This window comes from Mastacembelus armatus, chromosome 11, assembly GCF_900324485.2.
Source record: "Mastacembelus armatus chromosome 11, fMasArm1.2, whole genome shotgun sequence".
Lineage (NCBI taxonomy): Eukaryota > Metazoa > Chordata > Actinopteri > Synbranchiformes > Mastacembelidae > Mastacembelus > Mastacembelus armatus.
The window spans coordinates 9,178,932-9,321,005 of NC_046643.1; the positions used below are offsets into that span (position 1 = coordinate 9,178,932).

The 142,074-nt window shown below is 42.0% G+C and overlaps 13 protein-coding genes across 20 annotated transcripts; 10 read left to right on the forward strand and 3 right to left on the reverse strand.

Moving 5' to 3' along the window:
* The first annotated feature begins 327 nt into the window (after positions 1-327).
* hoxa11a (homeobox A11a) lies at positions 328-3,285 on the forward strand. 3 transcript variants are annotated; one of them, XR_003295288.1, is made up of 3 exons: positions 328-1,142; positions 1,936-3,037; positions 3,142-3,285. XR_003295288.1 is itself a non-coding variant. In XM_026300181.1 (2 exons), exons 1-2 carry the CDS (start codon positions 482-484, stop codon positions 2,166-2,168), a joined length of 894 nt encoding a protein of 297 aa, XP_026155966.1. In that variant the 5' UTR covers positions 328-481; the 3' UTR covers positions 2,169-3,285. The 3 variants fall into 3 exon arrangements, 1 of the variants encoding a protein (XP_026155966.1); XR_003295289.1 differs by having other exon boundaries at positions 1,936-3,012; XM_026300181.1 differs by having other exon boundaries at positions 1,936-3,285.
* A 1,096-nt stretch (positions 3,286-4,381) lies between these two features.
* Positions 4,382-10,444, forward strand: LOC113126224 (homeobox protein Hox-A10). The gene is made up of 3 exons (XM_026300179.2): positions 4,382-4,498; positions 7,683-8,690; positions 9,448-10,444. Exons 2-3 carry the CDS (start codon positions 7,826-7,828, stop codon positions 9,720-9,722), a joined length of 1,140 nt encoding a protein of 379 aa, XP_026155964.1. The 5' UTR covers positions 4,382-4,498; positions 7,683-7,825; the 3' UTR covers positions 9,723-10,444.
* Positions 10,445-10,912: 468 nt separating this feature from the next.
* hoxa9a (homeobox A9a) lies at positions 10,913-16,606 on the forward strand. The gene is made up of 2 exons (XM_026299677.2): positions 10,913-14,683; positions 15,052-16,606. Exons 1-2 carry the CDS (start codon positions 14,131-14,133, stop codon positions 15,291-15,293), a joined length of 795 nt encoding a protein of 264 aa, XP_026155462.1. The 5' UTR covers positions 10,913-14,130; the 3' UTR covers positions 15,294-16,606.
* Positions 16,607-18,539: 1,933 nt separating this feature from the next.
* LOC113125976 (homeobox protein Hox-A7-like) lies at positions 18,540-21,587 on the forward strand. The gene is given in 3 exon segments (XM_026299678.2): positions 18,540-19,314; positions 20,216-20,479; positions 20,482-21,587. Coding segments are annotated over 3 exon segments (714 nt in total). The 5' UTR covers positions 18,540-18,944; the 3' UTR covers positions 20,562-21,587.
* Positions 21,588-22,320: 733 nt separating this feature from the next.
* Positions 22,321-53,421, forward strand: hoxa3a (homeobox A3a). Of its 6 annotated transcripts, XM_026299674.1 has the most exons (7): positions 22,322-22,459; positions 28,602-28,697; positions 34,128-34,853; positions 39,479-39,550; positions 44,134-44,182; positions 47,884-48,463; positions 50,466-53,421. In XM_026299674.1, the coding sequence occupies exons 6-7, from the start codon at positions 48,001-48,003 to the stop codon at positions 51,251-51,253; spliced, it is 1,251 nt and encodes a 416-aa protein (XP_026155459.1). In that variant the 5' UTR covers positions 22,322-22,459; positions 28,602-28,697; positions 34,128-34,853; positions 39,479-39,550; positions 44,134-44,182; positions 47,884-48,000; the 3' UTR covers positions 51,254-53,421. The 6 variants fall into 6 exon arrangements, with proteins under 6 accessions (XP_026155456.1, XP_026155459.1, XP_026155454.1 ...); XM_026299671.1 differs by lacking the exon at positions 28,602-28,697 and having other exon boundaries at positions 22,321-22,459; positions 34,128-34,267; positions 50,463-53,421; XM_026299669.1 differs by lacking the exon at positions 39,479-39,550 and having other exon boundaries at positions 50,463-53,421.
* On the forward strand, positions 24,567-28,035 carry hoxa5a (homeobox A5a). Its single transcript, XM_026299676.1, has 2 exons — positions 24,567-26,247; positions 26,876-28,035. Exons 1-2 carry the CDS (start codon positions 25,665-25,667, stop codon positions 27,124-27,126), a joined length of 834 nt encoding a protein of 277 aa, XP_026155461.1. The 5' UTR covers positions 24,567-25,664; the 3' UTR covers positions 27,127-28,035.
* Positions 35,720-36,199, forward strand: LOC113126267 (homeobox protein Hox-A4-like). The gene has a single exon (XM_026300226.1). The coding sequence runs from the start codon at positions 35,720-35,722 to the stop codon at positions 36,197-36,199; it is 480 nt and encodes a 159-aa protein (XP_026156011.1).
* Positions 36,211-39,469, forward strand: hoxa4a (homeobox A4a). Its single transcript, XM_026299681.2, has one exon. The coding sequence runs from the start codon at positions 36,637-36,639 to the stop codon at positions 36,991-36,993; it is 357 nt and encodes a 118-aa protein (XP_026155466.1). The 5' UTR covers positions 36,211-36,636; the 3' UTR covers positions 36,994-39,469.
* Positions 53,422-53,567: 146 nt separating the features above from the next.
* LOC113125972 (homeobox protein Hox-A2a) lies at positions 53,568-57,752 on the forward strand. Its single transcript, XM_026299675.2, has 2 exons — positions 53,568-56,075; positions 56,688-57,752. The coding sequence occupies exons 1-2, from the start codon at positions 55,712-55,714 to the stop codon at positions 57,410-57,412; spliced, it is 1,089 nt and encodes a 362-aa protein (XP_026155460.1). The 5' UTR covers positions 53,568-55,711; the 3' UTR covers positions 57,413-57,752.
* Positions 57,753-61,076: 3,324 nt separating this feature from the next.
* On the forward strand, positions 61,077-62,547 carry hoxa1a (homeobox A1a). Its single transcript, XM_026299679.1, has 2 exons — positions 61,077-61,689; positions 62,105-62,547. Exons 1-2 carry the CDS (start codon positions 61,083-61,085, stop codon positions 62,482-62,484), a joined length of 987 nt encoding a protein of 328 aa, XP_026155464.1. The 5' UTR covers positions 61,077-61,082; the 3' UTR covers positions 62,485-62,547.
* A 61,443-nt stretch (positions 62,548-123,990) lies between these two features.
* Positions 123,991-127,259, reverse strand: snx10a (sorting nexin 10a). Its single transcript, XM_026300549.1, has 7 exons — positions 127,003-127,259; positions 125,538-125,585; positions 125,248-125,334; positions 125,038-125,138; positions 124,796-124,894; positions 124,417-124,611; positions 123,991-124,331 (listed from the first exon to the last, which is right to left on the reverse strand). The coding sequence occupies exons 2-7, from the start codon at positions 125,568-125,570 to the stop codon at positions 124,238-124,240; spliced, it is 609 nt and encodes a 202-aa protein (XP_026156334.1). The 5' UTR covers positions 125,571-125,585; positions 127,003-127,259; the 3' UTR covers positions 123,991-124,237.
* A 1,715-nt stretch (positions 127,260-128,974) lies between these two features.
* On the reverse strand, positions 128,975-132,640 carry cbx3a (chromobox homolog 3a (HP1 gamma homolog, Drosophila)). Its single transcript, XM_026299485.1, has 5 exons — positions 132,505-132,640; positions 131,350-131,495; positions 130,968-131,121; positions 130,402-130,496; positions 128,975-129,542 (listed from the first exon to the last, which is right to left on the reverse strand). The coding sequence occupies exons 2-5, from the start codon at positions 131,487-131,489 to the stop codon at positions 129,416-129,418; spliced, it is 516 nt and encodes a 171-aa protein (XP_026155270.1). The 5' UTR covers positions 131,490-131,495; positions 132,505-132,640; the 3' UTR covers positions 128,975-129,415.
* Positions 132,641-134,084: 1,444 nt separating this feature from the next.
* On the reverse strand, positions 134,085-139,736 carry nfe2l3 (nfe2 like bZIP transcription factor 3). The gene is made up of 5 exons (XM_026300864.1): positions 138,851-139,736; positions 137,092-137,172; positions 136,386-136,499; positions 135,747-136,197; positions 134,085-135,633 (listed from the first exon to the last, which is right to left on the reverse strand). Exons 1-5 carry the CDS (start codon positions 139,364-139,366, stop codon positions 134,864-134,866), a joined length of 1,932 nt encoding a protein of 643 aa, XP_026156649.1. The 5' UTR covers positions 139,367-139,736; the 3' UTR covers positions 134,085-134,863.
* Between the last annotated feature and the right edge of the window lie 2,338 nt (positions 139,737-142,074).

The window sequence follows — 142,074 nt, forward strand, 5'->3', positions numbered from 1 at the left end:
ACGTACACAGATCATATGGGTTGCTGACATTTGTATTTTGGATAAAGCCTAGACTGAAATCCCATTGCTGTGCTTAAAAAGACAACGTTTAGTTATCCCTTTCTCTTCTCCTGACTTAGTTGCATGTTAAGGAATTCGTTTTAAGCCTTCATGGCGATAAACCAGCAATGTCAAGCGTTAGGACACACAGCAGTCATGCCTCTTACATTCCTACACACACACACTTTCTTTTTCCTATATACAGGCAGGCACGCACACACACACACGGACTGAAAATCTGTCAATTTCTGCCGCGTGGTCACGTGACCTCCTCGTCCGTGGAGTGGATGGAGATGGCTCTCCACGTCAGCCTACGTCTCCAAATTTCTGCTTAGCGAACCTGCTTCAAAGAGGAAAGAGGCACGGCGCTTCAGAGCCATGTTCAGGGCGGTTATAGAAGAACCTAACCCTAACATAGAGTTATAGTAGAGGGTGAACTACGATGATGGATTTTGACGAGAGGGTCCCGGTCGGATCGAACATGTATCTGCCTAGTTGCACTTATTATGTGTCTGCGGGGGCTGATTTCTCCGGTCTTCCGTCGTTTTTATCCCAGACCCCGTCCACCCGCCCTATGACATACTCTTACTCCTCTAACCTGCCGCAGGTCCAACCCGTCAGAGAGGTGACGTTCAGGGACTATGCCGCCATTGATGCGTCGGGTAAATGGCCGCACCGGGGGAACTTGCCCCAGTGTTACCCCAGTGCGGAGGACATGGTGCACCGGGACTGTCTGTCGGCACAAACAGCCGTGGTAGGAGACGTATTCGGTAAAAATAGCTCCGCTGCCGCCGCGTACCACCACCACCACCACCACCACCATACAAGCCCTGGATCCACTGCTTCCAATTTCTACGGGAACGTGGGCAGAAATGGCGTGTTGCCACAAGCCTTCGATCAGTTTTACGAGACTGCGTACGGGAATGCATCGGAGAGCTCCTCCACAAATGGCTACTCAGGGGACAAACCAGCGAGCAAGCAGCCCAGCTCGGTGCCGGATGAGGCACCGTCGTGCCGGGACACCGAAGCAAAGGAGCCCCGGGATGAGACAAGCAGCCCTGAGTTATCTTCCGGCAACAATGAGGACAAATCCAGCAGCACCAGTACGTATTAAAGTCAGCGCCTTGGTTATGAGAGAAAGTTTGCAATCTTGTGCGCTGCAGTTAAAAATTTTATATGCTGTTTTATAAGCATATAAGGTTTATAGAGGGCCTGTAGACCCCCCACCCCCAACAAAAGTTTGTTATAAACTGCAGGATCACGTGTTTGGAATTGAAATTGGCCGTGAAAGACATCAGGCCAGTGATTTTTCTATAACACTCCCTGACGTTTCCTAAAGCAGCCAGTTATAACGTAATCGCGCGTGTATACGTGCCTTAATTCAATATATTATAAACGTGTCTATTTCACGGTTTCTTAGCGTTAAAAGAGCAGTTGCATGTTATTAGGGTGGTGCCTCTGGTTTCGGATTTAGCAAACATGAACCCTTGTGCAGTGTAGTGCCTGCTCCCTCTTCTACATCGCCCCTTTATGTCTTTTATAAAGCCTATATTTTCCTATGAGCACACTCCCCTTTTCCTGTGGCCATTATTTGCTTATATTTGTAAGTGAGCTCGTTGTTTTTATTTCCTAGAAAAGGTCAAAGCCCTGAGTATTGTCTAGCAAACCATCAGTGAAAGGTTTGGTAATCTTCCCAATGTAATATAATATCAATAGCCTGTGTGACATTTGAAATGTAGAAATGGGAATTATGTTATTAAAGCTTTAAGTAGAGGAAATCCGCTCATGCGTAATTTGAGTAACATCAGAGGCATATAAATCTTTTTGTAGTCATGGCTGGTTTGAAGTGTTTATATATTCTCTGACCGGTGTGCTCTCTCTTTTTCTGCCTTCCAGCTGGACAGAGGACTCGCAAGAAAAGGTGTCCTTATTCCAAATATCAGATCAGAGAACTTGAAAGAGAATTCTTTTTCAGTGTGTACATCAACAAGGAGAAACGCCTGCAACTGTCGCGGATGCTCAACCTCACCGACCGACAAGTGAAGATTTGGTTCCAGAACCGTCGCATGAAGGAGAAGAAACTGAACAGAGATAGATTACAATATTATACATCCAATCCTCTGCTTTAGGGGTCAAAACAGCACCGTCACAGTTCAAATAGTCCTCTGCTCGGGGACTGACCTCGTTTACAGACTGACTGACTCTCCGGCTGTGACTCTGTACATTGTGTACCACAATGACCGAGACAGCAGCAACAACAACATTGCTCAGTGGTTAATTTCAAGTTCGAGGACAGCAGTATCCTGTGATCTGAGTTACCTGCAGACTGAGCATGAATTAAGTCAGTCTGTGGAAAAATGTTAGAAAAGGATTTTTAATCCTCTTCAAGACTTTTGCGTGCGAAGGCCCGTATTAATATTATTGTAACTCACGGACGTCTTGTTTAGTTTTTGTTTTTCACGCGGGTAAAAAAAAAAAGTCACTGATTGAGTGGCCCAGTGTATTTTGTAATCAAAAGATGTATTTTACTTGTTTTTGTTTTTAATATCAGGAAAGTGGTAAATTTAGGATGATGGTGATTATGTGACTGAATCTACATTGGTGTGACCAAATAATGAGTCCGAAAGGATGAGAATGTAATGTTTCTGTTTTGTGTGCCTATTTATTTTGTAGCCACTAGTTTACTATCTCCTTTAATGCCACGGCCAACCAAGCAAAGTCTATTATTTCATTATTACAGAGACGTTATTGGGATTCGTGTTGCGTCTGGGCTGACCTCAAAACAAGCTTTTCTCGTCTCTCTTGTAGAATGAGGGCTGAATATTTATACTTTGCGTATCTTTCAATACCCAAATCTGTGTTGCCCTTTTGATTCTTTTTTTTTCCTTTTGAGACTATCAGTCGAGTATTGACAATGCAGGCCAAACCAGAGAGATAAGCTTGTCCACTGGATCCGTGTGGAGTTGCACTGAGGTATGCGCCCAACATATTCACACAGGTAGGCTGTATACGTAGTTGGGCCTCTTCGGTCTAATGTTGATACGTATAACTGAATGTTTTTTTTTTTCTTTTTCATGACTGGTGATCCTTTGGTGCTCGCAGTCTCAAGAAAATTGAAGGCTACATTTTCAAGTGTCCTGTCAGGGCAAGGCTGGTCAGGGTCATCGCATTGAATCAATTGCTTGATATGCCCAAACTCTTGTGTATTCTACTATATTTCCAAATAAATAAAAAAAACCGAAAAGATTATTGGGGAAAATATTTCTGTGTGTTTTTGTTTTATATGCTTTTTACTTTTTTTCCTTTTTTAAAAAATTAGATCTGGTGAATAAAAAGCGCACGTGAAGCATTTTACGCACGCAAATTTACTAAATTAAGCTCACTACTTCAGGAGAATTGTCACAATTACATGCCTGAGTACGTGGAAAACAACTAAATAAACTCAAGTGCAGCAGCTGTTAGGGCTCAACTGCAAATTAATTGTTTTATGTTTGAGGATAAAAGTTAATAAAGTCACAAATGAAATTAAAAAGCTGTCAGTTCTTGTTTAGATTTCGTGGTTAGATATCTAACTATAGATACGAAAGAGAAAATAGATAGAAAATGTTCTCAAGTTGTTTTCTGATTTGTTTGAACATTTCTCGTATTATTTTGAGCCATGTAATATATTTTATATCTCTTGCCTTCCATGTGAAGAAAGTCATGATCATTGAACCAGTGTAAGTAGTTTATAGGTCCACCTTTTCCCATAACATTTATTGCTGCCAAACATTCAGCATTTCATCATGTGCACTTAGTTTCCTCTTCGTTGCTCATCCTCTCTTTCTTTCTGTGTATTCTCTGTGTGCAAGCTGTCATTTCGCTGGTTGTCTTTGGAAACACTGTTCCAGCAGCGTTCTCCTTTGGCGTGGGGTCGCCATATTTGCTGCTGTTATCGCTGTGTTTATGGGAGCTAGCCGCAGCGCATTGGCGTTCATATATGACAGTCAAAAGGGCCATAAACGCGGGGAGAGAGGCTGAAGTTTATGGTTGCCTCTCTCTGCCATAGTCCGGTCTTGCCTTGCGCATCCTTTACTGCGCGCTGGAATTCCGTCCCTAATTACGGGACATCCTCCCCGTTGCCGCAGCAACGCGGCCATAAAAGCTGTCTGAGAGTCTGGAGCATTTGTACAATTGGAGTGTAGTGCAATAAACCGTCTGAGACCCAAGGTTATTAACTGTTACCAAGGAGGCGAGAGCAACGGCAGAGAGAGGACGGACAGGAAAAGCCTCTGCTTGTGCGCTGCATCGACTTCAGTTGGAGACGCTTTCTCCCTCATACAGGGTTGTCCACCTCGAATCACTGTAGTGGCAAAGGCTGCATTCAGGACTAGACTCTCCTCTACCACCGGGCGGCGCTATTGGGACCAATGTCATGGCCGTGGATCTTTTCCTTCAAGCTTACTTCAAATTCACGCAGGTAAAACTTGTCGGAGCAGCCTAGAGCTTGAATTGTTCGCTCTGCTGCAAGAACAAACCTTCTTTATGTTCGACGTTTAGACTCTTTTGCATGCGGGGCCTGCGGGTTTGAGACAGAAGCCGTTTTGTGTTTAGTTTTCCACCTTTCTCCGTGGAGCTTATTGGTTTGTGCTGCAGTGAGAGTCTTCCTGGGGGCCCTAATAAGGCAACACATCTGTGCCAAGCCTTCATGCTGCATGTGCTATTCATTTCGCTGAGCTTGAGCTTTTTAATGGTTGAGCACGGCCGGGTTGTACCTGGAGAGATCTGCAGCTCCATCCAATCTACCCACAAATGTTTTGGATTTAGGAAAGTCTGCCTTAATGATTAAAATGGCTACAGTTTTGTATGTTAACGATACAACAGTAAGCAGTGGGTGCTGGATACAAAACAAGTGATTTTATTCTTCAGATGGTTCTCATGCTAATGCAGCTCATCTTAAATCACAGCAGCTGGGTTCACTGCTCATTCCTCTCCGTCTCCCTCCGTTTCAACGAATCCACTAACAGCATTTGACGTCCTTCCAAAACACATACTCTGTACGTGCCAAGCGTATAAAGGCTCTTATTAGGCAAAGACGATTTGATTGTGATAGAGCAGCAATCACGTCTCTCCTTTCCTTCCTGTCATAGACACAGATCTATGCTAGGAAGCTGTTTGGTGTCGGTTCAAGTGTCGAGTGGCTATTCTGGACCTTAATGCGTGTGGAACGAGTCTCTTTCTCCTTTGTCTCTCGTGAAAAATAAATGCTTCCGCTGGATGTAATAAAACTCCGCATTATTGTTCATAACTGCACTCGAGACGAACATGATACGAGTCAAACGGCCTCATCGGTTACGATTATATGGGCCTGATCAAAGCCAGTGGTCAGAGTAAACTGTTTGGAGGATATAATAGCTGGACAGCTGTGAAAATGAAGATTTAATAGCTACAATTAATAACTGTAACACAAAGATATCGATAGACCCCCGTGCCATTACAACACCAGGAAGTGTGCAGGCCAAAACAATTTAATACTGGGCGCACATAATTAATTGATGTATTCAGTTTCCTTAAGGGCTCCAATGTCGTATAAGCAACAGGCCACTGAGGGGAAGCTCACACAGACTTTGGAGCTGTAGCTGTTAGTTGTCTGTATTTAGCAGACTAACACTGTAGTGAATTATTTGATTGTTTTGACAGAATGTGTTTGGCGCTCGGCCTCGCTCATCTCAGAAAATACTCCGCATTGTGCATGTTTCTGTCCTTTCGCTTTTGAAACGGGTTATTGTATTATATTCGTATACACATAAAAAAAGCAACCTAGAACCAAGTTGAAATGAGTGGAGTTATATGAAATATATGCGTTCTCAGGAGCAGCGATTGACAAATGTCCAGTGTGGACCCGCTACAATCTGAGCCAGTCTACACAAATGAGCTGTCAATGACAGGCCGTATGAAAATCTAAATGGACTCAATTTATGAATTTCCCTCAAATTTCCTCATTTCAGTACAACAGGCGGCAAACAAACCCGGGGCGGGGGGGCAGCGGCCACCTGGGCCTGGTAATGGCAAAGCTGGCTGAGATTACCTTCAACCTGGAGAGAGCAATAGAACGCACATGGCCAAGGACACTACGAAATGGAAGGAGAGTTTTATTGTGGACCTTATTGCACCAAATTGGACCGACTGGATGACTTGTATGTGCAAGCCCACATGCTGCTCTGCTGTGACACACCGTGACTGTTTCCCTCATAACGCCCTGATCAATGTTTTGGCAGTTTCACCTATTAAAATGTGCCCAGTAATTATTTGTTTGTGAAATGCAGATAAATGCAACAGAAAAGCAAAGTAATATAAACAAACAGTATCTTTGCTCTAACAGCATTTTCCTACTAGAACCAATCTACATACTGAGTTTTTCGTGTTGTGCGTAATGACTGTTCGGGTGGAGATTAACTTTCCAGATTTCCAGATGCAGTATTAGTGGAAAAAAAACAACACGGAAAGCAGTTACTAATATAAATCCCAATTTCAAATATATATATGAGAAATATACTATTATGTTTTTGTTTATGTTTTTGAGTTATAAAATTCTATCTCTACTAGTTTTATACATCATTTAGAGAAATACTTTCCTAATACAGGCTTTAATGAAGTTGCAGTTTCTTTTTGGAAATTGCTGTGTGTCCTATCATGTTAAGTATTTCAGGATTTTTACGTTTTAAAGGTCCAATACGTTGTCAAATATTTCATTAGTTTTTTTTAAATTGTTTTCTAGACATTTTTTTCGTTATATCAATCACTTTTCTTTTATAAAGGAACTGCTTTTTCTTTAATCACACGGAATAGTTTCTCTAATCTTAGTGATTTCTACATATTTCAATTGTAGTCCAAACTTTTAATTTGAATTGTTGATGCCTGATGTAATACAGTCATTTCGGGAGCGCAAACAGGCAGTTAAACAGTGGAAACGTGTCGGAAAAATCCCTAAACAAAAATCTTAAAAAACAAACCAAAAGTATGATGTCGCATATTACTCTGCATCTTCAGTTCAGCATTAATCTTAGCACCTTAGTGCGGAAGTGACAGTCCTCAGGCTAAAGGATGCACCATTTAAAAGTGCTTATTGCCAAGTCATTTTGCCAAAGGCAAATTCTCCATGCAGTTAAAAACGCTTTATTACCAGTAAGTCCCATGGCTTTGTTGTTTTATGTCTTTGTTGGTGGGTTTCAGCAGCCCCATACTTTTAAACTTGATTTGCCACCTTAAGTCAATATTTCCTTAATGTAAGACAGTATATTTACTCTGGTTGAAGCGAAAAGCAGTTGTTATTTTTTTTATCTTTGAAACCTCCACGTTAGTTAGTTAGTATGTAGTCAGTCTGTTTTTATAAATCTGAAGCTTCTGAGTGTATTGCATCTGTAGCTGAGCTGTGCGGCGTAGATGTGGTTTGCGTATAAAGGAACAATCGGTTTGTACAGTTGATCCGTGTTCCGCGAGGCAGTTTGCGGAAGGCATCGGTGTGTTTCAATTGTTTTATAGAAAATATATTGTCAAGCTTCGGGTTGTGTTGGACCTCGCCCCTTATACGGGGTAATGGTGGTGCATTAAGGCGAGGTGTGCGAACACACTGATTGCTGTGCTGTCTCCTTTCTCTACCTCAGCTCCATGATGGATGTATAGCTAAGCGGCTACGTAGCCTTGGAGTGGGAGGGACTGCCCGTCTTCAAGCGTTTCCATTGGTTTTACAGTCCTTACGGCGGAGAGGGGGTGCCTCTAATCACAGCCAGCATGTTTTGCACAAGAAATGTCAGCCAGAAAGGGTTATCTTCTCCCTTCGCCAAAATACACCACAATAATGTCATGTTCGGACAGCCCGTCAGGAAATGCGTTTTTAGTGGATTCTCTGATCAGTGGCCGCAACGACAGCGGCGGAGGTCACTACACAGGGAGCGCGGTGTGCGTACCTCATAGCACCGCCACAGAAGTGCCTTATGGACTACACAACTATGGATACTTCCCAGGTATGGGTAAACGGACCGAGGTGGGTCCCCAGAACCTGGTTGGTGCCTCAGGCGCGTATATGTCCAGCATGGAGATGTGGATGGACGCGCAGAGGTCATGTCGAATGGACCAAGAGCACCCGGTAGGTCCCCAGGTCGCACCCTGCTCATTCCCGCAGAACATCAAGGAAGAGAGCACTTACTGCCTGTATGAGCAGCCGAAGTGCCCTAAAGCCTCCACCGCCGAAGACCTTACATATTCGAGATTAACTACAGCTGGTCTTGGGTCGAATTCTTGTACAGTTACCGATGGCGGCGGCGGCGGGGGCTCAGTGCCTGTGCCGGGCTACTTCCGCTTGTCTCAGACGCACGCACATTCTCATAAACTTTACAACACCAACGGCCCCCAGCCGAACCCTTCCCATTCTCATTTTGGCCTACACCCCACTGCTCCTGCTCGTTTCCACACGCCACCAACCTCGACTTCTGTTCCAGCCACGGCTCAGGAAGGGAGGAACACCGATGAGCCCGTATCCTCGGGAAAAGCAGACCTGCAGCCCCATGCTGCACCGGGGACCGAGGAGGCGCGCGAATCCTCGGATGCAGAAGTCTCCTCAGCGGACGAGACGGACGAACATGACAAAGATAGACCAGCAAAACCCACTAAAGGTAATCTCAGTTTATCATAGGTGTGGTTTTGCACTCTTTGCATGCAGGTAGAGTGACGCCTTTTAATGGCGCCTATCAAGTTTTGTTTTTACTGGTTAGGCAAGTCAAGACACATGTCTGAAAACTTTGCATTTACAAATGACTGTTCGTCTCTGGCCTAATTACCTTAAGACTGTACTGTACCCTAATACATTGTACGTCCAAACGTACAATGCGTAAAATATAAAAAACTAGCCAAGGGTTATAGGATAGAGCTTGATTTGGTGTAATTATTCAACCCTACAGTGAGACATGACATTAAAGAATTGTTTTTATTAATACGTTATATTAAATGTATATACCTGTAGCCTTTGGCAGTATATTTCGACCGCTGTGGAAGACATAGCAGCCTCCATAGGCCTACGGGCATCAATATACGTTGCTATATTTTTATGTTCCATACTGTGTCTATGATCTTGCACCTTTTATGATACTGAAATATTTTTGTTTCACCTTGGGAAATGTTGCATGCAGCTTTATGTAATTATTTCTAACTGTCATTGGCACGTTTCCACTGTGAGTCTGGTGTGTCAAAAAAAGACGCATAAGACGCACACAGGTCCTGTTATTAGCGTAATATTTGCACAGTGCACACACACATCCAAATGCTCTGCTACTATGCATCACACACGTATACACACACACATATACACACACACACCCTACAGTCCTTCATGTTGCAGTGCGTAAAACCATGTATATTTGCCATTTTCTTTAGGAGACACAAAAAGTGAAAATATGGCCAACTGGCTGACAGCAAAAAGCGGCCGGAAAAAACGCTGTCCATACACCAAACACCAGACACTGGAGCTGGAGAAGGAGTTCCTCTTCAACATGTACCTGACCCGAGAGCGCCGCCTAGAGATCAGTAAAAGCGTCCACCTGACGGACAGACAGGTTAAAATCTGGTTCCAGAACCGCAGGATGAAACTTAAGAAAATGACGCGGGAGAACAGGATCCGGGAGCTCACTTCCAACTACGGATTTTCGTGATGAACAAGGTGATCAGATTGAAATGGAAGAATAGGAATGAAATCAATGACACCCCCTCCTCCTCCTCCTCCAGTCCCTGACGCTCCCACACCACTTTGTCCACATAATGACTCGTTTCACTGTGGGGTACAACTTTCTTTTATTTGCAGACACGCTTAATGTTACTGCACCGTCCGCTGTGAGCTACTGAAATAAGAAAAAGGCAAAAATGGAGCGTGGTTGGTGCTATCTGATTGTTTTCTGGTGTGTTCTGTATTGTCACTTCTGTCGTATGGTTGGATAGTGTCGTCAGTGGAGTTAAATCAATGCAATTAAAAAAAAAACACGGTCGTGTACTGGAAGGTGGCTTAAATCGTCCCTATTCCTCTCACTGCTGGCAAATATTCTCGTCCCAAATCCACTCAAAAACAGGATTTGTTTTTTTAAATTGGGGTTGCATTGTATACAGTTTTTCCGTTTTTATTTTACCAACCTAAACCACTCTGGATTGTAATGCCCATGTATCACACAAAGGAAGAATAATTCACCTATGACCATTAGATGTAGTCTACTTTGTTATGGACCTATTCTATGTATGAGCTAAATGTTTAAACTCAATCTTTATTCACGTTGAGGACGTTTACACAGAAACGGTGCGTAAAGTGAAAGAGATGTTTTTATTGTATATTTCTGTGTACATATGACTGTGTTTTGTGTAATGCTTAATAAATTATCAGCTCGCATTGAGGTGTAGCTGTTTGTATTATTGCATTAGTGATTTATTTTTTTAATTTTATTTTTACTCAAAGTGTATTAGAAGGAAGGAGGGAAAGGGGTTTAAAATTTAAAATCCACAAATATTATGTGCTCCTCCACTGGCGATTCACTTTCACTTTTACTTTTTTTTTTTTTTGCTTCCAGGGGCTAATGTAATGGCCATCGGAAATAATTAAGATATTAGGCTATAAGCCGACTAGCAGCATGCCCAGCCGGCTATTGTAGAGTTTTATGACTGGCTGGTATATGAGGTTTCTCCCTCTCCTCTAAGAGCAGCTTCAGTCGTGGGAGAGTCTTTCAGACGGAGAGGAGGCCCGGCTCTCAGCTAGAAATCTGAACTGTACTGGTACACCATGGATAAAACATTACTTTCTGCTCTCGATTGGAAACACTAGGATTAACATTTGGATACTGGGGTAAGTCCATTCATCATTGTCAATTTATCCCTTTTGCGCCTTGTTGCTGTGGCTTCACTATAGTGTGAACAATACAGTTGTACTTTCTCAATACAGACGCTTTTGTGGACACTTGACGACGGAACCGACAGTGCATTATGAATTGGTTAACTGTGTTTCACTTGAGGCCCGGATCGACTGTCGAGTGGTTTAGGTAGTTTCATGTTGTTGGGGTCCATTTCTAACTCTGCAACATGAAACTGTCTTAATTGCCCCAGTTACATACATCGAAACCAAAGGGAAAACAAATCAGAGACATACAGATGCTGTGATTTGTTGCAAACTGTGGAGGGCTTGTTTTGGAAGCATGTTACAAACCTGCCTGCCTTATAAATCGGGGAGGAGTGTATTGGTGGCTGTTGTGTAAAGCCTCTTCTCAACCTGTCTCCTGTTTTTTCTTCAGATTTCACTTCTTCACTTCTTCTTTTGTCGTTATAAGAAGCCCGAGTGAGCATGTGTGCTGAATTTAAACGTGGTCAAAGCTGAGCTGCAGTATGCATTGTGGACTTGGGATTAAGTGTAAAGCCGTGAGTGTTTTCCGTGAGTAGTAGTGACGCAGACACGCCAGACAAGGCCTCGGTTACGACCACTGCAGTGGAGGGGAAGGGGAAGGTGAATGGGGCAACAGCGACCTCCGTGGGCAGTGAGACCGGATGCTTCCGCTGCGCAATAGTGTCTCAGACAAAAGGAGGGGAAGGGCTTTATGGCGATATTTAGATCCGCCAGACAGGCTGTTATCTGCAGAGGCAAAAGAAGTGAATAGCCCCTGCGGTAAACTGGGCGAAAAAACACCCTGATTTAGGTTTACAGCCTGAGAGCCATTGGCATAGTGGCGTGTTTTCCTGCTCTAAAGGTGTTTATCTATTCTAACTTTAGTGCACAAATAGGCTCACAGCCGCCCCTCGGTTTGTTTGATGTCTGTTGGCCAAATAATACGCACCAAAGTACCAGTGAGGTGATAGCCTTCAACTAGAATGCACATTATGGACACCTTATGTCGTTTTCTGTGCTGCTCTTGTTGAATGTAATAGTGAGAACAGAGTGGAGGGAATTCGTACTGAATTGCCTGTGGCCTTGTGGGGTGTCGGCCAAGCCCTCCGTTTATTTGCTGGTAATAAATAAAACACACAGCGTAATATGAGAGAACTCAAGGTTGCTGGTTTGTAGCTCTGCAATGGTGAGCTTAGGTTTACAATATAACATGTAGCTTATGCACACGCACACACACACATACACACGTACACAGTCACGCAATTTACGCAAAATCCAGACTGCGTCTTATGTTGTATGTGTACATACAACTTTTACATGCAGCTCTGATTAGAGTGTGAATTTAGTGTTATCTTTTTTTGTTGTTGACTGAATACAATATATTTTACACCTAAATGCGTTTTGGTGCCATTAGTAGTTTAGAGCTTCGACTAATACACAGCCAATAACCTGTGGGCTTGTTGTTTTCTATAGCGTAATCAAACTTATTTCAATAGCAAGGCCTCATTCGCGCACAGTTTTCTTCTATGTCCCTCTCGTATTTTATTCTTTTTATTTCCTTTATTTTTAACCTGAACCGCCACCGCATACAGTAACATATATTTTAAATGTGCTCGTGTGTTCTCCACTCCTCGCACCATTTCATTTTAAACGGGGGAAACCACAAACACCACATTACTCGTATTTTTAGCTCTATTTAAGTGTAACGTTACACCGAATCGCTGGCTGGTAGCGGGCATTAGAGTTCATTTGTTAATGGCAGTGATGATACCAACATATAGACCAACACGAGTGATAACGGCGGCGCAAATAATAAACGCGTTAAACTGAGAGTCGAGAGACCAGAAACCGGGGTTCAGTATCAGTCTGCTCTTTGGGACCATATTTAATAGGCTACATTTTTGGTTATTGTGCTTGAATCAGTCTGTACGTCCAATTGAATTTTATTTTAAATGAAATTACAGTATTTTAGCTTATATATATTTTTTATTTTATTTTGCAGTTTAGTTGTTCTGCAGCACGCAGTAGGTTACTATATATTTTAATTCATATCGCTTCCTCTAAATGTATTATAATTATTATTGTATTAATTATACATCCTCATGGTTTTACACTGTAATTAGACTTATAGCCTAATAGTGTGAAACTGCAACAAACACAAAGATTAAAAAAAATAAAATACTGCTGTCTTTTTTCTTCCTGTTAATCTACATTAAAGTTTCAGAATAAAATCTTTTCAATTCTCGAGACACAATCTCAATTTCTTTCAGCTACGGGAAAATGCGCATATTCTGCATTATTTTCAGGAAGCGGTATGTATGTAGTAGTGTTGATTAGTGGGTGTTTACCGTGTACCACATTACTGCTGCGTAAAATTCTTGTTCAAATCTGGATTTTTTTTAATCTCTAGTAGGAAAACATGCCCATATGGTAAGCATTAAGATATACTTTGTATTGTAGACCTGCACATGATTATTTTATGGATAAGCAGTGAACTGCAAAAAACTGACCTTTCCAGTATTAGAAATGACCTTTGTTGTTTCTGTTTGGTATTTGAAGGGGATGTCTGATACGGGCCCAACAGGATAAAATATATAAAATCCAGACGTGATTCCAGATGAATACATTGTCTGAGTTTCACGTTGCAAAGTTTTTATAATATAGTGGTTAAAATATGTTTTGGGGAGAAGCAATGGCATAGTGCTTATGTGTCCTATAAAGCACCTCGTAAAATGAAGGCTCCAAAAACGCACTGTAACGTTTTTGGGTAACCTGGGAGAGATTTTAAGAGCTGCAACTGGCTGAAATGCTGTAAAAGATGTTTTTTTTTTCTTCAGCCATTCGTGTTTTGCATCTCACAGATAGCAGATCTTGCACACATGTGGATAATTCTTACCTTTAAAACTAGAGGTTCTTATAGTAGAGGGGTGAGTATTTAATGACCAAAGGGATTGATTTATCCTTTATTGTTCAGCCTTTATGATCACGTGTGTCTCCTACCCAATAGCATGGCAGCCTGTCTCCCCATTACTAGCCCAGTGTAGTTCTCTGTGGGGCCAAGTTGCTACTTGATTTCTTCACATTGTTATTTTGTGAGGCTGGGTTTACTGCGTGTGTATGTGTGTGTGTGGTGTGTGTGCGCGCGTTTTGCTTTTGCATGTATCTGTTGTATGCCTGCGTACATGTGAAAGTATAATTTTTCTGCCATGTCGACATCCGGAACACTGACTAGTTACTACGTCGATTCCCTCATTCTGCCCGAGAGCGAGGAGCTGTCTGTGCCGAGATACTCCTCGGGTCCTGGGCTCCAGCACCCCAGACAGCCCGCTTCCATCAACGACCACAGCGAGCTTGGGACTTGTACCTTCCCGTCCAAACCGCCGGTATTCGGACCGTCATGGAGCCACGTCCCGGCTCAGTTTCCAGGCACCGTCTCCTCCGTTTATCATCACCATTATGGGCATCCCCAAGGCCCGGTCGGTGCAGATACAGATGGCCGCTATCAGTCGTGGCTGCTGGAGCCCATGTCCGGTTCTCTGCCCATGACCGGATTATCCGCGACCCATCACTACGGAATCAAACCGGAGGGTCTGGGAACTCGAGCTGATGGAGCGCTGCCAGCTTCCCACACGGCGCTGCTGCTCACTGATTACGCCAACGGGACGGTGGCGACGGCATCACCGGTGGAAAAGGACGCACTGTCCGGCCAAACTGGGGACATGACCGGCGAGGGAGAAGAGAAACCAGGCCTGGATCCAAGTAAGTCGCTGCAGCGTCCTTTATGTTCGTACTATTTATACCGCAGAAAGCTGAGGATTGGGTGCGCGTCTGAACAGATGCCATTCTGAACGTGCCATTTCCTTATGGGGGGCTGTTAATGGCCCAGCTCCCCTTGCTATATTAGATATCCATTTTTTAAGTGAACGTGAGCAGAGAGCGACAGAAGCAGGGAGCAATGGAGTTGTAAAAGAAGGATGGAGCTGCGTTTGAACATGCATAGCCATGTTTTCCTTATCAGATCAAGAGCTTTATGTTTGACCCAAATTATGACTGTGTGTTTTATTTTTATTTTATTATTATCATTGTACATTTAGCCATTCAGCAGTGTCGCACCTCACTCTTTCCAGATAACCCAGTGTCCAACTGGCTCCATGCGAGTGCCACGAGAAAAAAGCGCTGTCCGTACACCAAGCACCAGATCCTGGAGCTGGAGAAAGAGTTCCTCTTTAACACCTACCTGACCAGGGATCGTAGGTATGAGGTGGCGAGGCTCTTAAACCTCACCGAGAGACAGGTTAAAATCTGGTTTCAGAACCGCAGGATGAAGATGAAGAAGTTTAATAAAGACGGCGCACCAAAAGACGAGTGACTGAACTGTAGATACACAATATTTAGGCTGTTGGCGAGTTTTGTGTGTGAAAGCTCTTAACTCTGCTGGACCTTGTTTTTAAATTTCATTGTCTTATTGTTCTATAGGCTATAACAGAAGCTATTAGGCTTATTTGTCTTGTTAAAAAAAAAGCATGTTGGGCTTCAGTTTGATGCGACTACCTTTATATTGCACAATTTTAACAGTGCCCATACGTTTTTTTTATTATTATTTTTCTTATATTGATTTTAATTAATACCTCGTTACAGTGTCTTAGTTGCCCTGGTCCCTGTGCTTGTTTGTGTATGGATGTTTGTAGCTGTGCGTATTTTCTGATTTGTAGCTCTGTTTGTTGTCTGTCTCAGAGATACCTGCAGCGTAGAGTTTGTATATATTTTATTGTTGTTTCTCCCTTTACTGTTAGAACTACGACAGATGACCATGAGTTTGAATCTAACATTGGAACCATAGAAAAACAGGCTGATCGCTTTTTGAAGTAGGTACATAACCCTCAGAAACCTCGTGAAATGCAAAAGTTAAAAGATATTATAGAAGCTGTATTACATAATTGACTACCTATATGTCTTTCAACTACCTACGTTAACCTATTTTTCCCCCACGGCGGACTGTGATAGATTTGCTTGCATTAGATACTGAACTGTGTCTGAATTTCAGGGAGTAACGTTTTGAAAGGTCATAATGTTTGTTAGTGAAAGAAAATTAAACAAAACACTGTAGGCTACTTATTGAATACCTCACGGTCTGCTGACCGTCTGACTTTTGGTTCACAAATGTAATTTGTACTTTATTTATTAAATAAAACAAATTATATCTGCGAATGCATGCGCGATACGTTCTCATTTAATCGTATATGTTTCAAAACCTCTTGATTTATGATATATTGCTAGAAGGAAAAGCTTTTATCCGGGCGCCTTTTGCACTGCGAAAAAAAAAGAGGTTTACAGTTGTCGGCTAGGTTTTCACACAGGCAAATATACGGGAGATACATAGAGATGCTTGGATATTTTAACACTGCCAATAAACATCTACAGGTTTTTGTAAATATTTTCAAGCATTTTAATTTACAGGAAGCAAGCATACACAGACACACACACACACACACACACACAAGCACAAGCTTATAGGTGAACCTTCATATTTGTGTGTGCGTGTTTGTGTGTTGCTGGGTTGGGGGACAGAGCTGCGACTTGGCAGAGGATGTTAGCTGTATACAGCCATAAAAGACAATTACCGCTATAACTTTTTATGGGGTGCAAAGCGCTGCGAGGCGAGAGGACTCAAAACAAAAAAAAAAAAAAAAAAAAAAAAAAAAAGGGAGAGACATCGAAGGCTTCAGCGGCTGAAGCTCAAAATAATGCAGCCGAGCTCAGACTGGACAAGGCCTCTCAGGCTGGAGCTGCGCCGTCAGCACCATCTGATCACCACTAACAATAAGAAGGAGCAGTTTTGGACAGAATATGTTGTGACATTACTGACTGGGGATTTTTTTGGTTCAGTTTAACATTGGCTATTTCAAATAGAGAGCAGGCCTGGGTTTAGTTTTAAAACATGGCCTCCATGTGTAAGACTGGTTCAAGTCACTGTATGTTGGAGAAGATATTTGACAGAAAGAAACGCAAATAGCAGAAGCAGAAAATCGGATGTGAGCTCACTGCAGAACTGGAAAGTCTCCTCAGCTACAGAAACTGCACGTAATTTAGTTCTCGTTAAGGTCAGCGTAGAAACGGATAGGTTATTGTAGTGAGAAGGTAAGTCTTATACTTCAGTCCAAGCTGGAGGGCTGTTGTGACGCGTTAGTGGACGCAGATGGACCCAAACTTCAAAGGCTCGACCAAAGACAGCGCAATAAAACGCCTGGTCTGCTATGCTGTCTGGCATTCCAGTTTTAATGGCTTTATGGCCGTCCAGACACAATTAGGCCGTTTCCAGAATGGCACCCATTTGTTTTTTCTTCTCTTTCTGTGGGACTGCGCTCTGGACAAAAGGCAGAGCGGAAATTATCAGCTTTATTGGATTCTCCCCGACGGGGACGTGCAGGACTCACGGTCATTTGGAGCGATCTTTTGTTTCTACCTGGGAACCTTCCGCCCTCTGCTCCTTTGCTGAGCCGGTCCTAAAGGAGAGAGAGCAATAAAGCCAGCAGCCAGTTTCCAGCACAGTAGTAGGCCTATAGATGATGCCCAAATTAGAACACAAGTGTGTTAAAAGACACCAGGCTTTGCTTAAAACCACATCTGAAGGCACTTGATGTTACCTCTGAGCGTGATTTCTCTTACTGTTCTCGTGTATTTCCTCAGCACTCCCCACCCTGCAGTCCCAGTGCGTCACCAGAGGGTGGCGACACTGTTCCACAGCATCACTACACTACTTTTAACACTCCTCTCTGATGAACCTTCAATGGGGAACAAACTGTAGTAACATTTTAAGAGTCCAGCAAAATAATTTCACACCTTTTTTACAGTGTTAGTGCCGAGGCTGCTTTTTCAGCCTCCGGCTCTGCAGGGGGGCATGAAACAGCCAGCACACTGTGAACGCTTTCTCCCTCACAGAGACGCGCTCTGCTCACTGCTGTCCTCCTCCCTGGGCTGTTTTTATAGTCGCGCAGTGTTTATAACTAAATTAGAATAGCAGGTTATTTGATAGCCTAACACTAACATGAAATATGCACCTTATTGCATCTATTAAAGTCTTCTGAGCTTTTAATCTCGGTATATTATATGTTTAAGCAAAAGGAATTTCATTTGTACAAAAACACAATCGGCTGGCTGATCATTGATAATTATCAATAGTTTTTCCATTTTTAATAATTTAACACGTTTAGTGTATAGGCTAATGATAATAATGTTACTGTTCACTTGGTTAGAAACTGCACAGTAATTCTGACAATTCGCTTTGTTTTATCTTATATATTCTTATGTTATTATTAGTAGTAGCAGTAGTATTATTAATACTTATACCACTAATAGCCTAATGATAATTATCAATAATGATTTGTACATTTTTTAATTTATGTCGCTGCTGAGTTCCTGTACATAGTATTCAAAAATAGCATTTCAAACTATAATTGTATGACCAGAGACTGTGTAATAATATAGACTAATAAAAATCAATTATTCTTGGAATTTTTCCTTTTTATCAATGTAGCAATTAAAATTATATTTTCTTCATTATAGTAGCATATTGTTGTATTTGGTTGTCAGTGTGAATTATTATTATTGAGCCGGTTGAAAGTAACCAAGAAGGTTCACGAAATAAAAAAAAATAAACATAACTTTTAAAATCTATAATTATGTGTAAATCAGTGGTTAGAAAGGTGATTTAAATGCGTTACCTTGAATTAAGTAGCATAAAGTAGCTTTAGATCAGTGGGATTGTGTGAATTTGTCTTGTGTGTGTATGTGTTTACGTGTTTCAAGTGTTAATCCCATTCTGCAGTCTGCGCCATAATGAAATCTATGTCTGTCTGCTGATTGGACGAGAGCACCCAGGCCCGAATCACGTGGCAGAGTTCTTTGGTCTAGAGTAAAAATGGGGTTTGGTGTAAATCTAGGGTGTATTGCTGTCATATATCACACTACCTCGTAAAAACGACACTGAGGATTCTGGGCCAACAAATCAGAGAGAAAAAATATGAGTTCTTATTATGTGGATGGGCTTCTTAGCAAATATACGGCGAGTAGTTCTCTGTTCCCAAGCGTAGATCGGGCGTCTTGCAGTAGTGGACCCAGTGGAGAGGACTATGGCTCGTCTCGGACTGCTGCGGCCATCGCGTTTCCACCGTCCGTGTCTGCAGGAGTTTACAGCGTCAGTAATGCAGTATACCAGAGCCACCCCATGTTTACCTCGAGCTCCAGCCAGAGGCGGGAGGCACACACACTGCATTGCAGCCCGTTTGACCAGAGCCGCCTGTTCACCGACAGCTGCTGCAATCCAGGGCCGGGACCTCTCACCTCCCCGCCGGACAAACAATACAGGATGTACCCCTGGATGAGAGCATCAGGTAAATACTCTCTTACACAGTATTTCTGTATTTTTCTTTAAGTCGATGCTTTTACAAAGCGGTGTAATACTTACACTGACCGTCAGTGCCTCAATTAATTTCTTTGACCATTGATGTTGCATGGAAAGAATCATAAAACTTTTATTGCGCAACTAATGAGTTCTGCAGCCATAAATTCATTTGGCCTGTGCTTCTGTGCTCAGTTCGCAGAGACCCTGCCGCTGGGGGTTTCTCTGCACTCCTATTACTACTTCTTCTTCCCTTTGTGGTTGTAAAAAAAAAGACCGTCCAGTTGTGTAAATCAGTTGACTTGCACTCTGCAGCTCCTTTCTAATTGGGCCTGCACTGCAGAGCCTCAGGTACTTTCTGAAACCCGTTTGTACACATTGCTGAATCAATATGCACCAGTGTTGTCGGCTCCATAAAGAAGTCAGGTGCATTTAGAATGCGAACAATTTGAGAGACAGGCGTTTGTTATAATTTTGAAGGTGTTGAGGTTGTAAACAGATTGCTTATGGCTCCTTTGGCGTGGAGAGCATGGTTGGCTTTTAATTGCAAAGACATGCAGATCGTCAAAGGAGGCATGAACCAAACACCCCAGCAGGACTAGTGAAATAGAAATAGATACAGAGAGCTTTTTTTTGGAAAAAAAACTTAGCTCTGTGTGTGTGTGTGTGTGTGTGTGTGTGGTTAGGGAGTAATATAAAAATATGAGCCACAATTATTCCGCAGTTACAAATAAATTTAGACCCTTGGTGTTTCCAACTACATTGTTTATTGTCAGGCACAGTTTCAACACCTGCAGTAATGGTTTATACAATGTCATATTTCAACCATGAAGAAGAAAAAAAAAAGTATTTCCTGAAATATATACACAGCTAACACATCTTATATCGCACAGAGTCACATCGGAAGCGGGGGCGGCAGACCTACTCCCGGTACCAAACCCTGGAGCTGGAGAAGGAGTTCCATTTCAACCGGTACCTGACCCGCAAGAGGAGGATCGAGATCGCCCACACCCTCTGCCTCTCGGAGAGACAGATCAAAATCTGGTTTCAGAACCGTAGGATGAAGTGGAAGAAAGACCACAAAGACGAACCGCTGTCAAACCGCGGGGAAGACGACAGTGATATCCAGCCGGTGTCCGAGCCCGGGGAGCCTGAAAGTGGAGACACCTGGAGTCCCGGTCTGGAGTCAGAAACGGCTGCAAAGTAACGAAAGATAAGGACAGAGAATTAAAGGAGTGAAACATGGTTAAGTATGGGTTAGGAATATAACCGAGATGTTGTCGCACATACCTTTCATGCTCTACAGCTTTGCAGCCTAAAGGTAATTATGTAATATAAACATTAAACAGTGTCTGCATTTCACATTTAAACCTGAAATACGTAAAAAGGCTCCGCATGATAGAGCGATTACTACCTATCCAAATCTATTTTTATACATAAATATAATATGACCTGATCATACTACTGAATCAACATTCCTGTAAGTAGAAACTACCTAATTTCAACCCTCTAATATTAAAACACTGAAGCAAAGAATTCATGTCTTCTACCTATTCGATTAATTTTTTTTCTCTACAATCATTTAGATTTTCTAGGGAACAATTACACCATAATGCGCAAATGTGCCTTAATTTGAAAATAGGCCAATTAAAAGTGAATGTTTTCATAATTAAATTGTCTCCAAATGGGATTTAAGGCGCTTTTTCAGGTTTAGCACGTGTATCGCTATTTTGATTTTTGATGTTTAGAAAAACAAAACGCCTCTTTTTACCCTGTCAATGGCCACACGAAGGAACAGAAATATTAGTTTAGCTCCGGATGAACTTATGTAACCTACCTCAGATTCCCAGAACACACAAATGCATCTTATACTGTAAACAAAACACCCTAACGCAGCCTGATGTGTTTCTGAAGTCTTAGTTGTGCAATGTTACATGCTGCTATTATTGCCCATATTATGTTACACGCAAAATTTCATACGTGTTTGTGAATAAAGGCTAATCAGTGCATGCGCTTTTATTAAGACAGCATTACTTCACTGTCAGGTTATTACAGAGGAAAACTAATAGGTTATTCTGATCCGCAATGTGCAAACACTTCTTTCCCCCGTATTCCATGTGAAGTATAAGTAAAATGTGAACAATTGAAGTTTTCTAAAAAAAAAAACATCAAAAAAACAAAAAATCATAAACCTCTTGGGAATGTCTTAAATCTGTAAATGCAAATATAATAATTGAATAAAATGTCAACGTGGTTTGAATTGAACATTTGCATTCAATATTTCCCCAACTCTTATTGTGTTAACTTTAACAAGCATGATAATAATCACAATAATCACTCGCCGGTTGACTAATGATACCTTGCTCACTGTGTCAAGTATAAGGTTCCATGTAATGAGAAATGTTGCGGCGCATCATGACGGCTGGGGAATGTGAACTATGAGGATGCGAGATGTGGCAGGCTGCAGATAAAGGGAAATTACTGTTGAACTCTAAATTCCCTTTTTTCTCTCGGTAAGATGGCGCCTGACGGTGACCCCCCCCCCCCCATGTCTCCCCCACTTTTTCCCTTTATCCCCCTCCCACCCCCCAGTTCCCCATCTCGCCCTGCAGCTCCGGGTCGTAAATCCGCTGTTGTTTATGAAAATTTACAACATAGCGAAACAACTTTACGACGCAGCTCGGCCTCCTATTGGCTGCGGCTCGTCACGTGGCAGGGAGCCGTGAACATGAACTTTTTATATATAATTTCCAATAGAGGAATAGAGCAGCCTCTCATTTAACGGGTCTCCAGCCTCCACGCGGATGTTTTCGCCAGCCACCTTCTACATTTTTATACCCCTCACATCTCCCCCTTTTTATTTTTCTGGACTTTCGACTTGTTTTTTGGTCAGGCAGAAGGCTCGACACGCAGCGGCTTGTCTTGGCACATGACTGGATTGCTTGGGTGCCCTGCTGTGGGTCAGCATGACACGTTTTGGTGGAAGAAAAACGAGTGGAAGAAACCCCCGGCTGACCCATGGGTGCTCCAGTTTCCTTCGTGGGACACAGCTGGAGAATTTCGTCCGTCACTGGCCGTATGCACCTGCCAGCTCCCTCCCCTCAGCTCTCCTGTTTACAAGCACAAACCTCTGGAAGGTAAGACAGCTGGAAGTTCTCGGTGAATTGGCGTGGTTGCTCATGTACTGATTTACATAGATAAACTGTTTTAAACGTCTCATTTGCTTTCTGTTTGAATATACCGAGGTTGAGTTGGTTTCATGTTGCAGTTTGCATTGCTCTGAGCTCGGTCTGAACTGGTGGGGCTATCATTTCTGCACGCAGGTATTCATTGCGTGTTGATCCTCCGGCTGTGTATTTGCATATACGGTTAGGGCTGTTGCCTGATTTAAAATGGCATGAACGTTTGGCAGCAAAACTCATTGAGTGGCCAGTGGCCAAAAGATGCGCTCTTTGACGCCCTCCTGTGGAGACACTGGGGGTACTGTGGTTGCATCCCTGTCTGTTTTTTTTTTTTTCTGCTGCAAATGCCTGCGGACACAGGACAAGTCGACCTCTATTTTTTACCTGCGTGTGCATGTACTTGCTTGATACTTTTCGTGCTTCACATTGGTGCATGCAGGCCCTGACCTCGTGTAAACCGAATTGATAAACAGGATAATTAGCAGAAAAAAGAAACTGAAATATTTTGAAGATGGATTGTCCCTGTCAGAGGATTGAAAACATTTAGATTATCTCAGGAAAACATTGCAGTATAGGCTAAAGACTAACATGCTTCATTGCGACACTGCAGTGATTGATTTCATGTAGTAAATTATCAGTCGGTCAGTGCCTTTACCAGATTTTATTGATGCAAAAGTAATTATTTAATTAAATGCATTCAATAATAGACCATAACGATTATTTCCCGTTTTACATATTCCACATCTGCCTATCCTGTTTTTCTTCTTTTACAATAATGTGTTGTGGGAAAACTCTCTTCATGTGCTTTGTTGCGCCAAATATCTGATTCTCTGTGTCTTCCTGTGAGACTCGGAATTACTCTGTTGTGAGTTTCAGCGGCAGGGGTGTGCGTAATTCTATTTCTGCAGGAAATGAATTCAAATATTGTTAAAATGCATATGAATTTTCTCAGACTCGGAGTGTGAGTGTGTGGAGCAGCCTGCAGAGTGCACTGCCCTCCTTTCTTGCTGCAGCAGTGGACCCCCTCGCTCCCAGCCCGACCTGGTTGTCAACAGTCTTTCCTCTCCTTTCTTTTTGGCCTTATTTAGTTACTGGGTGTGTCCCAGGCTCAACTCGGGGACACAATTTCCGTGGGAACTTTGTTGCCATTGGCCAGCCATAAATCAGCTGCTGGGGCACGACTGTTTAGCCAACACATACTTATGTCTTCCCTTATTGCGGGCCCAGTAGTTGTGGGAGCCCGGTGTTCACCCTTCCTCGCATAGTGCCTCCCGGCTGTGTGTTACCGCAAAGTGCAGAAATACCTGGAGCAGAATAAATAATCTCTATCTCGCTGTTTTTGTCAGTGATACAGGATCGGGCTTGTGGCGGGTAGAGGGGCAGCTCTGGGGAAATGTCATGTGGGGGAAACCAAAGGACAAGCTACTGTCTCTGAGAGACGAGGGTGCCATAAAAATTCCACAGGGAGAAAAGCAAGCGGAGAGCACTGGACGAGACGCGTCCGCAGGCCTCATGTCTGGGTCAGGCTCTGCGCTGCTCTTTTCTGATCTCTTTCAAATCTCACGGAGATTTTACACTTCTCACTAAAAACACTGGTATTTAATGTATGTAGATGACGTGTTAACGATTTTAGTGCTACTGTAAAGGCTATTTTTAGCAAATATTTTACTTGTAAAATTTATTTCCACTCTTTCTTTTGGCGTTGTTGCCATGACGACAGAGGTGTTTTTGAAAATCTAATATAATTTTATTTTATACAAATGGAAAAGCCACACGGGTGCTTATTCTTTCTAAATGCTAAATACAATATATGGGGAAAAAAAAGCCCAATAAATATGCAAGTGTGTTCTCTGCAGGAAATGTGAAATATTGATATATGGTAGGTTTTCTTTTCTTACCTTTTATCTTACCTATTTTCTCTTAAACTATTCGTCTTTCAATATTCGATCGATATTTCAATTTTTTTAAAAATACTTCCAAATTTATTTTTCGTCTTGATTGTTCTTTAATTTCCAAAGTGACTTTAAAATGCTCTAAGCTGCAGAGCTGCTCATAAAACGACATTACATGTTATTCACTATATTTTCTATATTTTCAAACACGCCAAATACTAGAAATGCGACTTGGTAAGAGTGAGACTGTGTTAAAGTCAGGATGGAGGAGGATTCTCTGGTAAGTGACAGAAATAACGTCGGGTTGAGTGACAAAAGGCTCCTAATATCATCTAAATGGCTGTTGTTTGGCATCGTTAAATCCTAACCAGCTTATATTGACAGGAACTTGGTTCTATATGTTCATATGTAGCCTATTTTTTTTTTCATAGTTATTCATTTTTCAAAGTGGCACAAAGACCAGAGCTTGACTGGCAGCCTCTGTGGCTTTAGTCCATAACGTGATGTTTATCCTTCCTCAACATTCCCACTACATTACAACATTTACTTTATTTGACTTTTCCCACGAGTCTTTCTTCAGGTCTTTCGTGATTATAAGAGTGTGAAAAACGCAGCCCTGTTCTGAATGGGCTTTTATTCTATTAACTGCACTGACTATTTGCACTCATCGCCTATCATAACATGGGTAACCGGTTCTGATCGAGTTATTCCTGTACACTATATCCTCGCAGAGATTGCACTCTCAGCATGTTATTTGTCGTATTGTTTAGGAGCCCGTTGGTTTTTGCCGCAATGGTCGTTAACCTCTGAATGACCCCGTGTGGAGCCTACGCCTCAGAAAGCGCCGCAGACAGGCAGTGCAACAGTTGCGCCAGAGGATGGCGCACCACGACAATTCAAAACAGCCAAACCCCGGATCAGAGTTTGCCCTAGCCACGAGCGCATGGAGGCGCGCGCCCTTCATATCCCACCCAGTATTTCCTGCGTGCACGAGTTTACCTCTGGAGGTCACCAAGCAGGATTTACGACTGGTCAACAAAAGCACGTGATACTCCGCCGTACCCCATATTTGGGTGCCTACGTAAGAGAGAATCAAGTCCATGTCCCACTCATTTCCATAATTCATCATAAATTGTGCAAGGGTGCTATAGGACGCGCTAAGCCATAAGAGCCACAAATCAAGCACACAGGTTTATGGTATTTTACCTCCACAAACAATAAAAACATCAACAGTATCGACAGCGAGCAAACGGTGGAATTGTCAACAAATGAGCTCCTATTTTGTGAACTCATTCTGCGGTCGCTATCCCAATGGCGCGGACTTCCAGTTACATAATTATGGAGACCATAGTACGGCAAACGAGCAATACAGAGACTCAGCAGCCATGCATTCCAGCAGGTACGGCTATGGCTACAACGGCATGGACCTAACAGTCGGGCGGGCCGGTACCGGACACTTTGTAGGCAGCGAGCGGACACCGGGCTACTCCCCGAGTCACTCAGCGGCGACAACACCCTCAGTGGAGCCGGTCAGGTACACCCAGTCCGCCAACACCACCGGGACCTCGTCTCTATCGCCTCCACCTGACCCTCTACCGTGTTCTTCGGTCGCCAGCTCGTCCCCGGTCACCGAGTCTCAGTCTCAACACAGAGCCGTGAAAAACTCCATAACGACCCCATGCTCCAGCTCGAACGGAGGCACGCTGCTGCTCAGCCGGGACTGTGTGGCCAAAGCTTCCCCCCTCGAGGAAGAGAAGCCTGCGGGAAGCGCACCGACAACTCCTCAAAATGTCACCGACTCAACACAGCCTCAGATTTACCCGTGGATGAGAAAACTACACATAAGTCACGGTAAACCGCTTTCTTAAATGCTCGTGTATTGATTTTACAAAGCGAAGACTGTTAGTAAGTTTGGTAAAGGACTGCCCACGTTAGTCTGGGACTTGTTGTAACTACAAGCACAACAGGCCTGAATTAGATCATTTCGGATAATATCGCAGTTATTCTAAAAGCACAAAATCAATTCACTTTCCAAAGGTGCATGTGACGCCATATGCGCCTCTCACCTGTTTTGGTGCGTTCAGTGCTGTCAGCACAGAGCAGGTACAGAGTAACCCAGTCAACATGCACATGATGTTAAAGTTAGTTCAAATGTATTAGATATGACCAAGAAATACAGGCCTACACTGGTTAGTTTACTAGCTGTATACTTTGTTTTCAAATAGTCAATATTTTAAATATTTTTGACCGTGTTTATTATTTTTAGCGAGGTGCAGTTGAAAAGGTGTGTATCTGCCTTAGATGCCTGTTTTTAAATGATTTGGGGATTTTTATTTTATTATGCGCCATGTACAGCTTCATCGTGTGCCATGTAGACGACGTGAAACCACCCCGACATTTAGTTGGATAAAAAGTTGTTGAACTATTTTATTTAACAACTAGTGTGGCTCACATGTTTCCACCTCTCTATCTGCACAAGACCTATCAGGACCAGAGGGGAAGAGAGCCAGGACTGCATACACCCGCTACCAAACCCTGGAGCTGGAGAAGGAGTTCCACTTCAACCGGTACCTGACCCGCAGGCGAAGGATCGAGATCGCCCACGCCCTCTGCCTCTCAGAGAGACAGATCAAAATCTGGTTTCAGAACCGCAGGATGAAGTGGAAGAAAGACAACAAGCTGAAGAGCATGAGCATGGCGGCTGCAGGCGGGGGAGTCTACAGGCCTTGATATTCACTACTCCACCCCTGATAACGAGCACCATGAAAAATTAAAGCTAAAGATTGTCATATCAACTTCTCCTCCTATTTGAAAAAGCGCAGAGACTTGTTGACGGGCTGTGTGCGGGACTGGGGACATCCCATATAGCCCATTGTATATTCAACAACCGTCCCATTATATTCCTTAATAATAATTTTTCCTTTTTATTTCCACCGTGGTAATGCTTATGTGAGTTTAAAAAATGCATTATGTACAGTTCTGTCTAGATTTAGAGGAAAAAGAAACAAAATAAATGTTTGTTTAAATTAAAAAAAATGAAACAAAGCTTGAAATGCTAACCCACAGAGAAAATAAACCCAGTTGTGTGATGCACTCAGAACAACAACAGCCTAATAAATCGAGGGTTGAAGTTCAGCTTCCTTTGTGTTTAGCCTTCGTTTTCTATGTGTGTATTGTATATGTATGTATTTATTTGTTACACGTATTGTACCAATTGGTCAGATAACTTGCTTCCAAAAGTAGAACCAGCAGAGTATGTAAGCAATTGTGTGGTTATTGTGTGCGTTGTGAACACATGTATGGACAAGAGGTGCCGGCTCAGTCTTGTATGTGCAGTAGCTGTGCCTTGTATTTTGTTTAATTTTTTAAATTTGTTTTGCAGGAGCTGCTGTTTGCGTTGTTTACCTGGGCGCAGCATCTTAGTACAAACGTGTTTTGTCTTTGTTTTCTAGCTGTTTTTCTGTGGAGGGTCCCCCAGTAAATTCCATCGCCTCTGTGTATAACTCCATCGTGATAAGCTTTTTGTAAATGTTTTTCAAAGACTGGAAGTCAAGAATATACTATAATAATAATGATAATAATAATGATGATGTTGACGATGATGGACATTATAATAAACTTTCTACTGGAACGGCAAAATTACAGTGGATGTAAGTTTTTATAAAATGTTTAAAATTCATTTGCGCTTTTGTCACGACTGCTGTTGAACAAAAAGAAGAGTCCGGGTTTGCTGTCTGGTCCAAAATCACTAGGTCACTTGTATGAGTTGTCAGAAAATGGTCAGTGTGCGCAGGTTAAATCAGCTTTGAATTCAACAGGTCCCCCCTGAATGAAAGCTTCTAGTTTTACTCACCTTTCTGTGTAGTTGGGGGGCTTTGGGGTCCTTGGCCACTAATATTCACGGATGTCCCCTTACGCACAAACTCCTGAGCTATTCCCGGAGAATCAGCTCGACTTTTCAGTCTTTAAAGTTTATTAGGGCCGATTCTGGCTCTCTGACATTTGGGTGCCAAATGAATGGGGCGTTTTGTCTATGAATTAGATCGTAAAAATCATTCAGAGAGCGGCCAGATAGGCTCACTGGCCATAAACGGTCACGTGGTGGCCATTAAAGTAAGTTTTATGGTTTTGGGGAGTTGACAGTATATTGCACATAACATATAATCGCACTGACGGCGAGGCTTCGTCTGACTCTCTCTTTGCAGGCTGTAAGTGTTACTTGACCGGTGCAGACCGTCTCTATTGCTCCGTCTGCGTCACTATGGACCGGACGCTCTCCAGGATGAGGACCGCGTCTCTGGGTAAGTTCCTGCAGACTAACCGGTAGCCTGAGAACAGCCAGGCTGGGTTAAACAGCCTTATTATTGTATTCGCTCCCTCTATCCGTCCCTATTAGTCCATTACACTAATTTGTCAGTTGTGCAGTGCTGAATGCTGGTCTCGGCAGATGTTGCGCAGGGTTTGGTCCGGCTCATGGCTATTTAATTGCTTCCTTCCCCGTGTAACTTGTTTCCCTCCATCTGTGGTGTAACTCATAATCCATTTTTACATGTTGGATAATTATCTCTGTGTCCATTTCCACCCCCACAAACTTCTAGTTGTTGTCGTTTTATTACATTGGAGAATTCACAGACCGAAACAGACAGAAAGTTTCCAAGGGGGGTGTGGACTGTGTGGATTTCCTTGATAAAGTTATGCTCTAATGCAGGCCTACAGATATACAGCTATATAGGCTGATTGGATTCTGTACGCGCTGATGACTTTTTGAAGCTGTAAAAAAAAAAAAAAAAAAAAAGTTACAATTGTGTTGCTGAGCGTCACATGCGTTCTGCGTCCTGGCACCATGTATGGCTTTAGGACAGGCTGTAAACAGTGTCAAGTAAACACAACATGGGAACAAATAACAGCAGGGAGACATCTGAAAAGGAATTCCGTTTGGTGTCAGCCAAGTCGTTTTGTGTTTGGGGTTGAAAAGTTCAGATGACCTCTCAAAAGTCACTCTCGCTTTGTGGTGACCTCTTGTCCGATCAGATCTTGGGGGATAGCGGTCCCCACCGCCACTGAACGCAGATCTAAAAAAACATAACCTGAAAATAAGATGATTTTAGTTTGTATCTGAGCGTTTGCATCTGAGGAATTTGACTCAGTGCGCTCGTTGCTAGTTTGGAATTTCCAGACGAAAATGTGAAAATAACCAAATAATTTCACAGCGGGCTGATATTTTGTCTTATGAGTTTTGTCAGTCAGTAATATTACGACTCGGCTTTTTTTGTAAACCTGCTGCTACTTTGGTGGATTTGCATAAGTTACCTCTGCCTTTTTAACCTGAATATTAAGGTTTCATTTTTGGCGCAAAGGTCTCCATCACACTGAGAATATACTTGGATGAACTATTCTATATTTTCCAAATGAGCAGGTTAGTGTAAACACATTTATATATAACGTTAAAGAACTTCTGAAGCCTTCTCCACACATACTATAATGACAACGCGTTTGAAAACTAGTCACGGTGGAGAAAAGTATCTGGAAAAACGAAGTGAAATGGCTGATCTTTTAAATCAAGCAGAAATATAGTTTGGCGGGTGCATTGATTATCAAATTATTGGATTATTACAATCCCCATTGCTAATATCCTTGGGTTTTACGCTTATATGTTTCGCACTGTTATGTAAAGTCACCGGCCTGTTTGATCCAGTTTGATTTCAGGCACATTGAATATAAAATAAGGCACATTGGCAGTGCCGCTATTTGGAGATTAAAACCTATGCCAATATTTCAATATGAGATGTTTCGACAGGGCCCCATGTGCGGCGTACTGCCAGGCAGAGAGAGAGAGAGGGAGAGGAGCGCTGTAGGTTCATCTGGAGGTCAGCCACAGCACCAAGATAAATCTGCATCCTCTCAGAGCCACCAGCAGAGCTCGCTTTAGGCCAAGTTCACTGTCACTCTCCTGTATGGAGAGAGGAAATCCACTCACACATCCACGGTACCGCGCACGGTACCGCACACACCCAAACCTTCGCGTTAATGACACGTTTGTTTGGCGTTGCCTATAAGCATAATGGGTAAAAATGAATTTGCCAAAGGAAGCAGCGCCTCTGGTAACACCCTGCACTGGAGGAAAAGGCTGTGCGGTGGAGAGAGGGGGACTCTAACTTAAAGTGTTGCCTCCAACAAAGACTTTTAGCTGCTCTGGTTGCTCCATAATGCTAATGAATGATTTGCATATTTTACGGGCCTATTAGTCTTGAGTGGTAGCTCATTGGATTTATTGTTTCATTCTCTCTTTGGAAACTTCACAAAAACACAATTGCATTTTAAGTCTTGTGCTGGCATCCTTTTCTAATTATGAATATGTGAAAATGATCAACATCATGGCAAGAGACATACGTGGTGTTCAAATCTTGTTTTTTCGTTTCAAGAGATCCAGATATCTCCCTGGGTTTGGGACTGATGAGGAGAGGAGGAAAAATTGGGGTCAAAAGTTTACGCGCTGAACAAGTCTCCGTCATCTGTTCACTCGGAGCTTGATGCCAGCCTTATAATAGCGATCTTGACTCTCCACACAAAAGACAGAATAGCTTTGAATTACATATGTTGCACGGTGCACTCCAGGTGAACCCTGGAAGCGCGGTGACCTCGCGTTTGGGACCGGGGGAGGGGACCCCCCACCCGTCCCCGGCAACAAGATTGAGTGGCTGGCGTTTTATTAGGGCGGTTGATTGGTGAATTTCCTTTGAATAAATTGCATTTGATATGTTTAGGGACGAGGGCAAAATTTGCATTTTGAGGATTGATACCTTCGACCCGGTCACAGGGTAATGGGAAGGCCCACAGCCCCCAAATTGAGCCCCCGGACCCCTTAAAAAACATTTAGCCCCTCTCTTCCTGCTGAACTGAATAGAAAGCTTTTTGGAGAACAGAAATGGCACAGATGTTTTTTTTACTCATAAAGAGAAAGTTTTAGAAATTATATTTTTGTGTAGCCTATTTAATTTTCACTGGGCCTCTTTGATGCTTTTGGAAATGGACGCGGCTCTTTCTTAGAGCAAGCTGGATTACTCAGTCCTTTAGCTGAAGGCGCGAAAGCCCAATGAAGAAATAAAAAATATGAATGATAAAAGATGGCTGATAAACAAAACGATAGCAAGAACAAAATAATGCGATAATCATGGAGTGATATTTTGCAGGAAATGCCACAATCTAAGTCTATCTCAAATAAAACGTAATGCAAAACGTAATAAACGCAACCGGCAACTATATTTATTCCACAAAAAAAAAAAAAAAAACAACTTTCCAACTGCAGTAACTGATGAAAATAACAACTGCATTCTGCATATCTGGTCACTTACGAATTCAGAAACGCTGTATTTCTGTTTTAATGTTATTGTTTTAAAAAAAGAGACACTTTATTTCCTAAATCCTCACATTCAAAGCGTTTCCATGCAAAAATTAAACACATTTGTAGAAATTGAACACACAGTCCGCGGCATCCATGTCATAAAATTTTCTGCGCTTTAATAATAGACAAGTGTTATTTACCTTAGGTAAGTCAAAGTTAAAGGTTAATAGTGTTTGATTAGCAGAAGGTTGTTGCTGGAGGATAGAATCGGTTTAGTATTTTGAAAAAAAAAAACTAATACAGGTTTAGACTTTTTGATTGTTTTATTTAGCAGTGAACTGTATTGCAGATGTGTTTGAATTATTTTAATACAAACATTCACGGCGGCCTGTGTGGTTGCACATCTGGCCTTAAAGGGCACAGTCTACCAAAGTAGTCTGGTGACATGTGATTAGTTGCGTTATTGTCTAAATTTTACAGTTTTCTGGCTCAATACGTTCAATCGCAACATCAGCTCTTCCTTTGGAGGAATAAGTTCTCCTGCACTTTCTAAAGGATGGAAGCCCCCCCCCCTCCAAACTATCATTAAATGCTGCAGAATTTGCAGGTGTATATAAACGCTAATAACCACCCTCGTCCAGTCTTCTCTGTGTTAGACTTGCAGTAATAACTAAGAGGCGTAAAGCGCGCTTATACATGTCACACTGCAAAAGACAGAAATACTTTATTGTCAGTGTTTGATTATATCAAAACATTTCCATAAAGCCATGAAAGGTGTCTCCTAGCCCGTATCCTTGGCTTCGTGAATGCAGAGAATCTTTTATTCTGCCCGTCATGCAATGCTGCGTATAGACACGAGACCTTGTGAGAGCCATCTGCAATCCGTCACCATCGTCACAGCACTTCTCTGATAATCTAAATTTACAGTAAACTGTCACCTTGATGTATATTGGTTAAATAGACCTTCACTTCACAGTATACGCTCTGAAAGGGAGAGCCGTCATCTGGCTCTTAGCTTATCCTGTCCTCAAATAAAATCTCTGACACGAGCCTGTGAGGGTTTTGTTGTGCAGACATCAAGAGCAAAATAGGCCTTTCAATTTTGCGTAAAATTGCTGAGATAGTGTAAGCTCACTCAACATTGTTTCCAAATGCTGCCTTTTAGTCCAGCGCTCAATTGGATGATGATTATGCCATTATAATTTGGTGTAAGTTGCGTCGTTGGAGGGACCTCCAGTTGCTTTATTGCATTCAAACGTACAATGGGGTCTCTCAGGACTGTGCTAGATAACAGGGCTGTTATCTGAAATGCTGCTTTTGTAGCTTTAAATCGGATTCTTGGGCCAACATAATAACATATTTAAATAAAGCTATTCACAGCTGAATGTTAGAGGGAAAGGTAGTCCGTTGCAACAAGTAGAAAGACCTGTAAAAACAGATTATTCACGGAAGGGTAACTTAGACTAAGTGGATAATAGCCGAGCTGACCTGGCCCCATATTTATACAGGACCTATGTATAATATAATGGCAGCAGCCTGTAAATTTAGATATCATGTGAAGTCGTCTTACCGCTGACATTATGTTGACATATTGCCTCTCAGGTGGTCTCTTGGCCATACGGATACAGTGGATATATGGCTGAACGTACATCAGCTGCCATTTACAGTGAGTTAGGTGCCAGATAGCCTGTAAGATACACAGGGTATCAGCAGCCCTGCCCCACAGCAACAATGTGCTCAGATGAAAAATAAAATAAAAAAGGCAGCTTTTGAAGAGAGAGAGAGAGAGAAAAAACGGAGGCCTTCTTATGGTTGTCGAGGAAAAACTGAAGTCGCCTGTTCTTAAAATCTGCACTGGCATGTCCACAGAGAAAAAATATGACACGTTTTTAATAATGATTATAACAGACAGTTTTCAGTAAACCTTTGTGGCTAGAAAGAAAACTCTTCTCCATAGTTCAGAGTATAATTTTCTAGATACTTCTAGGGCTTTTGCACATTTTAAAGAACCCTTTAGGGACCTTCCTGGGCGCTGGCCCGCCCTAAGTGCTCCCCCAACTCCCCAGAGTTGAACAGGCCCTGCAGAAACTGAAGTCCAAGTCCGGGGTGAACCCCAGGTCAGTGCGTCTAACAGATATGAAAATGTCGCCTCTTTTGGAAAGGGGGCACGCCTTGTTGTTTAACAAAGACTGTCAATGGAGAAGATTAATCAGAAACAAAATGGAAACGGTGTCACTTTGGGGTCAGGCAGAAGTTATCTCTGTTTCGGGGGAGCGAATAGAATTGGGTAAGGGTGGAGGGTGGGGGGGACTAGAAAAAAAAAGAAAAGAAAAGAGAGAAAGAAAGCTTTCAATATTTCCGAAGTTTGGCTTCTCGTTTCTCCATGCAGAGGCCTCGTTGACGTGGACAGTGTGGATTAGCTTTGTGAAGAACTGCTGCATCTACAAGGGACACAGATACAGTGCGACACCACGCCGGACATGGAGAGCAAACAGGACCTGGACGTGATGGCTGATGGCGAGGAGCACGGTCTGATTTTTCTGTTTCCTCCCTTATAAAAATGCTGTTTATTTCTCTAATATTTTTACATGTCTGAAAAAATAACTCTTATAATTTCTTCCCCTAAAATAACACATCACATTAAATCTATATTATTATTATTACCATTATTATTATTATTATTACGTCTGACTATTTGTCCATTTACCCCTTGCTGCCCTTTCTATTTCAAGCATATTTTCACTGTTATAGCAGATGACTATGTTTCTATCTAACATTTGTTGTTTACAGTATAGTAATTCTGCAGGAAACCAACATACTTCAGATTTTTATAGCAGTGTTGGCAAATTGTTGCTGGTAAAAGTTTCTATATATTTCCAGATGTACACAGATTTGCAAAGCTGCAGTCTTACACGACCTTATCAGTGCTGTAAGAGTAATTCAGGCTGACGTCTCTTACTGTAAATGATCAGCTCTGCTTTACAATCCCATGAAGAGTTTTGGCATCTGGATTTAATGCACGATACCAGTGCGCAAGTGTTTGGATGAGCTTGGAAGTTTGGATGGAGCAGTGGAAGTTAACACAGCAGAACTGATAATACGTGATGGGCGTGCGGTGAGTGCCAGGAGGGTGTGATGTGGTTTTATTAGACAAACACAGACCAGAGATAGTTTGAAATTGTTGCCGTGTCCTGAGAAATTGCAGCAAAGAGACGTTCATGCATTTAGAACGATATGAAACGAACACATAGGGGCCTTGTGCATGTGCAAAGACGTGCAACACGAGAAGGGTTATCTGTTGTTTATGTGGGCGTCATGGGCGATTTTTACTGACGCATAAGTCTGATGCTTTTTATGCAGCCTTGGATGTGCGCACAGCAGCGGCTCGTCAGTTTTTGGTCAGGAAGCTCGTGCACTTGCACTGTTTTCATTCTCAGTCACTTGAATAGTCTGAATATACAACATCATACTTTGTAGTGTCGTGCTGCCCTGCTTTTTGTTTGCTCCTTCACATTTTTAGTAGGATTCAACCTAATGTAAACGCAAACATCCGCTGTTTATGTGACTGACTATATCAGAAATAGTCTTTTGTTTGTGAACAGTCTGTATTTTCTCTGGAATTTCACGTTCACTTTCAGTTTCAGAGGATGGAGATTTTTTTTCATATGCCTGAAAGCCTCTCCCACACAAGTTTAGCCCCTTGCAGTAAACAAGTTACTTGATTGCTTTTGCTTTATATACTGTGATTTAATAAGGAAAACACCAACGTAAGCCAGTCCGAGCAGTGTTGGTGGTACCAGTGCCATGCTTTCCATTGGTTCCTGTTTACATGATGCCCACAGGACACGCGGTGATTGGTGGCGCTTCACACGTGACCAGGCAACTTTGTACATTTGACAGGGAGTAGGAGGGTTTTGTGGAGATCAGAAAAACGACAGCGCGATAAAAATTAGTATTGTTGCACTTCACAAATTAATGACCATGAGTTCCTACTTGATAAACTCCAACTATATTGAGCCTTCCTTTCCTCCATGCGACGAATATCAGCAGAGCGGATACATCCCCAATCCCGGTGATTACTACGAGCGGCCAAAAGATACGGGCTTTCCCCATCACGACGAACCATCGTATCCGAGGTCAAACTACACAGAATCGGGCTACGATTACGGTAACGTCCCCGCCACCGGACTCGATGATTTCGGCGATGGCCATCATGCACAGCCGCAACCGGTTCCACAGAGCCACGGTCCTCGCCTCACCGCGGCCCCAGATGGTGGCGCAGGGGCAAATGCCAAAGACTGCAGCCTCACCACTGAGGTATATCCCGGCGTAGCGAAGGGCAAGGAGCCGGTGGTCTATCCTTGGATGAAAAAGGTCCACGTTAGCACCGGTGAGTTATCGTCACGGTTAAATAGCGGAACCACTGAGAAACAACCACTGGAACACACGCAAGCCTATTGAGGCAGCACTAGTAGCAGCCCTTACAACAGCAATTTACGACTATCGAGCAGCAGGGTTGGTAATTAAGGACCCTCGTAAATTTTATTGCCTGTGTTCGTCTGTCGGGGCCATGTGCCTTTGTTGCTTTTTAACCCAAACTACCTCCAGAACTGGAGCCTAGCCAAACTGTAATATCCATCCCCGCTGTTTTGTTAATCATTTCTAAGCTTGATTTGTCCCTGGATGCGAGTGCTTGTACACTCGGCATCTCCACATTGAGGGCATGCTCATACATTGAAGCAAGACAAGAGTCAAATAAACAAAGCGGCTTCAGTTTCCCACCAAACCCAGAAATGTATTGTAGTTTGTCAGTCGTGTATCGTGTCCAGTGGATTAACACTATGCGTGTGGAATAAACGCTATCAGCCTGCATGTAACACCTGCTTGCCTGCCTGTGTATGGCTTTCTTTCCCCCTCCAGTCAATGCCAGTTACAATGGAGGAGTACCCAAGAGGTCCCGCACTGCTTACACCCGCCAGCAGGCTTTGGAGCTGGAGAAGGAGTTCCACTTCAACCGGTACCTGACCCGGCGCAGACGGGTGGAGATTGCGCACACCATGTGTCTGTCTGAGCGCCAGGTCAAGATCTGGTTTCAGAATCGGAGGATGAAGTGGAAGAAGGAGCACAAGCTTCCCAATACTAAGATCCGCTCCTCCAGCTCGGCCTCCTCCTCAGCCTCGGGGCCCCAGCAGCAGCAGCAGCAGATTAAAACAGGCCAGCAGCTTGTCCCCACGCCGTGCACCGCAGGTCTATAGTGCACGAACGAACCCCACCCCATTAAAAACCCAATCCAGACTGAGATGGCAAATGACACAAGTGGAATTTGATGGACCGATTCTCAGTATTTTACACACATGGTGTTATCTCTTTTCACCTTGCCTCTGCCATTGGGCCCCTGCCATGTCCTTTGTACCCTTTCCCTGTTTCGGTCGTCCTCGCCCTCTTCATATAAGCTTGAAATTCACCTTTAATTGCCACGGTGGCAACTAAAGTGTTTATATATTTGTTTATTATTATGAAAGAAGGATTACGCATCTTCAAACGTAGGACTTCGATCAAAATGTATCATTACAGTTAAAACTGAGTGAGGTAAAAGTAAGTTTGAAGTCATTTTTTTATGATTTCTTTGAGTATTATTTTTTTCTTGTTTTATTATTGCTCATGGAAAGTTCTAATACTTGAAAGATATTTAGAGAAACTCTGTAGATGCCTGTGTAGAAAACCACGCAGCTGTTTTAGAGGCATCAGGCAGAGTAACAGTGTAGTTTGTGTGTCTGAGTGGGTCGGTTTACTGTTGAATGTAGTCCAGGTGACTTTCACATTTAATGTACATAGACAAATCATAATGAAGGCACAAATAAGGAAAGCGTTTCAGCAAGTAGAATTATGTTTGTTGGTGTTGTGAGGTCCAGTTTTATTTGTGCTAGTGCGTCCCATGTTGTGCTGTGTTCTAAACTGTGAATATTTGTATGTGCTGTCTCAGTATTGACCGTTGTGATGTAGGCTAGTGTAGGATCAATCTGTCCTTGTGAAATAAATAAAAAACTTCACATATAAGGCTGACATGGCTTGGGATATCTTGTCATTGCAAAATACTCCAAAGAAACGTGTTTGGTTAAAGCCGTATTGACAGTGGCATTCATTTGCTTCCTTTTTATGGATTCCTACGTTTTTTTTTTTTGTATGGCAATTTGAAACTCAAACATGTTTTTATGCCACTTGTTTTCATTTGAGTAGGTGGACTTTTTTTAAATATAATTTTTTATTTACCATATGAATCAGTTGGCCGGTGTTGGAGATGCGTGCGTAAAGCTGTGACAGCACGTCAGAGCATTGGATAATTTACTGCGCCTCACGTTCAAAATATTTCATAGGTGTTTTGGATTTGATCTGATTTGGAATAATAAAAAAGAACAATTTGCCATATTTCATTTGCAGAGAAGATTTAACGCGTCGATCAGGGCGGAAAGTTGTGCAGTGTTTCAAAATGAAGATTTATACTGAGGGTACAGCTTTAAACATTTTCAGTATGTGTGTGATCTTTTTGTGAGTAGGACGCTCATGTTTAATACATTGCCTAAAAAGTGTTCATACACCTGATTCCATTGTGTGTTTTTGTTCTCTGGTTGCTGCAGTTCTAATCCGTGAAATGCCCATGAAAGACATGCACATTTCTGTGGATTAAGATGAGTTGTGTTAGGAATGAAGCAGGTATCAGCTGTGCGATCTAAGTGTTACTGGCTTTACTGCTGACACGGAAAATAAGACCAAACCCAAACTGTTAAGTGTATCCGACTACACATATTGATCTGGCTTGCCAGTGCACCAGAGTGTGAGTGTTGGTCACTACCTGCTACATCCAAACAATGGAGAGTTCAGCCAGGGGACACGGCCGGTTCTGGCCAATCACCGGCTCAGAGCACTTCTTCTGACCCCTGACCTTTCGACACACACAGTGTTCAGACCATACATCAGCGCTGAGAGCCGCGCGAGCTTTTTCTTCCCATTTAAGATTTGCCCAGAGACAGCTCTGAAACAAAAACTGTGTTTAGGTGTGAATCTCAGCCATGAATTTTCCCAAAATTATTCTTAAGACGCAGGTCCACTGCCATTCATCACTGAAACACCCCTGTCAGGCCGTGCAGAGAGGCTGATATGAGCAGAAACATGCTCCCCTAATGCCAGTAATTTAGTATGATTTCAATATGTTTTGGCACTGATGGTTTCTTGACAATATTTAAGCAAGTAATGGCATAATGAATGCGCTTGCAGTGTATGTAATAATAAATTAGATAAAACTGACATTCGCCCAAATTCCCAAAGTAAAATGCAGAGTCAAAGCGCTTGCACTGTAGAGTTTAGCATATATTAGCTTCCCAACCTAAATGATGTAGTTGTTACACCTTTCACATTTATTAACTCCATCTGTTTCCTTAATAAAAAATAGAAAAAGATTAAATTTGCTTCAGAAACATCAAACAATGCCTTACATGCTCTGCACTACTCGCTGCAGACACGGGGCCTGTGCAGAAGATGGTTTGAGGCTGATTGACACCGGTTTTGCGCAGTCTCCAAGAAGTCTAACTAGTTAAATTACAGACTTCATGTCATTTGATACTCGAATAGAGGTCACTTCCAATGTACTGAAATTTTAATTCGTCCCGTTCACGTGACTTGTTGAATAATGAATGCCCCGGGGTCAGAAATAGATCTGAAAATCTGCCTTATTTTCATTTGAAGTGATCTTCTGCAGTGTGCGAGTCAGATCTCCTCTCCCCTGGTAAAGCTCCGTCTGCTGGACCGTCATGACCTGTGAGTACATTTGGCTGTTTTCATTTTTCAGTTTTTAGTGTCGTGGACAAAAAAAAAATGCACAAAATATCCCGGAAGTGGATTTGGGTTCATAATAGGCGCGTGTTTGTGGTTATTGTAATATGATTTGAAATCTGTTTATACCCACCTTACATTGCTCCAGCGTTTCTGAAGTTACTGAAATCATATTTAGCCTTGTTAGACTAAAAATAGACACATTTCTTTATTTTAATACCAAACATCTTTGACTAATATTTTGTTACATTTCATATATAAATTGTGGATGCTGTCTGTACTAACACGTCGTGTGTAAAATATAGTTTAATTTTGCATCGCTTTGGATTTATCAATAAATATGACGGTAAATATTTTTATACCTACTCAAATTTTCAAACCAAGAATTCAAATCATTCAACTTGTACATTTAACCTGTTATGAGACTAAATAAATGTGCAAATGTGTTGAAACTGACCTGATACTATACACGTGACTGCAGAGGTAAAATGTAGTGTAGCTGAAACCTCTGTATGTTATAATAATATTCTTACTGTGTTGACATGCATAATAATAAAAAGAAACAGTCTGAATTTATGGTATAAATGTTGACTTCAAAGTGACTGTAGCATGGAACAAAAAGCTTTAATAGCCATTTTCATGGATTTTGACATTATAAGGTTGGTTAATTAACACTAATGAATATATGTAGCTAATTCTCCTTTAAAATTTAAAATTGTACAAAATATATTTTAAAATGGCTTTAATAGATTATCTGTTGATCCTGAAAGTTGTCAGGACAACTGTGAGTCTTTCAAAGAGTGAACACAATGGCCACTTCAGACACAGGTTAAATATTAACAAAGTCCTTAGGCTGTTGGTAATGTTCATTATTACTACTATATAATAATGATAATAATATAATAATAGTAATTTCAATAATTTCTTTATCTTTTATTATTGCACTTACCCTCAATATTCACCTATAAACACAAATGATTTGGGAACATTTCAGTCACAATAAAGAGTCGCTAGGTTCAATGTGAAAATTCAAATGTCTTTATTACAACCGACTAAACACAATCCCCCCTGCCCTAGTCCGTCCCAGCGCTGGTCTGTGTCCATGAGAGATGACTCCAGTTTAAGGCGTTGAATTTCGCATTAGCCTTGATGTTGGCCGGTGTAAACCTCACAGAAAGAGTTATCTTCGGCTGAGTGTATCGGTAACTCAAGCCTGGCTGTTAAGAGCTCGGAGTGTCAACATTGTGGGAAGATATGGACCGCCGTCTGGCCAACATCCAGAGCTCTGCGCCTCTAACTCCTCCACGCTGACAGTGATAAGGAGCCCTGATCTGTATAAATAACTCTGAAACTTTTTTATGCTAAAACATAAAACATAATCAATCAACTACTGTTTTGTGCAAAGGGCAAATCTGGAAATAGTGCAACAAAAAGTGGGGGAAAAAGTAGGCTACCAGCTGCAGGGCCTTTGGTTCCCGTCTTCTCCTTGTTTTTGAACCCGAAATAACTTCCCACTCCGGTCCGGGTCAGGGAAAAGTTCAGGTGCGGTGGCAAAAGGCAACGTGGGATCAGCTTCTAGTGCACGGTCATCTCGAGCCATGTAATCCTGATGGCAGCTTCGCAGCTGTGGAACAGACAGAGAACAAACTGACATGTTGCAGACATAAACATTCTGTTTAATGAAAGAGAAACAGCCTAGTTTCAGAACCGTGGGTCTAAAAACCGTGCGTAAAAGTTGATTTCAGCTCTCATCATCATCCCTCCTGTCCTCTTCAGTTTTAGAAATGGTAATGGTGAATTAATAGGAGCTGCTCTGCTTCTTTCCCTGTCTTTTAAAAGTTTACCGCTCAAGTAGTAGTAGTTTGAGAAGACAAAGGCTGGTGTGGGAGTGGGATGCTGTCTATGTCCGCCCCGAATGATTAATAGTTGTGGTGGGATTTTTCCACGCCCGCTGCTGGGTGTTGACGGAAAACAAGCGCCAAACGGTGCCACAAGGAGAGAAGCTCTTCCGGGCTAAGGCTTTTGGCAATATCTGGAGTAGCTGCAGCCAGATGCCTTCTCAAGGCGCTCAAATGCCACAGTCTTCAGATAGGACCTGGTTTACGGTGAACAGGGTTGTGGCTTAGCACGCACTCCAGCAACCTCTCCAAAATCCTTATTTCACGCAAAGTTATATGTTCTACCATCACTCAGCTGGTAATAGGAAACGCGTAAGTGCATGTCGGTCTTATGGGGGTCCATGTACTGATCAGCGGGGTCGAGCAGCCTGCTCTTTGGTCACCTCACCTCCACTTTCCGCTCATTGCTGACTGACACGCACTCCTCACGACCACCAGGACGCACACCCTCATTGTATAGGACAGGTAAAAGGTGTGACATTGTCTCCATCTAGACAGCAGCATAAAGGCGTTTGCTGATGGAGAAGCAGACTGACTTAGTAGTACTACAGCCGAGGTCTGACAGTGTGAGAACAGGGGGGCGATATTGAGTTGAATTTTCTGTAATGCACTCTATAACACTGGCAGTGCTGTTCAAGAGAAAGGAGAGTGTATTTACTGGAGATATATGTAATCATTATGCCACCCTTCAATGGTATTTTGCAAGGAAAGCCCCCTCTCCAGTCTCTACACTGTACACAAACTGGTTTCAGCCTGGTTTCAGCCTGGCGCAGAGTGGGGCTGCTCTTGAAACTCGCCGTAGGACAACGGGGTTAGCTCTTTCAGCCGCTAACAGGCACCAAATATATGGCACTTTAAAACTGACAGAACAGTCTTTCCCTCTAAATGGGCGACACGTGGAAAAGCTGCTTCTCTGCGAGAGACTTGCTCCTCTGCCAGATACATTGCAGTGTCACATACCCTTCTTTTCTCTCCCTCCAAACCGATCCGTTTCTCCTCAGGGGCAATGACTGCCTCCATTAATGATTCACAGGCTCAAATAAAAGGGATTTAAGTTGACGTTGCGTCACGTGAGCAGGGCGCATAATACTGCGCGATGTTATGGCACGGGGAAGAAAACCGGAGCCCCGGTCTGGCCATATGATGCTGATTATATGCGGGTTACCCCCACTTTCCGTGAGGGGAGTCCGGGCTTTGTAGTTTGTTTATTGGGGGTCGGGGGTGGGGGGGGGCAGAAAAAAGAGAAGAGAGGCAGAGTGAAAGAGAGAGGATCCCGGGTTTGTGGATGTATTATACTCCTGTCACGGACGGATATGTTTTTCCACGCGGACTGAGTCAGAGCCCGAGCTTTGGGAGGATGGATTTTATTTTGAGGTATTTCCGCCGATTGTTCATTACTGTCGTGAGTTATGGCTGCGTGAGGCAGAGGTCAGTAAGAAGGGGTCCAGGCTTTTTGCAGGGCGAGGAAATAGACAGGTACCAAGAAGCTATCGATATCCACCTATCTGTTAATATCAGAGATTCATCATAGTTAATCATGCGAAATAAACAGGCCGAGGCTGCAGAACACACATTATATAGCCTAGGATTTTAGCATTTGACTGGGTCATTAAGATTCAGGCTTTGTTTCATTTTGCCTCTTAGGCTAAACACAATACAAATCCATTATCAGTTTTAGTGTAAACTTTGAAGAGAGAAGGAATAAAAAATGAAATATGTCTGTTCTAATCACATCTTTCATATCATGAGCAGCAATTTGAATAAATAGCCCCATTACATTTTGTAAATAAAGCGGCCATTTAAATATCGGCTTCCATGGAAAAAAAAACCCAAACAACGTGTCGTATAAAACAAACCATCTTCTGTTTTTATGTGGGTTTTTAGTGTGTAAATGATACATCTAGATGAGCTCCATAAAAACTAGTGGAAAGTGGTGAGGTTGTGTCGCTCCGCCGGGGAAACGAGGATATAATGGAAGACGGAGTGCCATCCAGGACCGCGCGGCCGCGCCGAGGTCACGGTGCTCCTGCTTGATTTATGGGCGCAGGGACTTGGGGAAGATGGTGCGCCAGAGCTAATGACTATTCGATCCGTTTGTGGAGAAAATGCTTACCGGCCAGCAGGGAAACAGCAAACACGTTATTTGCATAGGCTCAGTTTTATGTTATTAGAGATATTTCGCTGATTTGCAATAATATCTGGTTGTAATGTTTTTCATTACGGCCTTTGTTTATGCATTTCGTTTGTTGGTGCTGTGATTTCAACGGATGGATTTATTTTGGAAGATAAATTGTTGCAAAATGCAGATTTCATACTTCCTATACAGCTAAACATGAATATTTTATTAACAGTAATGAAGCTCGCTGTTAAATCTACATTTTGCCTCTTACAGTAATTGTTTTTTAAACGTCTGCATCGAGTTTGACTAGATTTGTTTGAAGCTGTTCGCCACACGTTTCTTTTTGCGCCAGTTAAACAAACAATTACGCATAAAAATAAGTTGATTTGTGTATTAATCACAGTTTCTAAGTAGCTACATATTAAGCGCATGTTTAAAAATATATAATAATTTACAGAACATGTAAAAAGCCATTATGTGATGTTAACAAAAGTATTGTTTCTGTCCTTTTTATCATCTGTTTACATGGTTTATTCCACTCCTCGTTGCAGAAAGAAATAAATTCAGGCACGGTCTCCGAGACACTTTGAACTGCTTTAGGTAAGTCCATATATCTTTATTGATTTGTGTTATGAATGCTTGATGGTGATATCCTTATTCAATTTCTAATAAGTACCACACACGCCCACCAAAGCAGTGGCAGGGACAGGGAAGCAGCTCATGGCTTGTACATTTCCTTGTAGCAGCAATATGACCAGCCCGAGAGCAATAATTCCTTCTCTTCCACTTGTCTTTGTGGTGTAATTTGTCACTATAAAAGTGACGAGGGGAATCGCTGCTCTTGGAGCGGTGCCTTCTCCTACTAACAACGACTTTCTGCGAAAACCATCTGCGTGCAGTTGCTCCAGTTTTCTCCACTGAAGTTTGAAAAAATGTGTTTTCTTCCATCATTTTCAGATTTTTCTTTTTTTTTTTTCGCCTTATCGTGCACAGCCGCGCCGCCACCATCGCATTGAAGTTTAACCCTCCGCTCAGTGTCACATTATAAAGAGACGAATCAGCGTTTTAATAAAAGACAAAGAGGTAAATAATTATACAACGTGGCTCCTCTGGTTTGGTAAAAGAAATAGCCGAGTTGGCTTAAGATAAAAATCCTTACGCGTGAATTTTTGTCCCACTCATCCTCCCACGCCGTCTGTGTGTTCTACACTTCTTTTCTTAAATTGTGTCATTGAATTTAGTCCCAGAGACTGAAAACAGCCGAGAAGCTGCAGGTCTCGACGTGTTTATAGCCCGGGGAAGCTGAAGGGACATAAATCTATTTTTTTTTTCATTCTTTTTGGCTGAGAAAAGCAGCACTAGCATGCAGAGAGGGATTCCCCCAGCTGCCGGCTCTCTTCTCCCCCTGCTCCTCGCTGCATGTCTTCTGCTTTGCCTTTTGGTGATGAAACTTCTCCCCATTTTTCACACCCTGCTCCTGGTGGGGTTTTCCCTTGATATACACTGAGCGCAGCTTTGATCTGAGGTTGCTGTGCTTTCTGATGTTAAAATATATATAAATTTATATTACGTTGTGCTCTCCATGCAGACAGTGGAATACCTGACGCTGAAATGAAAACGAAAGGCGCGTCCTTGTGCCAAAAGTATTGAGGGTTAGCTGCAGTAACGCAGGTTAATGATTAAGCAGTGGATAGAAGCCCTTTATGTTCCATGGAAATGGAAAGGCAGCATGGTCAGCGTTTGATTATTCCTTTGTATTCTCCCCTCTCTGCCAACATCTCCTCCACTGGGCTCATGATTCCACTCCTGAACGTGGAGTAAATAATAACAAAAAGATTTCAAACACTTCAGGGATGGACTTCAATGCTATTTTGTAACGATGTATTGTTTTTTCTAGACACATTTGGTTGGGGGAGGAGGAGAGGCAGCCACTTGATTTGAACTGGCTTTCCAAGGCGCTACTTCATTTGCATAATTTTTCTTGTCTATGGTGACGCTCTGGTTCGGGGCAGTTCACTGGTGTCTGCATGGTACTGGTGAAGGATCCCATAGTCCAGCATAGCCTTGGCTGAGTTTGATGTTGCTATGAAGCCCTGGCCATTGCTCTATAGCATGACGATAAATTCGATCTGGGGGCCAGATAACTCTTATCTCGCTGACCCGACTGCTCACGCCTGCTTTCGTAATCTCGGTTTACCCATCCACGTCGAGTAGGGGAAAAAAAGGCAAAGGAAAAAAGGAAAGGGGTTTCTCTCGGCTCTTCCCTTTTTTGTTGTGGCTGCTAATGCCTGGTGTATGGCAGGGCGCAGTCTGCTGCTGCTGCTTCACCCAGCCAGCGCTGCCTTTAAACTTTTCTCTGGATTACTGCTTTGATCGATTTCGTCGCTGAATGAGAAAATATTGCTTGGTGCTCTGCATTGGTCGTCAGAGGATAAGGTAAGCAGGCCAGAAATAGGCTCCCTCGGTTGTAAATGGCGGAGTTTGTGTGTCGCGCGATGATTTATCACCGTATGACTTAGATCTCGGTTCAGGAAGAGTTCACACACACAGTCGGGCGGCCAGATTTCTCTAACGTGGAGCAGAGGGCTGCGCAGAGAGCTCAAGTCTGTCTTTTGTCTATCTTTCACTGCCATTTATGAGTCTCGCAAACGGCTCGCCTGGAGATACACACCACATAGCTTTCTGAAATCTTTTCCAGGTCACTGTGAGTGCAGATGCAGTGAAGACACCTTTCAGTGTGCGGTTTTAGCTGCGTTCAGGGCCAGATCAGGGCTCATTTTCTACAGATTTGCTTCTTGTTATGCACAACTGCACAAAGCCACAGTTACTCGGCACAATCTTCCACTTCTTTGTGCTCACTGTTATGAGAATGTGTTCTAATTAGAAGTCTGATCCGGGGCTTAATTACACCTTTGGACTGTGACATAAACAAGTGGTCTTTTTATTGCAGCTTACAATAATAACGTCATTATTGTTGGGCGATCAGACACAGCAGCGTGGCCTATTAGTTTCAGCAGTTATAATGTGAAATTAGGTTTGTCATCAAATCATTTGACTTTTATTTATTTATCTTTATTTTCTTTCCAGATGATCTGCTCGGTTTTTTAGGACCACAGGCAAAGGTTAAATGTATAATGCAGACAAAAGAAGTGTATGATTTCAGAACCTAGAGCGCGTTTACTTTTGTATTTAAAACTATTGACTACAATAATAATAATAATAATAATAATAATAATAATAATAATGATAATAAGAGGTATTTTGCTGTTGCTATTTTTGTGTGTTTTTATTAGTTTTATTTTTTTATTTTAGTTAGTTAATGTTGCCTAACATTATAGTCACATTAGAATAGATCCCCCCCTATAGTTTTCCAGTAATGTGCTAGTGGTTACGTGCGTGAAATATGGTGCTATAAAAACAGGATCTAGCTGTGCCTTCCCCTGGTTTTCTGTCTGCTTCTGTACCGGGCTCGGTCACCGGGCCGCTCATTCCGAGCAGGTCGTCCCGGCCCACTGACCCCCATATATCACCGCGACGGGCCGCCGCGCAGACAGCACCAACAGCAGCCATTATTTTGGCCCTTCAAGGAAAAGTTCACAGCGTGGTCATGGAGATGCACGGATGCCCGCCCGGTTTTTCAGGTTTCCTCATGGCCCTTCTATTTGTCTTACACAATTCAAAGGAGTGGAAAGAAAGAAAAGGAAGAGAATGCGGGTGTTTATACTTTGTGCCAGGTGGCCGGGAAAACACACGGTCCACTGAGGTCTCCCCTGTTACTGTAGGAAGATTTTTTTTTTTTAACAATAATGAAAAACGAAAATGAGTTAAACATTTGTGGGCCACACTGAATGTTTTCACTTGCTACATAGGAAATTAGATACACTGTTGACAGCCCTGTTGGTAGAATAATATTGTACCAGAAATATTACTTTCCTGTGTGGTGACCCGCTAATAGGCTTTTTTTTTTACCCGGAACATTTTCTCCATGAGGTGTTGTGTAGCTAATTCCATATTCAGCTTTAAGGGTTTAAAATGTCACGCAGTTTCTTGTTAGGTCCTAAAAGTAATTTGACAATCTGAAATGCTTTTGAAAAGGTTTTAGTTTTGATGTTGTTTGGTACAGATGGTAACGCAAGGTTAGTGCGCGCCTTTGTGCCCCATGTAAGCCATAAGGTAAACGGTAATAGTCTACAGAACTGTTGGCCCTATCTTGGCTCCATAGTCTCCAGTGTCAGGCCTGTATTGAAAAGTAAGATGGATCGCACCATTTCTTCTCCTCACAGTGCTTCTTGTAACCCTAGGTTCACCCGAGGAGGCCATTGGCGGAGAGGCGTCACGTGACCACGGGGTGCCAATGTTATTCTACAAGGGTGTCAAGACCCTGTCAGTTTCTGAAATAAATATTGGGAAACGGCGAGATGCAAAAGGCAACCTATTACGACAGCTCCGCAATTTACAGTGGCTACCCATATCAAAGCGCAAATGGGTTCAGTTATGATGCCAATCAGGTCCAATATCCCCGGGCCTCTCATGTGGAAAGTGAGTACCATCGACCTGCCTGCTCCCTGCAGTCTCCTGACGGCTCCGTGGCTCTGCAGAAGCCGGGGGAGATGGCGGAGAGCTGCGACAGGACCGCAGCCATTCAGGCGGCTCAGTCCAAGGCTCATCCCGAAAGCAATCAACCGCAGGTGCCGGTGTCAGGCCCACCCCCTCCCTCACAATCCCCCGGTGCTATCAGCCAAAACGCGAGCAACGGGTCCACCCAGCCCAGTGCCAAGAATGGCTCCCCGACCTCGGCTGCTCGCGGCAAACAGATCTTCCCCTGGATGAAGGAATCCCGTCAGAACACCAAGCAGAAACCCACCAGTAGCTCCAGTTCAGGTACCCACACTGCTGCTGCTGCCTCTCACGCACAACCATGTCAGCCTCTGACCACTAAGTTACAGACATTTATTGAGAGAGGACCCAGTAGCCTACATACTGGGTGAGTGGTATACCTAAGGGGGCAAACAGCAATAATTCTCTCTCAGGGAAGGTTATATTTTCTGTGGCACCGTCTGAGAGGTGTTAATTTTACTTAATTCAGTGGTTTGTGGTATTATATTACATTGTATTTATATGTGTTCCCCTTATGGGTTCCTAAAGTGTTTGGGGAGTTGCAGCCAAGACAAAAATAACCACAGAGTGAATCAGCGCCTCCATAACACAGACACTGTAGGCTATATGAAAGTAGGCCTAATGCTTTTATTCCCCATCATATAAGGAAAGTCACTGTTTCTTATTAGAAACTCTCTAAAACCCAGACACTGTATATAAAGATAGTATAAGGTTGTAGACTGAATGAATCATGTGCCTCAATTATTTCTTGTCAATGTGTCCTACAACTGACCTGTCCCTACTGTAAACACCCATCTCCCCTGATCACATAATGTTCCCGGAGAGACAACAAACAAACACGCACAGCAGTTGTTGCAGTCTGTCCTGCTGTTTTGATTAGAGGGAAACTTGGTGGGTCCAATGTTTGGGGATGTTTATTTACATAGATCCAACCTAAGAATTTAAAGATGCTCATCTTCCCATGGATGTCTTGTTTTTTAAATGTTGTGGGTAACATTTCAGTTAAGGAGCAGGTTGTATTTGACAGGGACAATTGAAAATGCACAGTCGTTTGATTTCATTTTGATTTATGTTTGAGATTAACTTTACTTACCTTTTACGCACATACGCATATTTGCATAGACCCATTTTTTTGTAACTCAATTTGATATTTTCCTAATGAAGTGATAGGAAAAGTTACAATGAAAGTAGAAACTGCAAATCAAAGTAGCATTTCATTTATTGTATTCACCAGTTATATTTATGGCAGTGCTATTAGTCTTAACAGCTGCTAACATTTATGAAAAGCCTTTTTACGCACGTACGTCAGACAGAGAACAGTAATCCCCTCATATTGCACGTTTCCCAAATCAGTGCCTTTTATAATCAGGCCTGACTTGATAAATAATAAAACAGTAATCATTGTTATCACATGAATGCCCAACACAGACGTGGACATTCCTCCCATGTCACGTGCTAACTCCTGTTTCCACTCTGTAATAACCCAGAGGGTCAGGTTATGTCATGCTGCATTCCGTTTGCTCCAGGTTTGGGCGACAGGTAGTGAAATTTATTAAGTGTTGGCCGCCTGCCACAGCGGTAAGTAGACTAACACCTTGCTATTCTGCGGGTAAACTCCAACCTCTTCGAAGGGGACGCTTATCGGTGAGGGCAAGGCGAGCTACTTTATACGCCCAGAGGAATATATAATGCTTGTGTTTGCATTGTCTACATCTGTGCTGTATATGTGGCTACGGCCAATGCTGAGGGTCAGAATGTTTTAATAGGAAAATCTGAGGTTACCTGGTGTCATTTCAGATACTGACCCACTGTTCTCCACTTACAGATTTTGCTTTGCTGTTGTGTACGTTGCGCACAGCATCGGTGTTGGTTGTTAATTGTCTTATTAAGTCCCGATGATAACCCTTATGCTTTGCAGCAAGGAGCAGATTTATCAAAATGCTGAGATGTTTGCAACACACACACGCATATATATGTATATGTGCACATATACACATGTGCACGTTAAGAGGGAGGAGGAGAGAAGGGAGAAAGAGCCGGTGATAAAACCTCTGTTTAAGTATTGGAGCAGGGCATATTTATCTAGTAAACTATTCCCCAACCCCTTTTGACAGTGGAGAGTTTTGTTATCAGCTATTCGTGTTGTCACATGGTTCTGCTTTCACTCTCACTCTCCTGTCGCTGCCTCTGTACCTCTCTGTGTGCGTGTGTGTGTGTGTAATGGATTACTGACTGACACTACTCCTCTCCTCCTCCCTGACAGTAGAGAGTTGCCCCGGAGACAAGAGTCCTCCAGGGTCAGCAGCATCGAAGAGGGCCCGGACAGCTTACACCAGCGCCCAGCTTGTGGAGCTAGAGAAGGAGTTCCACTTCAACCGGTACCTCTGCAGACCCCGGAGAGTGGAGATGGCCAACCTGCTCAATCTCACCGAGAGACAGATCAAAATCTGGTTCCAGAACCGCAGGATGAAATACAAGAAGGATCAGAAAGGAGTCGGAATGATGCCTTCCCCTGGCGGACAGTCCCCTCGGAGTCCCGTGGGCCCGGCTTCCGGTGGTGGCGGGGGCGGAGGATACCTCAACTCTATGCATTCTCTTGTAAACAGTGTACCATATGAATCCCAGTCGCCGACGTCTTACAGTAAACCTCATCAAAATGCATACGGTATGGCCACGTCATATCCCCCTCCTTTGAACAGCTCCCTCAATAACTGCCCGCCCTCTCAGAAGAGGTATCCCGGGACCGACTCGGCCACGCCCGAGTATGACGCGCATCCTCTCCAAGGCAATGGCAACTATGGGACGCACATGCAGGGCAGCCCCGTTTATGTCGGCGGAGGTTACATCGACTCAATGCCCAGTTCTGGGGCCTCAGTTTTCGGTCTGACCCACCTCCCACACCCGCCGTCCGCAAACATGGACTACAATGGAGCAATCACAATGGGCAACAGTCAGCATCACGGAGTGTGTGATCCGACCCCGACGTACACAGACCTAACGCCGCACTACTCTCAGGGAAGAATCCAGGAAGCGCCCAAACTGACGCATCTGTAGCGGTGGCGCTGCCCGGATCACTCCGCCCATTGTCTTATCCACCTCCAGACACTTTACCGCTTTGTTTCTGCGCCTCCTCATGGCTTCCACCTTCTTCCGCTTTTGTTTATGTTTCTCTATAGTTTGATGTGTGAAGTAGCGTAGGATAAATATCACAACTTGCTTGATTTCTTCTCTATTTGCTTGTGTCATTGTCTCACAAAGACCTTTATCTAGGCTGTAGGACGTCTAGAGTGGGGGGGGGGGGGGTTACAGTATATGCATAGGCGTATTTAATCATTTTGAAATCTTGTTTTTAAAATTGGAACTCAAACAGGGTATTATGGACACATGTTATTCATTTAAATGTGAATTTGTCCGTCCTTTTTTTTTATTTATCCGCAGTTGAAGAATTGTGTTTTGCATTTTGTTGCACTTGTGAAAGGATCGTTCGAGGCGGGATTATGAGGGAAATACATTTTCAAAAACACAAGGGTCATGAGCTTACACGCAACCTCCCTTGCTTGTGTTTTGTTCTCTTGGAATTTTCTAATGTTATTTATTTTGTTCGCTGTAAAGATAAGACTCCTTTAGTATTATTTGACACCCCTGCGATCTTTGTGTGGTGAGGAGGTTGGTGGGAAATAAGCGTCTCGGCCCTTTTCCAGCCCATACATGTAGCCTGCTATAGCAGCAGCAGCAGCAGCAGCAGCCGTCCTCTGTGCTGCTATTTATTATAGGCTATGTTTTCATTTTTCTTCTTCTTCTACGAGGAGGTGTTTTATTTTCCCAGCGAATGTAAAATCAATCAGTCATGCAATAAGGGTGGAAAGAAGGACACACATTAGCGGTTTCTTTATTGAAGAAAAAAAAAAGAAAAAAGAAACAGACATCATCCTTTTTTTCCCGATGTCACACATTCCATGCTGCTCCGGTTCGAAGAAATAAATAAAAGAACTGAACTATAATTGTAGCATATCTTTCCATTTTAATGTAGAGACAAAAAAACCTTTCCCATGGTCACAATATCAGTTATAGCTAAATACAAACATTTTAACTAAAATAATATAAAAACACGGTTTTTATTATTATTATTATTACATAAATTACATGGCGTATATATACCGATAGGCTATATTAAAGCAAAGCTGCAGTTTTAGACAATTGGCAGTGTATGAGAAGCCTAATAAATGAAACAAAATGTTTTAATAAAAGTAAACCATTTCTGATAATTGGTTAATCTATGCACTAATATTATAATTATGCATAAGAAATATCTTGAAATCACTGTCCATAATTAATATCCAGTAAGGAAATGGCTGCAGATAAAGTCAGATATTGAATAAAAGCTACTTGATTTTTTTCCCCCTCCTCCTCTTGATTCAACGCGAAGAAAACTCTCGGGTGGCCCTTTCCCCTCCTCTCATCTGCGTGGGCACATCCATAATAATAAAAATGTCAGCCGAGCCATTCTGGAGATTCTGCAAGAAGACAACAAGCTAAATGAGAAATCGTTTGAAAAATAATTCCCTGATATGTTCAGTCAGTCAAATGCGGTCAGACAGGATACAAGCTGGAGTAGAATCATAACCGCGTTTCTTTGGCTCATTATTCTGCAGATTTGCAGATGCCAGAGCAAAGCCAGTTCAAGGCGAAGGACCTCGGTTATTATGATGGTTACAAAAAAGGGAAATTATCTGTCGAAAGCTAAAAAAAAAAAGCGACGTGTATTCCTCTGTGTGTATTTTGCAAAAAAATGACGGGAATGTGTAGAAATGATCAGAAATTATTTTAGAATGCATAGACTATTTCTTTTCATTATTTGCAGCGGTTTCTTCATATTTTTCATTTCAAAATGAAGCTGAAATGATTATAATGTTTTGTAATGCCCTAAAATATTCTGGAAACCCTTTATTTTGTAAAATTATGCTCAAACAGTGTTGTACCTTTCTCCTCAAATCAGCAAAACCCTTTTGTAGCATGTTCAGTCTTTATGATTGTGTTATTCCTTTGTGGAGTTGCAGTATTATTTGTTCTCACTGATTTTTTTGCACCAAGAAATCCCTTTCAGCCCAATTTGACTGATATGAGAGGGCATGGACATTACCAGCCCTGACATATGGTTAGCAGGAAAATCTAGAACAATTGAACCATGGTCTGTTTAAAAAAAAAAAAAAAAAAAAAAAAAAGCTGATGCACTCAGTATTTCTGCATCCAACACACACACATACACACTGACCCACACGCGTACACACGCACACGCATTCACAGGAAGACACTGATTTGAGCCACATGGCTCGCAGGCAGGTAGCGTCTAAATAACTTTTTTTTCACTTAAACAGAAAATTAGTATTTTCCTCATTACATTTCCCTCCGTGGGAAAGTTGTCCTAAATCAATCCTGCTGTAAAGACAAGTGTGCAGGGCAGACTGAGGTCCACTAAATGCCGCCACCCACTCCTTTCCTTCCACACAAAGACTGTGCGTAATTCCAAAAAAGCCATCCATCTCTTCCCCTAGCAACTCTGTCCTTCACCACGCTTATAAACCTGCATGTCCACCTAAACGGCAAAACGCACGTCTTAGCGTAAATCGCAGTCACATTCAGAGGTAAAAAGCCAGGTGGTGAAGCTGCTTCGCCCTGTACTCACCGGCTGGCGCGATACCGCCTCCTCAAAAAGGAAATGGTCGCATCTTGTGAAGCTAGATTCTTATTTATCTTTTAAAAAATCCCTCCAGCGACAACCCGGCTGCAACTGCGAGCACAAAATGGTTCTAATCTGAGTGGCCAGTGTTTCTCGCCGCTTCCTGGCTGCATTTGATCCGGGGGAGAGTTAGAAGCCTTAAATGTGTTGTGAGGGCACCGAGCTGTCAGACCTTTTGGCGAGTAAGATTGATCGCGCACAGGCTTCCAGGACTCTTTGTTTGGTATATAAGCAACAAACTGAGAGAGGCCTACCACTTCTCTCCTTCCTCTCACTTACTCACTAAGCCATTTTTTAAAATGAAAATAGAGCATACACTGCCTGACGAAAAACATCCCAAATGTGGCTTTCACAGATTATTCTGGAAGACCTACAAAACCAAACACTGCAGGGAAGAGCCATTCAGTAACATTTCCATCCACATAATAACACTGCAGCTAGAGTCGTTGTAAATGGTCGATTGTAACCGTGTTGCTGTTTGCTTCCTTGCAATTTCAGGTAGAAGTGACACTGAAAATACTGTGGAACGCCTTTCTCAGCATTGTAGCTAAACCCTGGTCTTTCCATCTGGTTTCCACTTTTAATACTAACCCTCAAAATCATTCCCGATATCAGGATATATCATTTAAAAGATGATTATTATTATGTTATATTTTTTGATTATAAACAATCTCACTGCTGGGAACCACAAAAGAAAGAGTGCTTGTTTGTTTAGTCCATTGTTTATCGGTATGTGCACGCACGTGGGCGCGTCTGACCTCATTATAAAATCGACCTTTTAGTAGAATAAACGAAAAGAAACCCCAATTTGCTTCAATATTAAATCTATACAGTGCGCATAAATAGCCTGTAATAAAAGATCAGTGCCTGTGAGTGCGCATGCATGCCAGTGTATCTGTTTACAAGTTGCTGCTCTGTAGTTGTAAATGTTAAATTGCTATAATGGGATGAAATTGTTTGAACGTGTCATATCTGTCACTATTAACGTAACGAATGGGCTTTTTATTGCAACACATGTCAATGGATGCACTGCATTTTTTATTATTAGGCATCTTTGAACAATCGCACCTACTCTGGAGTCCACAGTGACTGAACAGGCTGGATCGCTGGGGTTTGTTTCTGTCGAGATGTCTCAATATCAGTTTTAGGGGAGTGTTTTTTCACCTCTGAAGCCTGACTCTTGCCTATATGAATAGCTACTGGCGTGAAATGTGTGTATGTGTGTGCGCGCGCGTGTGTGTGTATGTGTGTGAGGGTGGTGGGGGCGTTCTCGACTGACATCCTCAAACAATACGAGAAAGAGGAGTGCACGAATCCGCGCACCCCTAGGCTGGGCTCCTTCCCTGTAATAGTGAGCGTCAGCCATTCTTAAAAAACACATTTTGTAGCTTAGTGGACTGGACTGGAAAGACTGGAAGAGGCTAAACTGAGCGGACAAAGATGTAAATAAAAGCAGTCGTTCCCCCAGCTGAGCGAGGCGTTCTTCATCTGAGTTTTTGGATCAATCAGGCAGACAGTGGCTTCTTTTGATTAAACCCCAAATTGTCATTGGACAGAGGTAATCATGTGACAGGCAATTCGGTCCAATTTCAACCTTGTCTCCATGAATTCAATAGTTTAATAGTAGCTCGGTCCCCATACGGCCGTAATCAGTGAAATAGAAAAAAAACATCACCAGGAGATTTTTTTAATGTTTTTTTCTTTCTCGTCCTCACTGAGCCGCAACATTTATAAAAATACGCGTGCAAACTTTCCTCGGCTCTCAGGGAGCGGAGATGAATTACGAATTCGAGCGAGAGAGCGGTTTTATCAATAGTCAGCCGTCGCTTGCTGAGTGCCTGACATCTTTCCCCCCTGTCGCTGATTCATTTCAAAGTTCATCAATCAAGAGCTCGACGCTTTCACGCCCGACACTGATTCCTCCTCCCTTTGAGCAGACCATTCCCAGCCTGAATCCGGGCAGCCATCCGCGGCACGGCCGGCCCAGACACAGCCCCGACGGATGCAGCCAGCTGCCCACCGCCTCCTTACCCCCGGAGTACCCCTGGATGCGGGAGAAGAAAGCCTCCAAGAGGAACCACCTGCCGACCTCCACCGCTACCACCATCTCCAATGGACCTGTGTGTTTCTCTCCAAAAGGTGGGTGCTTCGATTTCGAAAGCATAAAGTAACTGTTGACCATGTGTCTCTAAACCTGAGCTCAGTACACAGGCCTTTTCCTAAAGAGAAAAAACACACAAACTCCAGGCTATAGAGATTATTGTGACAGATTTATGGTTATTGCTTTTCTGTGATTGTAATGGAGCATGGAGAAAGTTGGGTAAAGTTTGGTGATGTAAGATGATTTATTCCCCTGGCCGTAGCAGAGTTTTGATGTGTGACAGTAATGAAGAGTGATGGAGTGCCGTTGCCGAGGAGGGCAGCTGGAGCATTCATTAGTATCCCACACCAGCCTGGACCTCACTGCTTTTTATTACTGCACCGTGTTTGCTTCACGCTCACACTGGACATTATTTAATGTGTAAAACGTGTCTGTGTCCTTATGCAGAAAGATTTTCACATATTTTTTTAAGATAAAGGGTCCACATGCCTGCTTTGGCCAGTGTAGCAGCTCCAGCGGCCATTTTGCTGTAGCATGTTGTGAGCCGTGGTTTGTGGGAGCCCTGTAATGTTAGATTTACGGGCAGCGGGGTTATGTAACTCCTGGGTCCCACGTTTTAATCTCACGCTACCGTGGTGCTTACTTTCCAGGCTCGCCTGAGATTGTGGAGAGCGGTGGGGGAGGAGGGGGCTCCCGCCGGCTGAGGACAGCATACACCAACACACAGCTGCTGGAGCTGGAGAAGGAGTTCCACTTCAACAAGTATCTGTGCCGGCCGAGGAGGGTGGAAATAGCGGCCCTGCTGGACCTGACAGAGAGGCAGGTCAAAGTCTGGTTCCAGAACCGACGCATGAAGCACAAGCGTCAGACCCAGAGCAAGGAGAACCATAACGGACAGGGGAAAGGGCCGGGAGCCGAGGACAGCATCCACAGCGAAGAGGAGGACGAGGGCCCCCTGTTCGAGCGGAGCGGGGCCCTGCTGGAGAGAGATACCTGCTCCTTTCAAAACAACTCCCTCAGCTCCACACAGCAGCTCCACAATGGAGAGTCCATGAGCTTTGCTGCTGCGCCGCTGAACAGCAATGACAAAAATCTGAAACATTTTCCCAATCCCTCACCCACTGTTCCGGGCTGCATGTCAACAATGGGCCCCGGCTCGGCATCTGGCCCGGACAATGGCGACAGTCCCCCGTCCCTGGATGTTTCTATACACGATTTTCAACCATTCTCCTCGGATTCCTGCCTACAGCTCTCCGATGCGGCCTCGCCCAGCTTGTCAGAGTCTCTGGACAGCCCCGTGGACATCTCTGCGGACAGTTTCTATTTTTTCTCAGAATCTCTAACTACAATCGACCTGCAGCATCTGAACTATTAACCAAATTAATCACAGTAGCTTTTTTTCCCCCCGGGACAATAACTAACAAGCTACGATGCTTTTAGCTCTGATGTTATTTGTATATTCGGCACATTTATTCTGTTGATATTTGACTTGACGATTAATTCAAGGTAAGGATGAAATGAAATCACTGAAATAGCTCTACTCAAACGTGACTTGTAGTTACCATAACAAAACTGATCTCTTGGAATGGAAATTATGAGTGTGTGTGAATAATTATACAATATTAGGCCTATGGGACCTGGTCGTTTTTATTTTTGTATACCTTCCAATGTCTTGAATATTTTTGTTAGAATACAATTAACTTGCTACAAGCTTTTCCTGGTGTTTCGGGTCGTTTGTTTTTCTATGTACGCACCGACTGTGTTTGCTTGAATTATTCATGCGTAAAAAAAATGCAAAATAAAAAAAAAGTAGGGCATAGAAAGAGACGTTATGCAGATTCAACAACAGGTTGGCAATGAATATAAATCGTATAAGTCATGCGCAGCGAGTTGTAGAGACACGTTTGAATTTTACTTTTTTTAATGCGATTTAATTTAAAAATAACATTTTTTTTAAATAGTTCACTCAAAGACGTCTGTTTTAACTTTAGCCATAAACCTTTTAACGCGGTAAAATTACTTTTAAATATCTGCAAATTAGCAGTTTAATAAGAAAGCATTCAGGAGCAAATAGTATGGTTTGTTTTGCTGAAATGACATTTGGATGATTTGTTCTTCACAGGAAATATTAGCATTTGTTCGTGCAACCACCACTAATTGACACTAATATATATATAATTTTCACCAAACTTCATACTTTGTAGAGAAAAAAAAAGCAAATATTCCAGCACCACGTTAGCATGACACGGCTCTTAACACTGTGTTCATGTTGCAGGCGAATAGCCGAGCCATGTTTGCCTTCAGGAGCTCATAAATCACTCCGTGGCATGAATGAGACGGACATTAAGGAGACCCAATTGTGGCGTAATGTGCACAAATAAAACCCCACTTACATTTTCATACGGGACTCCCCAATTCCTGGGCTAAAAGGGGCCGGGTCTCTGCATGCGTTTGGTAATAATTCATTTTTATGGCTTGTTTAAACACGGCTCTGGCTCGGCGACAGCGGCAAGCAGTAGCAGCCTGCCCAGGTTATGAGGCTGAACTCTTTCTCTGTTAAAAGTAGCTTAAACTCAAAACAGACTGCTCTTGGACTGAATGTGATTTATCAGACGTACATTTACTAAGAATAGCTCGCTGACGGCGCAAAGAGGGGACCATTATGTAACATTTGTCATGCTTTATCCAGAGAATTTGTGTGTTTTGGGGGCATTTTACAACATTATTGGAGCAGCAGGACAGAAAGTCTCGGAGCTCAATATGGGGATTATGAATGTGCTTGCTCTATTGTGTTACACTTGAATTGACTTGTGTGGATCAGTTATTAGCTCATGCACAGCTCAACTCAATCGCTTGTTCCAGTTCAACACCGTTGTGTGTGTGAGAACAGCACAAAAAAACAACAACAACAAAACAACCACTGGTTGCGATGCCGGACTGCGCCGATCGATCCAGAAACTCATCCATACGTACGAAATTCATAAGCTCGAGCGCTCAGCGGTTTATCGAATAATCTGGAAGCCATAAGCAGCCCATCGACTGGTTGAACATTAGCCTAGTGGGCAACTGGAGTGTGTGTTTAGGGAAGGGGAGGGGGTGGTATGGGGTGAAAAGGGAGGCTGAGCTTGCACTCACGCACTCTGACTAACCACAGGGCCAGCATAACCAAATCATTCCAAGACAGCGCGCCTTTTCTGCGGACATGTGTTCACACAAAGAGCCAAGGGAGCTGCAAGGCCTGGAGAAGTTTCCACAGGCAGACAGAGCAGGATCCATTGCGCCCACTCACTACTGTGGGAGAGGCAGCTGGGAAGACAGGAGAGGAGAGAGGGTGGGGGTGTATAGTATTGACCCCACTGCGCTTTTTTCCCACTGGAGGGAACTTTGCACCACCTCCTCACTTTCTGTAATATCCCATGAGCCTGAAATGGGGAAAACTTTGTCAAATTTGCCAAGTAGACTTACCATGTCTACTTTCACTGCGTGTTTTAAAAACATCTGTGAAAGTATTTAGATCTCTCAAAATAAATAATCAATTACATTAATTAGCATTGCTAGTACTTTTGTATATAGACTACTAGACCTATATACAAAAGTACTAGCAATAAAATGTTCTTTATCTCATAAGTAGACGACATCTGTCAGTGTTACATTTCCATATCTATCTATCCATCATCAATGAAGATTCAAAACATTTTTAAATGTTTGATCTCATACGGCCAGTGGAGGCGCACATCTCTCCATGCGATCATCTCTTCCTCCTTTCCTTCTTCCCTTCCTCCTCCCCTTTCTCTTTCTTTTCCCTCCCAGGTTGGCCCGGCGCTCTGCTATCACTGCTGCAGCTCTCCCACGCACACTCCGCCCTTCTCAGTCCCGTTTTTGTCGCCATTAATTTCTGCAGCCGCTTTATTTGATGAACTCCACAGCATAATCCGCCCACACTCGCACCTCAGGCTAGGAGCGCATTAGCTCCAACCCTAATGTCGACTCATTTGATCACTATACATGCGTAATGAATACACGTGGGAGTGAAATCAGAGTAGATGGAAGACCCCGTGACCCTGGGAAAAAACATTTAATATCACATCATCTTTATGTTTAATATGTTGCCTTGTCGTTACATCACCTGTGACCTCCCAGCAAGAAATGAAAAGCAGCCTAACGCGTCTAATGCGACCTCGAAGGGGGTGGACAAAGTTATAAAAGAGCTGTTTGACTGAAGTACTTGTGTCCGTGTGAGAAGTGAAACCTTCCTGTCTCTCCCTCGCTGTCAAACTGGGACAATATTTGCTCAGCAAATCCCTCACAATGTTAATGCGTGAAGCAGTTGGCATTCCAATGGGACGCTGATATCACGCAGTGAGGCAGTGACGCTCTGAGCTATCCATCTAGGAAAGATGGACACTGTTACACACATGACATCACAACTGCGAATACAAACAGCACGGATGACACAGACACAGTCACGTGCACGGGTAGGCACCAAACACATACATACACACAAGTGCGCGCACACACCTCACCCCTACGCTCTTCTCTGTTTTAAAAATACCGTACCTGAGGTCAGAGTGCCTGGTCGTCCGCGTGGAGAGGGTGCAGAGGGTGATGCGTTAATCTTTCTCCTGGCAGGAGGGCGCACAGCAGGGGGGGGGGTCAGGAGATGCAGCGTTTTGCCGTTCGCAGCTCTTGATGCGACCCCGGAGCTGTCCACCGCCGTCTGCCTCCCAGCTCATTGTTTGCTTGGCCAATACATTAGTGGCGACGCGCGTCACCTTGATCGACGAGCGCTTGGAATTTAAATAGCCACTCAAACACCAATCTGTCACCGGCTAAGGGGATAAGGACAAGTATCTCACTGGCTGACCCGGGCCCACGTGACAGTTCCCGTTCATTGATATGGGCCCGTGCCCCCCCTCTCTTCTGTGATAAGGACAGAGTATAGGTAAAGGTTGACACGGTCACTCAGGGTACTAGGGGAGAGAGGAAGAGATCAGAGGGTGTCTGGAGAGCGGAGGGTCCCTCTGTACAGGTAGAACAATGCTACAATGAGCAGCTTCTTAGATTACTCGGTGATGAGCGGTGAAGGGGGCTCATGCTCTGTCAGGGCTTTCCACTCGGACCACGGGATTACAAGTTTTCAGTCCTGCGCGCTTACTGTTAACAACTGCGGGTCGGATGATCGTTTCATGGAGAGCAGGGCTTCTCCTGAATGCATCCCTCACCAGCCGGGGTCATACCAGTCTAGTGTGAGCTCTCTGGGTCTCGCCTACGGGGCCCACCCGGCCTGCAGCTCCAACTATGGACCCCAAAGTTTCTGCGCTACGTATAACCATTACGCGCTGAACCAGGAAGTAGACTCTTCATCGGGCTTCCCCCAGTGCGGCCCTCTCATGTACTCGGGTAACATTTCCTCCTCCATGGTCTCTCAGCATCGCCAAGGTTATAGTTCCGCCCCCTTGGGTCAGCTGCAGTATGCCCACGCTGCCTACGGCGGCGGGCACGAGCAAGCGACCCCTTTTCCGGGTTGCTCAAACCCGCTGTCACCTCTGCACGCTGCTCACCTGGAGGCTTGCTGTTCACCTCTGTCTGAGGGCACATCTTCTGCACAGACGTTTGACTGGATGAAAGTCAAGAGGAACCCACCAAAAACAGGTGGGTGCTCAGTGTTTATTCTGCACATATACTCCAAATTAAGTGATGTCAGACCATGTTTGGATGAGCGACGTGCCTGGATGAGCATATGATAAATGTATTTAAGGCGAGTTTAACTTAAATGGGACACTAAATCAGACACATCCTGACTTATTGTGACAACTTAATGTGTTATGCTGTCTCACAGGAAAAGACATGGAATACCTCTCATTGTATACAATAACAAATACTGTCAGCTTGGGATTTTTATATGTGTGATACATTACATCATGTTTCAAAGTTACTGACATTGCTGCGTAAAGATTGCCCCCCCCCCTCCCAGCGTAAAAGTTACTTATAGCATCAGGTAACAGTGTGACAAGTGTAGGATATCTTTGTTCTGCAAGGTCACAGTGATGTGTTTCTCTGTGTGCAGGAAGATCTGGGGAATACGGTTATGGGGGTCAGCCGAACACGGTCCGAACCAACTTCACCACCAAACAGCTGACGGAACTGGAGAAAGAATTCCACTTCAACAAGTACCTGACCAGGGCGCGGCGCGTAGAGATTGCTGCTGCGCTGCAGCTGAATGAGACTCAGGTGAAAATCTGGTTCCAAAACCGGAGGATGAAGCAGAAGAAGCGGGAGAAGGAGGGGCTGCTGCCGGTCAAAGCTCCAACCTCCGATCCAGGTGACAACATTCAAGAGAAAATGGACGATGCGGTATCTGAGAAGTCTGTCTCGGCCCCTTCTACCCCTTCTCCCACATCCTCCACGGTGTCTTCCACGGGGGGTGATCCATACTCCTCTAATTAAGAATTAGCTGCCTCTTTGGGCCACAGGAGTCCCGAACATACCAAAACTCATCCTTAATGTGTCGAAGCCAAAGATGGATTGATGGATGGATTATATGGACATTTAAGATGAATTAATGCACTATTTGGGACTTTGGACCATAACATTGACCATCTTTGGGTTGTACGTTTGTTTATATGGTGTATTGTGTTCAGAAGAACAAAACAGTTCCTGTCAAAACAAATGTAGGTCATGGTTTAACGTGTGTCCACTCTCTTTTGAAATTTGACTTCATGTTATGAGGGTTCAAAAGATATCCAGTATCTTTCTAAACCATGCCCCTGACCAGTGCTGCTAATCGTTAAAGTCACAAAGCTGCACACACAAATACCTCACATGTGCCAAACCTGTGCGTCACGGCCGTGGCCAGTCTGATTGCACTGGATGTCGTCAATCAGGCATCACACAATCAACTAGATGACCTTGGTTATTAATTGTTACACAATGCATTCTTTGACTAACTCCTTAATCACTGTCAGTTCGGTGTTTCAGGCCCGTGTGTTTGTGTGAATGTGTGTGGTGTGAGATTTGCACGATGCCTAATGCTTTCATGTATTAATGGCGGGGCGCTGAGTTTTATCAGTTGGGGAACAGGTCATTTATGGCCACATATGTTCCAGCCTTTTATCCGTTATCTATTTATCCCAGTGGAGCACATATAAAATGTTTTGCCTAGAGAGAAGTCTACGGGTTAATCCTGTGTATTAAAGTGCGTTTGCCTTTAAACAACTTTCCTGTGTCATTGCTGAGGGGAAGTTTTTTGGGGGGAAAAAGAGAATTAGAGACTTTTCACGGGGTTTCTAACCAAATCTTCCTATAGATCCAGCCATCAGACCTTTATTTTAAGGTCACCAGACAGAAACAGAAAACTCTCTCCATTTTCCCACCGCTTGAGAAGCTGCACATAACACTTAAACGCACCACAGAGTCTCTCAATGTATGCGACCGTGCGCGCTCCCGTCCCTCGGGTAAAGAGTTATTGGCATAACAAAGGCATGTTTATCCACGGAGGAGATGAGAGCGCGGACGTCAGCGTCATTTGTGATGACAACCTTATCGAGCTCCAGGCTTATTGAGGGGAGAAAAAAAGAAACCTATTGATTAAAACATCGAGGTTAGACTATCGACAAGGCTAAGGCCCCACCGGTCCTATCAGCGTCAACTTCTCAGTTTCCCAACTTATACGGAGGTGTCATCATCCCCACCTGATGACAAGATGAGCAGTGAAAACTTGCAGTAGTGAATGCCTTACATACTACTTTGAAGCTCTGCTATATTTAAACTCGATTTGTAAACCTCCTCTTTCAGAATAAAGAACTCTCTGTGTATATTGACCTCTATTTAAAGTCAGCAGGTAATTTAAATTAGTTTCAATGACAGTGAGTCTAGTCTGGTTTGGTTTGGTTTTGGTAATCTGCCATTGTCAAAGTTGCCTCTGTCTCACTTTCAAACTAAAAAAAAAAAGTGCTTCCTGCCTCTTTTGCTGTTTTAATTCCTGGTGTGCAGGAAGTGAGTCCATTCTACCATAAAAGGGCAAAAAACGCCGAAAGGGCCATGATTAACGATCGACATTCACCTTACCTTGGATCCACCTGCAGGAGCTGCTCTTTTGAAGCTGTGGAGACCCGGGGCTGCAGTCAGCATGTTCAGTCCAATGCAGCAACGACAAGAATGGAAAACGAGAGTAAGTTACGTAGCCAACCTCTCTGTTATTGATTTGATCTCTCTTTGGTTGCTTTTCGATGTTGTTACAGCGTTGCATTGGGCCTTTCTCAGTGAAGCCTGCGATAATGTTAGTTTGGTAACGACAGACTCCCTCATTTTGTTGTTAGACGACTTGTTTCGGTGTAAATAGTGAAGAATATACACAGACGTCTTGCTCGTGGGCCTGTTTGGGTTTCTCAAGCTGAACTAGCAGAGCATGAGGTGAAAGTTTATTTCCGTTTCCGGAAAAATACAGGAAAAAAAAAAAAAAAGGAGTTCATTGGACGCATCTGGGTGAAAAAGGCCTAAATTAGTTTAAGCAAAGGAAAAAGTAAAGCTGAATTTTAATTTTCAACCGCAGCTTGGTAGTAATTTATATTAATGATATTTTAATAGAGTAAGATAATATTCTAATAATAATGATAATAGGAGATAGGATATGAAATTACTAGAACAATTAAAACGAGATTTTCTGGTTTTGTAATAAATTATTTAACGCATATTAAAATAATTATTCTACGTGGGTATCGCTAGTTTTTAAGAGGCCAAGGAAATCAGATTTACAACCATGTATGAAAGTCTATAATTCACAACAGTTATGGTCTCACACAAAACGGGCTTATTTAAAAGCGTTTAAAACATTTTCTTGAAATTACAGTTACATTTGTTCTTTTTTTTAGAAATTCACACACAGATGATTACGCCTATATTCATTTGATAAGTTTGTAGTAAATGCATCTATTTAAATTTAGATAAATTGAATTTTAGTAGTAAACAATAGCAAAGTTATTTAGTTTTTATACATTTTCATTGGTTAAAAATGAATGTATAGGCCTATGTTTGTAGATGCGCCCTTAAATCTCCTCCAGGACCCTTGGGTGTTCCTGGACCCTGCTTTTGGGAAGTTTAAGTTGCACCATTACCTCCGCAGGCCCCCGTGCGATGTGCTGGAGCCCCGCAGAGTGGATTAGAATCGCAGCTGACCCTCAAAAGAAAACCCCGGGGTCAGCCCTCGGTCACCGTTTGAGGGTATTGTCACAGCTCCACTCAAAGCTAAACACCAGTTTACAGACCACATTGGCCAAACAAGCCCCTCAGCAGCGCAGTCACAGTCCAGCTCCGACGGCCTGTTTCACCAAAACGCCTTTAGACTCTTTTGACTAAAACGCCAAAAGTGACCTGAGCGTTGTCAAGATAGGACGTTTTTACTGGTCCCACCGTCAAATGGTGGTTTTGCGCGGCTGATGGTTTCCATTAAGGCCCTCAGATAAACACACGGACGATGACAGATGCTTGATGCAAACCATTAAGGCTTTGTGAAGGAGAAATAAACGCTTAAAGCTTTTGGCTCAAGGAGGTGACAGAAATTAGGCGGATACTTTTACGAATCCTTGATGTGGCCTGAAATAAACTTGACTACATTACAACAAAGACCCTGTTTTTTTTTTTTTTTTTTTTTTTTTGAGCAACAGAAAGACTGTTCACTGGCATGTAGGTCAACAGCGACTTTCTATTTCAAATGCATTCATTTCGCCTTGAATAATGACTTGGGGAATTTTAGAAACGAACAACAAGAATTCTGATAATGAAACAGAAGATTTACTTCTTATAAAATGAATGTAATGACTTGTTCAAAATGAAATCTACAGAAAATGTGAGGACAAATATGAATGTGTTTATTTATTCTATTTAACAAAAACTAATCTCGGCTATAGCATTAAAAACAAGATTTCCTTATTCAGAAAAAAATATTTCAAATGTAATAGAAAAAGGCTTCCTGGCAGAGAAAGAAAATTGCATTTATTCTTGACCTATTATTTGAAAATTTAGTGCAAATACGACCCCATTTAGATATTTAGAAGAGGTTTTACATTTTCCAAGCATTTAAATAACAACATTAATAATAATGATAATATTTAGAATACCCAATATTTAGCATCAGATTTATTTAATTTTTCTTATATTAATGTTTATAATATGACTCATAATGACACGTTATTCTAGCACTATATAATCTAATAGTAATATCTTAGGGCTTAGTTTGTATTTGGGAGAGTGTCAGAATCCATTAAACCCAGTCTAATCTATTTACTCATTTTTCTGCATTAAAAGAGACAGTTTTAACAAACTGCTCCAGTTGGTTACAGCTAAAGTTTACTGTCTGGGGCTAAATGACAAAAAAAGCTTCTTTGCAAAGATGCTACTGAATGTTTGATCTCCCGCAGACTAAATGAGAGAAAGAGCAGTTTGTGACAGTGTGACTCATTCTGTCCAACAGCGGTTACCAGTGGACACATGATTTGTGAGAAGCAAAGAAGATGCAGAGCTGACAACATCACTTGCAGGTATTTATCTTAGAAACACACACACATACAAACACACACACACAAAATAAAACAAAATATTTGTAATGAAATACAAATACAGGTGCTTGAGGATATTAAGGTCAGGAACAAGTTTGCATATGCATGCACATACATAGAAACACACATACAAACTCAAAGGCAGAGAGGCTTGTGTATATTTGCCCATGTGTAAAAGAAGAGAAAGTCCATACAATCCTGACAGAATTACCCTGAATGAGGAAATGGAGGCATTTTAAAGCACATTTTTACAGAGAGACATAAGTTCAGAAGCTTGGGTCATTGTGCCACTCATAGAAATTATCGAAATTATCAAATCTTGTTGACTACAGCTTCTATGGTTATGCATCACTTCTCCATTGTAACAGAAAAAATACCAGGTGTCCTGTGATATTATGCAAATGAAAGGTGCAGGGACATGAGCACAAATATAGTAAGTGTGTCCTCGAGGCCTCTGCAGCAACACCTGCACTGCTCAGATTGCTCTTACACATAAATCTCAGCTGCGATTTGTTTATGGTCAGCTATGGTACTCTGCTCTAGACACACACACACACACAGTGTGAACATGCAATGTAAATCACAATAAAACTGTGAGATGGACAGTTTCTGCTCTCAGACAGACTTTTGTTCTATCAGCAAACATGCAAGAGCTGAAAGAAAGTGCTTGTATCCCAGGGAGGCAGGCAGACAGAAGTCAGTCATCAGTGTAGTCGAGGTATTGGCACGGCTACGCTTATTGACCACTCCCCTGTTGTGATTGGCAACCAAAATGAATTCTTCCATCGACAGATGTGCGTCTCCATGTGCCAATAAAAGGAGAGAGCCGATGGAGGGATTGACAGTATGATGGAGGAAGAGAAAGAGGGGACAGAGAGGAGGGATGACATCATATGGTCAGTGGTTGTCTGTCCTGCTGCTGCTCGATATGCATGTGATGCTGGTTAGATGATGTAGCTGGGACATGAGTTACCCATCGGAGAGGAAAGCAGGGATTAAGTGGTTGGTTAGAGGCTCATTGGAGCCTCACAACAGAACTCACCTCAAAGATGTCTGTCGGTTGCTTTGAGCTTCTTTTTGTCTTTCGAAGCGGTCCTGCTCATGATATGGAGTGGCACAAAGAAATGCAAAAAGAGGAGAGCACAGGCAGGGCGCTTTAACAGGTCTGAGGCCCAGAGGAGAAGAGAGGACTGGGAGAAGCGCAGCAGTCTAGAGACAGAGGTCCATCCATCACACATGTCCTGACCTCAGCTTGACCCCAGCATCGCAGCCAATGAGGCGCCCTCCTCCCCCAAAGAAAGAAGCCCCACCACCGCATGCACAGACACCCACACACGCTTATCTCCACGCACACGCACACGCACACGCACACGCACACAGAGGAGATCGGGTGACAGTGAGTGGAGTCTGGATGCTCTTTTTATTGGCCATCGTTCCTTCCCAGAATCCTCTTTTTTTTTTTTCTTTTTTTTTAAGTGACTAATGTGAGTACCAACACCTGACAGACAGGCTGTTCATCCTCTCTTTCTCTCTCTCAGACACAAACACACACCAGACTCACCAGACATATAACAGCCATGGAACATCCTGGTTTTAAAGATGCATAGGTCACAATAGCTATTAATGAATAAGACAGAACACAATTTCATCTGTTTCATCTGTGTGGGGTCTTTCAGTGCTTGTTTTAAGCTTGAGGTAATGAGTACGACCTACTTTCATCACTGAAAAGGCAGTCTTTTACATGCTTTTGATATACAAACAGCATGGCTTCTTAATACACTTATTATATTAATCTATTGACAGTTGTACAGACACATAGAAACAAACACTTGCACTCACATTCGCACCTATGGGCGCACCTATTAGAATCACCAGTTAGCCTGACCCCAACCTGTATGTTTGCTGTTGCTTTGCATAATAATGAATAAAGTCCACTGTAACTTGTTGTGAGATACAGCAGTGTGCTCTACAGCAGCATTGGACAAGTCACTTCACTGTCAGTTATTCATTACAGCTAAGTAATTAGTACTGTAATCACATTACTCTTCTAATTACACAACAAATTAAAATTAATTAGGTACATTACTCAGTGGGGGAAATTAGCTAAATACATTCACTTACGTGCTATTCTTCAGTACAATTTTAAGGTATTTGTACTTTACTTGATTATTATTTGTTACTTCATATTTTGACTTCAGTATATTTCAGACGCAAAATTGCAATTTTTCTCCCTACATTTAATATATATATCTGATCAATTTAGTTATTAGTTATGTTCACAATCAGATAATACAGGCCTGTACCCAGGCCGATCATATGCTATTACTAGGATATGAGCATTTCATTCACCACTGACATTAGAACCCTGTCTATTGTGTCTCTAAAAACTGCACAGCTCACGTCACGTTTTCTGTATTTAAGACGTGTAGAAAACAAAGCAGTCACTCTGTGTCTGGGAGGTACATACTGATAATCAACACATTTACTGAGCTCCAGTGACTGACCACATGCAGCCCTCCAGAGAAGTCCAGACTGAAGGCAAACCAACCAAATATAGGCAAAGCTAAGGAGCTAAGAAGACACAACATGTTGTAACACAACTTTGCAGTTATCTTGGAGATGAGGTTCTCCTTTTTTGGCAGAGGAAAGCTATCTACCCCCACATTTAGCTCCTTCACTAAACTAATGTCTCACACAGCAGTTTGTCCATTGAACACAGAGACAAGAATTTTAGAGTGTCAGCCCTGAATCAGCTCCTGGTACATTAACAGCAAACAAGTTAGTCCTTAAATCACTAACTGTCATGTCATTATGAAATTTCTACTTTAATCTTGAACACTGCTCACTGCTGAAAACCAACACATTTTTGTAAAGACTAATTTACACTATGCCTCAAGCATTTTTTTTATACTTCCTCCATAGTTGCGCCTGTTGTTATGCTGGTTGTAATTTTCATATTGATCAAAAGATGTAAGATTAGCACACAAAGCCAAGCTATAATCCCAAACGCTAAAGTGCATAGCCAGCAATAAACCCATCAGCCTTTCCTGAGTGCTTGTCAATAAGCAAGTAGAGCCTGAGCCAAGCCTTTGATATCAAGGACCTGCCTTTGGTCTCATGAATAACTAGTAGCACGTGTTAAAATGGCCTCAAGGAGATTGCTAACATATCGCTAAAAAAGAATCACTTCTTTCACGCGGAGATTCAAACACATGCAGCTGTAGGGCAGAAGAAAGGTTTCAGCACCTCAGATTAAACATCTCCATGTCATGGAGAGCTTGGAGATATGTGTGAGCGCTGGAGTCTGCTGTGGGCGACATGCAGCCGTTGATGTTGACGTTTGAGCTCACCTGACACTGTTTTACCTGAGAACCACCTGTCAGTCCTCCCTGTAAAGAAGAGAAATGGCGCTCACGTGCGCTGTGACAGAAGACCACTGGAAACACAATCTTGGGGGGGATTAGGGAGCAATTTGTGTGTTAACTGACACAAAATAGAGCGTTCGACCTCTTTGATGGCTGATGACAATGAGCTAGCAGACTAGGTCACATCAGGAAAAGTAGATCATTTTCAGTCCAATTTGACACCAACTTTTGCACGTGTCTATATTTCCTTTTCTAGTAGCTATTTGACTGATGTGTTCCAGCATCTTGGATCTGAGTAGGACTAATTAAAATTGACAGACATTTTCTTGCCATCAGAAGCAAAGTGAAGTTTACTGATCCCAATTACTTCCTCAATCAATTGTAAGGCTGTTTTGATGTCAGAAATTTCACACAGCTGTAAAGCCAGCATGGATCTTAAAACAGGCAGTGTTAATACTGCAGCTTGTTATTGTAAAGAATGACGAGGATGTTTCAGTGGCAGATGTGAGGCTTAGTGTAACTCTAAGCTTCTCAATTGTATGTGCCCCGAAGCACATCTCACTAGGGGAGTCTATGAGCCAGAGTGAAACTATGCACCGATGGGCTGCCTGTCCCCTTTAGGCAAAGATCAGTCTAGATTTGAATATCCAGCACCCCTAACAGTAAACTCAGCAAGACGAATTGATTCTGAGTTAAATCTGCAAGATACTGTATGTTTAGCTGTGTAAACATAGATAGATAAAAGCTTCTTATCACACTGTTGGAGTTGAGACACTGACAGCAGTAGCCATCAGAAAACATTATAAACCACAATGCTGTGAAAGTGTATCTCTGTATCTCTTCCCAGAGGTAGTCATGGCCTCATTTTCATCAAGCGATCATGGCTGACAACACAAGTCAAACTTTTTTTTTGTTGTTGATTTTTTTTTGTTATGTCAAGTACTAAACGTAGTGTAAAATTGATGAATATATTTTGTATGTTTTATTTATTTGCAGTATATTTGAGCACTCACCCCTGAGGCCTTCTCTAGTTGGCTAGAAAGGCGAGGCATGATCAAAAACTTTGGAAGAAAATATCTATACCAATATTGCATTGATGTTTTCACATTAATGCAAATTACATACTGTAGCTTTGTCTCACTTTACGCTCTCCTCCATCCTCAGACTCCTTGGTCACCTATCCCAGACAGTATGCATGCTTTGCAGCACAGCCATGGCGGCGATGACTACACAACACTACACACTGAGGGTGAGAGATGTTGGCTTACTGGAGATATTGTGTTGGCAATACCATCCCATACATTCACTTCACCTGGCAAATTATTAATTTGCCCTTTTTAAGCATTTCTAGGTTTAGCTTTTATTTAGTTTTTTATTTCCTTGTTAAAGATTTTCTCATTCCTAGCAGATAGGGGTATAAACTGTATGTTGGAGTGTTAATCTGATGAAAAAGACAACACCTGCATGAAATGTTGATACTTATCTATGGGGCTAATGTGAACTGTCAACAATGGGATCTGAGGCCAGCACTTACTTTGTGCTTCAGGGTAACGTCCATGACTAGTGGCAATATCAGTGATCAAAGCACACAAAGTTTGTTTTCCCACACCCATTGTTATCTAGTATCATCCAAGAAAATACTGCTGCTCAGTTTATAATGTTTCATAACTACGGGTGTGATGATTCTAAACATTTGAAACTAATATTGTTTTAAATGCTTTATTTATTTTGTAAATGTCCCTTATATATGAAAAACGCCAAACAAGCTACTGTCAGAACAGTCTCACTCATCTACCTGTTCAACATGTGTTGTAGAGAAAGGATTCTTAGAATTAGTTTTTGAAAATGTTTTTATTTTTAACACTGAAAGGGCCTGTGACTGTTATGTATACTGGCTCACCACTTATTTTAGGCACACCTGTACCCAATGCAAGCCAGTGTAACGGCTCTGTGGGTCTTTGTTGACACTGTGTCAGGGAGATGTTGATACAACTCCATGTTTTTTCGAGGCCAGTGTTAGTGGTGTTTTGTTTTGGAATATTTTTTTCTCTAAAAGATGTTATTGCCATGGGACATACTGTATATGAGAGAGTTCTATGTATGCCTGTTGTTTTTTTTATTACCAAAAAGAATTTAGAAGATTCATTAAAATCATAAATCTGCTTTCAAATTAGCCATTAGTCTCTGGGGAGATACAGTATATTGGTGTTTTTCCTTATTTTGGAGGAACAGGTTGATAGAGACCAATTAATTAAATTAACTTGCGCTAAGCTTACAATTCAATATTGCTTGAAATCATAAGAGGTAAATATGAAATTGTCTGAGGATAAAAAATCTGAAAATATTCCCCTAGAACCAATGAGAATAAACTGCAAAACAGACACATGTGCTTTGTGTGTGTACTTCGTGTCCATTGTGTGCGTGTGTGTGCGTGTGTGTGCGTGTGTGTGTGTGTGTGTGTGTGTGTGCGTGCGTATTAGGGTGAGCTGACCTGTCCAACACCACATGCTCACCTACAGACAGTTGGACAGTCACCCTCGTCAAAAGCCACCTCCTCTTCCTCCCCCTCGCTCGTTATCATTTGAGCTCCACAGAGACTCTTCTAATGACAGCTCTTGTCTATAAAGTCGCCATCACTGCTCATGTATGGGTGTGTGTGTGTGTGTGTGTTACCCTGTGTTTTGCACACTTCTGTGCTCAAGCTACTGCATGTTTGGCCTGTAATGACAGCGGCTGTCTATAACAGCTCGTCCTGGCAGAGATCATTCGATCCTCCCTCTCTGCCACGTCCGCTGTCCAGTGTCACCCGTGTCCGGGTGGACGATGATGTGATCTTTAGTCCCCTCTGCGATCTATAGACTGGCATTTGGCTCAGGGAGTGTCCCCTGGCCCTGACATGCATGCTAAAACCTGCTGTTCTTTTGCCGATATTCCCCCTGCCCACCAAACTTCCCCCAACAGGAAGTTAACGCCAGCCAGCACAATATTCTGACAGGCAGCTTTAGATAGTGGCGTGGCAGATAACCACATGAGTCTGAGCCTCTATAGGGAGGGGAGTTTTATGCTATGTATGGATGTGTGGTCCAGTGTGTCTTTTGTCAGTGATGCCAAGAAGTTATTTGGGTTCATACATTTGCGTTTTATTAAAGTATAATTTTCTTTCATTTGTTGAAAGATGTCATTTTATCTGGTTTTAGTCCAACTCTGTCTTTTCTCATTGGTCCCTATCACACCCAGTAGATCATGCTGGCAGTCTGTCAGCAAGCTGACTAGGTTTGAAGAAATCAAAAGAAATCAAATGACCATAGCACACAATGTCAAGAAAAAGTAATTAAAGTCCGTGGAATGACCTCGATGTATGTTTACATCTGTTTTAAATATCCCCAGATATGGGCAGCACAATGGCTTGGCGGTTAGCACTGTTTCCTCCCACAGTCCAAAAACATGTATGTCAGGTTGATTGGTGACTCTAAATTGCCCATAGGAGTGAGTGTGAGTGTGTGAGGTTGTTTGTCTCTATGTGGCCCTGTGATGGACTGGTGACCTGTCCAGGGTGGACCCCTGCCTTTCACCCAAAGAGAGCTGGGATAGGATCCAGCAGATCCCTGTGACCCTGGTTAGGAATAAGCAGGTATAGATGATGGATGGATGGATCCTCAGATATAAGTTACAATTACAATCAATTTGAACAAATTTTGAACAAATACTGCAACTCACTACTGTTCTTGTCCATACTAAAAACATCACATTCAGTTGCAGTGCAGTTTGGAGATTGGACTGGAGGCATGGGTTAGAGCCACTTTCACTTAAACGCCCAAACATTTTGAATTTGTTTTTTGTAAGAAGCAGCTGTTGCTATGAATGATGCCTGTCACAGTACGTATAATGAAGAATAGTTGATTTGCATGCAAAGTTTTATTCATCAGTTTGCACACAGAAAACCGCTTACAACTGGAGACAATTTAGTACTGTGGTTATATTTGGAGCTGCATTGCTTGGTCTGGACAGCTCGACATAGTCAAAGGAACAATGAAGTCTCAAAGATATGTAGGCTTTTTAGAGGACAAAGTCAGGGTGGCTGTGCACAAGCCCAGGAAAAGCTCAGTATAAGTTGGTGACAGGAAAATGAGCCTCAACATTGTAGTAAATCTATATAATGACCTGAAAAAAAGAAAATCCACCTTTTGGAGTGTTTCAGTCAGAGCACAGAACTTAATCCAGCCGAGATGCTATAGATTGCCCAGTGACAGTTCCCGCCAGTGATCATAATGTGTCTGAGCTGATGCAGTTCTCTGAGGAAGGATGGTCCTAAACTCCTACTGAATGCTGTGCAGGTCTGAGCCACAGCTTCCAGAAGTGGCAGTTTTAGTTTATTGCTGCCACGTACCTGATAAATTCAAGGGTTCACTTCCTTGTTCTACAAACACTGTGATTGTGGTTTGACAAAAACATAATATTGTAATTGTTTACATGTTATTAGCTTAGGTAGTAGATTGTGTTTGTATTTGTGAATTTATTTTGGGATAAAAGCAAGAACTGTAGAAAGGTCCTGTTTTATTAGAGAATATAAAATGAATCCATATAGAAATATAGTTTGTTGTTTCATTTGCTGTTGGTGGGGATTACGGCAAGATGAGGGTTTGCATTTCAAAAGGCTTCACTACACTGGTATCATTAAAAAGGAGACTATAATGAGATTTTTTTTAACTACTTCCTTGATGTTGTTTTCATGCATCAGAAACATATTGGATTTCTTGGATGTCCATCTCTAGTGTAGGCTTATATGTCCTGTGCGTGTGCGTGTGTGATCTGCATTGTAACATTTTACTTATTTCCCAGTGAATTTTCCTTGTCTTTATTCACCTTTCTTGGCATCCTCGCTCCCTTCCTCTCTCATTATTTGCTCTCTCAGCTCCTTGCTATTTTTCTCTCTGGGTCAATACTGTGTATGTTGGGGATTCAGTGGTTGCAGCTTCTAGATAAACACCCTCTTAGCAGGATTATCCCTGTTGTCCGAACAATGTAAACCTGGGATTAGACATGACTCTCCAGGGATATATGTGTGTGCATATTTGTGTGTGTGTGTGTGAGTGTTGTCCTAATTGTGCAGCTCATCTTCTGAAAAGGCTGCCTTTCAGAGTGTGGAAGGTCCCAGTAGCTCTCTGCCCTCCTGAATAGTGGGCAATTATGTTTATTCATATTAAATCTTGTATGTGTTATATAAAATGCATGGTGCTACTTGCCATAGTTGGCTACAGGAGTTGCACTCTGATGGTCAGACAGTAAACATAATAATGGATTGCTTCGAATACTAGTGGAAATGATGAAATCCCACCTAAGTGGCTGGTTGTCAGACACCGAAAACCTACACAACAGCAAATAATGTTATCAGGAAGCATTTTACAATTTTGGCTGCAAAGGTCTCAAAACTTAAATGTGCTTGTTAGAGCCAGTCAGATTACAGAGTGGTTTCAAACAGTTCATGCAGTGATCGGAAACCTCTGAGTGGTCAACAAAATGCTAACCCAATAAAATATGGTTACCTGACAGCATGATTTTCCTGTGGGTAATGACAGTTGCCTGTGGATGCTCTTGCTCCCTGAAAATTAATGTGTACAGTCCATCTGGTCTTAGTTTTCCCTGATATGAAATAGTGTTTCACTGGCATGTTTTGATTTTAAATATCAGAAAACTGTGCCTTTAGGAAGAAGTGATTTACTTAAGAAAAAGTTCAACAAATGTTTAGCAAGGCACTGTTGGGTTTCCAAACTGCTGCCAGAGGAGCAAAAGAGAAAGAAATGGGAAGAACTAAAGGTGCATGGAAGTAAGTAAGGATGTGCTCGAGAAGGTGGAGCAAGGGCTGTGGTGGTGATGAGAAGGTGAGAGGTCAAAGGTCAGCCCTCCTAGTGATATCTCCTGTGCCATAGAGGCAGTCACGACCCGGTCAGTGGAGGTTCAGGTGTCAGAGAGAGACAACTGACTGACAAGACCAAGCGGGACCTCTCCTGTGCTCCGTCCCAGTTGGACCTTTCATCCTCTCTTCCCTCCCTCTCCCTTTCATTCCTCCTTGACCCATCCCACCGTTCTTTTGACTCCTACCCTCTTCACTCGCTGTCTACCCGCAGAACCCCAACCCTGTCAGCGTCTCATTCTCCCCTCCCTCCTTTCCTCCCACTCACCGTCTTTTTCACCCCTTAAGCTAAACATTACCACAGGGTTTCACTCAGCAGGCCAGGCTGACTGGGGCAGCTCTCTGTGGGGCTACATGTCTTCAGTCCCCCATCACGTTCACACATGCACATAGTTCACAGTTTATTTGCAACACATATTGCCTATACTGCACTGTCAGTGTTACATATGCAAAGTTTTAATTTTTAAAAGAAGTTTCCAGTTTTTACATGCTGGGTCTTATTTTTCCAGTACGTCTTATCACGCCTAGCGGTTATAAAAACATTTTCTCTGCCAACATTAATGGAGAGAATTTGCATATGGCTAGACAAAGACATGCTGAGGCAAAGCAATGTGACCCTCAGTATGAAAGTAATTTTCTAAATATATAATGCTTTGTCTTATAATTGAGCTTCTTTATTTTGTCTTTCAGTCTGAAAGAGCCATTACTCCTGTTCAGAGTGTGTATTGGTTTAAACCTGGAGCTTCCACGTTGTCTTTCTAGGGGTCAGTAAATTCTGTCTTTAATTGATGTCTATTAACAACTAAAGATGTAAATTATGAACTTATTGAGACTTTATGTGATGTTAGGTTTGGCAAAAAGTTTTCAAAAAGATGAATTAGTATCCATTAGGCAGGTGTTGAGTCATTGCTATTAATTCTATTAACCTCCACAGATACTTTATGGCCATTTTGTGGACAAATCAATATAATACACTTATTGTTGTGGGTAAACAGCATTACACACAGATACCAGTTGATAGTGGAAAGAACTGAGGTGCCCATTTCATCATCGTTGAATTTCTTTTAATTACAACACACTAGATTACCAAAAATGAAAACCATTCATATATAACACAAGAAAAACAATATAAGCATCCCGACATAGTCTTAGAAAATGAGAGTAGCAACTATGATTATTGCTACTATGCTTGCAACCTGGAACTGCAGATATTATCCCACTTTACTATAATGTCTGAAGTCACCATCAGTTTTTTCTTGCCCCATTGTGGACCTCAAACCACAGTATAAAAGAAACAGGCCCTTGTAGCCCTATTACAATATGAGAACATCAGTAATAATAATAGATCATAAGATCATAGTTTTCATATCCAGTGGCAAAGTTTATAAAAAGCCACCTAGGACTAAGGTAAGGTTATGGTTAGGCAACTGAAGGTAAAGTTAGTGAAAGATCATGGTAATGAATTAAAAAAGGTCATTGTTAATTTCTGGATTGTGACAGGACATAAGCCCTGTAGACCTCTGCAACCATAGGCAGTATGGTTGCTGCAATAAAAGCACATATTTTGTGGCCCTGGATGTAAATGATGAGGTGTAGAATTATACATTTTGAGATACTGTGCTGAGCCTTAAACACATATCTAAATGATGTTTTTACACAAGTATGCATGAAACAATATTTTGTGTGTTAGATCCCTTTAAACACTGCTAACTGATGACATGTATTGTACCTTCAACTCTATTCAAACTTTATAAAACTTTAAACTTTTTGATGAACTGGACTCACTGTGCTCAGTTATTTATGTAATTGACCTAGTTTTATTAAATTACATTGTGTTGTCATTTTAAGTGTTATTTTCCCCTGTTCTCTTACTGTGTTTAGTGTGGGAACAGTGGTTGATATTCATAAACATTTCACGTCTGCACAATGGACCCCACCCTGAAGGTATAGATGAGCTTCTCATCACTCTCTTACTGTCTCATCATCATGTTGACTGGCTGGCACGCCCGAGGACATGAGACAGCCAGACATAGGCACAGGCAGGTATGCACATACATACATACATACGCTTTGGCAGGTGCAGGCTGCACTAGGGGCTGCCAGTCGTTTCTCCTATGTTGCTTTTCATTAACTTGTCTAATACAATCAAAGACTGTCAGCAAGAGTGACAGAAGGAGAAAGAAAGGGAAGAAAAAGAGGAGAGAGAAAGAGAGAGAGAGAGAGATCACCTCCTTCTTTTAACAGATATGACTCTTCTCATGCAGCTGCCCCTAAAATTAAACTTCCTTTTTCTTGCTGATAACATTGTGTCTGGCTTTTTGTTGCTCTTGAAATGTCCCCTGGCATTTTACACACAGAGATTCATCACACACACACACGGAGGTGAGAAAATGTAATGATAAAAAGACGAGTGCTCTGGGCTGCATACATTCTACACTGTCAGCTCGTCACATAGTATATCTCCAGAAGCACGAAGCACACACCTGCATGTTCCACAGAAGAAGAAGGGGGGGAGAAAAAGCAAGTATTACTGTTGAAAAGTGACATTTTCAGTAATGCAATCAGGACGTTTAGTGAAATGCCACAGCTTAATGAAATAACGACAGAATACATTTACCTCTCTGCATAAACTGAGGGCTTATTTCTTTGATTTCAAGAGGTGCTACACTCTGCTAAAGGTTAAAGGGAAGATATTCTAATCAGGGACTCTTTACACAACAGCAGCTCAATAAGGTCAACTGATGTCACGACATTCAGGCTGGATGCGTGTGTATATGTGTGTGTGGTTACTTTGCAGTCATCCTCTGTGTACCTTTCTGATGTGTGTGCAGTCACTCCAAATCCTATTTTGTGTGTTTAGTTGTTTTTCTTTTTCCCTCTCTCTCTCTCTCTCTCTCTCTGTTTCTTATGAAAATGTCATCATGGGAAACTGGGATGTCTGGGATAACATCAATGTCATCTCACTCCAACACACACATACAGACCTACTGCAAGTCACATGTACAGAGGGCTGGTGTCTGAAGGGGTGATCCGCCGGCCAATTGGCTGTATTGATTATTGAGCCAAGGGAGGTTGGTGGAGCAGCAGCAGTAATTAGGGCTTTTTGGTGTGGATTAGCTGAGAGAAAAGGTCACCCGCTCAACATCAGTGGCAGGACCACAGGCAGGGAGAGGAGGGCAGATGCGTGATGGGGGGGACTGTCCCCAAACATGATAAACCCAATAGGTAAGGCCATGTACATACATGTTGTGATAACACTGTATGCACTAAGGTAACTAGGAACAATGACAGTGTTACCTAGCCTGGCCAGCCAGACTAACTCTTTTTCTATTAGCTACTAAAGCTAGGGAAGACCTTGATATTTCAAGCACTCAAACAACCTGTGAACAAGCCAATATCAAGAATTTCTAAACTATTGTTTGAAATAAAAGCCCAAAGACAGACCATAAATAATGTCAGCGACAATCATGTTGTCGACAATCACAACATAAGATACTGGTTCAACCTGACTAAGTTGAATGAAGATTCCAGTCTGAGTTTCCGTCATAATTTTACAGCTCATCTTAACTTTCTCTTCTGAAGTAGTTTGGCAGTTAGTTTGAAATCTGTAAGAACATCTGATCACTCCTTAAGTCACATCCATTTTTCTATATGAGCCAAAATCACAACTTTGACTCAAAGGCACTTCAGTACAACATACATCACTTTCCGTCCTTAGACCCTCAATTGACATAAGGGAAAATTTGGTCCAAATCATATTTATTTGTTTCTTTATTTTGGACAATATAAAACAAATAAGAATGTTGTCTGGTTCCCAGATTTTAGTAATCAACTCAGTATGTGACTTACCACACTGGCCAAGCCCACAAAGACAAGATCTAAGTGATTTTGGAAACATATGCAGAATACTGTACGTACGTGATTGCTTATACTCACATGCAAACATTATTTAGATCACTGCAAACACAGTTTTACTTTATGTAGTTCTGCTTTTAATTTTTTATATTTTGTTACAGCCTTTCTTCTCTCTTTCTGTTTCTGGCTCTCTGTCTCCAAACCTGCAGGTTGACTTGTCAGTGGTTTGGCAGGTTTCAGTGTATCTTAGGAGGTCATGACCCTCGCAGACTGTGACCTGGACAAACAGGACAGAGGAGCTGGAACAGGACATGGAATGTCCCTTTTGTTTTTGTTTTGTTTCACTTTTCTGCTGAAAACGTGGTCCACTTGCTGAAGCAAAAGAAAACATTGTCTTGGCTGCGGATGAATCAGAGTTTACATAAGAAACGTGGCTGTAACAAAAATTATAAAAGCTCAGTCAGTGCTCTGTTAATGTTACAGGGGATGTGTTTTTCTTTGCTTTTTGTAATTGTCACTTTCTGTGCAACTTAAATTGTCATGTATTTTAGGGCCATATGTTTGAAGTGAACACAGTGCATTACATGTCCTACATTATATATGTCCACACTGTGTCAGGTACCATGTGGAACCAATTGTTTCTTAATAAAAAAAAAAAAAAGCCAATGTGAATGATTAAGAAGGTGTCTGCTTGTGTGCGTTCACTGACTGTCAGTCTTCTGCTCGCAGTGGCTCAGTGTGAGGCAGCAGCAGCTGTGGCAGATTTAGGCCTGATGCTTTTCTACAAAGCTGCAGCACTCCTAGTGGTAAAAACACAGAAGAGGGGCTACATTTCTGCAGAACCAACCAGACAGGAGGAGACAATTGCTGACTGAGAGAGCTTTGTGCATGAGTGTTGCTTTGTGTTGTATTATCTTGTTTTTGTGTGTTGTGTTTTTGCAATGGCATTGATGTGTGTTTGTGTATATGTGTGATGGTGGAGGGTGGAGGGTGGAGGGTGGTGGCAGGGACTTTTCAGTGTCTCATGACACAACAGTGGATGTATGCCTGAATGCATGTAATCACTTGCTCATGCGGGCTCTAACTGTATGCATTTGACCCTTTATTTTATGCATTAAACAGTATGGATGGTTTGCAAATGTCAAACAACATGTCAGCAGAAGAGTTTTATTGTGTGACAATAAAGGACACACATAACTGAGAAGCGAGTCGGAAACAAAAGCGTGGGCCAAACAATCCTTGTGTCCTATTGCACTTCTAAAACAGGCTGCCTTTACCCTTATGGTTAATGTGAAGAGAGACAATGTGGCAGATATTCATCTGTCTTTAATGCCAACGTTTGACACCTTTCTTTTCTGATCCATTATCTACCACTTAGCCTTTCAGGGTCACAGGGAGGAGGCTGGAGCCAGTCCCAAGAGGTGGGGTACACCTCGATCCAGTCCATCACAGGGCTTACACATAGACACAGATACACTCACATTCACACCTACAGGTAATTTGAGTCACCAATTAACCTAACCCCAAAGTGCATGTGTTGGACTGTGGAAGGAAGGTGATCCACCTGGAGAAAACCCACATAGGTACAGGGAAAGCATGTAAAGTTCATACAGAAAGGCTTGAGGATCTTGCTGTGAGGGCACAATGCTAAACACAGCCATACTGTGGCGCCCTCTTTTATGATACTTGACACAAAACGTCACATATTTACAGTAGTTGAGAAAGAAAAACAATGTCGTCCTATGACCAGGAATAAATATGCCTTAAATACGCTTTATCCTCCATATCATTGTTGTATTCCTGTTGTCACACCAAACTGGTGTTGATTGAGCCTGTAAGATTTTATTTTTGTTTCCATGACAAAGATATGCAGGACAAAGGTATGCTGGGTGGGTCAGGATCTGTTGTCATTGTGCCATGGATAAATAAAATGAACAGGAAGTATATGGTGCACTACAGTGGCAGGATAGGCAAAGCAGCCAGGGTCTATCTGGACTCTGCACGACTCCTGCATTATAGAGTTCACCAGAGGGTCAAAAGTGTCACCACATACATCACAGCTGTAGCAGAACAGCACACACACCGTTGCCATGGTGATCGGCCATTTTTCCCCCCCCGCTGTGCTAAGCCAAACAGTGGTGGGAGGGTGCTCAGATACCAGAAAAAGACAAAAAGGACCATGTGCTTGGTCCTGTGTGTTTCAGAGAATGTGTATGTAAAGTGAGGATGTTTATTAGTCCAGGCGTATTTTGGTTTGACTTCCATGTTTGGGCTGACTATCTGTGGTCTCAGCTGTACTCATCAGGAACACTGTGCAACAATAGCTAAGGTGCCCGCGGTGAGAGCTGCTCAGCGTGATAAAACCAGCAAAATGACAGTGTCAGAAGCTCCACTGAACATAATCAGGCTGTGGTAGATGGGCTCCACTCCTGGGTTTGGGACCATAACTCTGTCGATTAAACATGCATGGGGAGAATCCTTCATCACGGGCGAAACAAAGCCGCCCTGCCCTTCTCACGTGTTCCGACATTGCCATGGAAAAAGCCTGTTTCCTTGGCAACCGAACTGGCTCTTTGTCACAGGAATGGGGAAAGAGGAGGAGAAGGGAGGAGAGAGAAAGGGTGGGGGAGTTGAGTGAAGGTATGACACTAGACGCTGACCTCTACCTGACCTCTAGGTGAACATACCATATTGTTGCCTGCTTTCCTGATGGTAAATATATATTAGGGCTTTTTTAAATCCTACAAGTAAATTTCTCTTTTTTGAGTTTGACATCTGTTATGTGTAAAGAACATAGTCGTCATGATTTTTCTTCAAAAAATATACGCGTTTATACAGTGGAGAAGACCAGCAAAGGTTCAACGCAAACAAAAGGAAAGACATTTGCATGGGCTGTCATTACTCCACACTGACACACAATTATTGCCTAAACGCTTTTCATAAAGCAGACATCTTTTCTTCTACTGCCCCCAGTGGCAGAGTTGTAGGACCAGTGAAGGTGAAACAGGGAGAAACTGAAAAAGGGCTGTGTGAAAGAGAAATGACTCAAGGCGAGGAAATGGAGGATACAGTTCAGAAAGCATAGAGAAAAAGACAATGGCTTGTTAATACAGGCAGCCAGACAAAGAGAGGAAAGGAGACAAAGTGAGACGCCGCTTTTATGTCGACCCATGGCTGCTCTAATAGCAAAGGCTGGTACTCTGACTCTAATGTTAACCTAGTGTTTCCCTAATGGGCTTAATGACATATGGAGCACAGATTGCAGCAGAGGCTGGCTCACTTTGAAACCACTGTCGCCTCCCTCAGGGCTTTGCACGCAGTACATTATGTAGATGTGGTGACTAAGGACACAGGTCAAATCTGGTGAACTTTAATGGTTTTTAGATGATAATTGCAAGGATCCTTTCCTGACCTGAAATATCTTCACATCTGACTATAAAGTGTGCTCAACAGGTGTATTCTCCTTTTTTTAAATTCCCTAAACAACTAATAAAATGCAGAGTCACTTCTTAAAAAGACTATTATCTAAGACACCACATGATAGGCATCTTTCTTAAATTCTTGCCAATGGCCTGTATGACATCTCCCTAAGCATCTCCCAGTGGCATATCTCATTTGCCATTTTGTTTCAATTTGTTCCCATCACTGATATCTCTTCCTCCTCTGAGCTCTTTCAGTCTGTCCACATCTCACTTGTCGTCTGGCCGTCATCATCTCGTGGGCTGTTACTGATGATATCGGATTGCTTTTGGCTTTACGGCACTGGAAATGGGCTAATGGGCTTTCAAATGCTTTATTGTGAATGCAACCTGTCAAGAGGGGAGAGATAGGATCAGATTTGGTTGAGTGGGACCGCAGCCAAATAAAATGTATTTAAATACAGAGGGGACATTGTTTGTTTTCCTACATGTCTGTGAGAACATGAAAACAAAAGATTTTATGAAGTATATGTTCTAAAATGTACTATTTTGCACCAGCATTATTACATGCCCTTGTCTCATTTTTTGTTTTTTTTTTTTTGTTTTTGCTGTAAGTCTTCATCTTCATCCCTGCTCCCATTCTCCTTTCCAGTTTCCTTTTTTCCATATGCATCCCTCCCCAGTGCAGGAGAGAGTAACACTGCCTCTTTTGGCTAGATGAGGTAAATGTGTTGCACTGTGGCAGATGAATGATGTCAAACAGACATATTTATATTCATTTAGGTCTGAGGAGGAGGAGAACCCATCTGTAACGGATGTGATAGGAACTGCTATGTGTGAGTGCGTGTGCATTCAGATGTGTGTCTATGTGTGTGTGTACATATTTGAGGGTGTTTGAGCATGAGTTTCAAGGTATCCATCGTTTGTGATTAATGAATTGTGCTTTTGTGTGAGTTGATACCGTGTTTGTGCACTTGTGTGTGTGTACAGCTTATGTGTGTCTGTGTGTGTGGATCTGTGTGGAAGCGAGGTCATTCCCCGGTCACTCGTTCAGGCTGTGTGATGAATGAAAAGGAGAGACGCCTGCAAAGCCGGAGAGATTTGGGAGAAACATTGTTCTACAGGGTTAAAAATGGTCTTGTGTTGTGCCAGAGGCTGAAGGAGCGTTACTAAAAAAAAAAAAAAAAAAAAAGTAACACACCACGATTTAAGTGGATGTTCATCATATCTGATGTTTAATATCAAGCTCGGCGAAGTTATAAACTAATAAAATATTAATAATAGCCATTTGATTGTGCAGATTTGCTCTGTGAAAAATTTTGCAAGTAAATGAAGCATCCAAAATTTTCCCTCCCTTCTTCTCGCCTTCAGGAGAATTGAGGTGGAAGTGGTTGTGTTTGGTTTGGACGGCAGGCCGGTGGGGTCAAAGACATCTGACTCAATCAGGATATATCAGGTTGCAGTAGACAGGAAGTCAGTGGACCAAACAGGAAGGACTTTGTGCAGAGAGGCTACTGAAACCCAGCAGCATTCACACCACAACAGTGTCTGTCAGCATGGGGCCAAAAATGATGTGTGTGCTCAAGTGATGTTTATACGTCAGCTATGTCTGTATCTTCTTTTTCTCTCTGTTCAGTAACTCTTATATAGATACCAGATAATAAAGTTTTCTAAAAGATTATTTTAAAGAAAGGAATAAAAACCAAATTCCAAATTTGAAGGCATTTATGTTGTAACTAATATAAGATGTGTAGCTCATTAATCTTTTGTTTGATAAGTCCCAGTTCTGACCTGAGGAGCTGCCAAGGATGGTTTGTGTGTGCGTATACATCCAAATACGTGTGCTTGTGTCTGAAAATATCTGCTCTGGACAGTGTGGTCAGACAGAAGTGCATTGTGGGATCGATGTCCACACCTCATCCTAAATTATTCATCCTGTCAGCTGGCCTGTCCACCATCGCCGTGGAAACTGCTGACCAAGAGCTTTGCCCCCATCCCCACGGATTCACCTCTTCATCCCCTCCTCAGCCCTCACTTCCTCCCCGCTCGCTCACTTTCATTATCTCTTACCAGATTTGTTCATTTACAGCCTCTCTTGGTCTCATTCCTACTTTCAAGCCTAGCTTACTTATCTTTTCAGCTGTCTTTGCTCTACCCCCATTATTCAGGGTATCTGTCTTCCTCATTAGTCCTGAACTCCCACTGACTCACAGTCTATTTCTTTTTCTTTTCCTCTTTCTCTCCTCTGTCTTTTCTCATGCTGACATTCTCTCTTCTGTTCCTCCCGTGTTGCTGACTAAGATTATAATGTGTTGGCTTTGTAGGATGTTTATGTTTGTGTCTTTGAAGTCTGCCCCAGTGGCCTCTTGGAAGACAGCCATAATCCTGGTGAGCCGCCAGAGGTTGTTCAACGTGCTGTGTGTGTATTCATCCTCATACATGTGTGAATGCATGCGTGCACATGATCAACTCTTAGAGCAGTGTGTGAGCGCACAGGCGTGTGAGTGTGAGTCAGTAATTGTGACATGGCTCATACATCATGGCCAGAGCCCGTCTGATTACAAGCGGAGGGGCCCGGTGATTAATCGTTGGATTCAGCTTCCTGGCCCGAGTAGTGACACCCGGTCACAGAGCATCTGTACTGACACACCCCCCTAGCCCCACTGCCCTGCTCAAGCATACCCCTATACAGCCTATACCCTTATATACACACCCACACACACACACACCCAAGTATCCCCTGCCTTCATCTCACTTCCTCCTCCCCAGCACTCCATTACCTTCTGCCCTTCTCTCGCCTCCAGCAACACACACCTTACCTTTTCCTTTCCAGCCTCTCCTCCCTTATGCTCCATTGCCTTCTGTTTTATCTTAGCCCTGCTCCATTCCCCCCATCCTCACCTCCTTATCCCCTACCATATATAACTTTACAGCTTTGCACTCTCCACCTCTGCTCTCTTTCTCATCAAGCTTCTCTTCCCTAACCTTTTACTTTTAAGCTTTTCTGTGCAGCCCACAGCTTCATATGAACTACAGTCAACAGTCTGTTTTGATCTTATAACCTTTAGACTTGCAGCTTTTTCCCATTTTCCACAAGCTATGACCCCTGCATTCCTACTTATATATACCAGCCACAGAAACTCCTCTCCCAAATTCATATTGTGCTCCCATTTAAATGTATTTTAACTTCCCCATGCACAGTGTCACAAATAAGGTATATTTATCTTTCTATGAAAGTCCACAAAATGCACACACACACACACCCACACACACCACAAGTCTCTTCAGTCAGTTCAGTGCCAGCATGTAAAAGCACCTCAAGCCTTCTCCACCTGCTGGTAAAGGTCAGGTCCCTGAGGCCCAAAGCGGCCCTTAATCCTAGAAGCTAGTAACCTTTTATGCCCTTTTGTGCCTACAGCTAAACTATCTAGAGTTGTATTTATGAAGGTATTTTTTTAAACCAAGACTTGTCCTAACTGCTTCAGCCAATACAAATATTATTTTTAAAATAAGGGTGTATTTGTTGAACTCAGCGTTTTAGGCAAGGCAAGGCAAGTTTATTTATATAGCACAATTCATACACAGAGTAATTCTGTGCTTTACAGAAATAAAAGACAAGTTAAAAGTACATAGGCAAAAATCTAAATAAGAAACAGCAAATAGTGGGAGATGAACTTGAAATAAAATTAAAGGAGACTGAGTGCAGATAAGTAACTTTGGATAAAACACATTGTCATATGTTATATGCTAAAAAGAAAAGTTTTAAGCTTGGACTTAAACATTGCCGGAGATGAGGCTTGTCTAACATCATCAGGACAATTATTCCAGGTTTTAGCTGCATAGAACTGAAACGCTGCTTCTCCCTGTTTAGTCCTGACTCTGGGCACGAGCAGAAGGCCTGTCCCTGATGTTCTCAGAGTTTGAGATGGTTCATATGGCATCAACATGTCAGAGATGTAATGTGGTGCTGAGCCATGAAGAGACTTATACACAAGCAGTGCTGTTTTAAAGTCTATTCTCGAGCGACAGGAAGCAAGTGCAGAGATCTGGAGTAATGTGGTTGTACTTCCTGGTTCTAGTCAGGACCCGAGCAGCAGCATTCTGAATGTACTGCAGCTGCCTTACAGCTCTTTTTGAGAGTCCTGTGAACAGGCTGGTACAGTAATTTAACCTGCTAGAGATAAATGCATGGATGAGTCTCTCCAACTCTGGTTTAGACATGATCCCTTTGATTCTGGCAATGTTTTTGAGATGATAAAATGCTGGCGATGTTATTGATTTAATGTGGCAATTTGGTAGTGTTATTGTAAGAGAACATCTGTAGTAATAAGCCGCAGAATATTCCTAATAATAGGATAATTCTGGCATCCTTCTATATTTTTTGTATTATCAGCAAATGCCATGGAAAGATCAATATCAACTATTGCACAAGATGACTGGTTTGTAAAAAATTAAATTCCTTAAATATTGGTTGTGAATGGAAAGTTTCATTTGGAAGAAATGAAAAAGAAAAGCTAATTTTTTTTTGTTGTGGGTTATTTTGAGCTGTTGTTTAGCACATATTTGGTGTGCTAGTCTGTTTGTGATAGCTTATTTTGGATCTATTCAAAAGCCTATGCCTATGCTTTCTGTCCATATGAAGGAACATATGACCCAGTGCAACTGTGTCACTAATGAGATCTTTGTGGAGCTCTATGGTGCAGAAGAGTAAGCTGTATTAGGCTTTAGCTAAACAAATAATACATGTTAGTACAAGCAGTTTATTATTGGTTTTGGTCTTCCCATGCTGACCAAAAGAAAATATATAAAAAATATAACAACTATATATAATAAATATAACCATGGGACAGATCTGAAAAGATCTGATTTGATTTAAGAGAGAAACAATGAACAAGAATTTGTTAGTGTGTGCAAGCAAGCTAGTGAGAGCATAGACAGTTTGTGTGTGTGTCTGTGTGAGTCTGTATGTGTGTATGTGTGTGTGTGTGTGCGTGCGTTCCCCTGGCTCTCACCTCCATGTGGTATCAGGATGAGGGATGGTCCTGCCAGCGATCAGCCTAGGCCTGGACACAAGCTCGGCACAAGGATTCCCTGCTGAAACCATTAGTCTGGGCATTAAACACCATTAGAGCACACACACACACACACACACACACACACACACACACACGCACGCGCGCGCGCACGCACACACACACACACACACACACACACACACACAAACATGCTAGAACAGAGAGGGGAGGAGAGTGATTGCCAAACAGGTTGGTTGAAGCTGAAGGGAAAAGAGCAATAGGACTGGAGAGCAAGAATGATGAAGAAAAGGAGGAATGGGAGATGTACAGTGGAGGTCATAAGGGCATTGAAAATCCACTTTTCTTTTAATGTCTCATTTCTCTTCCCATCATCTCCTCTATTTGCCTTTTCTAATGCATAATTAATTAACGACAAGTAAGAAATTAATTTCCTAGATGTTCTTTTTTTTCTACATGGGCTTACCTCATCTTTCCCGCACACTGCACATGGATGGTTCCTTCATATCTACATGTGTATATATTACCTGTTTCTATATGTGTGCGTGGGTGTGTCGTTATTTGTGTCTATGCTCTCATGTTGTGCACTGGAACGAGCGTGTCCCCTGCGATCCAGGTGTAATTGGGTTAGTGACAACCAGGACAATGTGACACCTGCAGGTCTCAGCTGTGCTTCTCCCCACTGAACTGGCCTGGAGTCAGCTGGAGCTCTGTCATCTGGACTGGACTCAACTGAAACAACCATTCTGGGACCGATCCAGGGTTAGCTGCTCTGCTAGGCACAGCACACATATCAGTCTAAAGTCTAACCTTATGTCTTTTACCTGCACAAAAACAACAACAAAGAACATAGAAAGTGATTATGTGACATCCATCGTAGAATATTACTCAGACAGACTTCTGGCGAATTAAAGGAGAAACCCAACCCCTGTGGTGGCTCTGTTGGCTATCGCTGAGTGGGGCATTTTGCTACAATGTTTTGTGTCCACTTAGAAAGAAAGGGTCAATGCAAATCAATACGCAGTTGTTCTGAGTGATGACTTTTAGAGTATGGTGACACATTTCTCTCCTGATTGGGTGGTGAATCATATAAAATGGTCTTCACAGTCACCAGAACTCAACCCAGTTATACATCTATCAGAGAGGTTGGACCAACTCATTTGCTGTTCTGGTGACACGTGGTGACCCAACAACTTGGTAAGACACTTTTAAATGTATCATGCATTTTAAAAAAAATGTATTATTTGAGATTGGATAAAATGTGATGATCTACTGAAATTCAGAATTACATCCATAAGCATAATGGAGGGTAAAAACTTACTATACGTCCTTTGCATATATATTGTTGTTCTCTTTGCTATTGGAAACTGGATAAAACTAATTACTGTGTCACACTGTACTATTTGAGAAGTGAGCTATTGTAATATGCAAGTGTTTTGGATTTATACTGTGTACTCATCTATGTAACACAAACTGTTTTGGTCCTTCCATAGATGCAAAATGCTTCACTTCCTGCACAGCTGAAGATTTTATAACAACAGCTATAAAGCGGGAGAGAACAGAACAGCAATTGGTACCATGTGTTCACTTAGTGAGAGCAGCATTGAAATTTGTGGATTGTGCAACTTTTTTATGTGCAGATTCATGGATAAACGTATGCAAAACATTCCTCCATGATCTTTAATATACTCTATTTACAAGTAAAATATTGCTTAGTCTGCAAATAGACAACATCAAACATCAAAAGAACAATGAATTAGTTTTTCCCAGACAAAAGTCTAAAACGATGTCTGTGATTTTGCATAAAATCACACAGGAGCACAGGCGACAGCTCTGTGTTTTTCTCTGAAAGACACCTTGTGGCCTGACCATTACTGACTGATAGGACACACTCACCTACAGCAAATAAACGCGGCTGGTGTGCGACAGTTTCTCAGATGCCGTCCTCCTCTCATCAGGCAGAACTTGTGATCACAGACTGATATCATCACACAAATGCCTCCATGTCACATTGGATTTCTGCTGCTCATGTCTGAGATTTGTCTCTTAGGCCCAAGTAATGGCAGACCATGCTAACCAGCGCGACACCATCGGGAGCTAATAAATCATCTGTGGTTTTATTTCAGATTTATTTGGATCGTAATGAAGATGCGATGGGCCCTGGGCCGTAACCAACGGCGACAGGGTGACACTGATGAATGGCTGAAGGTGTGTTCTCTACAGTTGGAAGGAGAGGGAGGACTGTCAGGCTGTGACGGTGTGCTGTGTGTGTGAGATCAGTCACACATGGATCTGTTATATCAAACACTAGGTATGTAATGTACAGCATTATCATTAAATATAAAAATTGTTTCTCTTTGTATATAGTATGTAAATACTACAACTTGGAAACACTGTTAGTCCTCATCACTGTCATCACCTCACCAACAATATCATCATCATCTTTACCAGAATCATGGACATTTTCTTTTCCAATCCTCATAATCCCAATTATTATTACATTTTTAATCACCATCATCATTATCCTCATCTTCGAACCTCTGACCTTCATCCTCTTCACCGTGTACTCTATCACACTGACTCTGTATTTCGATAACATGCTCTTTCCGTGTGCCATCACAGTCCTTCCTGTCAGCCAAGGACAAATCGACTGAGCCACCTCAGTGTTTCAAGCATGGCAGCTTCCAGTCATCTTGTCAATCAGTGAAGCCATACGAAGCTTGTCTCACCCAGGCCTGACACAATGTGGCAAAGCATTTTGAAGCGCTGTGCAGCAGCAATATGACTACAGGTTTGGAGTTACACAGTTCAATACAGCAAAGCAGCAAAACTTACTGCATCTCTTATTATTTGAAAATGTCATCAGGAATGTAACAATAAAACTGTTTGTTCATATCATCCTGACATTTGGGGGAAAATATAACTTAAAACCCACTGGACTACTACTGCTCAAATCTACTGGGCATTCTAGTGAAAGACATACTTTACATATTTATGAAAACGCATGAATCAAATAATCACCATCTGTAGGCTATTAAGATGGCTCTGAAAAGTTGGAAACTTGTTACTTATTAAAGGCTACAAGCTGTGGACAGCATGAAGTCACAGCAGTTACAAAATATGACAATGGCAAAACAGACTCACAGCAAAAAAGTGTCAGAGTTTATGAAAAAGCACATAGATCACTCCTGCAGTGTAATCGCTCCTTTGTGTTGATCCAAATGCACAAAAAGTTCCAAATGACTGTCACTTTGCCAATATATTGCTAAATATGCCATATTCTGTGTCTCTTTATGTATGATCAAGCAATAACGTGATGCATTTATCTATGATGTGGAGATTGTTTAGAAAGTACTGAACCCAATGGACAATTAGCAGACTAATGTGCTTCCCTTGTGACTAGTTAACGCCACCAGCTACGACCATAACTCTGAGACCTGCCTATGGCCTTGTGACAATATTAATCCTGATATTTTGACATCTAATAGTATGAAAATACAGTTCATGATATATATGTATGCATGCCTCTGCAGCTCCCTGTGTGTATGTTGTTTTGCACTGTAGTGTGGTTTGTCTTCACTCCATCACCCAGTTTCTCTAATTACTCCTGTTTGTCCAAGGTGAGACAACATGAAGGCATTTGGCCGCTCTGGCTGCCAACCACCATGAAAGGACAGATAACACACTCCTGCTTTACACGGGACTGGCACCATCTCTCTCCTTCCATCTTCATCACTCCCTCTCACACACTCTGTTACACTCCTTCACTGTGCCTCTCTATCCCCTTTCTACTGCTCTACAAAGCTGTCACTCACTAGCCGCAGAAATCTCTTTCACCATCTCCTATCCAGTTATCTACCCTGTCTTTCACTGCTTTCTCTCCCTCTCTTATCCACATTTCTTACTCTCACCATCCTCCCAGCTTTAAATGAAGTCGTGCTCTTTCTCTACCATGCATGCAGTTTAAAAAGGTATTAATATTCTCTGGCTGTGAGTCTTTAAATTTTAGTTTTCAAATAGGTGACAAATGCTTTTACACACTCATGACAAAAGCACACACACACATACACACACACACGTGTCAGTGAACATGTACGCACACATACCTGTGAGTTCACAGAGCCAGTTAATTAGAGCTCGAGGCCCTTCTCTCCTAACGAAGCTGAGGGTAATTAAAGAGCCCCTGGACACGGGTGTGTCTGCGAGCTGCTTCTAATTAAGCCCAAGCGAGCTGATTTAGCTAATTAGCTAAAGGCTTGATGTTGAACGCCAAAGCATTCCCGCCCCTGTGGAACACATGAAGTTACAATGTTCCCACATTGTCCCTGGCAACACTTTCATTTCCTGGGGCATTAATCACCAGAGTTACAACTGTCGTCATAGAGATTTACGTTGGTTGGTTGGGGGGGGGGGTACAACCCTGAAAGTGAGAGGTGTACACCATTTGTGTTAATGCCCCAAGCTGATGGGACAGATCACATGATCAATTCACAGCCAGCAGGTATGAAAATGGGCGGAGCTAGAAAGATGCCTGGGATGTGTGACATGACATGTTTATTATCAAACAACTAGTGATTAAACACTGATTACATAACAAGCCCTTGTCTGATACGGACAAAACCTTGTCATCAACTGATCGCCTCAATAAAAATAAATTATCTTTTAATTCATCTGGGGCCATTGCTCTGTCCAATGGCTAATTGTACTCCGCAATTAAGAGCCTGTAATTCTGAACACCAAACATGAACAGTTAATTTTCGATCTTAGCAGTGAGTTCAGTATTATAACTGATAGCCAGAGCAAAAATAAAACCATTTACTAAGAGACACCTATTTACCAATTTTAAGTGGAGTTTGTGTTTTTCTGATATGGAGTTTATATTTGGGACAACTTACCTATTTAATAATTTCATACTTGGTGTATAGAGGCATCAGTATGCTTCTGACAAACAGCATGGTGACATGTCGTCTGCAATCAGAAATGATGTTTCAGATCTTGTTAAATTTTTGTTAACGCTCTTTATCTGAAGCAATTTGAGGTTCACATCAATGAGTAATGTCAAACCTCAACTCATCCCACTGTCAGTAAATAGTAGTTATCTATTGTATAGCAGCTGACCCTTTCATATAACACGAGATATAAAGAGTAGACTTGAACTTAATAAGAATAGCTGTAGAGTTACTTAGACAATGTAAATAATTGGTTTGATTGATACAATATTGTAAGTTGCCATTATTAAAGGACAATGATTATAGCAATGTCTGTAAAGGGTAAGCAGAAACAAAAATGCAGAGAGAAGTGGGTCAGCACTGACTTGAAGATTTGGTATTATGAATTTGAAATGTTTTGCAAGTACACCCAGAAATCACAAAACTTTTAAGAACGGATATATACCAGCATAGATGTCCCCATCTCAGTTCATCTGCCTCCTCCTCATTTTCATCACTCCTTCTTTTCTCCTCTCTAGCTTCTGTCACCCATAACTCAGCTTCCAACTTCATAGCTACAGCACATCTGATCCCCATTCATTTCCGCAGTGGGAGAGAGAGAGCTGACGTTGGCCACTAAGGCCCTGATCAATCATGATCTAGCACGACAGCTTGTATTAGAGATGTAGAGATGAAGGAATGGAGAGAGAGAGAGGAATAGAAGATATTCAAATAGGGATATTTCTCTTTCTGAGATGCATGTGATTTGTCGACATGACCAGATGCGATCAGAAGACGATCAAATGGAAAGGAGTGAGAGGAGGAGAAAGGTTGAAAAAAAAAGAAAACATCCCCAGCCCTGTTCGTTATTAAGAGATTAAATCCCATCTCTGACAGACTTGTCAGTGCAGGAGACAGAATCGAGCACGGCCGGTAATTTGACTAGTTCCCTATCTCCTCACCACTCAGCTGGCTGATGACAGCCAGGCGACAGAGTGTTGAATATGCAAGATGTCTCACCCTCTATTCCTCTAAACTCTGCCGTCTACCTCTCTTGTGAATGCTGTCATGGCTACCTCAATGACACACAAACACACATACACGCATGCACACACAGCCCTGTGAGATGGTAAATTTTCAGCCATTTGCATTCTCACCAAGAGGTTTTGACCTCCTGGGATATTGACAGATGAAGGCTTGCAGGTTCAGGTGCCTCACATGTGTGTAAGAAATATAACAGCTCACTTTAAGGTCCAGCTTTGGATCTAGCTTGTATGTGTGTGTGTGGGGGGGTATGTATGTGTGTGTAGCATGATGTGCAGATCCTTCCAGCACACCCACAGTGAATCCAGTCAAGCCAGGTGTTATTTTAACACACCCTTTTCGGAAGATAAACGAGGGATGTTTTCTTCCTCCTCCTCCTCCTCCTTTCAGCTCAGACATCCTCATCCCTTGTTCTCTCTTTCCTCCCCTCCTGTCCCATCCCTCTATTCGTAAAAGCCTGACCCAGTATTACAGTGACATTATGGGGCCACTTACCGCCCTGCTAAAATAAACCCCAGTGAAGGAGGCGTGTGACAGAACGGGGTTACAGCATGCCGTCGTGCAAATTAATCAAACAAATAAACGAGGAATTTAGATTTAAACAGAGAAGATGGCTCCTCCCTCCCTCCTTTGTCTAACAGCTCCTGTGTTTGTTCTCGTCTCAAACACTTGCAGACAAAAACATGAGGATCTACATTCTCACACACATTTATGCACATCATCTACCTGCATAATCACAGGTGAGGAAGAACAGACCTCCAAAGCAGCTTCAATCAGACCTGTTTTGATTTGCATCTACTCACTCATGCTTTTATTTTGTGTCGAAGCGTCTTCACAGCCAGATGTGAACCACATGTCTGTTGCTATTGTCTGCTAAGCCATTTTTTAGGCACAAGAACTAATGTCGTGTATCATCATCTGTTTTATCATCGGTATGAAGAGTTCTAATCTAGTCCAGAATTACTTTACAAATGAGGAGTTTTACAAGTCCAAAATCAATCAATAAGTTCCAAATCTACTTTGTTTAAAACTTGCTTTTAACTGATTGACTAAGATGTCTGCAAAAGGCTTATCTCTGGACGCTCAAGCTGTTTACAATACGAGCAGCACCGTATCTACACTCACACTCTCTTTAGATGACACAATTGCAACCCCTCTAATCTCTCTATGATATCATACAGGTGGAATTAGATTTTTTTAATGTCAGCATCCATTACAGTCTCTTCTGCTTCAATCTTGGAACAATTTACTCATGACAACCAGGAATGCAGAGTCATGTCCAAGTCTTACTGGCAAATATTTGTTTCTGCTAGCTCATCTCCCTTCAGAGTTCCTCTCTGCACTGGGTTGTACAGATTTTTTTATGCTTTAAATCCCCCTATTGTGTACCATCTAATAATATCAATTGTGTTCATTTATGTTGGTTTAAATATATGAGCTCTAAATCCTATTTAATCTGCTGTTCTACTATTCTGTTCAATCAGATAAATGAATTAAACACACTAAACGCAAAGGTTGTAAGTGTATCATCATTAGGTTTTTAATACTAAGCACCTATTAGAGGGGTTAAATGACTGCAGGCCCCTCAGGCTCTGTTAGCTTTGTTACTGATTTACATTTTACACTATAGCACATAAACAAAACAAAACAAACAAAAAAAAAAAAAAACAAGAAACGATTTTTGTTCACTTTAAACACTAGTTAATCCACACAAACATCCAATCACTGGTTCATCTGTCAACACTTGTATACTGCACCCAGTGTTACACAGTGGTTACCATGGCAATGTCTCCGAGGCCCATTCCACATGCAGACAACATTTTGATTAATCTTGACGATGACAGTGTGACTCTTGATGGGGACGGCTCCACATTGATCCGTAATGAAGCCATTGAGCTGCATGACGAATGGAGGGGAAGGAAATTTGTGAGCACATGATTAATGAAATAATTAATTAAGTAATTGGATTGACTTAATTATTTATTTCTTAATCCTTGAAGTCGGATAAAAGTTTGATTGCATATTCAAATCAGGGGGTGCAATGAGGTGAGCTGTGTTCGGCTTTTGATTCTGAGTCAGTGTTGCTCTTGTATACAGATCAAACTGGAGTTAAATAGAAATCAGAAAGGATCTCTCATTGAAGTTTTAGCTTAATTTATTTTCAAAACCTATTAGCAAGGCTTTCCAGGCACATAAAGCAGATTCCTTCATAGGACAAAGTGAAAATAGTTTCCAGGGTTTTGATTTGTTTTTTAGATAATGTGATTAATGAACATCTGGGCAGCCTGTCTCATGAGCTCTCCAGTTTGAGACAAACAGGATTGTTTCCATTTTTCACATTGTTAATAATCTAGATGATTAACAATCTTGAAATGAAGAGTTTAGTCTGTGATCTTATTCCCATATTCAACTCCCAGTATGTCTCAAAATAGATTGTGTGATCGCATGTTGTCTTTTCCATCTGCAGCCTGCTGTTGTGGGGTGTGTGAATGTTTCCTGGACCTGCTGTCAGGACTGTGAGCTTTTCCAGGGAAAACATGCAGTCATGTTGGATCTTCTTTGAAAAATCTGGCAAGGGCTTCCTCCATGAGCTTCTGCATATGACATATCTGGCATTAGAGCTTCCATTTCACACTTACTCATATGGAAAGCCTGTTCAGATTTCCCATAACTCACATCATGAATAGACTGACATACTGGTTCAATGGGCCAGCTTGATAGCGAATCTTAAATTGACAGCTGAGCTTATGTATCACAGCAGCTCATTCTGTTAATGGTGTACAGCACCTATGACTGGATGTCTGCAAATCCCAAACCATGCTCTTCTGCCACATATATTTTTTATCACCTCCCCTCCCTCTACTAAAACATCTGAAAGTCCAACAAAATAATTTAGAATTCTGTTTTTTTGTCCTGGTTACGACTTTGCTGAGTGTGCATGCTCTTGTTTCTGATATGCCCTGTTTCACAGCCCTGCATTTAGACATCCTCACGCCTGGGAGTTGCACACTGCTGCCACAGTACTCCACCACTGGCCAGCAGAAAAAAATAAAACTATCAGAATGCTTGTTCTTGCATTTCGCAAGACTGTCATGTAGTTTCCAATTCATGTCCTGTCTGCCATGTGTCACTGACCTGTTCAACTTGGAAAATACTGTATGCTTTAAGATGAACATTTCCAAGCTGAGACCCAACTTACAAAACACACACACACACAAAAATCATGCAAGCCAGCATTGTTGCCACACAAATCAACATCAGAAGGTTCTACAAAACTTTTATATTTTCAAAGATGCTTTTTAAATTCAATGCCAAACTTGTAAACATTTAGCGATGTTGGGAAACACTGATCTCAATGACAATGGCAATTACCATTGTTTCCATTACAGCAATATGGCAATGAGTGTATGAATAAGCTTAGCAACAGATCCTAGTTATGGCAACTACATTATGGCTAATGTCATTGAAACACTTAGATTTGGGAAAGACTGTGACTGTGTTTAGCAGAAATGTAAAAGTTTCAAACTCCTTCAGGAAAGTTAGACATACTAGACTATATCAACGGTTACACCTTTTCTCTACTACATTTCTTCCTATATTGGAACTGACTGTCTGCACTGGACATGAGTCATTGGCTGTGGACTCGTCCAATTTGGATGTTTTTCATAGGGATAATGTTCTGTGCAAGCTCATTCAATAGTTTCCAGAGTGATCAAAAACTAATGGGGTAACTGCAACCTATAAGAAAACTGGAAAGAGTGCTTCTTACCACCTTTATAATTCCTGTGTGGTTGGTGATAAACAGGCAGTATCCATTAGCCAGTCTAGCTTTCCAATTAGCGCTTTTAAAGAGTTGAGCAGGAGCTGCAGAGATGTAAAGAGCATTGCAAAGGAAATGGTGACTCGACCAATCGTGCAATGTTTTTAACCAACTGTACCCTCATCATACTTAGTCCAGACAGCCTGTATAGCTGACAGTTTTGTATTCAAAAGCAAAATTGTATTCCTCATCAACTGTCTTCTAGTGTTTAGCTTTGCCTTTGGATTTTTCCATCATTGATGACTCAAGTAAAAGATTAATATAAGTGTTAAAAATAGAGCTAATGGCTAAAATGAGCCCTCACTTTCTGTGTAGAACTCTAACAACACACCTATGTATGTGTTTATGAGCCTGTGTGTTTTTGAAAATGTGCTTGTGTGTGCATGTGTTTATATGCAGCGTGTGCAGGTCTCCCTGTTGCATCGTATCGGAGATCATTGTGCATCCATCAGTATGCCGTTAAGAAGTGGCCAGTGAGGATATGAAATGGCTCTCACTTTGGGGCTATTGCTGATCAATGCTCATAAACATTTAATGTCATAATCAGCCATCAGGCGGCACAATAACACATCAGCACTAACAGCTTTGGGCACGGATGGCAACACTGAGACAACCATGCTCATACAAAAATGCATGTGCAGACCAACTTACATCTCTGGTACACTGAGTATGCATATTTTATGTAACACAGTCATGGAGGTGGAAACAACCTCTGCTCTCAACCTCCCCCCCCTCTCCACACACACAAAAATGCATACACATTAAATATCTTTCCTCACACACCATTAAACAAACACACACCATCAACCATTGAGGCACTAAAATAATGTGTGCTCAGAGTGTGTATGATGTTATGCTATGATGTGGTCTGAGAGACGAGAGACAGAGGGAGAAAGAGAGAGAGAGAGACAGGGGCATGATGGTGGGATGGGGGGGGGCGTATTATCGGGGGAAGGCTTTACAAAGTAAGCCAATTTATACAAGGTATCCCAGCTCGAATTAGCGGCTAATGACTCTATTAGCTTTCATTTTTGCACCGAGGAGATTTGCCTGCATAAATTAGGACCCGATCATTGGCAAAGTGTCACGGCCAAAGGACAGTTTATAAATACAACAGCCAGGCCCTGTCAGTCGTGCATGCCGCTGATATAGACGTCTGTGCAGACTTTGTCGTTGAGTGCAACAGACTTGTGCCAGTCAGACTGTGACAGGGGACCGTTGGGGTCCCAGGGGGAGCTTTCTCACCGTCGTCCCTGAAAAGGTCAACTTGACGCAGGCACAGCCCATCGACCTGCCCCCCTGTCGGCTCCGCTGATAAAAATCAGATAAACTTAAGACCACTTATCGATCCAGGCCGTGGAGCCTTAGGCAAATGTTGGCCGAATCCTCCTCCTCCTCTTCTCCTGTGCATATGATTACACACAAGCAAATTATAATAGGGAGCTGAAACTGAGTGAAAAGGAAGAAGTAAAGGTAGAGAAGAGATGAGAGCAGGAGAGAATTCTTGTATCTCTGAGGAGTGGAGGGAATGTTATTAAGAGGTGAGAGGATGAGAAGTGGGAGTGGGAACGGTAAGATTAATCACAGAAATTTGAGCAGAGACAGAGAAATTTCATTAACAATGAGAACACTTGTTAGAGCTAAATGGTCAGGGAGAGGTGGGAAGGAGGAGGTGTGAGCCAGTCTGAGAAGAAGATATGGAAGAAGTAGAAAAAAAGGCAAAGACGTGCACTAAACAAGATTGTGGAATTTATAACTTCCCCTTCTGCCCCCAAAAACCAGCACATATGCTCCACTCCCTACTGTACCCCTCCCCCCCTCCATATATTTTCTTTAACTGTAGAGCCTGAAATGGGATGAGGACAGAGACAGGCCGGACAGATGAGTGAAAGCGGCTGTGGGAAGGAATGAAGGAATGAGGGGGGCCCTGCTGCAGGAAGAATACAGATCCGAACAAAGGGTCAGGAGTCAAAGTTAGTGAGAAAAGACCGAGTACAGACTGCAGCAGACACAGCATTAGAGCAAAAGTACAGGAGCAGTAAGGGAGAGATACAGAGGTGTGGCACATCTGGCGGGCAACACTTTCACCTCAGTAATCAGACCACACATCCTCTGCAGTTTCACTTACCCCGCTCTCTCACAGTGCCTCTCTCATCAGGATGGGTGTCTGTCTGCTGCCCTCTGCACCCACACTATCATGCCATGCTTCCTCCCTCCATCTCTTCCCCAGACATACACATATCTCCCCCCTCGTCTGCACACACACACACACACACACACACAACACACTCAATGTCTGCATGTCTCTCAGGAGGATGAGCATTACAGCTCAGGGCAAAGAGGTGCTGATAAGGGGACAGCAGTGTGACGTGAGCAGGGGCCGATGACCACAGATAACACACTTGCTCCCGTCTGCGCGTGTGTGTGCGTGCGTGTGAGGCCCACAGTCGACAGGGTGTAAGTGGGAAGGATGAGGGTAACCCCGTTATCGACTCTGTCTATGTCAGCACCTCCATCTGGTGTCGGCTCTCTCTTGCCAGTGTGTCTCTGTGTGTGTCTGCGTTTGTGTGCAAGAGGGTGTAGGGTGATAGTTGTCTGGTGAGCAGGAAGTGCAGTCTGGGTCAGACCAGTGACACATGCATCACAGCCTTTAGTGTCTGTCTCGCTCTCTTGTTTTCTGGTATTCTGTGTGTGTGTGTGTGTGTGTGTGTGTAAGATAGAGAGAGAGAGAGCATGAGCCTAATCAGTGCAGAGGAAGATGAAGAGGTTTGTATTTAAGCACTGTGGACTTGGTTTTAAAAAAGCTTACCATTTCAGTGTTAACACCACAACAATGCAGTCATTTCCAGAATAATGTGTTACACTTTCTCTCAAACAAATTAGTTAAAACAATATATGCAACTTAGTAGCATGTTAAAGGTGCCAAAAAAGGGAAGGGAAGATGCAGGCAGTGAAGGCAGCAGAGGGAACACTACTGGGAGGAAGCCATGACTCAGTTTTAGTCCTCTGCTGCCAACTACTGGAGAAAATGTGGAGCAGCAGGAACTCAGACTGAAGATGAAAATCCTCTCCTCACACTCTTCTCTCCTCTAGGTAAGACCACTAAATACCCATCTTATGCTGTAGTGAAAGTAAATCAGTAAAATGATTATTTCTTGAGGTTGTTGAATGTTGTGAAACAGCTTTTGTTCTTCTTAGTGAACAACAAAGCATCTGACCTGATAGTGGAAGGATTTATCAGTCCTTTCCTAAATATGGAAGCAGTGGCTTTTTCATATTATATTTTGTAATTAATACAAAATAGCAAATTAATATTTTACTAGGGATTAATATTAAGAAGAAAAGTTAAGCTACAGTAACATCCAAACCTCTGAACAAGACATTATATCCAAAATAAGATAAGATCGGATCAGATAAGATAAGATAAAATAATTATAATCCCTTAAAGGAAGTTCAGGGAGTCTTGTAATAAAAATAAATAAACAAATAGATTTAAACAATGTAATAAGTAAATGCACCGAATGTAAATATAGTAACAATAACCACTCAACTCTCTTATCTGCAGCAATTTTTATTCTTCCCGCTGCACAGCATACAGTATACCAAAGAAACACCTCTAATGCAGCACAAAGAGTAGACTTTATCATCCTAAATGCATGTATATGATACAGAAACATGAGTCATACGTACAAATTCTGATATAACTCATAAGAGATAGGTCATTATGATTAAACAGAGTGCTCCCTACTGGCCATTATCATCCAAGTGCATCTTTACACTGAAGGACACAGCAAACCCTGCTTTGGAGCTGACATTGTGGAGCAATTTGTGGCTGCTGTGAGACTAAATCCAACATTTTCTCAGGAAGTAAGCTGGGACAGGTGTACTGAGTAGTGTGTTTTCTGAGGACAAACTGATCAGCAGGATCATTAGCAGTGGTATAACTAGACTCATTTGTGTGTGTGTGTGTGTGTGTGTGTGTGTGTGTGTGTGTGTGTGTGTGTGTGTGTGTGTGTGTGCGCGTGTGTGCGTGCGTGTGTGTGTGCAACAGTGAGAGCTGTATGTTTATTATAAGTTGCAATGGACAGTAAAAGATGCAAATAGGTTCAATAAAATGACTGTTATTATAAAAATCTAATATCAGTGATTCAGTATCTTCCCTCTCAGTAAAACGTTGCAGTAAATTGCTAGTGGATTTATCTAGAACCATAACTTGACCATAAGGTTAAGTGTTCCTAATAGATATAAATGAGAGGCTGCCTGTTACTTTTGTTTATTGGCATGCTTTCTTTGGGTCCCCTCACTGATTCCAGTAATAGCCTATAACACGTCGCTATCACCGCGCTGCGAAATGAGATTAGACTCTGACATGGTCCCCGCATCACCCGCCGACGAGCCCGCACCGTGAACTCTTCACCCGGGCACGGCACGGAGGCGAGACGACGCACAGACGAGGAATGTCCAAACAGGCAGGCACGCGGCGCGCTCCCTGGATCTCCGGCAGCGCGCTTCCATTCCTGCAGGAATTATTCATTCAAGTCTGCCATCTACCGACGTGAGGACGGAATGACGCCGTAGGTATAGATGCTGGGAGTAATGTCCTCTTTGTGAAAATAGCAGGGTGTAGTGCTCCTAATAAGCTCAGCTGTGGGTTTATAGAGAATCTTCGATGTGTTAAATTTCATGATCATTATATTAGAGACTAATATTCCCATTATAGTTATACAAGGATTTGTGGTAACTGAGCAACAGTGCAAAGTAACTATAGCTTGTTGCATTTTACAAAGTACTACTAAAATGCTGTATCTGTTATATGTTACATAATAAAAAACTGTAAAATTTATATATATATATGTATATATATAATTATCTGCATGTTTACTGTGTCTAATATTCCAAAATTAGATTGTATAAGTAAATTATTTACAAGGAGTTTTAAAAGGCATCAAGGAGTATTGATTTGTTTAAATACTGTCACAAGTGTAAACCCCATGGACAAATAGATAGATGATGAATATTGTTTAGTACAAACGTCTTCGTCCATAGCCTACAGTACATGTACATACAGAGAAAGCACTGCAGGATATGGAGCAGCAGTGAGCTGTTTTATTGGAATGGTTTTATTGCACACACACATTCATATCCTGAGTTTAATAAGGTTAAAGCAAAAGGCTTTGAGTTTTGTGTGTGTGTGTGTGTGTGTGTGTGTGTGTGTGTCAGTGGGATGCTAGGGGCCGCACACGCAGGCCAAGGCCACATTATATTGGATTGAGCTCATCACAGTAATGTTGACCAAAGGCTGTGTTGCCGTCTGCTTGATGTGATTAGAGGTGGGCAGTGTTTCTCTAGTTTTCCATTTTTAAACTCGACAAAGTGGAAGTTTGAAGATTTCAGAGGGAGCACAGGACAGAGGAGGAAATAACCAACAGCTCATAATGTAAGCTGTCATTCCCATTTCTGTCTGCTCAAAAATGTTTGACATGGGATGTTTCATCTGTTTTCCAACATCACAATATTTACACTTCTAGCGTTTTCCAGATGGTCTGAGACGCATCTCTGGATCGTTTTACTGTTTGTTTATAATACAAGCAAACAAAACATTCTTCCCTGTTATTCAGACCATCTGAGAATCACTTTAAAGACTGCATGACATGTAATCATTGCATCAGTTCATCCTGATATCACAATCCAGTAATGAAGCAGGGGAGTGATTTTTGGGGCATAAACATGAGCTACAGTTTTAATGTTCTTTAAAGACCATATGTTATTTTTTTTTACATTGCATTTAAATTGATTTCAAAACATTATGTGACTGAAAATTGACAAATCGGGGTTTGAGTAGATCGGCTCTTTGCCTATTTTCTAAATACTGCTGCATCCATGAATTCAGAGTGCACACAGAACACAGAAAATACCCTGATGGGGAGACATACATATGAATCACTATGCAATAATGTCTGACTTTATTGTATAGTTCTAGCAGCAACTTTTCAAGCCTCTTTTATCACGGTATTTGGCTTAGAATATGCTGCTGACGGGAAATGATGTTGGGTTGGATGGATGCATGCTGATGATTCCTGTTTAAAGGAATCATCTTCCTCTCAGCTCACATCCTAAATAACCTTTCATGCGTTAAAAAAATCTTATAGCAGCAGTTTGATTAAACACATTGCAGGGACCTCTCTTTCTGAGGGACGTTAAGCTGAGTGTCATATCATTTTTTGTTCATTCTATCCCTATCAAGCACTGAACACTGCTTTCTGTCTGATTGCTAGGTCACATCATACATTAACATGAAAACTGAAAATCTGCGTTATAGAGGCTAATGCACAATAAGTGAAATAATAAAATGTCACAGGGTTCTGTTTACCGCTAATGAAGAACGAAGGTAATGGTGATTATTATTGTGATGATGATGAAGTTGCACTTTCTTCTTCCTGTTCTTCTTCTCCTTACTATTATTATTATTATTAGCAATGGCTGCAAAATTAAGTACAAAGTGCTTTCCAGCTGCTGTTTATTTCTTCTTGTCATGGCAGAAATGGGTCCCATCAGGACCCTGAAATTGAATCAGATCAATGGAATTAAGTGATTTTATTTACACCTGTGTTTTTCCTGTCTGCTATGAAAAATAACTATTGAGACAAAAGCATGGATTAAAGAAACATAAAGATAAATAAAAGATGATTGAAAAAAAAATAGCTGCAAGACAACGTGGATTTGAAGAAAATGGTAAAACCATGGCCTGTAAAGAAATGAACGCTGGTTCATACAGGGCCATAATTAAATATAACAACAACAACAAAAAACATGGTCTGATAAATTATAACCTCTCAGGGATCATATGGAAAACAAATGCCGTAGGTTTTGGGGGGGGTGGGAATGATGGAGCTAATTTTTACAAAGAGGAGGAACTTACCGCACGCTGGCCTTTAGATGGCAGCAGAAGACAAACAGTGGCTGCTACACTCATCCGTCTGACAGCATGGTGTGTGTTGTGATCCGCTTCCCTCTACTCATTAATTGTGCCATAATGTCACATTTAGGAGGATAGTGAAAGCCTTACACAGAGCGCCTCACATTTAGAGAGATTCCACACCAAATTAACGACGTGATGTTTTGATGTCTTAGATAAAACTGGGATTAAGTCTGTTTTGATTTATTTCTGTTGTCCAATATCACAAATCACAAAATTGTCTCTCACGGGCTCACTTCTCATCACCAACATACAAAAGAATCTACATGATACTTACAAAAATGCTCTAATTGAGCAAAGTCGAGTTCTACACTAATCATAAAGTGTTTCTTTGGATGTAGGTTACTTAGTTGGTTGATGATAAAATGATATGGACCTGCTTGTAGATCAATTCATCACTGTCTCGCTTTGTGCTTCAAATTGATCCCATCTAATTCCATTACAAGCTGCTAAACCTGCATCCGCGATCATCTACACATAAAACTATAATTGACAATCTTCTTGGCTGTCGTCATATTAGGGCGGATTAAATGCAACGTGGAAGCACGCTTCGGGCAGACTATAATTAATATGAACTGTTTACAGCGTCGACGGGGCCACGTTGGTTAATGGTGTTGTTTATTGTGTTGCAGAAGCCCCGCGTTTCCGGTGCATCAATCCTCGTGTCAGTGCCTGGGCCCCGGTGTCGCCGAGGAGTGATGGCCGTGCGGTGATTATAACGGAATAAAAGGACGTAATGAAGTGCTTTCCACCCCGTTATTCTCGTGTGCCCGGCTGCTGTCAGCCACCTCCACGCTGCCTTGATGCTCCACTCCTCCCCCCTCTCTCCATCTCTTCATCCCATCGCTGTGTGCAGCATCTTGTTTTCTCTTTTTTAAAAATAGTTTTTTCTTCATCATCGTAAGGTTCATGTAAAGTTTAATCATTTAAAATGCAAATAGCTTGTCTGGAGCCGCAGTTGCATGGAAGCTACACAGTGTGTGTCTGTGTGGCATTTACATTAATGTCCTCCTTGTGGTTTCTGTTAATATTAGCTTGCCTTTTGTGTATTTGGCATTTTTCTATATTTGATGTGCGTGCATAGCTGCGTACCCTTTGTGACTGGGTTGCACATGATAGAGAGAGAGAGTGAGAGAAAGGGAGAGACTAATGGAACAGGTTGGTGGTGATTAATTGAAGAAATAGAGAGTTGATTGTAGTAATTAAACAAAACAAGGTAAAGCAAACGACTGGGCTACCATCTGGGCCCGCAGGCTGAGAGCACATGCATTTACCCACTGCCAAGCACACCATTTATTTACCCATATAAAGATGCTAAGGGACCGGCTGGGGCTCACTGTGCCTGTTTGTGTATGTGTGTGTGTGTGTGTGTGTGTGTGTGTGTGTGTGTGTGTGTGCGTGCATGAGCTTTGTTGTCAGAGAGGAAGATAATTTTATTATCATATGGCAAGGTGTGTATGCATGTGTAAACTAATGTTTTGTGTTGGAGGACAGAATAATTGGCTCTTAAATGACCATGCTTGATATGTGTGTGTACGTGTGTGTGCAAAAATCTTTGTGTTTGTTGTATGTTTACGCAGACTTGCATCTGTGATGGTAGAGACATCCATCCAATGTCACTCTTCTGATCATCCTCACTGCTTTAGTGGATGAACACCAAATTCAAGTGAGACTTCAATGGGGAGTGAATGTGCAGAGATGCATAACAGAGACATGGATGGGACCAGATTAATTAACATACACACACACACATATCCAAATACAGACACACACACACACACTCATAGCCGTACAAACGCAAGTGCAAATTCTTTTAGGCAGACACACACAAAACCAAACGAACGTCTGCTCACACTCACACTCACAGGCTGTGTGTTATTTTTGAAGTCACTCAACCATCAGCTAAATCTGGTCTCTTCATTTTGCCGGCGCTTCAGAGAGAAAGCTGTGAGGAGTGGTGTGCGCATATGAAATTGCTTACATTATATGCTGCAATGTTTTTCCAATGGGCTGGAACATATTAAGCTGAAAATGAATAGCAGGTCTTCTCGACACCATGTTGCGCGGTGGCTAAGCCTTCACTTCCCCTTCTCTGAGTGCTCCATCATAACGACAACTGTCACTTTTATGGTGCGTGTATGTCTGCTTGTGTGCATATACTGTGTTTGTACCATATGTTTGAATCTGCATATATGTGTGCTTATATGTGAATGTGTGCACCTGCTACTGTATAGTTGTGTGCAGTGGGCCTTTGCAGCAGGTCATGTGCTGAGACAAAGGATCACATCTGCAGATCATATCTCCTGCTGGAAGGGAAGCCATGCATCCATCTATTTGTTTTAGCACCAGTCATACAAAGCAGGAAAATGTCCAAATGATGTGCATAGAGATGATTATCATAAATATGACATCTTTTATATACCCCTGCAGGTACCTAATGTATGCCTTCCTGCATCGCGTTCGTTGGAGTGCGTGCATTTGGGTACATTTGTGATCTCTGTTTTCATATATACATATTTATGTCTATGTGTGTATGCTTGCATATGGATGTGTGTATGTGTGTCAGACAGTGGCTCATTGGTATGCCGAGTGTCTCTGGTTCCCCTGTGGTGCTGGGTGGGATAGGAAGCATCTGTCACCTCTGCAGAGATCCTGCACGCTGCCAACTTAACCCTTAAAGTACCGCATCACCTGAGGGCTACTATGTGGGAGAGAGAGAGAGTGAGAGAGAGAGAGAGGGAGAGAGGGCGAGAACGATATTTCCATTGGCAGAGACACCCAGATGGGCGGGTCTATATTCAGGATTTTTCCTTGAGTGGAAGGAGGACATGTGCCCTATCTCAGCAGGAGGCGGAGCCTGGTTGCCGCAGCAACCAAACACCTTGACAACCTATTGGAGCACTAAGAAAATTGCTGACATATTGCCCTGTGTCACTCTTTCTTTTCTTTCCCTCTCAGTATCTCTTTTTGCCTCCCCACCTCGTCTCTGTCTTTCTGTCTTTTGATCTTTCCTCGAAGTGTATATGAGATGTGGTTAACATAAAGTGACAGCGAATACATACAGGCCACACCGCTGAGGCCAGAACATACAGGCCTATATAAATATATGCTGTACAAATACATGGCAGGGGGAATAGTAGAAAATATTTATGTTTGTACGCAAATCTGTGTGTGTGTGTGATACATATGTAGCTATAGAAGTTGGAAAAAACGAGCTTTTTTGAAAATCTGGACTTTCTAATGCTTGAAAAAGTCAGTGTTACTCTATGTGTGTTTGTAAAGACATTTAAAAACACTGGTATATATTACTAACTTTAAAGATGGCTGCCTCCTACCCTTTTACTTACAATAGGTTCATGCAGTGTATTCTTAAAAATGTATTTGTACTATCTCATCTTTGAGGAGCAGTTCAGATATAGATGGAGGAGATTTTAAAAAATTGAAATAGTGCAACACAGCTGATGGCTTCCACCATTTTGGGCTTTCTGCTCCATTTAGCCCTGAAGTTTCCCACTTAAATGTTATTGGTCAACACTGTGAATTCAGGTCAAAACTTTATGAAAATCAAACTTTTTCAAATGTTGGTGTGAACAAGTCAAAATGATTGCTATGAAAACAATCTGTAGTTAACACTTAACCCCTGTGAATTTTATTTTGACTCTGTCCAATGTCATATGATGGGGCATATTGCCATTATATGGACTATTCTAAAATGCAGCAGGCTAAAGAAAGGAATAGAGGAAATATCCATATGTTAGTATATGAAACCTATGCATTTCTGTTCCTTTCTGCATTTACAAAGTCTACAATTGTGTGTGTGTGTGTGTGTGTGTGTGTGTGTGTGTGTGTGTGTGTGTGTGTGTGTGTGTGTGTGTGTGTGTGTGACTATGTCCTCCGGGTGTCATTGAGCTCTGGTATAAATCAGTTGGGTGTGCGAGTGTCGGGCTGCAGTAAATTAGCCAGGTTTTAATTGTGTCTGTAATAGATGACTATAATTAGTCAAGGCTCTTCCTCAGCTTCTATGGCCTGACATAATCATCTTCTAATCCAAACTACACATTTCTTCGTCTCTCCATCTCTCCATCCTTCATCCCTTTGTAGCCTGGAGGGACAGGAGGGATCTTCTTATCCTTCTCACTGGATCCCCCTGTCTGTCTTTAAATCTCACCAGATAAAGGCCCTCTCCTTTTTGTCTGTCTTCTCTTCATCCTTCAGCACATTTCATCAGGAGATCCTGTTTCCTAGAAGAAAATGTAATTTTCAGGGCACTTTTTAACTTGCAGGGTCCGACACCTTTCAGCTTGTGGTTATTGAGAGCAGGGGCAAGTTTTAAAATAAGTGGCAAAATGAACCTGAATGCAGTCCAAACCTGAGAGTAGATACAAAGTGGTGAAGTTGGCTATAGATGTCTGCTCAGAGTAATTGTGACTCTGGCATACCACAATGTCCGACTGTGTAGGACAAACCTTATATAACTGTTAGGAACATAACTGCTCAGCTGTAATTAGATCACAAACTCATCACATTCACCAGCGTTTACACTGTAACCCCTGGCATCCAAACTAAACATCAGTGTGTTTGTTGCAGTGTTAAAGTTATTCCTGATTTAAGTGGCAGCACAAAAGTATGACTCGCTGAAAGCCATTCTTTAGTTGGTCTGAAATGAAGCCATTTTCTGTCTTGGATAGCTCAAGCAAAAAAACTTTTTCTGTGACTGGCACTCTTTTCATCACCACTTCAGACTTCTAGCAGAAATACATTTCAAGCTAGTTAAAATTAGATTTTCCAAGTGCTTTGTTAATTTACTTTTTCCTGAAGAAGTCACCGGACCATGTAGAAATATAACCTTCCATTCTAATGATGCTGGCTTTTGCTCTTCAGAAATTATAAGTGTGTGACAGATCAATGGACAAAACCAACATTAAGTTAATTTACAAGCATAATCCAATTGATAACATCATGCTTAAAACAAATAAAGGTTATACAAAACCAATGTTTTGAGGGAGCTCTCTCTATCCTACCTCCAAGACATCAGGCTTAATGTAGTTGTCCTATCAGGGTGTTATCAAAGATGAATGATTCTGCATTTTATCCAGGGTCTGCCCAGAATGACATTAATTTTCTGATATTTATTCATCTAAGGCAGGATAGCGTTGTTAGTAATGTAAAAAGGCTGAGCATTGTTGTAACTCAAACAAGTAAAAGCAGCAGCTAGACAGTGACTGCAACTTTAGAACACATTTAATGTGGGAGACCATAGTGAAATGCATAGAGTATAGTATGGGTGGATTGTTGAGAAATGAAAAGAAAAATAAACATAAAACATCTTAGTAAGGGCCTGGGCCAGGAGAGCCACCAAAACAGCTGCAGTGGTCTTTGGCATAGATTGCAATAATGATTTGTTATGCTAAAATTTCCTCTAACTGTTCAACTGCTATGAGATCTGGTAAATCCATTGCATATAATTCACTTCATTTTCATATTCCAGAAACCACACAGTGACCTCCCATGACCTGTTTGGAAGCATCCACTTTTGTTATGTTTCTTTTATTTATTCATTCACAATTTTCCTCCAGTGTATCAAGTGTCTCTATAACAGCATCCTTGTGGCTTCCTGGGCTATAATTTACATCATACGCTCATATTGTGTTGGACCAGGATCCAGGTCAAGGCTTTCATGACACACCAGCCCCTCCTCCAGGCTAATATAAAAGACTAAATGAAAGAAATCTACTTGTATGGGTGCTTAAAAATGATGTTTTATATGTCATTGGTCATAAACATATCAATCATGCAACTGAATTTGCACTTACAAATGCAAACCTATAAACACACAGGGCTAGTGCAGAACTCACAGCGCCTGCTTGATAATCTGTAATGCACCTAATCTCTAACAGGTGTGAGTGACAGAGGGGCCTAACCAATGGTATCTGACGTAGCTGATGGCCTGCACCTGATATAGTCAGACAAAACTGAAAAATGTTACTGCAGGGGGATCCATGCACTGATTGGGCCTGCGTTCGATTCCTCTGAGTGCCGATTTATCAGTGTCCACTAGCACCCGTTTACCGGGTTCTCGGGTGTCGGCGTGGTCACATCGCTGCTGGGACCTCGCCAATCTCTGTCGCACAGAATCAGCATCTGAAAGAGTAGTAGCTCACCCCTGCCCCATTCAAACACACACACACACACACACACACACACAGAACAGAGCCCTGCTTCTAATCACAGCAACAAACATGATAAACTGTGTACACTAACCCTGCCTGTACACATACAGACCACACACAACTAAAGCGTAACCAAAGCACACACACACACACACACACACACACACTTTAACACACACTAGTCCATTTCAAGACCCCACTCCGCACCCCACCCCCACGAAGTGCCTTGGTCACCAATCAGGACCACTTTGTCAAGGCACAGGTAACCGTGACGACTCTAATCCCTCGGCAATCGGCCGGTCATTCATCACCGCCAAGGGAAGGAGAACGAGAGGAGAGGTAGAGAGAGTGAAGGAGAAGAGGGAGGGAGAAAAGATGCAGGGCGGGTGTCACAGACAGGGGCAACGGTGCAGACAAATGGCCCCAAAAATTCAGTATTAATCAGCAACTGATTTGCTGCCCCTTTAAAGCCAATACCACTTAACAACTTGGGAGAGAGGGAAGGAGGGATGGTAGGGTAGAGGGATCGAGGGAAGATGAGTGTGACAGAGACAAAACAAGAAGAAAAATAAGTAAAGGAATAAAGAAGAAAAAGACCAAACAAGAGAAGAAAGGAAAAGGAAATCACCTTATTGGAGTCTGCTGTTGCATTAGGTGTTGAGTTTCAGAAACAGTAAAATGCTGTGTAAGGGCCTCCCCTCACCATACACACACACACACACACACACATTTTTTTTTTTATTTTAAATTTCTCATGGGGATTTTACATTGACTAACATTAATTTCCTGGAGAGGTAACCTAACCTCAACCATAACCACCTAACCCCAAAGCTAACCCTAACCAAGTAGTGACCCTAAAGTTCAGTGATTTACACAGTGGAACCAGATCGACGTAGGACGATCCCCCATGGTGTGAGTGTTTCGGTCCTCACGTTGTGAGTAATACCAGGAATACACACAAACACACACATGCACACAAACACAAGTAGCCCCCTGTTGATTTGTCACTGGAGTTGATCAATAGCTGTGATGGAAACAGAATCAGCTCAGATGGATTAAACGTCCCAGTGGCTCTGACGTTATTTTCCCATTAAGAGAAGGCTAATCATTACCCACACACATGCACCTGCATCCAAACAAACACACACAGCTACATGCATCGCACACACACACACACACACATGCACACTGAAGCACATACATATGTATGTGTCCCTACTGCACTGCACAAATGCAGTTTCACATCAATTTAAGCAGTTACCAACCTAAACAGGACTTTATACACATGGTGGCATATATGAAAACACACACACACACACACACACCACAACTTCATTGGCTGTTAAAAAAAAAGCTGTGACTGAAGTGTTAACAGTGTGTCTTTATTGATCCAAGTTTTCCCCCTTCAACAACACACACTTCAGTTTTAAACAAGACCCTACTCATCACTTCAAGTGACAAGAAAGTACAACCATATACATATTTTGCATTTCATTACCGATGTAAATCCTGAAGGAAAAGGGATAGACATCATTTTTTCAGGATTATTGCCCATGCCACGCCATAAAATAATGAAAAAGTGCACATAGCTTCATTAGTTTATGTACTGCATAAACTAAGATGTATCAAGCTTGGATTTAAAAAATCAGCTCACATTAATTACAAAAAAGACATCTCCTCACTTACCTTTACAGTGATATTTAACCATGCAAATAGGCTAAGTTTAAATTTTAAAATTCCCTCTTCACTGTGCTACTGTGTCTTACTAAGGTCTTGGGGTTTGTAATGGCCCCAATTCTTGTCATAGCAAGGGGCAGGGCCTGATTCAAAATATCCATTTGATTAATTGGGTTTAAAGCGCCTCACTGTGAATGTCAAAGTATATGATTTACACCATTTTCATACCAGTCAGTGAACCTCCATGCACCTTATAGAAACATTGGCATGTTTTTCACATATTTATTCAGGTTTGTTTTGTGTGTGTGTGTGTGTGTGTGTGTGTGTGTGTGTGCTATAAATTTTATCTTGTCAAAAGACTTACAATGTGTTTATCTACCAATACCACAACTGAGCACAAATACCCCCTTGCTGATTCAGGCCTACCGAGGACACACCTCTTTAAAAATGGGTCACAAATATAAAGCAACATTTCTTAAAAAGGATCAGTAATTTCTTAAAATTGCTGGGCACTGTAGTTATTTGCAAAAGTTACTCAAACAGGAGTAAAGAGCATGTTTTTTAGGGACTATTTTTAGCTGTGGATTAATAGACATTCTTAAATATTTACAGTTGACTCACATAAACTATATCAGGCTTTGCCTACACATTCAATACTTATCACTGCCAATTTTGATCTTTTTGTTGAAAATAAGAAAAATATAGAATGTCACTAGTATTATCTATTAACACATTTCTCTAAAATGAACACTGCCACAGCAGTGACAAAAATCAAGTCAACGCTATAAAACCCTGGCAACAACAGCTGGTTGACAGTAAATAAGGTAAATACTGTACATGACCAAGGACGCTGAGGTGAGATGATACATTATACGACATATGATGCAGGAAAGAACATGAGGCAGGAGAGCAGAGAGAAAGAGAAGGAGAGTGATAGCTCTGCAGGGAGGAAGTGTGAGACCATCTGCTGTTGGCAGCCTGCTGTTCCCCCCCTCTCTGTGCTCACCTTCCCTCTCCTTTCTCCCCATTTCCCCTCAATCTATGAAGGTACTCAGTCAGTTAGAGAGCTGGTGTATACACACCAGGGATGCCACACACTCACAAAGTATATACAGTACAAAGGAAGCAATAAAGCTCCAGTTTCAGTTAATTTGTGATTTTAGTTTTTCTATTTATACTCTCTCTGAGTTACATTAGCATTGTTTCATTACTCCTTTACCCCTCTACTCACAAATATGCAGACGTGACACACACATTCCCAACACCCAAAATATTCACACACACACACACTGAGAAGGTCTCACTAATGGATTCTGAAGATTCCAATTTCCCCTCTGCCACCAAAGACAGAAAACCCTCTGAGCTCAATTACCCCTGTCTCACACACACTGGACGAGACAGCATGGACACACAGACACACACACACACACACACTTGGGCACATCTTCACTTGTAATCATAGACACTCACGCAAGACAAAACACACATCCGTGCACACTTTAAGTCACAGTGACATGGCGAGAACCACACAATCAGAGTCACGCAAGCAAACTGAGATGAGTATTAGTCTAAGGTAGATTTTATGTGATAGAGGATCACAGGATGAGGTAGAGGGAGAAGAATGGATGGGGTTACTGGGAGGTGAGCCGTGGGGAGCAGGGGAGTCAGGATACACCAGGGGAGAAGATGGTGGGAAGATGGGAGGACAGGATCAAGAGAAAGACGTAGAAAGAAACATGACAACATACAAAACAGCAAAGCCAGAGAAAGATATGGAGGAGATAGTAGAGCAGAGAGGAGGTGCAGGCCTGTAGCTTTTACAGAATCGCTCCCAGAAACCTTATTAAATTCTACAATTAGCTGAATGTCTCAGGCTATAAATAGGCTCACTTTTCCCATTCCGTGATGTCAGTCAGCAGGCCAGGCTTTGACTGTGGGGGGAAACAAAACAATTTAAATTATAGCGGGGCTCTCTTTTTGTCTGGCCACCCTTTTAACGGGATAATTACTAGTCTATTCATTCGCGCTTGGCCAGAGCGATATATCACCTCAGTGCGCAGCGGCTCCGCTTTCTGTGATAAACGTCCTTTACTGGGGATGTGGGAAGTGGGGAGGGGGTTGAGGGTTAACGCGTGCCCGTTCATATCAGCTCACTGCTGCCGGCTTCACCAAAAGCCTCGTCCTCGCGATTGAATAGCCTCCTGCCACAATCTTGAGAGCACCAGGAGCGCCACACCTTGGTTTCCAGAGTGACACCAACACCTTCCCATAGGGGTCCGGGGATGAGGAAACGAGCGAGAGAGGGAATGAAAGGGAACGACAGGGAGCGAAAGGCATCTATTATTCAGCATGGCCCCGACCCCTTGCATACTCACGCCATTAAAAATAGGAAATCCATAGCGGAGACAAATGGCTTCTAAATGAAGCGCTACAGGAGGAGAGCGGAGATAGGGACCCCTGTCACATGCGCTTTAATTGTCTCCCGGGGCGATAAGAGGATTTATCAAATTCATCGTGCCAGTAAGGGCTCTTAGGCCTGCGATGACGAGCGGTTGGAGAAACAGCGCAGCACGTGTTTGGTCGTTCAAAGATCCGCACCATGAGACGGCAGCAGCGGGCAATTAGAGCGATCATGAACCGGTGCCAAGTTAAACCACCTCCAACGCCATGCAAGCCGACTGTTATGGTTAAATAAAAAGCAATGCGTGGCTGGTCCGTCGTAAATTAAAAAAAAGAATGGGTTGTTCAAACTTTCTATAATAGCAACGAGCTGTAATTATAATAGGCTAGGCCTATATTTAGGCTACTCAGCAGCTACTTGGTAGTATAGGTGGCACTGAGGTTTTGGTAACATCATGAAAAGCAACTTCAGGAGAAAGCAACTGCGTCTGCTCCAGCTGCAAAACTATGCCAACCAGAATACAACTAAAAGAGGAAGAGGCCTTGACCTTTCCTGAGAGCTTCTCAAACGGAGGCCAGACTGATTTTATTTTATAAGAAATAGAAAAAGTTTGGTTATGTTTTTTCAATAAGAAACTAATTTTAATTTTCAAAGACCTATATGGGTCTGAAAGAAGGGACAGGGGTGGGGAAGTGACAAACAGACTAACACAGTGTTTGTTTTGGTCTTTTCATTGTTAGTATAAAATGGAATAAGCAATTCTGCTAGTCTTACCCTTTAAAATTAAAGGGTTCATTCAACACAGCAACACTGCAATACATTGTTCAAAACCACAATTAATGGGCTGTCATTATAAGACAGCTGAGTATATTCCAAGCAGCACGACTATGATGTACTTTATCTTAGTATCTTATGCTCATACAAGCAAGCATCATGTCAGCTCAGTTGTTTCAGAAATACAGACTCGTAAAAGTGTAATTCCTGGCTAACCCAAACAGACATTGCGTTTTGGCAAACAGATCCTTGCTGACATGCTTGTCACCAATTTCTGTTTCCATTAAACAAAGTGAGATGTGCTCTGCCACTGCATTTTGGGACAAACAGCAGTTACCAGACACTGAGAGTCTAATTTGGTGCCATGCTGTTTTTGTTTTAGCTCTGGAGACACACACATACACACATATTTGATTTTCCAAAAGGCATGGTTGTGTTGTTGAGACATTATAAATGACCCCATTAAAATTAATGACAAAAGTAATTAGAATTTAATTAGGAAATGAGCACATTTTATGATCGTTACAATTAACCCCAACTGATGTTACAACTGACCCTATAGCTGTGGAGTAGATTTTACCAGTGTGCTCCTCTGCTTAAGACACCGGTGCATTTCACTATTGAGATTACACAGAATGCTTTCAATCAGACAAATAGGAGTGCTCAGTATCAAATTTGAAGTCTCTGGGCGAAATAACAACAGATTTAATGGGGTAATAAACCAAAGGCATTCAGCAGTCCCTGGTCTCATTTACAGTTGAATTTGGGAGGCAATTCTTCCTCTAAAATACTTTCATGACAGTTATGGTTGGGAGTAGAGACAGCAAGAGAGTAGGGGAGAAAAATGTATCGACAGAGACCAAAAAAGTGCTTTATTTGAGTGGAAATTTAGATGAAGGCTGAAAAAGCATGTTTAGCTTTGTATCCCAGGGAGAATGTGTGTGTGTGTGTGTGTGTGTGTGTGTGTGTGTGTGTGTGTGTGCCGTCTTCTGTGATGGATGAATGACAGTCGGAATGGCAGCTCATCTCCTCTCAGGCGGCTGGGTGACGGAGAGAGATGTTACGGCGCAAAGACAGCACAACCGCCACACTGCCAGGCAGGTGTCAGACACACACACACGCAGACACAGACACACGCACACTCACATACAAAGCATGCAGCTTAATGCCACATCAAGATCCCCATCTTTCTTTCCTGGCTTTTACCTGCCTTCAATTTCACAACCCTGCCACCTCTGTCCAGCACCTCTGTCTACCCTACCCATCCCCCACCATGTACCCTATAAGTGAGCTGTCTCTTGATTGGGGGGGGGGGGCAGCAGCCGGTCTTCTTTGGAGCCTCAGTCTTGAGCCCATCAAATGCCCCACCCCCCCAATACCTCTGACTCCAATCAATGAGAGCGCCATGAATATTTTACACACCTCAAGCAGGCGTGCAGTAGGCAAGCAGTAAGAGGAGGAGTGTCCCAGTCGCCTGGGGTGGGGGGCTTGGGGGGTGGAGAAATAGAGGGATGGGTGGGAGGTGGAGGCTTGGGGAAGGAGGGTGATTTAGGCTGTCAGGGCGCCAATGTGGTGGAGAGATGGGGCTTCTCTTCCTGAGTCAGACAGGGCCAATAACTCATTAGAGAGAGAGAGAGAGAGAGAGAGAGAGAGAGAGAGAGAGCTGTAGAGGTGAAGATGTAGCAGAGAGGGGAGAGGAGAGCTCCTCTTCACAAAACCAAGGAGATTTTTTGTTTCCTCTGTGTCTCCTTTTGCCTTTCTCAGCCTCCTTCCCTCTGTCGCTGCTCTTTTTCTTCTGAACCTATCCTCCTCATCGCTCCTTCTTTATTGCCCCCCCCCTCCAAACACACACACACACATACCATCCACACCTTCCACGCTTTCCCTCAGCAATTCCTGCTAAAACCCTCTCCTCCTCCTCCTCCTCCTCCTCCTCCTCCTCCTCCTCTCCCCCTTCCTTCCATCTGTCTTTCTTGCTGCAGTGCCCATGCTGCCAGGCAGTATAAATCACATCTCTGGGCTTGGCTGCAATGGGCCTGAAAATAAAAAGGCATAAAAGTGTCAGGATGAGCTACGGGCTGGGGGGGAGAATTCCTTTATGATGGGTCTAAATCCTCCTCCTGCCTTGCGTCCTCTCCGGCACACACAAACACACATAGATTGCTTGTAGACACATGCGCATGCACATCATGCACATGCACAACATACACCTCAATTTTGAAATTATCCTCCCAAACAACTGCAGTTTGGGTCTCTCTCTCTCTCTCTTCCTCTTTCTCTCACTCATTCTCATAGACACCTGTGCAACACTCCGCACTCACACACTATCTGCCACACATCATATTAAGCTCTTTGTTGGCGATGATCAGAATTGAGACATCTTTTCCCAGTGCTCTGCTTTTAAAGGGACAGTTCAAATAAAAGTATGCATTGATGTAACCCTCTCTCTGTCACTGCCCTTGCCCACATTTCCCACAGCATTTGCAGTGACCCTGGAGACAAACTGCTCTATTTTTTCCTCAACAGAACTGTGAGAAGGACAGCACGGCATGAATGCCATCTACAAATGGGTGCCAGTTCATTACAATCGATTCAAGTGTGCAAAAGCAGGATGAGAGATGTGCTGTGAAGAAGATATTATTATAGGCCACAAAGTTTTTGTTGTCACTGATGTAACTGCTACAGGAATAATACTCTGTAAGTTCTGTACTAAAATGAAACATTTGTCAGTTGAAACAGTCTCATGATATGATGCAAATATTAGAAGTCACGGATGATGAGAAAAAATCCTTCTGCAGGCAGGAATTTCATACTTTGGTTGCATCGAATGATGGATTTTGTTCACAAAACCGATATACAGGGAACTTTTCTAAGGTTCATTCTCATATTAATAAGGGTTAAATGCAGTGGATGTAACAGTAAATATGCATATCTGAAGTCATCCCTCTTTACTGGAGATGGATTTTACAAAGGTATCCACCCTGGATTATAGCACAAAGGAGAATCACTTCATTGTCTAATGTAATGGTGCCCAATTTATATCTCTCTAGTCTCCATCTATGTATTGTTCTGAGTAAATAAACTAATAAAAAATGATTGAGGTGGCCTATAACATATTGAAATGAACCTGCTGTGGCAGAGATGCATTTTGTCTAAATGATTATAGGGCTGAAGATGGAGGTGAGTGAAGGCACGGTGAATGGGCAACTCCATCACCTGCTAAAATCAACCTATAGCTCAGAGTTCCCCTTTAATCTACGTCCCAATGTGTGCTTTGTCAATTCTATTAGATCACGCTGTGTGTGGCATGAACGCACACACATAGACACACATAGAGTGATGATGATAATGGTGAGAACCTCCCCAGGTGAAGCCTATTCAGTCACAGTGGGAGCCATCTCAGACCTAATTATGCTTGGTTTGGCGTTTTAACTGTATTGATCAAAACACTGAAACAAAAGAGAAATGCTTATCAAGCTGGAAAAGTAGGGCCCTCAGGATTCGGTGTGTGCGTGTGTGCTCCACAGGAGTGAGTGAGAGTGATGACATAGGTCTGAGTGGTGGTGAGATATTGGTGCTTAGAAAAAAAAATGCAATACTGAGCTCTTGAGTTATTAATTACAGCCTCCCCTCCTTCATCCCCCCTTTTTTTAACCAGCCGTTAGAAACACTGCCACACACACACACACACATTTCTGAACATATATGCTCACATATGCAGGCCCCAGGACATTAAATACACACACACATTAACACACACACACACACACACTCAAAGAAGGATCATGCACACACTCCCTTACACAAATTAGCTCATCCATACCAGCACTAAGCGTACAATACCCTGCTCTGATGAGCAAGCTCCTGTCGACCTTGGAACTCTCTGGAAAGACAATGCAAGGGGAGCCATGCTGCGAAAGGGAGGAGGTAAGGGGTGGTGGGAGTAGATAAGGTGGAGGGAGGGATGGAGAGAGGGAGACAATGGATGAGAGAAGTAGAGAGGGAAGGAGAGAAAGAGAGAGTGTAACTAGAGCTGCTCAGTATAGGGCAGGAGGGCAGTGCTCCCTCCCTCTTCTCCATCTCAGCTCATCGTGAATGCAAATGTGGTTTCTATACGGTTCTTTTGTGACGCTTCTAACTGCTCCAGAGAGAAGCAATTACAACTGCTCCATTCACTCAGAAAGAGAAAGACACGCATGGATAGAGAGGGGTAATTAATAAAGAGATGGGAAGGATGAAGGAGGAGGCGAGGAGGTGAACACGTACCTGTGGAGGATCTTCAAGTAGGATTGAAGTCTATTGATTGTAAAGGCAGTATAGCCAGCGACACACACAAACATTGATGTGAGGGGCTGACCCGGCTCATAATTTCCCACCAACTACTCTATGAAAGGTCAAAGGTGAGAGGTCGTTAGTATTACATCAGATGTAACATGTATAGTGTGTGTAATGCAGCATTATTATTTGTCTTACAGTTGTTATTTGCCCACTCACTGCTTCAGAGAAATTAACCTGCAGAATTTATTAAATCAAAGGAACTTCATCCCTACATGACATCACCCTCCATTCTTCTCTGTCTTTCTGTGGACAGATACTTACAGTGCCAGTGCCGTATCCTGTTGCAGTCAGAGTGGCTGGGTGGCGCTGCAAGGTATGGTGGGAAATTTTATGGCAGTCATTTGGGCCGCTAATATGTCATCTCCATTAGCCGACTTTTAACACTCACAGATAGATGGCCCTGTGACATTTATCTGCGCATGGGTCGTATTTTAGCTGTTAAATGGCTGGCGATGTGCGGAGTGCGTGCAAAATGAGTGTGTGTGTGTGTGTGTGTGTGTGTGTCTGGGTGGGTTTTTTTAGGCATGCAGCGGTGGGGTTGTGCAAGGGAGAGGGAGATACATTGACTTTTAATGATGCCGTATGCAACAGCACTTTAGAAGTAATAATCACAAATACAATGCAAGTCATCACCTTTGACCTGCATACCCCCACCCACCACCACCACCACCAACCTCTCTTCACCAGGCATAGAAAAACACACAGTAAACAGGAAACAGAGCTGCCTGCCAGGTCGAGATCAAGGTCTCCTTCTGCAACAGTTAGACAGCTGAGGTACGCTGAGCTGGGCCTGCAGAGTCATCAAAAATAAAAATTACAAAAGAAAACACCAAATTAACTTAGCAGTCTACATAGAGATGATGAGAGTGGAGGGAAAGAGAGGACACTTAGAAAAATGTAGGAGTCAAGAGGAAAAATGATGGAAAGACTGAGTAAGTGTAGGGGCAGGGTGAGAATGGGCTAATTGCTCATATGGATTTTGCCATTGTTGGCTTTTGTAGGGTCAAGGAGGTGAAGCCATTCCCAGTGGTGGCTTCAGGTGAAAGTCTAAATGAGCTAATAATTTAAACTCATAAACTAACACTAATATTGATGGCCACCACACATACTGAGAAGCATTAGAATGATTTCTACCATAAAACCGCTGTAAATATGATTTAAGGTCTTGTCATTTAACTCATCACATACAGCAGAACCTTTTCCCCTTACACATAAAAATACCATCCGCTATGCTGCAACAAAAAGCTGAGAATATGTTCTGTGTCTTTTTATGTGTTGCCGACAGGAGCTTGGTCACCTGTCTAGAGGTACTGAAGTTGACTAATGTGACAGAAAATTAACAATTAAAAATATCACACGGGCCCAGAGCCACTGCAACGTGGTCTGTTCACAACTCAGTGGACACCCTAATTGCTTTGAAATACAATTGGGTTTGGGCTTTGTTTGGTGTTTTGGAGGTATGAAGCGCATCAATGCACACTGGAAATTGAGTTATAAATTACAGAGCTGAAATAGACATGTACCGTGAATACTCAATATCCAAATGCTAGATGTTATCCCCTATGAAAAAACAGATGCATGTTATGTATACACACAGACACACAAACACAAGATGCCACCACTAGCATTTCATTTTGTCAGGAAATTGACTGGCTTTGAACCAAACAATATGTGTGTGTGTGTGTGTGTGTCACGCTGTATTCCTGTCATGGTGTACGTTGATAAGGTCAACCTTAACAGCAAACAGAGATGGAGAGTTTCAACCACAAACCAGTAGCACTCAAAAAAATAACAGAGGAAGAGGACAAGAGAAGATGTTCACTCATCCACAGCTTTCCCACCACCATATGTGTGTATGTGTGTGTGTGTGTTTTCAGACCTGCCACAGTGTGTACGTATGTGTCTGGGTCTGTGTTTGCCATATGAATACAGCTCAGTGGCTGGTTGTGTGAAGTCGCTGACAGCTTCATTATGGCTTGTGCACACAGGGAGACAGCACCATCCAGGGGAAGGAGAGAAGAGGACAGAGACATGGGACAGGCCAGGTTTGCTGTTGGGCTGGCTGATGTCAGTCCAGGGGTTGGTGAAGGAGGGGGAGGAGGAGTGGGGTGGGCAGCTGCTGTCTCTTTTAATTTTCTTTGCTTTTTTCATCAGCTTTTAATTTGCAGGGCTGTCCAACACTCCTGCAAAAGCCTGCCCTGGCCTCCCCCCATCCCAAACCCTGAAATATACACACAGTTTGTTAGAGGCTGTCTTGTTTCTTTTAGGTGATCCCCATGAGCAGTCTCTAATAGTTAAATTCATCTGCTGTCCTTCTTCAATTACACCATCTCACCTGAGAAAGCTGTGACAGAGGGCTGACCAGTATTAACAATGAAGATTGTTAAATCTAACAAATAGCAGATTTATCACAGATACATCACCCAGAGAGATTCCAGCTTGCAGAGAGCAATAAAAGGCACTACAGCTCACAAATCATAGCCAGTTAGTATAATTTGTCACATATACACACACAGTTTCCAGTTCAATGGGTACATTTGCCTCAAATTAATGATTTTTAATATAAGAGCTCTGCAGTGAATTTTACCTTCATGAAAGTTGCAATGTTGAGTTTTTAACTTCCAGAGTGGTAAGCGGCAGATTGCGATGCCATTGAACTTCATGGCATTATACAAATCTTACCTTACATAGTTTAAACACCTCTCAATATAATCTTTGTAAAACAGTTTTGCAAAAAGCAAATACAAACTTCATAAAAGGTAGAATTTGTTATAACTATGAACTGTGAGCCATGTGTATGCTCACCGTTTCTAATATTCCCCTTTATGTTCTAATATTAGAAAGACCTCTTAATTAAACACAGTCCTGTTCAACACTCTTCTAAACGACCACTTTAATAATAAGCAGTTAAGTTAATCCTTGTATGTAATTACAAATATTCTGTTGATCAAAACTGAACATTAATATTAGGAAAGTGGAATTTATGGCTAAAGTGTTGTGCTCCATTATATTTTACAGGTGTACAGAGGCCAATAAGTGTATATACACGCTGTATACTGAGATTTAACGGTCATGCGTTTTCTGGCCCCAAGAGACACATATTGTACAATCGTGATACCAACAATGCATCATGTAAACAGCATCACTGGATATTTCACATTGCTTAGGGAGGGAATTCAAGGCTCATATTCTTTCCTGGACTCATTTTTTTCCCTCACAGATATGTTTTTGAAGTCCAGTGCAGCAAATTGTTGATATTGCTAAAAAGAAAAAGAAGGGGAAAAAAAAGAAAAAAAAAAAAAAACTTGAGAGACAAAATTATGTATATTATTAATTTGCATATAGATTACAAAATCAGCTTTATCACCAACGTTGACCTAAAATCATACTGTTGTAGTTAGTCAGTAGCTCGAGGTCTTGTGATATCTACACTCCCTCTACTGGGCTTTTAGAACAGTGCAAGAAGATAAGTAAAGCATACGCTGGCGTTTCAAATTTTGCCAAATCCAAAAATACATATTTAAGACAAGCCTATATTTCTTCAAAAAAAAAAGAATAAAGCCAATTTATTCATCCATTAACAAATCATAGTATGGTCAAATATTTTCCTAAAAATGTGTCCACAATTCAAAACATATGTTGCCAACCTCATTACAGTTTTAGTGCAAATAAAAATATGCGTTGGAAACATTTAAGAGTTTATCATTATAAATTTAGAATTACTAGAAATTCTTTAAAACAAACATTTTTTCAAGTACATTTTCAAGTGTGTCGCTTTAAGAGAAAACTATAGCAAATTGTTAAAACAAGGTAAATAATGAAGCTAACAATTAAAAAAAAAATGTTTTATGCTCTCTGGAAGTACAAAAGCAGAGCTCAGTGGAGTATCGACAGGAACATGCAGTACAACTGCTGTACATCAGGGTATGCTGAGAGTCAGCTGAACAGAGGTTGGTCTCTTTCTGAGAATGGGAGGGGGCTACCTCGCACTGGAGTGTCCACACTTAGTCCCAAGCCTGATGACGAAGAGCTGTTAGAGAAAGAAACAAGCCTCAGTTCAGCATCACACACTGGATATTGTGCATGAACATAAACCATCCCTTCCAGGCTTATACCTTTCACAGTCTGAGTCACAGGAGGCCTTGTCCTCTAATCTGCTAATGCAACCACTGCTGGACCGATGTATGGCTTCAGCCACTGTGTACCTGGTCTTACCAAGAGCACACACCTCAATCTCTGTGATGCTGAGGTCTGATTGGAGGAACAGATGCAGCCGACTGTCTGATAATAGCAATGGTGTATGAACAACACTGGAGAAAAGAGGATATTAAAATGAGGATGCCAAACAGGGAAACTAAGATCTAAAAATGTTCAAACATAATGGGCAAGCCTAACTGCATTCTTGCTTCTGCCAGAAACAATATCCTCAGTGTAACAGGGTGGCAATGTTAGAATTTCATTTCCTGACATTGCTTTAGCTACAGACAGCCTCACCTTTCTAAAAATTCCTGCAGGCCTCTCATCCGCTGCAAGACCTGGTCTGTGTTCCTTAGACTGAAGAAGAAAGTCCGAGGGGGCAGTTTGGGCAATAATCTGGATAGAGAACAAAGAAAGGAAGAAATTAACAAAGGAAACGGACCTGAGCATGCTCAAAGTCAAAATGGAAATACCATTCATGTTAAAGCTATGATATGTCAAATGATAGAAATATTTGGGATATAAACTTGTGAACACACATGATCAGAGCATTCTGTTCCAGACAATGACGCAGCCAAACAAACTCACTATAGCGCCGCCTTACACAGGAAGTCTTCTTTCGGAAGCACATGCTATTGGTCTACAAAACAGAGACGTCAATTCAGTACATTATCCTGAGCTCTCAGACAAGAATAACCCAAAAATAAAAGCCAGCATTTTTTTTCTAACCACCACCGAGTGGCTCTTACATCTAGACAGATCTCGTAGTCGACGTGTGTGTGCCAGAGATCATCTTTAAGGATCCTTGGATCCCGAACAGAAATGCTGATAAACTCCTGCAAAATTTAAAACCAGGGTTTCATTTGCACTCATCAGAAGTTATTTGTAAAAACATCAGCTTTTAACTGTGGATGTGCATGTTTAAATGGAAAGATTTAAGATCTTTCACTGCCCTCAAATTTGGGTTGTCAGAATGCCACACCAAATTACAAGATATACCAGAAAAACAAAGTGTGAAGAAGTGTGTGTGACCACTTACAGTTTCTGAGAAACTGTCTAACAAACTGTCCATAATGGATTCAGAAACCTGCAAGACAGAGAAATGAATGTCTGTTATATAGAAAGAAGGCTACCTGTACAAATGTGTACCTTATTTTAGTTTAAAAAACATATATACCTTGTGAAGTACAACTATTATGATACATTTTCATCAAGACAGATGAAGCAGCTTAACGTCATTGTTTTCAGGACTGAAAAGTGCTGATGTAACATAAAAGGGAACAAAGGGCAAATGAGGAGGATTTAGCCTGCATGAGAGTTCTAAACACTTTAATACACACACACACACACACACACACACACACACACACACACACACACACACACACACACACACACACACACACACACACACACACACACACACACACACACACACACACACACACACACACACACACACACACACAAAAGCCTTTTCTGGCACACTTCAGTCAGAAATAGAGCCAGGTCTTTGCCCATTAACTGAACAAATGCAGCCATTATGATTAGACCAGGTAGCAGTTGTTGAACAGGTTTCTTCTAATCTTAGTGACTGTATGAGGAAATGATTGTCCAAAAGAGACACAGTTTCTATTCTAGATTCTACACCTCCCTTCACAGGACTGGCATATCTAAAGGAAACACACCATCATCTAGCCCTGCACAACTTGATCAGTCACATGTCATTTACAAGCCTTAGGTCCAAGCAGCCAATCAATGGGGACAAAACAATGTTTAAAAAACACGACCTGAGATTACATCAGAATGACTGAAGCACTTTGCATAACATCACCTGGTAAGAAAGTGTCAGACATGCATGTTCATATCAGTCTGTCTGCAATAGCGTCGGGCAGGTCCTAGAAGAATCACTGCTGTTCAGGGAAATCAATAAATTCCTCCTCTGACCAAATGGGGTCAACAGGATGCTCTGTAAGTGCGATATCTCAACAACGTAGCATCCATTATATTTCCAGCCACTTTGTGATACATAATAAAACCGCTGTACTTTGCTTTGGGCTGCAATTGCACAGTTGCTGCACTAAAAATCACTGATTTACGAGCCACCAAAAATCTTCTAGCCCTGATCCAGGATCGTATCGCAGGGATGAAACAGCGCTTTAGCATCGACAGAACCCAGGGTCTAGTCTAATGTCTGGAAGGGTAGCATGAATTAAAACTTTGCCACTTTGCAACTTAAGCCATTAATTTTTTACAGTGTAACAGCTAAGATAAAGAGCCAATACCATGAGTAACTACCCTTCCACGTAAGCTACATAGAAGCAAATTAAAACTGAGACAATCGATTAACTTTCACAAAGATTTAAAAAGAAAACCTGTTGAAAACATTTTCCTGCTCATTAATAACAGCTATACATAGAGGGAAAAGGCGCATAAGTTGTACAACTTGCACAAACAATAATAAATTCGTGCAACAAAACAATCTGATTTGATTTAAATCCTACCTTTCCCCTTCGGCACTGACCGGGTGTTTGTGAACAGCCAGGAGCAGCTCAGGTCCGGCTTGAGCCTCAGTCCTCTCTGGACTCCTGCTAACTTCTCAGTGTGACATCTGCCTGCGAGCTTGTTTACGCCTTTCTTGCCCGGGCCCCACCGTTATGAAATGTAGTCTTCCACAGGACATAAACTACATTTAAGTCGTGGAGCTAAGGCACAGGGGAAGACGGCAATCCAAATACCCGTCCTTGGAAAAAACCAAAACAAAAACAAAACAAAATGCGTATACTGTATCCTCAAAGCGCACCTGTGCGTAATCCACAGGTTGGGATCAGTTTAAATGCTCTCACCTGGTGGGAGGAGGCTAACTAATGATGAAGTAGTAGAACAAGGACAAGAATGGGTGAACTATCACCTCAAAAAATTCCTGTGCTAAGATTTAAATTCACCTATAATATTCTTATTGTTATAAATAATGCAATTTTCATATAATTTCCAGGCTATTTCCAACAGAAATCATACTTGCATCTATAACAAAAAAGTTGCTTTTTAAAAGTTGCATAAAATTTAAAGGTTAAAGTTAAACACAACTAGTGACATATGACCTTAAATACTCAGGTAAAGGGAGGTCTGCTGATATGCATATACAATCTTTATATATAAGGGTGATATTATCAGAGAACCTTTCACTTGTTGCTATTCCAACTTCTAACTAACAAATGTCTTCTAGTTTGAACTTTGTAGATAATTTGGTTTGTCACGAACAGTAAGAGCAATATTGAGAAATGGTGAAAAGAAAAAGCTGACTCAGAAAACTGCTCCATCATGTGCTATACACACAAAGTCCTTTTGCTTCACATGCTGAAATGCTTCTAAAGAACTATTTTACATTAACATCCCATATTTATCTAATGTATCTTATGTTATAAAACTAGAGGTGCCTGATCATGGGTTGACACTTGTTTTTCAGTGTAGACATACTGTACAGTAGGTCCTATATACTTTGCTGTGCGATGTGGTCCAGATCTCTAGTCCTCAATCATTATATTGATGTAAAATCCAATAATAAGACCCTGTAAGTGAGTACTAGAGTGAAAGAACATGATTACTAGCTGTCAATTTGGAAGTGGCCTTAATCAACTTAGCTGAGGGATTTTTCCATGGAATTAAACCCAGTTACCATAGAAACATGATCTACACCAAAGCACGGAGGTCCAAAGTCCATCTCCTGTGTCTTCAAACCAGTCATGAACTAGTTCACCACGCTGCTGATGTCAGGTAGCAGAGATGGAGAAGCACTGAGCATTAACGGTACTAAAAGGTGCCACTGCAAATTGACAGGAATGGAAAGTTTATTTAACTAGCCAAGCCTCAAAAGAAACTCAAGTAAAATCAAAACAGTCCTGCACTTAAAATCTTATATATACAAAGCAGCACCCCTTGTGTATGGTTATCTATAGAATTTATACTATCTTGGTCACCAGTTCTCACCACAGTGATTATTACCCAGTGAGCATGACTCAGTGCTTCTAGACCTTATGGCCTATTGTGTACAGGACAGAACAAGAAAGCAAAGCACACACAGGGGTTGGCAGAAAACCCCTAAGGGCCAGCTGGAAAACACTACCTATGATCAAAACCAAGCATTTTGGAATTAGGTCATTACTTCAATGTTTGTCACATTGTGCAGAGTACAGTGCAAGAATGAAGCCAAATGGTAATAATGACAATAAAGCAGTAAGCTTAAAAAGGTCCAGGAAATACCAGCAGCAGAGGATCGAAAGTATTAACCAAGTACCAGGATTTCAACCCGAGCGATCGCACTCATCTGCCATTTCAAACTTTTAATATTTTGTCTAAATCCAAACTAAAGCACAATATCAATATTTTGGCAAACATTTACAGCTACATCTGCATGCTATTTCCTTCAGCAATTCTTAATACACATTTGCTTAAAATCATAAAAACTAAGCAATGGAATGTGGTCAAATAAAACCTTTATTAGAACGTCAAATAATATTTACAGTGATTATACAAAATGTATTTAGAACTAAACATTCGCACTAGTGCGGTAATCCAAACAAGCATCCTCAGATTGTGAAACAAGATGTGGTTTGACAGCATGACAGACCAAAGTAGCCATTTAAAATTGACACAACATAACCAGGTATGAATATAGGCGGTGTCTGTTTCAGTCAAGTGGTATGGCTTCTAAACTGATATCCCATAAATCATAATATAATAACAGAAGACTTCTATGCTTATACATCACAACACCATCACCTGCTCTCTGCACAACAACATAGCACTCTTTGACTGCAAGTGTAAAACAAAAACTAGAAGGCATGCCACAGGAAAAAGTTCAGTCCTGAGGAAAAGGGCATAGGTGCTGCAAGAGACTGCAAGGGGCAGAAAGAAGTTCTACTGTGCTTCATCCTCTGGACAGGAATGCCATGTCAGTCTCTCCTCATAGAAAGAAATAACCACCTGAGGACATCGAACGTTGGCCTCGCGGGCTGGGACCAAATCTGCTTCATCCGAGTCTTTCCTAAACAGAGACACAAAAAAAATAATAAAATAAAATAAAAAAATCATCACAACAACTGTGAACCCTTATTCCTTATACAGAAAAAGAACAAAACATGTTTTTATTTACTTGGGTATGGAAGGAAAATTTAACATTTTATTTACTAATGCCAAATAACACTTGACAAACAACTATACTAATAAAACAATTTAAATAATTCAACAAGTCATATCTAGCTTCAAATCAGTAACCCACCTATTTAAATGAGATAGGTCCTAACATTAAAGCTTAATGGATCTAAACAGAAACCCTCTATGTATTGCAGTGGTTCCCAATACTGGTCCTCACAGAACGCTGGCCTGCTGGTTGTCCAGATAGCTCTGCCAGTCCAACAGCTAATTACCTGGATCAGGTGTCAGGGGATACTTGGGAAACAAGCAGAGTAGTGTTACTCAAGAATCAGGGTTGGGAACCACTGATGTACAGCTTATCCTGGCACATCCAGGGTTGCAAGAGGCTGAAGCAATCCCACCGGACATTGGATGAGAGATGGGGTACCCCATAGACAGACCACCAGTCACCACAGGTCTGACACACAGAGACACTCATTCAACCTAACCCCAAACTGAATGTTTTTGGGTTGTGGGAAACCAGAGTATCTGGAGAAAACTCCCCAAGCCTGAGTGATGTGAGGCAACAGTCCTTACCACCCCACTGTTGTGCATCTCAGAAGAAAAATGAAAAGATGGCACTGAAAAAATGTCACTGTGGCTGTCTCAAAATGCCATGGCCCACCTATCTTTGCTTCACAGCACATCCTTTAAGAACCACTGCCATAGGAATATTAAATGTACTACAGTATTGCCTCTCCTTTACTCACCATTTCATCAAGAACATCAACTCCCCACTACTGTCTGTGGCGCCAATGATCCGTTCTGGCTCAAGATTCCTAGCAAAGCCACGTGGTTTCTCAGCCTGTAGGCGATAATGACAAAAGTTATCAGCATATGCATAAAATTTGGGCAGTAAGTGACTTTATATATGTTTATAGCAACTCTGATTGACTAATCAGCTGCTGTAGCATTATAACAACAGATCCTATTTGAATTAAATCTGATATGCATCATTTAACTCTTGCATGGTGTTCACATTTGTTACCCAGCCGGTGTTTGCAGGATCCACCATATTATTGGGTTTTTAAATCAATGCCACCATGATTTATTTAGTATTTAATGTTTCTCCCACCATAATTGAAAGCAATATAAAAATATATGGTTAATATTTTCCACAAAAGTCAAAGAAGCAACAAACCACAATTACATTTAATCTTTTACCAACATTATTTTTAAGAAATTAACCCTATGTGAATGACCCACACTGCAAAATTCTATTGTCTCAAAGTAAAACCCTGGTTGGAGAGGCATGTGAACCCATTAGTGAACTCACATCTTTCTTCTTAGCTTCTGGCTCTGGCTCATCTGTTGATGCCTTCCTCTTAACAGGAGCTGGTTTCTCCTTAATGTTCTTCTGTGACTCCAAAAACGCAGAAATCAGCTCTGGACAATCCAGGTTCTCCTCTGGCTCCCAGGTATTGTCAGCACTAAATGAGCAGGAAGTGAATCAACTCTTGAATTTCTAAACATCCCTCAACACAAATTTCCATCAAGAAAAATGCAAACAATTTAATGTAGTTTAAAAATCTAGCTCCTACGCAGAACTGCAGCTTCTTCGAGCAACCACAATGACTAAGAACAAATGTATAGCACAACCCCATACCAGGGAAGCACTTCCAGCTCAGTGGGAGGGCCAGGTGTCCCAGGCAACTCACTCTGTAAATCCTTTCCACTTCAGGAAGAACTCTACTTTCCCATTGACAACACGCTGGTCCAGAACTTTTTCGACAACAAATTCTTCAGGCTCCTCCTCCTGTGTGTCCTTCTTAGTCTTGGTATTTTGCTTCTTGCCCATGTTGAGCTGTTAAAACAAGAAAGAGTAACAATTTCCACTGTGTTTAAGCTTCTTTAAATGCCAACAAATCACATTAATACTTCTCATCAGGATATTAGTGTCAAAGAAAAAAAAAAAAAAAGAAAGAGACAACAAAAGCAACTGTAGTATCAGACTTTTAGTATCAGTCCCCCAAGGAGAATGTGGCATCTATACAGGCCGTATTCTCTCTCCAAAGAGTCTATCTGGGGACTAAATGTCCTCTCTCCTTCATTGTACTGCCAACCAAATAGCAAACTTTACATCCAATCACAGAATCTATAATCTAATATGCAGTATGAATTGATCCACATCAATTTATAACATTATTCTAATAGAACATTGGGTTTATATGAGAAGTACAGTCAGGTAGTGTCAATTTGACCTCACTTTCATACCTGAACCTGGTTGTTCTTAAGTGTGAAGGAATGTATTAAACGACTTAATGGTAATTTTAAGTTTGCAAGCTAACGTTGTGCAAAATCTGGTCACGTTATGTAACAACGGGTTAGCCTGCGTGCTAACTGTAGCTGATCACATCCCCGGCCTGTGTGGAAACAAAGAAAATGTCCCTAAGTTTACCGTATCACCTGCAATCCTGCATTAACTATCACGGCGTTAAAAAAAACAAACAAAAAAAAACACAAGTTAGTGATTGCAGCATTAACGTTACAGTCGCAGCAAAGATGGTTTAGCTTATTGCTACTAACCAAGATAAACCCGTTATAATGAACTACAGGCAAAGATCTAAAGCATGAAAGACTCCTAGCTAGTCAGTCAAAACACTAGTGTATGCTCGTTAATGTTAGCATGCACCGCCAGTGTACTCATGAATGCAGCATTAAATAATTAGCTAATACTTATGCCTGCTAACGCTAAACATACCCAACACGTAGTTCAAACAAAGCTATCGTTAGCTCGCCTGGATCGACTGAACATATAACTAAACACAGGTACAAGATAGCACGTTTAAAACTAGTTATTTCTACATACGCACCTAAAAACCAGCAGGCTCTACTTCAGTAATGCTCCGTTAACACGCGGTCAGCGTCCTCTTTATCTTTTGTCTGTAACGCTGATAGCTCGGCGCCAAAGCTAATCGAACAACTTCTACGGCAGCCCGGGAGGACAATCGCTCTTTATTGTTGCGCCTCGTGGCTCTTCGCTGCTGCCTCCATCATTCACAGTCTGGCAGCCGTATGGGTATGGGTAGACATTCCTCAGATAAGAGTCTTTGCTTTTTAATCAGAAAGAACAATATCTATTTTAAGTTGCCCATGCAAAAACACACAATTACAATTACAATTACAATTTTATATTGCAGCCTGATACTAGTTGTTTGAATTCACTGTTTTCTTATTAATCTACACACAGTGCCACATAATGACACAGTGAAAACATGTTTGTCCATTTATTAAAAAGAAAAGACTGAAATATACATTTACAGAAGTATTCAGACCCTTTACTCAGTACTTAGTTGAAGCACCTTTGGCAGCAATTTCAGCCTTGAGTGTTTTTGGGTACGACGCAACAAGCTTTGCACACCTGGATTGGAAACAAATGTGTCAGTGGACAGACATTTTCAGGTCTCTCCAGAGATGTTGGACAGGGTTCAAATCAGGGCTCTGGCTCTAGAACATTCACAGAGTTATCCCTAAGCCACTCCTGTGTGGTCTTGGCTGTGTGCTTGGGGTCTTTGGCATGTTAGAAAGTGAAGCTTCTGCCCAGTCTGAGGTTCTGAGCGCTGGGGAACAGGTTTTCATTGAGGATATCTCTGTACTGTACTTTGCTCCATTCAACTTTCCCTCAACCCTGGCCAGTTTCTGCTGCTGAAAAGCTGTGAGGCCTTTCCAAATCATGTCCAGTCAATTTACTTTACCATAAGGGGGGACTCCAGTCAAGGTGTAGAAACATCTCAGCAACAATCAAGAGAAATGGGAGGCGTCTGAGCTAATTTTTACATGTTGTTGCAAAAGGTCTGAATACTTGTGTGATATTTCAGTTTTTCCTTTTTAATAAATTTAAACATTCCCAAAATTCAGTTTTCACTTTATTATTATGTGGCACTGAGTGTAGATTATTTTGAAAAAAAAAAAGAATTTGAACAATTTGTTGCATGAGGCTGCACCGGTAAAGAAAAGTGAAAGTCAGAAACTGAATAGTTTCTGAATACACTGTGCATTGGTGAGGAACTGAAGCTTTGCAAGTCACTGTTAATTACTTTTTCTTGACTGACTCAACTGTTTAAAGGCATGCCACTGAATAATACCAGCAACAATGATAATATTAACACCTGTGTTGATTTTTGCGCAAGAAATGGGATGGTTTTGGTCCATTTTATTGTGAAGCATTTGTCTTTATTGAATGTGTTTTAGTATTCCTAAAGATGTATTTTTTAAGTCAAACTAAGATCGAATATAAAGTGAGGTAACCTAAGCACTTGAAATGAAAGACTTTAAGCAGGACTGCACTTGAAACAAATATTCAATATTATTAATAATATTATTTTCCAACATGAAATGGCACTCTTTTAAAAACAATCATGTGCACACAATAACGAAAACACTTCTTAAATGTAAATTAAGGCCTTGTCAAGTTTAATCATTGGTGTTTCATATGTCATCAAGACATAAAAGAACAGTTGAACTTTGTGTTGAAAGGTACATGCCCTCAAACATCTTAAACAAATCTGTGCTTTATGGTTAATGTTATCCCAATGGCCTCACTGCTTAGAGATAGTCACCATTACATGAGGGGTGGAAAAAAAAACAAAAAAAAAAAACAGCGTATTACCCTTGACGGTCTTTTGATTTGTATGATGCATCTAAACATTTCAGGAACCACAGGAACTTTAATAAATACAATCTTTAACCACCTCCTTATACTGAATAGGTATACATTGTCTCCATGTAATCTTGTCTCTCAAACAAATCCTTTTTAGACTTCTATCCACTAACTGCCACAACTCTGACCATGTTGACTTTTAGACATTTCTGCTTGTCTATGCTTATCTGTAAAAACAATACATTTCAGTGACTTTAGTATTAACACAAAGCACTAAGAGATGCTGGTAGAATTGCCAGCAGCTTAGCTGTTTTCTAAACAGACCCTGGGGCTTTGTCAATCTTTAATAAGCAAATAATCTCCAGTGTGTAAGCTACATTTTCCCATAAGACATTGTATTTACAGAAAATGTTGTTTATATTCAGAGTTTTTCTTTTTGTTGATTTTGCCATCTTAGGCTCCTATTAGCAGTAAATCCATACACAAAAGGAGATCCCAAAACCAAAGTCAGGCAAGCAAGCTCAGTTATATCCAAAAACCTAAAAGCTCAAGTCTCAGATGGTAATACTGCATCATTGCTTTTTCTCCTTTTTCCTCTTGTCTGTTTTGTTGCCAGTTGATGTGGAGACAGCAGGCCGTCTTACAGGCTGAACTACAACCCTTCCATTAGCCCCGCACTGCAGGGTGAATCTTTCTGGGTTCAGGGGCTGTCCTGAATCATCCCTCAGCCGGGCTAGGACATCTCTGGTCAGCTGCTCAATCTGCTGGCCCACCGCGCCCATTGTCTTAGCTGTAAGCTGTTTTTCCCTCAGCAGTCTGTCTCTCTGAGCTTGTAGTCTTTCCACCTCCTCCTGGAGTCCAGTGATAGCATCTAGTTTTCGTTTACGGCAGTTTTGCGCTGCCAACTTATTCTTCCCTCGCCTGCGGATGTCCCTCAGGAGCGCCACCTGTTCTGGAGAGAAGCCGTGACCATCAAGAACTTCCAGGAACTCCTCTACAGGCATGTTGACAATTTGCAAGACAGAGAATGGGATGCACATGGCACGGGCACGCAGCTCATCACGACTTAGGTCCCTTTCTTCCAGCTTTGGCCCATCATCATCACTGAGTGGCTCCTCCTTGATGCCTTTATGGGGAAGTGTTACTGATGGTTGGTTGAAGAATGGAGGAGATGAGTATCTATGGTCATGCCAGACATTTTCACTCAGATCAACAGAGGACCATGTTGTTGTGTAGTCCATGATGCCTTTTGAGGGGACAGAATCCACCTCGCTGCTGTAGCCTGTAGCTCCACACTCATCCTCACAGTATGAACTGGAAGATGATGACATCTCTGATGAGCCTGGTTGAGTGAGGAATTAAACATTGTGTTAATAAGTGTAACAAACTATTTCTGGGCTCCACAAGCATGCTGTCTAAATGTATTTAATCTATAAGTATGAGATGTGGACCAACCTGGGGAGACTGGACCTCCAGAGCTGCTCTCAAGCGAGAGCCCGGAGTCTGAGTCCAAGTCCTCGAGGACCTGTGGATCTATGTTCTGCAAGCAGCCCATCAGTTGGGTGTCGATTGTGTCCAGGCCTTCTAAACCTAGCTGATTGATCTGGTCAAACACCGCCTCATCCAAACAGCCACCCAGTGCACTATGTGATGACACATTTCCAGTTAAATTACATACTGAAGCAAAGGGGAGGGAAGCTAGACCCAAAGCCATCCCGGCGGAAGCATCTGAATGTAAGGAGCCTGTGGATTCCTGTCGGAACAGGCCTCGATGTTGCTGGGTGGCAGATCTGCCCTCAGCTCTTCCTGCTGCTATACTGGCGCTGGTTACCATAGCATCATGCAAGCTGACATCCTGGCTGATGGCGCTGGTGATGTCTGTGTCCGCAACAAGGGAATCCAAGTCCTAAACAAGACATACACTTTAGTTGTACTTAATTCTTCACATCCCCAAAAATCTTCTCACAAAACATTTAGATCACCATAAGATACTAAAACCTACTGGTGGTTCCTAATGCATGCAATCTGAATTGCTATTAAAAAAGTGATCATAAGCATTTTGTAAAATTGATTTCCAGGCATCTGACAACTTACATCAAGGTCAGTGACAGACAGAGAGAGTAAACTGCTCCAATGCTGTTCAATATCAATGGTAGGAGGATGGTGGTGTGCTGCATCAGAGAGTGCGGCGATGCCTTCGAGCAAGCTCTGAAATAGGGAAAACATGCATAAAGCACCACATTGACACAGTAAATAAATCATTTTGTTGCCAATGTGTCTCAAATGTGAAATAAATTGTGGGAGGAAGGAGGAAATGGAAATGCAGCAATGATGTCTTTAATTTCTTTTAAAAAGCTATCTGTATCGGTTATTAGGACAAGAAAATGAAGTAATTTTAGTATTTCAGTATAGAAGTATTTTAGTATAGAAGTATTTCCCTGTGAGGCACAGTAATTATTGTGCTTCGGCATCAGTACTATGGTGTTCACCAAGCTGCGCTATCATCAGAACAACGCCATTTGAGTGATTAGATTAGTTTAGGCAACACTTTATTGATCCTCTGTCAGGGAAATTCATGTGATCAGCTTTAAGCAAAAAAAAAAAAGAAGATATTTTTATGTGATTTCTGGTTAAAAATACAGTTACAGTACTCATTATCAACCCTGTCATGAGACTGTAGATTTAACGCAAGTGTGACACACTTTCAAAAACTGGATTGTGACACAGTTTTCACAAAGCAGCGGCTGTTTAAAACACTGATACAATGTACAAAAGTTTCAACAGAATGACTAGATCATACCTCTTGTTCTAGTGTGGAACTGTGAGCTAGCTGAGCAAGTGCAGCTGGTTCCTCCTCCTCCTTAACTTGAACTTCATTCTCCTGGATGGGACAAAGAGAGGCAGGCAAAGAGAAAGAGAAGACGCATTTGGTCAACAGAAGAGACCTCAAAGATAATCACATTTATGTTTCAGTGACCCCAACTCATCCATTACAGATATTCAGATATCTTAAGCAATCATTGCTGTTCTGTGGCGGCCGGTGTTTGTTTTATGAAGCAGTTATTTAAACTCCATAAAGAACCCCAGTGTATTGACTTTCATCTACATTTAGGTTCAGCTGCTATCATCCTGCCAACTGTTTTTTCACAGCACCTTACAAATGTGTGTGCCTGTGTATTTGTGTATGAAGGTGGCGCTCAAAATCGTGTAATATACTGTGAGTGTAATTGTCCTCAGAGATCACCTAACCCTGTTATGAGACATTTAAATGTAGGTCACAGGCTGTCTGCCACAGAATATTGTTGATGACTCCACACGGAGGCAGATAATTATTTTCTAAACCTAAATGCTAAGAGGGGGTGGATTTGCTGCAAGAAGAGAATGATTGTTAAATCACTTTGTACATAAATGCTACAGGTATTACAACAAACTATAGTCTACATCAGCCCAGTTCCACCCAAGCTCTGTTTGAGCTTGTTGATTTCTACTGTACTAGTTCTTCCAGCTTAAACTGGCCCACTGAAGCCACAGCTGTACTCTCCTTTGAAAGGCTGTATTTCCATAAAGCACAACACCTTGCTCTACAAGCAGCTACCCTGTTACTTAATTTACAAAAAGAGACAGTAACTAATAAAAATAGATGTTTCAAAATCATTGAACAAGAAACCTATGAGGGCCTCACTCCTCCACCTTTCAAGGTCCACAGCTGGTGGTGTAGTGTGAAGAACTGGGATATGGTTACACAACTGGCAACAACAACTGCCCTCAGGACAAAACATCCACTAAGCAGCTGTTTCTACCCTGAGCTAGAAAAACTGGATCACCAGGAAAAATGAATATAAAAGCCTGGGTGTGATTACGCTCTCTAAAACATGATGACAGTTGCAGATTAAAGATAGCAGTAACACAAAATTTTAAACTACACATATTTTTAAAAATAAAGTTATTTAACAATAACAAATGAACCTCTTGGCAAAATAGCAGTTTTACAGAAGTGTAGCGACTCAATACACGGGTCTTATTAGTAAAGTTAATTCTATTGTACTAACTATCCATAGAAGGGTTAGTGTGACAAGTTCAGCAGTGAACAGGTGACAGGTGCAGCTGACAGCTGAACATCTGATGCCGTATATCAACTAATGATAGACTATCACATGACTGGTTATATGGAAGAGTTGTTTATTTAACTACATCAGATGATTACCAGTTTCCTGAACTGACTACACAAGCACTGCCATAATGGAGCCATACAAAGTGAAAGTAAATGCACATTTCAAGTTTTGCCAACAAGTCAACCCATTATGCAGTCTTAATCCCTGGTGCACCAGAAAATGTCACAACATAATGAGTTATTGTTAGATAGACAAGTATTGTATGCCATAGTTCGTTAGTGCTGCTAGTTAACTAGTGATAGCTCTAACTAGCCCTCCTGTTAACCATAGAGGAAGTTTGAACTCAAGCTAAAACTACCTCAGTACTTTAAAAGGCCTGCCAGTTTTTTTTGTTGGTTTAACGTTAGCAACAAACTTTGTTACCGTACATTATAAACACACACTTGCCTCTTTAAGAAACCCGCAGGCTCCAGAGCTACAAGGCCCTTGTCCGAGTTCAGGTGTTGTTTGGCACACCTCGTGGCCACCGTGAGGCAGGTGTTCGCTGTCATCCCTGGCCTGGTCCTCGGGTCTTTCTAACCCTGAGCCGGTGTCAGTGTTGTTGCTGGATGAAGGCCCACAGTCAGCCTTGTCACTGGCAGACACTTGGTGCACCAGCCATGCGTTCAGCTGCGTGGGGAACCGCGGGGAACCAAGGGTCCTCACCTCGTCTAGCAGCCGGCGACTCGCAAAGAAATGGTCCAGCTCGGGACATTTCGGATGCACACTGTATCCGTCAAGAGTGTCTCTCGAAATATGAAAGGGTGTCTGGGTGTAGGCTGAGCTAGGACCTAAATTAATCTCTATCAGAGGAGAATAATAGCCACTTAAGTAGCTGTCGATATCAACACGAACTCCAATCAAACTGAGTAAGATTGTTAACTGAATCAGGCCTTCTGTGAAATATTTTTTCGCGATTTGCATTTTCTAAACACTTACAGAACTGCAGATTATTGCGAAACCCTGACCCAACAGTTCCTCTTTCCCGAATGGACAAAGGGGAAAAGCCTAACAAAAGAGCACGCCTTCCCCTGTCAGACAAAGAGGGCTGCCTGTACCGGCGAAATCGTTAGATAGCTATGTTAGCTGTTAGCACTTAACTATCAGATTTGATTACCGGTTAACGGGAACCCCTCGGCACAAACATGACGCACACGTTGCCCTCCAGTCTCTTTTCGTGAAGATGTTATTAGTCGGCGTTATCGAGCTATCAAACCCTCCCGACGTTGCTAAACAGAAAATGAAATATCTAAAAAGCTAAATGCTGTCACTTGCTGCTACTGGGGAAACTTAGCATAACTCATGAAGATTGGACCAAAGCGTAGACCACAACAGAATCTGATTGGATAAGGAGAGTGTCAGTTATGATTTCAGCCAATCAGAGGAAGGAGCAGTTATTAACTACTTCCAGCTCCCGCCCCAGGTATTACTGCACATATTGTTTACATGAATAACAAAAGAACACATAATGATATCACTATGAAATACCAAATGTATTGCTCTTATTGTTATTATTAATTCCTCACAGTCAACCATGCTCTGGAGCATGGTTAAGCTGCTGTTCCGGGATATTTGTCCTACTGACCTGCATTTGTCCCATGTTTTCTCTACTGGTTAGTGACTGAAATGCAGTGTGCACTTAGTCCTCTGTGAGACCAACTCCCTACAGAAAAAAAAAACAAAGGAGAACTATGATGTGGGCAAAACACCCAACCCAATGGGCATCTAACACAAATGAGTTGATGCTTGCATACATTCAGTCATATAGGCTACTGTACACTGTTTCAATATGTTTACCTACAATTTTATTTAATTCAAAATACAAATGTTGTCGGTAGAATACAATGATGTATTTCTTATATACAATATTATATAAAATAGTTAAAATAGTTCTATCACTGACATTTTCAACATTAATGTTCTAATGCACAACATCAGAACAATAACGTCCAGTTGTTTATTATATAGTCAAGTACTATGACAGTCTGAAAGGTGCAGTTCAGCATGACATTGTTTTTCTGATAGAACCCTAAGTAAAATGTGGACTGCTGTCTTCTCTACCAATAACAACGCTTTTTGTTATGGCAGGATTTTGCTTTTGCCTAAGAATCTAAAAGCCTAAAATAATTCCAGCACAATTAATTTCTTTTAGAATAATAAGGAGACATTTTTAATCTTCAAAAGTTGAAATTAGAGAGGAACTTGTGTAATCTTTTTATCATACATCTAAGAAAGAAAACATTGTTAGATTGATATTACTACAAAAATACATATTAATTCATGAGAATTGAAACATAAGTTCATGCTATTCTTTATTTGTGATCAGATCATAAACTAGTATGCCAGTACCAAGGAGATTTCAAAAGGGGTAATTTTATAAAACTCATCTCTTGACACAGACATCCAGGATCTCTATTTGGCCAGAATAATACGTTTACTGATATCTAGTTTTCCAAGGTCTACACAGGCTTATGCCAGTGGTGTGAAAAGCAACAACCTTGAGATAAATCAAAATATCAGAACCAGAAGAATTAAAACAGACAATGGTTGCTCTTTTAGAAAACATTTATTGTAGATGAAAACAGTGAAATGCATATAATATATGTTAAGTGGTGAAAGAAGAATTCATGCAAGTTAAACTAAAAATATCACAATATACAAATGTTACATGGAAAAGTCTTACAGTCACAAATGTACTCAAGCAAAACACCAAAGTAATGCCACCATAATGTACTTAAATATCACAAGTAAATGTCTTATTCAGAATGAGTGGCATTCTTATCCGTGCAATTCCTTTATTTTGTTATGACTGGTGTCTTAATGGGCAGCACGGTGGTTGAGTAGTTAACAAGTTCCTCACAGCAAGAAGGGCCTGTGTTTGAAACCCAGCAGGGGTCTTACTGTGTGGAGTTTGCATGTTCTCCCTGTGCTTGTGTGGGTTTTCTCCAGGTACTCTGGTTTCCTCCCACAGTCCAAAAACATGTATGTCAGGTTGATTGGTGACTCTAAATTGCCCATAGGAGTGAGTGTGAGTGTGTGAGGTTGTTTGTCTCTATGTGGCCCTGTGATGGACTGGTGACCTGTCCAGGGTGTACCCCTGCCTTTCACCCAAAGAGAGCTGGGATAGGCTCCAGCAGATCCCTGTGACCCTGGTTAAGGAATAAGTGGGTATAGATAATGGATGGATGGATGGATGGTGTCTTAATTTGTAGACATTTAAATGTTGAAGCCTGGCTGACTTGGAGCTATTTTTATATTGGTTTAGTCTAATCTATAAAGTCTACAACAAATCATCTGCTTTTATGCAATCTTTAAAGTAACTGTAGCTATCAGATAATTGAAGTGGACTAAGCAAGTACAATTAAGTACAATACTTTTACAAAAAGTACAGTAATTCCCTCAGAAATGTACTGAAGTAGGGCAGCATGGTGGCTGAGTGGTTAGCACTGTTGCCCCACAGCAAGAAGGTCGTGGGTTCGCATCCCGGCCTTTCTGTGTGGAGTTTGCATGTTCTCCCTGTGCTTGTGTGGGTTTACTCCGGGTACTCCGGTTTCCTCCCACAGTCCAAAAACATGCATGTCAGGTTGATTGGTGACTCTAAAATTGCCCGTAGGAGTGAGTGTGAGTGTGTG

What these genes read in the sequence shown, in the direction of transcription:
- hoxa11a (XM_026300181.1), top strand. Translation starts at nt 482, where the DNA reads ATGATGGATTTTGACGAGAGGGTCCCGGTCGGATCGAACATGTATCTG. An exon ending in GGACAAATCCAGCAGCACCA is followed by an intron (nt 1,143 to 1,935) that starts GTACGTATTAAA and finishes TCTGCCTTCCAG; the next exon opens with CTGGACAGAGGACTCGCAAG.
- LOC113126224 (XM_026300179.2), top strand. Translation starts at nt 7,826, where the DNA reads ATGTCAGCCAGAAAGGGTTATCTTCTCCCTTCGCCAAAATACACCACA. An exon ending in ACCAGCAAAACCCACTAAAG is followed by an intron (nt 8,691 to 9,447) that starts GTAATCTCAGTT and finishes CATTTTCTTTAG; the next exon opens with GAGACACAAAAAGTGAAAAT.
- hoxa9a (XM_026299677.2), top strand. Translation starts at nt 14,131, where the DNA reads ATGTCGACATCCGGAACACTGACTAGTTACTACGTCGATTCCCTCATT. An exon ending in GAAACCAGGCCTGGATCCAA is followed by an intron (nt 14,684 to 15,051) that starts GTAAGTCGCTGC and finishes CACTCTTTCCAG; the next exon opens with ATAACCCAGTGTCCAACTGG.
- hoxa5a (XM_026299676.1), top strand. Translation starts at nt 25,665, where the DNA reads ATGAGCTCCTATTTTGTGAACTCATTCTGCGGTCGCTATCCCAATGGC. An exon ending in AAAACTACACATAAGTCACG is followed by an intron (nt 26,248 to 26,875) that starts GTAAACCGCTTT and finishes TATCTGCACAAG; the next exon opens with ACCTATCAGGACCAGAGGGG.
- LOC113126267 (XM_026300226.1), top strand. Translation starts at nt 35,720, where the DNA reads ATGAGTTCCTACTTGATAAACTCCAACTATATTGAGCCTTCCTTTCCT.
- hoxa4a (XM_026299681.2), top strand. Translation starts at nt 36,637, where the DNA reads ATGGCTTTCTTTCCCCCTCCAGTCAATGCCAGTTACAATGGAGGAGTA.
- hoxa3a (XM_026299671.1), top strand. Translation starts at nt 48,001, where the DNA reads ATGCAAAAGGCAACCTATTACGACAGCTCCGCAATTTACAGTGGCTAC. An exon ending in CACCAGTAGCTCCAGTTCAG is followed by an intron (nt 48,464 to 50,462) that starts GTACCCACACTG and finishes CCTCCCTGACAG; the next exon opens with TAGAGAGTTGCCCCGGAGAC.
- LOC113125972 (XM_026299675.2), top strand. Translation starts at nt 55,712, where the DNA reads ATGAATTACGAATTCGAGCGAGAGAGCGGTTTTATCAATAGTCAGCCG. An exon ending in TGTGTGTTTCTCTCCAAAAG is followed by an intron (nt 56,076 to 56,687) that starts GTGGGTGCTTCG and finishes CTTACTTTCCAG; the next exon opens with GCTCGCCTGAGATTGTGGAG.
- hoxa1a (XM_026299679.1), top strand. Translation starts at nt 61,083, where the DNA reads ATGAGCAGCTTCTTAGATTACTCGGTGATGAGCGGTGAAGGGGGCTCA. An exon ending in GAGGAACCCACCAAAAACAG is followed by an intron (nt 61,690 to 62,104) that starts GTGGGTGCTCAG and finishes CTCTGTGTGCAG; the next exon opens with GAAGATCTGGGGAATACGGT.
- snx10a (XM_026300549.1), bottom strand. Translation starts at nt 125,570, where the DNA reads ATGGACAGTTTGTTAGACAGTTTCTCAGAAACT. An exon ending in ACTACGAGATCTGTCTAGAT is followed by an intron (nt 125,139 to 125,247) that starts GTAAGAGCCACT and finishes TCTGTTTTGTAG; the next exon opens with ACCAATAGCATGTGCTTCCG. An exon ending in CTGCAGGAATTTTTAGAAAG is followed by an intron (nt 124,612 to 124,795) that starts GTGAGGCTGTCT and finishes TCTTTTCTCCAG; the next exon opens with TGTTGTTCATACACCATTGC.
- cbx3a (XM_026299485.1), bottom strand. Translation starts at nt 131,489, where the DNA reads ATGGGCAAGAAGCAAAATACCAAGACTAAGAAGGACACACAGGAGGAG. An exon ending in CAGAAGCTAAGAAGAAAGAT is followed by an intron (nt 130,497 to 130,967) that starts GTGAGTTCACTA and finishes TATCGCCTACAG; the next exon opens with GCTGAGAAACCACGTGGCTT. An exon ending in TTGATGTTCTTGATGAAATG is followed by an intron (nt 129,543 to 130,401) that starts GTGAGTAAAGGA and finishes GTCTCTGTTTAG; the next exon opens with GAAAGACTCGGATGAAGCAG.
- nfe2l3 (XM_026300864.1), bottom strand. Translation starts at nt 139,366, where the DNA reads ATGCAAATCGCGAAAAAATATTTCACAGAAGGCCTGATTCAGTTAACA. An exon ending in CCTGCGGGTTTCTTAAAGAG is followed by an intron (nt 137,173 to 138,850) that starts GCAAGTGTGTGT and finishes TGTCCCATCCAG; the next exon opens with GAGAATGAAGTTCAAGTTAA. An exon ending in GTTCCACACTAGAACAAGAG is followed by an intron (nt 136,500 to 137,091) that starts GTATGATCTAGT and finishes TCCCTATTTCAG; the next exon opens with AGCTTGCTCGAAGGCATCGC.